Here is a 121,896-nt window from a genome sequence, read left to right as displayed (position 1 = left end):
ATCTAGTGGTGGTAGTGGATAATCGGGGAGAACATAAAGCACCCTCCCAGATCTCATCAGAGATGGCACCCAAGTCAGATTCCCACTTGTTCCTGAGAAGGGACAACGGGTCAGAATAGTGAGATCGAAGCATGCTTGTATAAATGTTGGACACCAGATGTCCACTTCCCAGGGACTGCAGGAGAGACTTGACCGGGGAGTCAGCAATCATTGGAGGAGTTTCGGGAAATTGTGCGTTAAGTGCATGTCTCAGCTGCAGGTATCGGTAAAAATGAGAAGAAGGTACACTATAGTCCTGTTGAAGCAGCAAGAAGGATTTCAGTATACCATCGTTATACAGGTGGCCTAGGGATGTCACCCCCACCTCCCCAACCCGCAGCAAAGCCAACTCTGGGAAGCCAAAGGCATTGTCCAGAGGAGTATCCGGGTCAATACCTTGGCCTAATAGGATAACATGTACCTGTTTCCACACAAGAACAGCCTGTTTTAGTATAGGGATCTTGGACAAGTTAGGGTTCCCACAGAGAAGCAACTGTAATGGAGTGCCGTCAGGGTAGACCTGTAAAAGCATTTGGGAGTGTATAGTGAGACCATCTGGGGCATTCACCCACTCCCATATATGTGCCAACTGCGCAGCATAATAGTAAAATCGAAATATAGGGAGAGCTAAGCCTCCCAGTACTTTTGGCCTGGACAGAACGCCAAGTCTCAACCGCGCTCTCCTGCTGGCCCATATTAAAGAAGAGAGCAAACCGTCAATCTGTCTAAATGTCTTCAAGTTAATATATATAGGGGATTGCTGGAGGACATATAGGAGTTTAGGTAAATATACCATTTTGACCAAATTGACCCTACCAGTAACAGTCAGGGGCAGAGTCCCCCAAATCTTGACCTTCGAACGAAGATATACCATCTGCGGCAAGACATTAAGGGAAACGTAGGAACAAGGGTCATTTGATACCCATATACCCAGGTACTTAAAAGAATCTACCCATTTAAGGGGGGTATGAATCACTGGGACCCCCGAGACCGGGCCTCTAAGGGGAGTAATGGTGGATTTATCCCAGTTAATTTTGAGCCCGGAGAAGCGACCGTAGTCAGTTATTAAGTCAAGGAGTTTAGGTAGGGAGGAAACGTAATCATCCACAAAAAGCAATAGGTCATCAGCGTATAGCGCTATCCTGTCCTCTCTTGCGCCCACCCTAATACCCACAATATCTTGAGTTGCTCTAATCAAACATGCCAGTGGCTCAATAGCAATGGCAAACAAAGTCGGGGACAGAGGGCAGCCCTGCCTCGTTCCCCTGGATAGGGGGAAGGAGTCCGAAACAAACCCATTCACTGAGACTCTGGCCCTGGGCAGAAAATACAATAATTTAACATAACTGATAAAGTTGGGGCCCACGCCAAACCTACCCAAAGCCTCCCAGAGGAAGGCCCACTCCACCGAGTCAAAGGCCTTTGCGGCATCTAAGGAGGCTATAACGGCAGAGCAGTCCTCCCCCCGAGAAACCTGGAAATGAGTAAACAGGCGCCTCAAATTCACAGCGGTGGATTTGCCAGGCATAAAGCCCGGTTGGTCAGGGTGAATAATTTGGGTGATAACCTGGTTAAGTCTGGAAGACAGGACCTTGGCTAAAATTTTAATATCCGTGGGCAACAGGGAAATAGGACGGTAGGATTCAACCCTCCTGGGGTCCTTATCTGGCTTGGGAATCACTATAATCAAAGCCTCCGACATAGACGGGGGAAGCGCGCCCTGGGCAAAAATTTCATTGAATAACTTAAGCAATTGAGGGGCAAAAAATTTTGTGTGCTTCTTATACAGTTCTGGTGGGATGCCATCAAGGCCAGGGGCCTTACCATCGGGGGAGGCAGAGATCGCAATCTCAATCTCCTCCAACGACAAAGGAGCATCGAGGAGAGCCCTGGCATCACTGGATATACGGGGCAAGTCAACTCCATCCAAGTAGTCACACAGTTCTAGTGAGGAACAGGTCAATTTGGAACTATAGAGTGCCTGATAGAATGAAACAAATTCCGCCACGATCTGAGGGGTACGGTCCAATACAGACCCAGCCGAGTCCAAAATCTCCACCACAGTATGAGAGGAGCGGTCACCCCTTGCAAGATTGGCCAAATAAGAACCTGGTCTATCCCCAGTAGCATATTGGACATGCGAGGAGAAGAGAAGTCTGTGCTGGGTTTTCCCCCACAGGTATTCCCTCCATTCACCCTGTGCATGGAGCCACACCAACCTAGAGGCGTCCAAGCCATCGCGCACATACGTTGTCTCTGAAGCAGCCACCCGGACCTCCAATTCATATTCACGTTTTCTAAAGGAGGATTTAAGACTCCCTACCCGTTTAATCAATGTTCCTCTCAGAAAAGCCTTGAAAGTGTCCCACATCAGAGACACATCCGAGCTTTCGTCATGCATAACAAAGAATTCTAACCAGCTTGCCTCCAAGTCGGATCCCTCACCCATATGCGTCAGCCAAAAGGGATTAAATTTCCACATTGCTTGGCCTAGCTGACAGTTCAAATCAATATGTAACGATATAGGGGAGTGATCCGAAATACCTCTAGTCTCATATCTGACATTTTGAACCTTGGGCAAAAGCTCCCGGGACAAAAGAGCCATCTTGACAATCTATCCTTGAGAAGGAAGAGTGAGAGCTTGAAAAACAGGAGTACTGCCTCAAATCGGGATACTTCAATCTCCAGGGGTCAACCAGACCCAACTCCGAAAAACAAGTGTCTGCAAATGGGGAACGCTTGGGCTGTGGGTTGGAGGATGCCGTGGACAACCTATCCAACTCGTGGTTCAAAACGTTGTTGAAGTCCCCCATACAGATAACTGCTACCCCAGGGGATACAGCCATAAAGGCAGATGCTTTTTTAAGGACTTCATGCGAGTATGGAGGAGGAACATACATAGCCAGCAATAGTAGGGGGACGGAGTTAATTTTGCACTTGAGAAATACATATCTACCCCATTTATCCGTTTGCACAGAATCAAGTGCAAAGGGAACAGACTTCCTAATGAGGATCGACACTCCCCGGGACACTGCAGTATGCATGGAGTGGTAAGCCCAGCCCACCCATGGTTTTTTGAGGGACATAATCTTAGTACCCAGTAAGTGGGTTTCCATCAGGCAAATTATATCCGAGGCATAATGCTTGATCTGTCGAAGCACCAGGGAGCGCTTAATTTTGTCATTGATCCCTCGCACGTTCCATGACAGAAACTTAACCAAAGCCATGGCAAAGCATTACTGTAATATTGCCGAGTACCCGCGGCCAGCCACCCCCAGTGAATACCAAAAAAGATATGCCCGCAGTTAGTTGCGACATAGACATAGCGGAAATAAGCACATTGCACAGCAAAAAGTAAAAACTCAGCAATAGTAACAGTCTAAAACAACCCCCACCCCCACCCCGTATACCACCTAAAACTAGCAGCATACCCGGTTCCCTAACAACAAAGTACCCTAAATACTAATCGTAACAGCTAAGGCAGAGAACACCTTAACATACCCCGCCAGTACCAAATAAGGCCAAGTTCCTATAACCGATAGGGGGGCCAAGAATATAATGACCTTGAGACAGGAGAATCTCCCAGCTAAACTCAAATCAAATCCCCCCCTGAACCACTACACCCACCCCAATTAAATAACCGTTTACCCCTTAAAGACTTTATGGCAAAATAAACACTGAGAGTATGAGGCCTAAGAACAGTGTATAATTAGCGTCTAACAGTCTCCCGTCTCCACAGAGCTACCCATTCCCAGTGAAGGCCTATAAGAGCCACAGAGAACCCCTGCGTGAGCACATAGCAATCAACTATACAACCCTTCCGAGTCAGTACAACAATAACATAACAGACATAAAAGAAACCGTATACTTGCAAGTATAGAAATCAAATGTATAAGTTCAATCAGCGGCTAACGCCCGCCGTGCCGGAAAGCGTCTGTCCAACCACACTGATGCTTCACGAGGGGTCATAAAGAATTTTGCTTCTCCATCTGAAACTACCTGCAGTCTAGATGGAAAGAGCATGGCATAGGGGATATTCAGTTCACGCAGCCTGCGTTTCACAGGGACAAACTGAGCTCTTTCCTTTTGGACGTCGACGGCAAAATCCGGAAAAACTGAAACTGGGGAACCGTTCCACTTAAGAGGACCTTTAGTGCGGGCCAGTCTCAGAATCACATCTCTATCCCGATAATGAAGGAGTTTGGCAATAAACGTACGGGGAGGTGCCCCTGGAGGTAATGGACGCATCGGGACCCTATGGGCGCGCTCCACTGCAAAGTGTGAGGTGAACTCCTCCGCTCCGAATGCATCCAACAGCCAACGTTCAAGAAATTTTTCAGGGGAAGCACCCTCCTCTTTCTCCGGAAGTCCGACGAAACGGACATTATTTCGTCGCAATCTCCCCTCCATATCTGTCATCTTTTTATGTACCTCCGTCATCTGAGACTCCAGAGCAGAGTTGCGTCTATCGAGAGGCGTAACCGTATCTTCCAGCGTGGAGGTGCGCGTTTCCACTTCACCGACCCTCTCTCGCACCCGCTGGAGGTCGTGGTGTATAATGGATAAGTCCGCCTGGACCTGACCAATCCTGTCGGCCAAGCGGGCTTCACTGGCCGTGACCGCATCCAGCACCTTTTGCAAAGCAGTATCGGTGGCCTCCACAGATGAGGAGCTAGCCGACGGAGAAGGCGGTGCCGAGGTCGACCGCACCTCCCCCGCCTGTTGGGACCGTGTTGGAGGATTTCTGGCAAACTTCTGTAACTTCGCCGCGGCAGACTGATGCGGTTTGACCATTATAGCCGAGCGGATGACAGATGGCAAGAAAGTATAGTAAATAGTATATCACAAACTGTCCAGGGGCGGGCAAAGAATAATATAGTGCAGTATATCCGAATTGCCCAGTCGCTGCCTGCGGGCAAGTGTAGTATATCAAAACTGTCCAGTGAGCTTATAGTGTCAGAATAATCAGCCTCTGCTAGCCCAAAATGATAAATCACAAAAGGATATTCCTCAGCATGAGGGACACATGCAGCGTGGAACTAGGCCAGATATGCTGAGACAGAGCAACAAGTAGGCCCTCCAGGGGTTAATTCTGAACCTCTCCCAGTCCCCATGCAGAGCAGGGCAGGGCAGCACTTATATTCTTCCCTGTCCCTATGGGAAACCGAGCAGGGCAGGACAGCAACTATATTATGGGGAGGGCACAGGCACTTATATTACACAGCTGTGCCGTGTACCTCTCTCCCCAGCAGCAGAGTGCAGGAGGTCAGTGCGGGAGTTTACTGGCCGGGTGGAGCCGCCGGAACGAGCAGGGAGAGCGGCAGCGGGTCACGTGATAGCGCCTCGGCCGGGGACCGCTCGGAGACGCTCACAGCACAGACAGGGAGAAGCGGCTGCTACGATCTCCCCGGCAACGGCAGAGGGGAAGCCGCGGACTCCGGCACAGGCAGCGCTCAGGCAGAAGCTGGGTGAAAGTGCTGAGCGCGGGGATGGCGGCGTCTCACGTGGCCCAGCAGGCCCCGGACCCCCGCACACTGGAGTCTCTCTGCTGCAACGGATAAAGAACAGACTGGTCCCAGAGCAGCACGGGGGCACCTCCACACTGTCCAGCAGGTATTGGGGTGCTTTGCAGGCCCAGGATAGGAGATCAGGATAACATAGCTGGAGAGACACACAGCCTGTGTGCTACTCCATGTCCACCGAAGCCACGCCCCCCCACCCTCTTTTTAAACTCCCTTCACCGTGTGTAAGCAGGGGAGAGTCCGGGGCGCTTCCTCTCAGCGTTCTGTGGATAGAGAAATGGCGCTGGTGAGTGCTGAGGGAGAAGCCCCGCCCCCTCGGCGGCGGGCTTCTGTCCCGCTTAAAATCGTGTAAAATGGCGGGGGCTCAATTATATACATGACAGTGCCCAGCTATTTGCCATCTAAGAGGTGTTATTATTGCTGCCCAGGGCGCACCCCCTGCGCCCTGCACCCATACAGTGACCGGAGTGTGTGAGGTGATGTGGAGCAATGACGCACAGCTGCAGTGCTGTGCGTTACCTCTGTGAAGCTGAAGGCTTCTGCTGCCTGAGACGTCTTCTTGCTTCTGTTCTTCTTGCTCTGTGAGAACAGCAGCGTGGCTCCAGGGGTGGACGCCCAGGACGAACCTGTGTTTACCCCCTCTGAAGCTAATGGTGTCCAGTAGCCGAGGAAGCAGATCCTATCAGTTAAGTAGGTCTGCCCCTCTCTCCTCAGTCCCTCGATGCAGGGAGCCGGTTGCCAGCAGTGCTCCCTGTGAAAAAAGTAAAAATCCAAACAAAAATGCTTTCTGTAGCAAAGAACTCAAGAGAGCTCCCTGCAGTGCGCCCTTCATCCTCTGGGCACAGTGTAAAACTGAGGTCTGGAGGAGGGACAGAGGGAGGAGCCAGTGCACACCCAGAATCCAAAGCTTTCTTAAAGTGCCCTATCTCCTGCAGAGCCCATCTATTCCCCATGGTCCTTACAGAGTCCCCAGCATCCTCTAGGACGTTAGAGAAATTAAGAGGTAATAACACAGATACTGCCTGAATTGTTACACCAGTTGATTAGTGTTTAAGAGGGTTTTTTATTTTGCACCATCTGAAAATTCACATGTGTAAAGCCAGTCAATGTACTCACATGTCAGTATGGCATCTACAGAAGTTGTATGCCCCCAGGATCTGAGCAGTGGTGTGACACTCCACATAGGGGCTGTAGGAGACACCCAGCAAGCACACCAATGTGTTTCACTCATCACTTTCAAAAGGCGACGCAGGAAAAGGTAGTGGCACTACTTCCTTTCAGCAAGATACAGAACACTCAATCAACACAGGACAAATTAGACTACCCCCCTTCTGTATACAGGAAACCATAGAGGTTCAATAAGCAAGTTGAGACCTTCACATTTGATGTTCTCCACTTCATTCTAATATCATGCCAGAGCAGGTAGACCACTGCTTCCCCTCATGGTCATTAGACTGCACCTTGTATCAGTCATACTGTCATATCAATGGAAATAGTGGTGGTGTGGACTAGATGGCGCTAACGTTCAAGCAGTGATGGTGAATATGAGAGTGCTAGGGAAAATACTTAGCTGGGTTGTCTCCAGACGAAAGATCAGGTACAATTTAGGTCCAGTTGCTGATGGAGAGCTCAGCCATATTAAGAAAAAAACAGAAAAAAAATATATGTGGCGGTATCGTTTGCAATAGGCAAAATGTAAAAATGTTTTAACAAGGATTATTTCGTCAGTGAGGACTGGGGATTTTCACTAGGTGATATGAATAGTCAGAAAATAGATAGTCTTTTAAATCCCAACATTCAGAGACAGTATCCTCATATGAACACACCTGACTTACTCAAAGACAGGTGGTGACAGGTCCATAAAGGTATCTTTTTAGAGATGTAATGTGCTCTTTATCAATAGGTGGTTTAAGTGAGCGTACCTAACACTCACGTGAAGGACAGTAGATATCCTCATATAGCGGTTTCTTTCTATGACATCATTCCGCAGAGATTGCCGTGATAGTTCAATGTTCAATGATGGAGTGCTCGATCATATATGGAATGTGAAACATAGACACACAATATGTAGTATGTTCAAGATACGTAAGATATCCTAGAAGCTATATATAGGCGTACCTAGGTATCTTTCTAGGTTACAAATGCAAACATGAGATTCTTATAAACACACCTGACTTACATAAAGACAAGTGTCTGGATGCCCATAACGGTATCTTTCAAAAAATATGCGGTTCTCTATCAGTCGCTAGTCAGTAACCAATTTTATAATGGTAGGAGAGGCGTACCTCACACTCACATGTGGAACGGTCGATGTCCTCATATAGCGGTATCTTTAAAGAACCTCGCTCCAAAGGTGTTAAGAACGTAGAACTACAAGACCCAGCATTATTAGCGGCTCTTTTACTTTCGTTTTAGCCGCTATACACATCTAAGAACTACAAACTACACCTCCCAGAATCCCCGCGGCATCCCTTCCGCGTACATCACTTCCGGGATCAAGACATGCACCATACAGCCACAGACAGAGTGGCTTCCGGCAAAGAAAACTACACTACCCATGAGGCCGTGCAACTTCCGGTCGCGGCCGTTTTTCTTCATTTAGAAAAACTTCTCTTTGTGTTTAAACTTGTCTAACATCACATATGTAAATCTTTGAAGATTATCCAAATAAGCCTGCTTTAGGTTAATAACAAAGTTATCAGGCCGACAACAGTGCAACTTCCTGTATAGACTTTGACTACATTTCCCAGCAGTCTAACTACTTCCGGTCACGGAGGTTCTTTAGATTATGAAAAAACTACATGTCCCATAATTCTATGTGTGAATCTTCATCTCATAAGAGTACTATTTTATGCTTATAATGCAGTTATTGGTATACTGACATATATTTTAAATAGCAATGAGAATTTTTTTTTTCTTTTTCTAACTTTATAATACCCTTTTCCTGTCATGTGACAGGAAATGATGTCACCATGTTTTGCCATAAATAGGGGAACCTGTTTGTTTGGTCCCTCATGCCTTGAAAAAGAGTCTCCTGACTCGAAACGCGTTGACTCTGAGGAGGCTTCTCTGCGGCGGACTTGTCCCTTTTTTTCTGGACTCTGAAGGAAGGTAGGACCTTGTCATAATTATACAATTATCTTCTTTTTTTGGAACCCCAAAGTTGGCCCCTTATGGTTCCAAGACGGTTCTTACTTCCATCAGAGCCGGACTCGTGCGCTGAGTTTAGCCGGTTTTATGTTATTTTATGCTGTATACCTGGAATAAAATTTTTTCACCTTCTTAACACCTTTGGAGCGAGGTTCTTTAAAGATACCGCTATATGAGGACATCGACCGTTCCACATGTGAGTGTGAGGTACGCCTCTCCTACCATTATAAAATTGGTTACTGACTAGCGACTGATAGAGAACCGCATATTTTTTGAAAGATACCGTTTTGGGCATCCAGACACTTGTCTTTATGTAAGTCAGGTGTTTATAAGAATCTCATGTTTGCATTTGTAACCTAGAAAGATACCTAGGTACGCCTATATATAGCTTCTAGGATATCTTACGTATCTTGAACATACTACATATTGTGTGTCTATGTTTCACATTCCATATATGATCGAGCACTCCATCATTGAACATTGAACTATCACGGCAATCTCTGCGGAATGATGTCATAGAAAGAAACCGCTACATGAGGATATCTACTGTCCTTCACGTGAGTGTTAGGTACGCTCACTTAAACCACCTATTGATAAAGAGCACATTACATCTCTAAAAAGATACCTTTATGGACCTGTCACCACCTGTCTTTGAGTAAGTCAGGTGTGTTCATATGAGGATACTGTCTCTGAATGTTGGGATTTAAAAGACTATCTATTTTCTGACTATTCATATCACCTAGTGAAAATCCCCAGTCCTCACTGACGAAATAATCCTTGTTAAAACATTTTTACATTTTGCCTATTGCAAACGATACCGCCACATATATTTTTTTTTCTGTTTTTTTCTTAATATGGCTGAGCTCTCCATCAGCAACTGGACCTAAATTGTACCTGATCTTTCGTCTGGAGACAACCCAGCTAAGTATTTTCCCTAGCACTCTCATATTCACCATCACTGCTTGAACGTTAGCGCCATCTAGTCCACACCACCACTATTTCCATTGTTTTGCTTTTTGGACTATCCGGGATAAGTCCATTTTTGGATTCAGAAGGCAGCAATCGGCTCGTGAGAAGCGCCATTAAGGATTTCACCACTCTTTTTTAATACTGTCATATCAGCTGTAAGATGGGGCTGACAGACACATGACCCAACTTGACATGTACAGCGATAACATGCCATGGAAATAGGTTTGGTGTATGTGCTTGGCAGGATTGCTGCTCATCTTAAACATCTTACCATCAGAGGCAGTGTGCCAAACCTGTTTCCATGACAGGACGCCATACAGACAAGTTGGTGATGATGTGCCCTTTATATGTAAAAATCTCATCACACTATGCACCTCATATTTGACCATGTTCTTGTTTTGAAATGTGTAAGAATCAGTACTTACTAAACACAAATGAGCACTTAAAAAACCTTTGTTCAGTTGCTGCAAGTTCTACATCAGGGATGGGGAACCTTCGGTCCTCCAGCTGTTTAACTACACATCCCAGCATGCCCTGCAACAGTTTCAGCCTGGCCAAATAGCAAAACTGTAGCTAGGCATGCTGGTATGTGTAGTTCAACAGCTGGGGGGGCCAAAGGTTCCCCATCCCTGTTCTACATCACAAGTGCCTGTTCTTTATAACACTACAACTGTATAATTTTAATCATTCATCGCTTTTAATATATTTTACTGAAGCAGTGGAAGGAGGAAAACCCACATCACAAAAGTCAACATACCAGCATTTGTGATTTGAGAAAACAGCCTCCATATAAATGGTTAGAACCTAGAAAAAAAATCTGCGTCAAGTGCCTAAAATTGATGTATAGTTTAAAACACTGAAGCGCTGCAAAAAAAAAAAAAAAAAAAAGCATGACTGGGAGCGTCCCCGTGGGTAAGCAGTACCGATGATTGATTCAGTGAGGAGTATAAAGTGGGAGGAGCCTAACACGGTTCATCACGAATCACGTGACTTTCTCAGAGGAATACTTTGTGTCGAAACACGTTAGGCTCCTCTCACTTTATACTCTGATCACCAAATCCATCACCGGTACTGCTCACCCACGGGGAAGCTCCCAGTCATTCATTAGAGGACTTCCCTAACCACTGGTTGCTGCTCCGGCTAGCGCTATTGTACAGCGCATTCTCTCCGCTGCTAGCGGCTTTTATCATTTATGTGGAATCCCCTGCTCTCCGTCAGAGGACTTTCCCTGTAATTAACAGCGGCTCCAGCCAGTGCCACTACACAGCACCTCCAACTATCAGCGGCAGTTCCAATTGGTGTTATCGAACGGAACACCTCTCTCCTTCATCTAAGTGGGCACTACAGGTTGAGTATCCCTTATCCAAAATGCTTTGGACCAGAGGTATTTTGGATATGGGATTTTTCCGTATTTTGGAATTGCATACCATAATGAGATATCATGGCGATGGGACCTAAATCTAAGCACAGAATGCATTTATGTTACATATACACCTTATACACACAGCCTGAAGGTAATTTTAACCAATATTTTTTATAACTTTGTGCATTAAACAAAGTGTGTCTACATTCACACAATTAATTTATGTTTCATATACATCTTATGCACACAGCCTGAAGGTCATTTAATACAATATTTTTAATAACTTTGTGTATTAAACAATGTTTGTGTACATTGAGCCATCAAAAAACAAAGGTTTCACTATCTCACTCTCACTCAAAAAAGTCCGTATTTCGGAATATTTGGATATGGGATACTTAACCTGTATAAAGGATTTACCAGCCCTCGGAAGATTATAGGAACGCCTTTTGTATTCCACGCAAAGACGCCATTTACTTTACAGGAGCAGCCGCTGCCAGAGAAATTGTGCCAATTTCCTCTCCCTCATCAATACAATTAGTGGGCTATAGTGGACTCAGGACGCTCAGTGTCATTAGCCCAGGAGAGGTAACTTTATACTTTTAACGGTCATTTAAAATGTTGCCAGGACTTCCACGATCCATTAGCAACTAAGTCCATGTTGCCTCTGCTCTTACACAGTCTGAAGTTTCTCTATTACCTATATAGAGGTTAAATACCTGGAGTGATACATTTTCAGTGAGCAGTTACAATGTTACATTTTTAAACGATATTACCAATTTAAAATTGCACTGATCTAACCTTATTTATTTATTAGAACAAATTCATTCTGTGGAGTGTTTTTTGAAAATATGTAGTTTTTTTCAGAGTATATACAATGGTATAATTTTTACACATTGTGTACAAGTTTATTGGTGTTATTACAAATAAATAACCTTTTATATATTAATTTTGTTTGTCAGCACTCCATAAACATGGTTTATTAACACCTCAAGCGCAGCCTTTTTCCTATTCCATATAAATGGTGTCAGTTTGTGTAGAACCAGGTCCCCAAAAAAACAAGTCTCTATGGCAGTATGAATTATACCTGTGCTCAGTGGTGTATTTCGGTGTCCAAACACCCCTGGCAAAGGACAGGTAGTGCCACACTCAAATGGCCCCCACATTAATTTTACTATTAAAGGCAGCACTTTTAGAGGCAACAGCTATCCCTCCCACCTCCGTGTAGTTCCTCAACAGCAGGGATTCCCATTAATGATCAAAGAATGCTGCAGCAGCCACCGTAATTGGCGCTGGGGTCCAGCACTGCACCACAGTACAGACAAGAAACTACACCCCCCAGCAGCCACATACTGTGATCATTACTGGGCATCCCTGCTGGTGGGGACCTACACAGGGGTTTGGGGGGGGGGGGGGAATAGCTGCTGCCTCTAAAAGTGAATCTGCCTGCGGGTGGCACCCCTGGCATGTGCCATCCTGGCCAATAGGGAGATACACCCCTGTGCTGACCCCATTATAAGTGATTATTAGAGAAGGCATAATTCATTATAAAGTAACCAATAAAATAATAAACACATCAGTCTTGTTCAAAAAGTTTATTTATACAAGAATAAAGTTACAACTTCCCAGAAAGTAAACCCTGGCTATAACCTTTATAACACATACCAGTCATTACAGTTAAAACATTTATAGCATATTTGATTTTAACTACATACAGTAACTAGTTCTTTTACCACATTTATTCACAAGTCACCACTTCAGCAAGAACTAACCCTGCAGCCTCATGACATTTAATCTGAAATGATTTCATGTGCATTAGGCCTAGTACCCACAGCTTAAGTAGCTGCATTTACTACATTAGAACAAGCAAGCAGAGGGAACACTACAAACCTGACATCCAGTATTGTACCCACTCCATTTTGCAGTTGAAACAATTACAATACATCAGGGCTGGCCAAACCTGTCCTTGAGATCTACCAACAGTTCCCATTTTCCAGACCACCTAGCTGGTGCACAGGTGTAGTTACGACTAATTAAGATGTGATGCATTAAAGAGGGGTACTCACAGATTGCTGCTTAAAATCTAAGCAATCTGACTAGATTGCTTAGATTTTAAGCAGGATCGCTCCGTGTGCAGCCCCTACAGCGATAGCTATGCGCAGCCCCGCGCATCGCTATCGCTGCTGCTAGATTGGCCTGCATGCAGGCCAATCTAGCGGGCCCCCCCCCCGTACGCTCAGCACACATCGCGCCGTGCTGAGCGGGGGGAGAGACGTGTGCTGAGCGGGTCGCTCAGCACAGATCTCTCCGGAATCGGCTGGTGAGTACTGGCCGTAAGACCTTACAAATTCTATAGATCTCCAGGAGGCCTAGAACACAAACTGTTAGATCGAGGACCTGTTTGGCCAGCCCTGCAATACACTGATTTATATAGCACAGCCCCCACAGTACAAGCCATGCTGTACTGCATGTTACAAATTCAGCTTCAAAGTGTAGCAGCAATGGTGCATACACTTAGCACTCAAATGCTTATTGGGACTCAGATTTAGGGAACATACCCAATGGCATTTGACTTACTACAGCTTATTTAAACATTCCAAGAAGAAAATGTATATGTGCCTCTGAAATATCTATTAGCCCTTACACCACCCATAGTGTCATCATTGGCCAGCCACCGCTATAAGGTTCTAACAAATTCCATGTTTCCATATCTGTTCAGAGGATGCTGTACTGGAGAATGTCGCCGAGTTCACATGCCAATTACATCACGAAGAAGTATATTACTAGGGTTTACTCTAGCTTATTCAAGTGTTATTATTGCAACAAATTAATGTTCACAAGGCTGTATTAGCCACATGCTGGGACAGATGATCATAGTGTATACAAGTAAATATTGCTAATGCAGTGACTAGGTACTGGTCTGGCTACCTGCATTAACTACAGACCACAAGTAATGCAGGCTGAAATTATAACTGAAAGCGTTTGCAGAAAATACCAACTGCAGTCCCAGTACTATCAAGTGGGTAGCACTTCATATTTGTGATTCCCCCTAGAAGCTAGAGGCCTGATAAACTTCTTAGCATTTAGTACAACTACAAGCAAGCTTGCACAATTCCCCAACCTCGGGTCTCCACATACAGAGCAACATTAGTAACCGGAACGTACACTTCCATATCCAGACCATACAGGGAAGCAGCTGGTTGTCACGTGGCAGGGCACCTAAAACAGAACAGGACTTTCATGAGTGAAAGATTACAATTGCAGCTGCACTATACGGCATTATGCACTGGTACAGACATACAGTACTACATACACACTATACATCCCACCATGACAAATCACCCCGACCACTGAACAGTGCCGGATTAACGGGGGTGCCCAGGGGGTTAGTACCCCAGGCCCCCTGTTTTAAGGGACCCCCGGCCTGAGTTCTGCTGCCGAGGCAGAAGGGATCCACGCTGCCGGGGAGTGCAGCTGTGCAGGCGGCTTCCTCCCTACTCTCTCGGGCAGTACGGTCAGGGACTGATTCAAACAATCTCCAGCCTCCGCCGCCAGCAGCATCTCTCCTGGCAACAGTGTAGGCTGGAGATTGCTTAACTCAATCCCTGACCGTGCTACCCGAGAGAATGGGGGAGGAAACCGCATGGAATCAGTGTAACCGCGGCCACACACGACACTTGTCCCGGTGATTGAGGATAGAACCAGCCCAGGTAAGAGCAGGCACCGAAGACATAGCACCGGGTATCATCTACCTCCGTACATTACACGCAGGGGTACAGCCAACGCCCTGTATGCCAAGAAATAGAGGCTCAGTACAAAACAACCCCATCACACCGATCAGTGCTACCGCACACATAGGGCCCGGCGCCTGTACCACACCACCCCCATTATCATCAACCAAACTTACCTTCCAGCGTGCAAAGAGACAGAGAAACGGCCGGTTAGCCTTTATATACCCTCCTATAGACACGCCCCTATTCTGTCAGCTGATTGGTTATTGGGACCGAGACTTGGAACGCAGAAAAGGGCGGCAGTCGGTCGGAATCTTTCAAGGGTCATCACGGGAGTAAAGGCGGGGACATATTGGTACGCCTCATGGGGAGGGTCAGTCTCCGCCATATTGCTACACTTGCGCATGTGTACACCTGTTAAGAAGATTGGAAGTGGCGTCCATATTTCTACACCTAGTCACAGGGAAGCTACTGCTACTGCTGCTGCTGGCCTGGTCTCTCTACCGAGAAAAGATGGCGGCCTCCTTGCTGACAAGGGCAGCATTAGGAGCACTCCGAGTGGCTGTCAGGCTACAGGTACACCGCTGTTCAGGTTGCATTCATTTTAATGTAATTTAGGGGGATTCTGGCCATACAATAATATCAGGGAAGCTTATCTTCAGTACACCATGTTTGTCATACATGTTACAGGCGTGCAAGCTGTGGTTCTCTGTCGCTTGTGTAACTACAAGTCCCATTATGTCCTGACAGCTTCTGGCTTGCAGTATGTCTTAAGGGCCCTACACACTGGCAGATAATACTGCACGATATGAACGTTCCTGTTATAGGCCCTACACACATGCTGATATCACTGCACGATATGAACGAGATAACGTTCATATCGTGCAGTGTGGAGTCACCAGCGATGAACGATGCGCGGCCCCGCGCTCGTTCATCGCTGGTGACATGTCAGCTGTGCATGCAAGCCAATATGGACGAGATTGTCAATATTAGCATGCAGTGCTATGGAGCCGGGTAACGGGAGGGAGTGAAGAAACTTCACTGCCCCCCCGCCGCCGTATCGGCCGTCGGGCACCTCGGCGGCACATCGCCTAATGTGTAGGGCGCTTAAGTTAATGAACGAGAACTCGTTCATATTGTGCAGTGTGTAGGCATTAACGATGCGCGGCCCCACGCTCGTTAGTCGTCGGTGCCCCGTCGCTTATGCATGCAAGCCAATATGGACGAGATTGTCAATATTAGCATGCAGTGCTATGGAGCTGGGTGACGGGGGGAGTGAAGAAACTTCACTCCCCCTGCCACCAGGTCGCCCGTCGGCCGTATCCGCTGTTCGGCAGCTCGGCGGCAGATCTGCCAGTGTGTAGGGGCCCATTATGTTTTCTTGTAGCCTGTTCTATTCACAAGCAGGGGCTGGCTGGCAAGTTTTAAGAGCTCTACACGCTGGTCGATACCAGTGAAAGATATGAACAATATCGTTCATTAATGAATGAGATACCGTTCATATTGTTCAGTGTCTAGGCACCAACGATGAACGACGCGCGGCCCCTGCGCTCGTTCATTGCTGGTGCCGGCTCGTTTAAACATGCAGGCCAATATGGACAAGATCGTCCATATTAGCATGCATTGCTATGTAGCCGGGTGACGGGGGGAGTGAAGAAACTTCACTCCCCCCGCCGACGGGTCGCCCATCTGCCGTATCGGCAGTCGGGCATCTCGCTGAGTCTGTAGGTCCCTTTAGTGTGGAGCAGGGTCATCAAACCTGACGATCTCGCTAGCGGCATCATGTATGCCAATGAAGGGTGGAACTGCATACCTCCCAACATGACCCTGTCCAGGAGGGACAAAATGATCTGCTTCTGGACTTTTCTCTTAATGTATGATTGCTGGCACTTGTTTTGAACAGGTTAACCACTTAACTGATGATTTATGTTGTCAAAAACCGCTCCGAAATTGTCGTTTTTTTTTTTTATGAGTGAATTAGGTGAAGAACATGAATTTAACCCTATCCAAAATGATTTTAGTTAAAAAAAGAAAAAAATTTTTTTTTTCTTTTTGTAAAATATTTGTTAAAACATCGATCGGGAACATTGCGACCATCGCGGATTTCATTTTGAAAGCCGGGTTAGCCTCCAGGTATACTGGGGGTGGCTTGGGAGGGTTAATTTACACTCCACAGCGGCTGCCAGTGTCTGCAGCCGCTGGAGGAGGGGGATCCTGCCGGGCTGACCGATCAGCTGTGATCGGCAGCACAGCAATCAGTAGGGGAGAGTGCAGGGAGGCAGAGGGACCTTCTGGTCCCTCTGACAGCAGCAGTGGAGGGACGTTTCCCTTCACTGCTTCTGTTAACACCGTTTATCTGACTGGTCGCATCCTGTGCGACCAGGTCAGATAGAGCACTTGCAGGCATGGTCGCATCTGATGCGACCATGCCAGGCAAGTGGTTAACCACTTAACTGATGAATTTGTTGGGGGTTTTTATGAGTGAATTAGTTGAAGAACCAGAATTTCTCTGACGTCCTAAGTGGATGCTGGGACTCCGTAAGGACCATCGGGAATAGCGGCTCCGCAGGAGACTGGGCACAACTAAAGAAAGCTTTAGGACTACCTGGTGTGCACTGGCTCCTCCCACTATGACCCTCCTCCAGACCTCAGTTAGAATCTTGTGCCTGGCTGAGCTGGATGCACACTAGGGGCTCTCCTGAGCTCCTAGAAAGAAAGTATATTTTAGTTTTTTTATTTTACAGTGAGATCTGCTGGCAACAGACTCACTGCAGCGAGGGACTAAGGGGAGAAGAAGCGAACCTACCTAACTGGTGGTAGTTTGGGCTTCTTAGGCTACTGGACACCATTAGCTCTAGAGGGATCGACCGCAGGACCCGACCTTGGTGTTCGTTCCCGGAGCCGCGCCGCCGGCCCCCTTACAGAGCCAGAAGCAAGAAGTGTTCCGGAAAATCGGCGGCAGAAGACTTCTGTCTTCAACAAGGTAGCGCACAGCACTGCAGCTGTGCGCCATTGCTCCTCATGCACACCTCACACTCCGGTCACTGATGGGTGCAGGACGCTGGGGGGGGCGCCCTGAGGGCAATATAAACACCTTGGCTGGCAAATCATCACAATATATAGTCCCAGGGCTATATATGTGATAAATTACCCCTGCCAGAATCCATGAAAAAAGCGGGAGAAAAGTCAGCCGAAAAAGGGGCGGGGCTATCTCCCTCAGCACACTGGCGCCATTTTTTCTTCACAGTGCAGCTGGAAGACAGCTCCCCAGGCTCTCCCCTGTAGTTTTCAGGCTCAAAGGGTTAAAAAGAGAGGGGGGGCACCAAATTTAGGCGCAATATGTGTATACAAGCAGCTATTGGGGGAAAAATCACTCAGTTATAGTGTTAATCCCTGCATTATATAGCGCTCTGGTGTGTGCTGGCATACTCTCTCTCTGTCTCCCCAAAGGACTTTGTGGGGTCCTGTCCTCAGTCAGAGCATTCCCTGTGTGTGTGCGGTGTGTTGGTACGGCTGTGTCGACATGGATGAGGAAGGTTACGTGGAGGCGGAGCAGAGGCCGATAAATGGGATGTCGCCCCCTGTGGGGCCGACCCCAGAGTGGATGGATAGGTGGAAGGTATTAACCGACAATGTCAACTCCTTACATAAAGGCTGGATGACGTAACAGCTGTGGGACAGCCGGCTTCTCAGCCCGTGCCTGCCCAGGCGTCTCAAAGGCCATCAGGGGCTCAAAAAACGCCCGTTACCTCAGATGGCAGACACAGATGTCGACACGGAGTCTGACTCCAGTGTCGACAAGGTTGAGACATATACACAATCAACTAGGAACATCCGTTGCATGATCTCGGCAATGAAAAATGTGTTACACATTTATGACATTAACCCAAGTACCACATAAAAGGGGTTTTATGTTTGGGGAGAAAAAGCAGCCAGTGTTTTGTTCCTCCATCAGATGAGTGAATGAAGTGTGTAAAGAAGCGTGGGTTCCCCCGATAAGAAATTGGTGATAAAGCTAATTATTTATCTTATAACATTCACTGTGTGGGTAAGAGACTCAGTACGCAATTGGCGTATGGGGTACCGTAAGGGTACACACTTAGCGTAGCAGACGCTTAGCCGTGGTCGAGACGCACATGCGGCACGCTCGCTCACAGCTTAACGCTTGGTGTCGACTCACAGCTTAACGCTAGGCGGCCGACTACCGTAATGCTACGCTACCAGCGTAGCGGACGCTCGTGACCACGAGGGGAACACGAACGGCGCAGACGCTCAGTAAACCTTGTATGCAACACACAGAAAGGATATGCTTATACTGTAAACCTTGTATTGAAATACTGTAGCGATATAACGCTGCTTAACCGTGTTAATACAAAAGCTGTTTGAGCGATTGAGACGCTCTGAATACCCTCAGTAATGTAATAAACACACAATACCTTGCTAAGGTTCCAACACCTTTACTAACAATATCTAGCTATGTAAAAAAGGGAAAACAGTTAACAGTTCATACACTACAGGCTAACATCAATATCTAAACATAATAACTACACATATACAATATACAACAGTTTAACAATTACAGAGAGAGAGAGAGTATGGCAGATACAGAGAATAAGTTGGTTACAGAGAGTACTTACACACATGGGAATGAATCGCAGGTGCAATCTGGAAATCCAGCCCTCAGTTAATCAGTGATGAAAACCTTGTGGAGAGTAGAGTCTTGTGTCCCCAAGCCTATTGCAAACTATATTTATGTACTAGCTCAAGACATACTACAATAGATACTGTTGTGCCCTCTTTCCATTGGTTAGGGGGTGGGACATGTACTGCACCTGGGATCATTGGTTAGTTCAAGAAGTGGGCGCTGGCTAGGATTTTTTAGTATTCTAAATTCCTCTCTGGTTGTATTGTGGAAACCTATTGTTTGGATCTTCCAAACAAACTCTGTCTCTGGGCTTTGTTTACCCCACGGTCACCTCTTTCAGTTGAGACAATGACATCTCAGCACTCATTATTCTGGAGAGAAACCTGGACCTATTCATAAACAAAGGTGTAAACCCTCTTCATAGAATCTCAAAGCTTAGTGTAAATAAGGCTATTTGTTTTCAGTCTGTGGGAAAGAGGTGACTGAATTCCAGTCACCCACCCTGCATTTATGTGTAATTTATTCTGAATGCAATTAATCTTATGTTCTACTTCTGTGCATAACCATGAGCAGGAACTATGCGAATCCCTCCCAACTGTCATAGACACAACACTTCTTCAATACCCCACAGCTGGACACCATACACTACCCTCCAACCTTTGTCTGAGCCCTCCCAGCATGCAAAGAGGAATCTCTCTGTCTAAGAGGTTTTAAACTTACCATACTTGCTGACATTATGAAGGGGGATATTAACTATAAAACGCATTCTATTGGTTAAATATGTAGCGATCGAGTCGCTCGCTAGTCGCACACAAACACCGCCGTAAATACCCATCTCCATGCGCAGGCGACGTCAGAGCGTCCCCTACGCAACCTGAGGGGATGCGTACGCACGGGGGAGTCGGTGCGCGAGCAGCGGGCACGTGCATTGGGGTTAGTACAAGGCATCATAGGTCGCTATATTTTTCGACTTTGACACTGGTAATTTCTAAAAAGTTACTGCTGGCGTACCCTTTCCCGCCAGAGGATAGGTCACGTTGGGAGATATCCCCTAGGGTGGATAAGGCGCTCACACGTTTGTCAAAAAAGGTGGCACTGCCGTCTTAGGATACGGCCACTTTGAAGGAGCCTGCTGATAAAAAGCAGGAGGCTATCCTGAAGTCTGTATATACACACTCAGGTACTATACTGAGACCTGCAATTGCCTCAGCATGAATAGTGCTGCTACAGCGTGGTCTGATACCCTGTCAGATAATATTAATACCCTAGACAGGGATAATATTTTGCTAACAGAGCATTTTAAAGACGTCGTCTTATATATGAGGGATGCACAGAGGGATATTTGCCGGCTGGCATCCAGAATTAATGCAATGTCCATTCTGCCAGGAGGGTATTAGAGACCCGGCAGTGGACAGGTGATGCTGACTTTAAAAGGCACATGGAGATTCTTCCTTATAAGGGTGAGGAATTGTTTGGGGATGGTCTCTGGGACCTCGTATCCACAGCAACAGCTGGGAAGAAAATTTTTTACCTCAGGTTTCCTCACAGCCTAAGAAAGCACCGTATTTTCAGGTACAGTCCTTTCGGCTTCAGAAAAGCAAGCGGGTCAAAGGCGCTTCCTTTCTGCACAGAGACAAGGGAAGAAGGAAAAAGCTGCACCAGACAGCCAGTTCCCAGGATCAAAAATCTTTCCCCGCTTCCTCTGAGTCCACCGCATGACGCTGGGGCTCCACAGGTGGAGACAGGTGCGGTGGGGGCGCGTCTCGGGAACTTCAGGGACCAGTGGGCTTGCCCACAGGTGGATCCCTAGGTTCTGCAAGCAGTATCACAGGGATACAAGCTGGAGTTCGAGGCGACTCCCCCTCGCCGTTACCTCACATCAGCCTTGCCTGCTGCCCTCGGAGAAAGGGAGGTAGTACTGGCGTCAATTCACAAGCTGTACTTCCAGCAGGTGAAATCAAGGTACCCCTCCTTCAACAAGGCCGGGGTTACTATTCCAAAATGTTTGTGGTACCGAAACCAGACGGTTCGGTGAGACCCATTCTAAAATTGAAATCCTTGAACACTTATATACGAAGGTTCAAGTTCAAAATGGAATCGCTCAGGGCGATTAGTGCAAGCCTGGAGAAGTTCATGGTATCACTGGACATCAAGGATGCTTACCTGCATGTCCCTATTTACCCTCCTCACCAGGATTGTCATTACCAATTCCAGACGTTGCCGTTGGTCTATCCCCGGCACCGAGGGTGTTTACCATGGTAATGGCCGAAATAATTATCCCGTACTTGGACGATCTCCTTATAAAGGCGAGGTCCAGGGAGCAGTTGTTCGTCGGAGTAGCACTATCTCGGGAAGTGCTTCAACAGCACGGCTGGATTCTGAATATTCCAAAGTCGCAGCTGGTTCCTACGACGCGTCTACTGTTCCTGGGGATGGTTCTGGACACAGAACAAGAAAAAAGGGTTTCTCCCGGAGGAGAAGTCCAAGGAGTTGTCGTCTCTAGACAGAGACCTCCTAATACAAATATAGGTGTCAGTGCATCAATGCACGCGAGCCCTGGGAAAGATGGTAGCTTCTTACGAAGAAATTCCATTTGCCAGGTCCCATGCAAGGATCTTCCAGTGGGATCTGTTAGACATGTGGTCCGGGTCGCATCTTCAGATGCATCGGCGGATAACCCTGTCTACAAGGGCCAGGGTGTCGCTGTTGTGGTGGCTGCAGAGTGCTCATCTTCTAGAGGGCCGCAGATTCGGCATACAGGACTGGGTCCTGGTGACCACGGATGCCGGCCTTCGAGGCTGGGGGGCAGTCACACAGGGAAGAAACTTCCAAGGACTATGGACAAGTCAGGAGACTTCCCTACACAAAAATATTCTGGAACTAAGGGCCATTTACAATGCCCTAAGTCAGGCTAGACCCCTGCTTCAACACTGGCCGGTGCTGATCCAGTCAGACAACATCACGGCGGTCGCTCATGTAAACGACAGGGCGGCACAAGAAGCAGGATGGCGATGGCAGAAGCCACAAGGATTCTCCGATGGGCGGAAAATCATGTGTTAGCACTGTCAGCAGTGTTCGTTCCCGGAGTGGATAACTGGGAAGCAGACTTTCTCAGCAGACACGAACTCCACCCGGGAGAGTGGGGACTTCATCCAGAAGTCTTCCAAATGATGGTACACCGTTGGGAAAGACCACAGGTGGACATGATGGCGTCCCGCCTCAACAAAAAGCTAAAAAGATATTGCGCCAGGTCAAGGGACCCTCAGGCGATAGCTGTGGACGCTCTGGTAACACCGTGGGTGTACCAGTCAGTGTATGTGTTCCCTTCTCTGCCTCTCATACCCAGGGTAATGAGAATAATAAGAAGGAGAGGAGTAAGAACTATACTCTTTGTTCCGGATTGGCCAAGAAGAGCTTGGTACCCAGAACTCCAAGAAATGATCTCAGAGGACCCATGGCCTCTGCCGCTCAGACAGGACCTGCTGCAGCAGGGGCCCTGTCTGTTCCAAAAGTACCGCGGCTGCGTTTGACGGCATGGCGGTTGAACGCCGGATCCTGAAGGAAAAGGGCATTCCGGAGGAAGTTATTCCTACGCTAATTAAAGCTAGGAAAGAAGTGAACGCAAGCCATTATCACCGCATATGGCGGAAATATGTTGCGTGCTGTGAGGCCAGGAAGGCCCCAACAGAGGAATTTCAGCTAGGTCGATTTCTGCACTTCCTACAGTCAGGGGTGACTATGGGCCTAAAATTGGGTTCCATTAAGGTCCAGATTTCGGCTCTATCGATTTTCTTCCAAAATAGAATTGACTTCACTGCCTGAAGTTCAGACTTTTGTTAAGGGAGTGCTGCATAGTCAGCCCCCGTTTGTGCCTCCAGTGGCACCGTGGGATCTCAACGTGGTGTTGGATTTCCTGAAGTCGCATTGGGATGAGCCACTAAAATCCGTGGAGCTAAAATACCTCACATGGAAAGTGGTCATGCTGTTGGCCTTGGCGTCGGCCAGGCGTGTATCAGAATTAGCGGCTTTATCATGCAAAAGCCCTTATCTAATTTTTTTATATGGATAAGGCGGAATTGAGGACTCGTTCCCAATTCCTTCCTAAGGTGGTATCAGCTTTTCATGTGAACCAACCTATTGTGGTGCCTGCGGCTACTGGGGACTTGGAGGATTCCAAGTTACTGGACGTAGTCAGGGCCCTAAAAAATATGTTTCCAGGACGGCTGGAGTCAGGAAAACTGACTCGCTATTTATCCTGTATGCACCCAACAAGCTGGGTGCTCCTGCTTCTAAGCAGACTGTTGCTCGCTGAATCTGTAGCACGATTCAGCTTGCACGTTCTGCGGCTGGACTGTCGCACCCTAAATCTGTAAAAGCCCATTCCACGAGGAAAGTGGGCTCTTCTTGGGCGGCTGCCCGAGGGGTCTCGGCTTTACAAATTTGCCGTGCTGTTACTTGGTCGGGTTCAAACACTTTTGCAAGAGTCTACAAGTTTGATACCTTGGCTGAGGAGGACCTAGAGTTTGCTCATTCGGTGCTGCAGAGTCATCCGCACTCTCCCGCCCGTTTGGGAGCTTTGGTATAATCCCCATGGTCCTTACGGAGTCCCAGCATCCACTTAGGACGTTAGAGAAAATAAGAATTTACTCACCGGTAATTCTATTTCTCGTAGTCCGTAGTGGATGCTGGGCGCCCATCCCAAGTGCGGATTGTCTGCAATACTTGTATATAGTTATTGCCTAACTAAAGGGTTATTGTTGAGCCATCTGTTGAGAGGCTCAGTTGTATTTCATACTGTTAACTGGGTATAGTATCACGAGTTATACGGTGTGATTGGTGTGGCTGGTATGAGTCTTACCCGGGATTCAAAATCCTTCCTTATTGTGTCAGCTCTTCCGGGCACAGTATCCTAACTGAGGTCTGGAGGAGGGTCATAGTGGGAGGAGCCAGTGCACACCAGGTAGTCCTAAAGCTTTCTTTAGTTGTGCCCAGTCTCCTGCGGAGCCGCTATTCTCCATGGTCCTTACGGAGGCCCAGCATCCACTACGGACTACGAGAAATAGATTTACCGGTGAGTAAAATCTTATTTTAACCTTATACAAAATGATTTTAGTCAAAAAAATAATAAAAAATAGTTTTACTTTAAATTGTCCCCACAAACATCGATCACGAACATTGCGACCATCGGAAACATCGTGGCTTTCTTGTTGAAAGCTGGGACAGCCTCCAGGTACACAGGGGGGCTTGGTGGGGGGGTAATTTACAGTCGCCAGTGGCTGCTATTGTCTGCAGCCGCTGGAGGGGGGGATCCTGCCGTGCTGACTGATCAGCAGCACGACAATTAGTAGAGGAGAGTGCAGGGAGGCAGAGGTTCTGGTCCCTCTGACACAGGGCTGACCAAACTGGTCCTCGAGATATACCAACAGTTCATGTTTTCTAGGCCACCTGGAGATCTGTAGAATTTGTCAGCGAGGAATGAATGCAGCACATCTTAATTAGTAATGACTACACCTGTGCACCAGCTAGGTGGTCTGGAAAATGTGAACTGTTGGTAGATCTCGAGGACTGGTTTGTCTAGCCCTGCTTTGACAGCAGCAGCGTAGGGAAGTTTCTCTTCCCTGCCGCTGCTAGCACTGTTTATCTGATGCGACCATGCCATGCAAGTGGATAAATATCGGGCATTTACACACTCGGACAGTATCAGTGAGTAATGACTACACCTGTGCAGCTGCTGGCTGACCTGGAAAACATGTTTGGGGTCCTGAGGAGCGAGTTTAAGAACATATGCCAGAGGTTCCCAAACTGTGTGACATGGCTCCCTGGGGTGCCTCGGGACACTTGCAGGGGTGCCCTGGGTTGGTGGTCCAGGACCAATTCAAATTATTCATGGTCAATATAATAGGGAAAACCAGTGCTGGTGGCTGCCAGTTATACAATATGTGGCCAAACAGAAGCAAATCTTGTCCTCCACCACACAACTGACCCTAAAGATGACATATAAATGCGATCTACTTAATGTAATTTCTCTTACGTCCTAGAGGATGCTGGGGACTCCGTAAGGACCATGGGGTATAGACGGGCTCCGCAGGAGACATTGGCACCTAAAAGAACTTTTCCTATGGGTGTGCATTGGCTCCTCCCTCTATGCCCCTCCTCCAGCCCTCCGTTAGATTCTGTGCCCAGAGGAGAAGGGTACACTGCAGAGAGCTCTCCTGAGTTTTCTGTGGAAAAAGAATTTTGTTAGGTTTTTTTATTTTCAGGGAGTCCCTGCATCGTGGGACTGAGGGGAGAGAAGCAGGCCTACTTAACTGATAGGCTCTGCTTCTTAGGCTACTGGACACCATTAGCTCCAGAGGGAGTCGGAACACAGATCTCACCCTGGGGTTCGTCCCGGAGCCGCGCCGCCGTTCTCCTCACAGATGCCGGAAGATAGAAGACGGGTGAGTATGAGAAACAAGAAGACATCTCAGGCGGCAGAAGACTTCAGATCTTCATGAGCTACCGCTGCGCGCCATTGCTCCCATACACAACACACAGACAGCACTGATGGGTGCAGGGCGCAGGGGGGGGCGCCCTGGGCAGCAATAAACCTTGTTTCTCTAACGTCCTAGTGGATGCTGGGGACTCCGTAAGGACCATGGGGAATAGACTGGCTCCGCAGGAGACAGGGCACTTTAAGAAAGGGGTAACGTCTAGACATTACCACCGTATTTGAAAAAAGTATGTCTCGTGTTGCGAACACAGGACGTTTTCTCCTTTTTCTACAGTCAGGCGTGGATTTGGGCCTACGTTTAGGCTCCTTGAAGGTCCAGATTTCGGCCTTGTCCATTTCCTTCCAGAAACAATTGGCTTCCCTTCCTGAGATTCAGACGTTCTTGAAGGGTGTTCTGCACGTTCAGCCACCCTTTGTGCCTCCCACGACACCTTGGGATCTTATCGTGGTGTTGCGTTTTCTGCAATCTGACTGGTTTAAACCTTTACAGGAGGTGGACCTTAAGCTTCTTACGTTGAAGACTGTTACACTGTTGGCCTTGGCTTCCACAAGGCATGTGTCCGAACTCGGGGCGTTGTCTCACAAGAGCCCCTATTTGATTTTTCATGAGGATAGAGCTGAACTCAGAACGCGTCAAATTTTTTCCTAAGGTGGTGTCTACATTTCATATCAACCAACCTATTGTGGTTCTGGCGAGGGCTTAGAGCAGTGGTTCCCAAACTGTGCGCCGCGGCTCCCTGGGGTGCCGCGGCGCTGTGACAGAGGTGCCGCAGCCTAGCAGCCGATTGTCTGCTTTTTTTTTTTTTTTTTACTTCCGCCTGTCGCTACGGAAGGGGAGTGCTGGCAGCAGGAGAGGCAGGCCAGTGTGGCCGGCGCCGGGACGTGCTGTGCGGAATGTATCCGCATGTGGCTTCGGGAGGGGAGTGCGGGCAGCAGGAGGATCAGTGTCACAGTAGTGAGTAGTCCGCTCAGTTAGCCGGGGCTAGCGGGTGCTGGCGGCAGCAGCTGATATACAGTGCGCACAGTTAGGGTCGGGGGGCGAGCCGGAAGGAGAGAGTGCAGGCTGATTACCACAGTGTGCACAGAGCCGGCGCCCGGAGGGGAGGGGAGGGCGCAGGGGCAGGGAGAGTGTGCAGGCGGCAAGCTGCAGCTGGGCAGTGTGGAGTGGCTTGCAGCTGGGCAGTGTGGAGTGGCTTGCAGCTGGGCAGTGTAGAGTTAGCCAGCGGGGGAGGGAGGAAGAGGAGAGCTGCGGCTGGCCAGTGTGGAGTTAGCCAGCGCAGAGGGGAGGGGAGGGGTGTTTGTGCGGGATGTGCTGTGGCTGTGCCCAAAGTTAGCCAGCTCAGGTGCTGGGGCAGTCACCCTGTGGGGAGGGGAGGTGTTATTGTGCAGGTTGTGACCGGGTGCTTTGGGGAACCTGTGACTGGAATCAGCCGGCAGGGGGTGCAGGTGTAAGCAGGTTGCAGTGGCCGAGGAGTGCCCTGGAGTGGCCGAGGAGTGGCCGAGGAGTGCCCTGGAGTGGCCGAGGAGTGCCCTGGAGTGGCCGAGGAGTGCCCTGGAGTGGCCGAGGAGTGCCCTGGAGTGACCGAGGAGTGCGCTGAAGTGGCCGAGGAGTGCCCTGGAGTGACTGAGAAGTGCGCTGAAGTGGCCGAGAAGTGCCCTGGAGTGACCGAGGAGTGCGCTGGGCAAGGGTCCTGACGGCTGATTGAAGTCCTGGCCGCTGTGACAGAGGAGCTGGCTGAGAAAGTGAGTAAAATATTAATATTAATATGTGATACTGTATGTGAGATGCTGCATAGGAAAATCTATAGGAGGGGGGTGCCTGCTATAAGTGACTTATATCTCCCATAGTTAGCAGCGCTGCTAATAGCCCTCTGAGCACTAGTGACTCTACAGTGCATGCGCAGGACGCCGAAAAAATAGGCGCAGCACCATTTTTTCGGAGTCTTGTGCATGCACTGTGGACTCTGGCACTGTGCCAGAATCTCTAGTGCTCAGTGCGCTAGCAGCGGCGGTGGCGGCTACGGGAGAGGAGGGGGCCCACACGAACACCAATGGACGCCGGAAAGGTAAGTATCGAATAAATGGGTGCAGTGTGTGCGGTGCGGCCCCCCTCTGGACCCAGGGGCCCGCACACTCTGCACCAGTGGCGGAACTAGCGAGCGGTGGGCCCAGGTGCGACAAAATGCTTTACCCCCCCCTCCCTCCATCCCATCCAAGTCCACCCCCTCACCCCTGGAGAGGATCTGGTGAGGGGAATTTGCTCAGGGCCAGGGAAATGGATACCTAGCAACAGTGCCGTAACTAGACATTTTAGCACTGTGTGCAAGAAACGGCATCTGAGCCCCACACAATGTAAAACAGGGGCAATGCAATTACACCAGGTAGAGCCCCTTTTACACATTACGGCGGACAGATTCCCCCTTTTTATACATTACGGCAGACAGCTTCCCCCTTTTTTACACATTACGGCAGACAGCGTCCCCTTTTTTACACATTACGTCAGACAGCGTCCCCTTTTTTGCACATTACGGCAGACAGACAGAATATATATAGACAGACAGACAGATAGAGAGATAGATAGAATAGATTATACTTACAGTCTCCGCTGGCAGTCAGGCTCCTCGGTGCAGGCAGTCAAATACTGATAACATTGGTTTGACCCAACTACTTTAAAAAAAGGGACAGTTCGGTAAGTATTTTGGCTTAAGGGTGCCTTGAAAAAGTCAGGAAGACCCAAAGGGTGCCTTGGACTAAAAAAGTTTGGGAACCACTGGCTTAGAGGATCTACGTGAAGAGGACTGCTCGTCACAGAAAATCTGACTCGCTGTTTGTTCTCTAGGATCCCAGGCTTATTCTTCGGCAGGATTGCCAGTGCCGAAAGTACAGGCCCACTCAACTAGGTCTGTGGGTTCTTCCTGGGTGGCTGCCCGGGTGTCTCGGCTTTACAGCTCTGCCGAGCATCTACTTGATCATGATCGAACCGGTTTGCTAAGTTCTACAAGTTCAATACTTTGGCCTCTGAGGACCTAAAGTTTGGTCAATCAGTTCTGCAGGAACCTCAGCACTCTCCCACCCGGTCTGGGAGCTTTGGTACATCCCCATGGTACTAATGTGGACCCCTGGACCCCGATCATGACCAAGTAGACCAGGGGTGGCCAAACAGTCGATCGATCGCGGACATGCGACCAGTCGATCGCGATCCTCCGCCCAGCCACCCGAAGCCGCGCCTCTCCTGCCTGCCGCCCTGCCCCTCTGTCTGGTCTCCGGCAGTGACGGCGGACTGTATAGCTCAAATCAGGTGCCGGTTCGTTAGCCAATGAGAGCTCGCGGACCGGCGCCTGATTTGAGCTATACACGCTGCCGTCACCGCCGGAGATCAGACTGAAAAGCAGGGCGCTCGCCACACAGCAACGGTGAGCTCTACTATGGGGGCATATCTGGCATTGTGGGCATATGGCTCAGTGGGGTCATATCTGGCACTGTGGGGGCATATCTAGCACTGTGGGCACATGGCACTGTGGGGGCATATCTATAATCTGGGACTGTGGGGTCATATCTGGCACTGTGGGCACATGGCACTGTGGGGGCATATCTGGCACTGTGGGCACATGGCACTGTGGGGGCATATCTATAATCTGGCACTATGGGCGCATATCTAGCACTGTGGGCACATGGCACTTTGGGGGCATATCTGTATGTGGCACTGTGGGGTCATATCTGGTACTGTGGGGGCATATCTGTATCTGGCACTGTGGGGGCATATCTGGCACTGTGGGGGCATATCTATAATCTGGCACTGTGGGGGGCACATCTAGCAGTGTGGGCACATGGCACTGTGGGGGCATATCTGGTACTGTGGGGGCATATCTGGCACTGTGGGCACATGGCACTGTGGGGGCATATCTGTAATCTGGCACTGTGGGGGCATATCTAGCACTGTGGGCACATGGCACTGTGGGGGCATGTGTGTATCTGGCACTGTGGGGGCATATGTGTTTGAGGTTTTTACCTGTGGGGGCCAATGTGTTATTTCGTGTGAGGCAGTGATTACACTCTGTGCAGCAAGGCTGTCCCTTTTTTTGTTATACCATGCCCACGTTTGGTTATGCCACGCTCCTTTTTTTGTGCACGCCTGCGGCGCGCGCTATTATTCTTCCTAGGTAGATCACAAAAGCTTTCAAAGTAGATCGCCGACTCCAAAAGTCTGGCCACCCCTGAAGTAGACGCTCGGCAGAGCTGTAAAACCGAGACACCCCGTGCAGTCGCCCAGGAAGAACCCACTTTACGAGTAGAGTCGGCCTTAACAGATTTTGGACACGGCAAGCCTGTCGTAGAATAAGCATGCTGGATAGTGAACCTAATCCACCGAGAAATTGTCTGCTTAGAAGCAAGACACCCAACCTTGTTGGGATCATAAAGGACAAACGGAGCTTACCGACTTCCTGTGACGAGAAGTTCTCTTCACATATATTTTCAAAGCCCTCACAACATCCAAGGACTTTGAGTTAATTGAGTAGTCAGTAGCCACTGGCACCACAATAGGTTGGTTGATATGAAAAGCTGACACATCCTTTGGAAGAAATTGCTGACGCGTTCTGAGCACAGCTCTATCCTCATGAAAAATCAAGCAGGGACTCTTGCATGACAATGCACCCAATTCTGATACACGTCGAGCAGATGCGCCTTCCAAGTAAGAAACGTTGACGTCCACATCCTGTAAAGGCTCGAACCAATCCAATTGCAGGAACTGCAGCACCACATTAAGATCCCAAGGTGCCATAGGAGGCACAAAGGGTGGTTGAATATGCAGAACCCCTTTCAGGAACGTCTGAACCTCAGGAAGAGCCGCCAATTGTTTCTGGAAGAAAATGGACATGGCCGAAATCTGGACCATAATGGAGCCCAAGCGTAGTCCTACATCCACACCTGCTTGCAGAAAGAGGAGAAACCGTCCAAATTGAAACTCCACCGCAGGAAACTTCTTGGATTCACACCAAAATACATACTTTTTCCAAATCCGATGGTAATGTTTGGACGTTACTCCCTTCCTAGCCTGTATCAGGGTAGGAATGACCTTTTTTGGAATGCCTTCCCGAGCTGAGATCTGGCGTTCAACCTCCATGCTGTCAAACGTAGCCGCGGTAAGTCTTGATAGGGGAACGGCCCATGTTGGAGAAGGTCCTCGCGAAGAGGAAGAGGCCTCTGATCCTCCAGCAGTAATTCCAGAAGATCCGTGTACCAAGCCCTTCTTGACCAGTCCGGAGCAATGAGGATCGCCTGAACTCTTGTTCTTTTTATTAGTTTGAGGTATGAATGGAAGTGGAGGGAACACATACACTGACTGGAATACCCACGGAGTTACCAGGGTGTCCACCGCCACTGCTTGTGGGTCCCTTAACCTGGAACAGTACCTCCGAAGCTTCTTGTTGAGGCAAGAGGCCATCATGTCTATCTGAGGGACACCCCATCAGCTTGTTACCTCTGCAAATACCTCCAGATGGAGGCCCCATTCTCCTGGATGGAGATCGTGTCTGCTGAGGAAGTCCGCTTTCCAGTTGTCCACTCCCAGAATGAAGATTGCTGACAGCGCCACCGCGTGCTTTTCTGCCCATAGGAGGATTCTTGTTACCTCTGACATTGCCGCTCTGCCCTTCGTTCCGCCCTGTCGGTTTATGTAGAACATTGCTGTTACATTGTTCGACTGAACCTGAATGGCCTAATCTTGCAGAAGATAAAAGTTGCGGTGTAGTGCTCACCATCGGTGAATAGAGAGCTTGGGGGCACGCCCCCACGAGTGACTAACAGGGGCCATGTGATGAGAGCCTGCCCCCTTTCTGGAAACGTGTGCGCCTGTGGCATGAGCAGAAGTTCACCCCTTTCCACCCAGCTCCCTGACCAAAGTTCACCCTAACGTGAACACTATGTACTTTTTACTTGTCTGTCATCTACCTCATTAATAAAGAGATTAATATTACAGTATAAGTCATCCCGAATATAAGCCGAGGCACCTAATTTTACCACAAAAACCTGGAAAAACGTATTGACTCGAGTATAAGCCTAGGGTGGGAAATGCAGCTCTAGCCGTACACAGCCCTCATAGTGCCAGATATGCCCTCATACTGCCAGATATGCCCCCACAGTGCCAGATATGCCCTCATGCTGCTAGATATGCCCCACAGTGCCAGATATGCCCTCATGCTTCCAGATATGCCCCCACAGTGCCAGATGTGCCCTCATGCTGCCAGATATGCCCCACAGTGCCAAATGTGCCCTCATGCTGCCAGATACAGTGCCAGATGTGCCCTCATGCTGCCAGATATGCCCCACAGTGCGAGTTACTTACCCTCCATCGCTCCCGCGCCATCTTCTGAAGGAGGGACACGGAGGGCACAGCGCGCGGCTCTCCTGTGTCCCTCCTGCGTCTCCGGCGGCAGCGGCTGTCTTCTGAAGGAGGGACATGGAGGGCACAGCGCGCGGCTCTCCTGTGTCCCTCCTGCGTCTCCGGTGGCAGCGGCGTGTGTGTGTGTTAAAGGAAGTGCCGGTCCATGCACTTCCTTTAAGACACGCACGCAGGAGGGACACAGGAGAGCCGCGCGCTGTGCCCTCCCTGTCCCTCCTATACTGACTCCAGTATAAGCCGAAGGGGCTTTTTCAGAACAAAAAAAGTGCTGAAAAAGTCGGCTTATACTCTAGTATATACGGTATGTATTGAGTAAGCTAGGCAGTCTGTTTCTCTCTGAAAACCTATCATTGTGCCGCCTGTATTCAAGGGATGTCCGACAGTCTGCAGCAAGTATGATCCAGTTGTTCAGCTGGACAATTGGGAACCTAATGCATGGGCCTTCCGTGCTATTAACCTCTTTTTCTTTCCAGCGCCCATGCAGTAGGCCAGCTGCCAATGTGACCTCTCAGTATCCGGGCATTATAGAATCCCAAGAAGAATTTCACTTTGTGGAGCGTCTCATACCACCTACTAAAGTCCCCAAACCACCAAAACATACAGAAATCACTCCATCTGGGTGGATCCCCCCTAAAGGTACTGTGCTTGTTTGTTTAGATATGGTAGGGTACACCTTTCAGTAGGCCAGTGGCATACAGCCGGGCCCCTGATCTGGTGTAACTTCTTTAGGGTTCTCACCTGTCATATATATACAATGTCCAGATAATCCGGCACTCCCAGTAATGTCCAACCGCCTGTGTGCCTTTGTCCAAAAATCAAATATGTAGAGGAGTCAGAACAAACAAATGTTCAAGACAGGACATGGCACTCCAGGACTTGGTATAAATGACATCTCTTCATCTGTTTGTTAGAAGCATTAGCACGACCTGAGGAAGGGTCCCGCGTGACCCGAAATGCTGCATCGTTTGTAACATGCTGGCTTTTGGAGTGATGCAGGTCGTTGATTAAGTGGATATATTAAAAATAATTTATACCAAGTCCTGGAGTGCCATGTCTTGTCTTGAACATTTGTTTGTTCTGACTCCTCTACGTATATATATGTGTGTGTGTGTGTGTGTGTGTGTGTGTGTGTGTGTGTGTGTGTGTGTATGTATATATATATATATATATATATATATATATATATATATATATATATAATATATATATATATATGTCGAAAAAGTATAAGACCTTTCTCGCGCTAGAGATATGAAGAGCTACACCATAGGGGAAGTACCCCCTGTTAGACAGGGTACAATGGTTATGAATAAAAAAGATAAAGTTTCCCCAGGGAGCTGGTGATATTCTTTGGTATATCAAGAGTTTTCACTTATACAATAAAAAATCATGAGAAATAGACTTATTTATTTAATAAAATACAGTAAAATAAGTTGTATCACAATATGTCCAAAGTGACAATCAACAATGTTTCGTACAAATATTGGTGTTGGTAACAATTCATTTCAGTCACATATCGACATGATGATTGATCCTCCTTGAAGGAATGACAAAAATCGCTGTCTTAACCCTATATATATATATATATATATATATATATATATATATATATATATATATATATATATATATATATATATATATATTTTGTATATGTGTAGGAAGTTGGGTTTGATAATGATGTCTCCACAACAGCTTCAATGGGCAAACATATTTTAGCCTTCTGCTGTGTTAGATGAACAGAAAATGCAAGCTTGCAGAGACCTGATGTTTTCACAGATACAAATTTTCATGGGAGTTGCTTCATCTGATGTTTCTTTGTATAGTTAAGGCTTCCTTATGGTACCCATGACCACCCATGGCACTCCTGAAAGTATTACCCAGATCAACCATAGCATTAAACCCACCTGCCTAATTTGTGGAGATCTCCCTCATGCTGCCAAAACAGCTCTGACACATGGAGGCATGGACTCCACAAGACCTCAAAAGATGTCCTTGGGTGTCTGGCACCAAGACATTAGCAGATCCTTTAAGTCCTGTAAGTTGCAGGGTGGGGGGGCCTCCATGGCTCAGATTTCTTTTTCTAGCACATCCCACAGATACTCGATAGGATTGAGATTTGGGGAATTTGGAGGCCAAGTTAACAACTTCCACTCTGCAATGGTCCTCAGAGCATTCCCGAACAATCTTTGCATTGTGTCAGGGTAAATGGGTTTAGTGTCTGCACACTCAATACAATTTCCAGGTTTTATGGATGTGTGAGGTTCATCGCCTCACATCCATTAAAAAGGAGCCCCTCTTATCAAATAACAGATAATATCCTATATTTACAGGGGGTGCTGTCAACTGCAGTGTACATTCATTAGGGTTTGTGGAGAAAAAGAAACAGAGGAATCTGTAATATTGACGCACTAAGTAGAGGTATTATTAAAATATAACTTTTATTAGATATACATTAAATTATATTCTGAATCATTGGTCCAGACTACAGTGAAACATAGAGTTAAAAAATTGACAGTACTAACATATATGTGAATAAAGAGATGAAAAATGTGAATAAAGATTTTTTTAAAAATGTGTCCACGTGTGTTTTAGTATAGGGTCTTATTTAGTAACCGTATGGGCATACTGGTGCCAAAATCTATGATCTTTATTGTCCCAAATGGTCTATCCCCACTGAATCCGTGTTCCTAGATCATAAATCACTAAACTATTATTTAAGAGTATATTGATTCTATTTTTACACACATATTTTTGTTAGGATCCTGAGATTGAAGTGATATTTCTTCACTTAGAGCTGATGGGAATATGGCAGTTCCCGTATTCAAGTTTCACAGCTCACACTTATCTCTGTACTTGGCTAATATTCAATTATGCTGGAAATATCAGCACTATATATTGCTTTCCTTAGAGGTATGCCAACCCCAATTATATTGGAAAGCCAACTATTTATCAGTACAGGACATCACTTGCATAGCCCACACTGTTAAAGGGAGTGACCCTTATTTTTTCAGTGTGATTGGGCTGCCCCGTAGGGATATAATGATCCAACTTCTTATATATATATATATATATATATATATATATATATATATATATATATATATATATATATATATATATATATATATATATATATATATATATATATATATATATATATATATGTATAGTGATATTGATCTAGGTTCAGTGGTTAATAATATGGATAGAATCATTCATTAAATGGCAGCATATGCCCTCCCACTTATGTGAACGAGGAGGATTTATTTTAATTTATAATGCCAGGTAATTCGAATCTATACACATTAAATATAATAATATGTGGAAAAAATGGATCTAACCTATCAAGAAGGATTTATTAATATGGATGGAGACAAAACACAGCACAAGGTCTTCAATTTCAAACTTTTTATGGCACATAGATTAAACTGTGCTGTCTCACTGACAGTGAGCGTAATTATTCAGCTGCCAGCTGGCTTATTGATGTTGCCAGTGAGATTGTTACAATGTATTGAGTTAAGTATGGCTGTGGAGTATGTTGCAATTCTCTTGTTCTCATATGTTTTCAGTCGTGTTTGTTACAAAATATGACATTCCACTTAGAACAAGAGACTGCTCACATCACACTGATAAAATGGTGCAAATATTGTAATTTGCACAAATGCTTAAGTAGCTGGTGCTATTCCAGTGTGTTATACCATATATAGCACTTAACAGCTATCTATTGCATATTATATATGTTCCATCCAAGACTATTATGGCATACACATTCATTTATTTAATTTTAGTTTGTCTTTTAATTTTTTAATGTGTAGCTTAAAATCCTATAAGACTCTGTTAGATCAATCCAATGTGAGAGGCTCACATTGGTATCTATTCCTCCCGTGTCAGTGGTCCGTTATCCACTGGCATTATTGGCATGCACTAATCACTATATGCCTTCTCATGCCTTCACTAATAATGAAGCCTGGTCTCATTCATAAGTGGAAACAGTTTTAGCAGTTTTAACAATTAACAATTATATATATTAAACATTCCTATATGTATACACACGTGGACACACTGTGCCCAACACGCGTGTTTCACTGCGCTATTGCAGCTTCGTCTGGGTTTTTGCTCCCCGACGAAGCTGCAATAGCGCAGTGAAACACGCGTGTTGGGCACAGTGTGTCCACGTGTGTATACATATAGGAATGTTTAATATATATAATTGTTAATTGTTAAAACTGCTAAAACTGTTTCCACTTATGAATGAGACCAGGCTTCATTATTAGTGAAGGCATGAGAAGGCATATAGTGATTAGTGCATGCCAATAATGCCAGTGGATAACGGACCACTGACACGGGAGGAATAGATACCAATGTGAGCCTCTCACATTGGATTGATCTAACAGAGTCTTATAGGATTTTAAGCTACACATTAAAAAATTAAAAGACAAACTAAAATTAAATAAATGAATGTGTATGCCATAATAGTCTTGGATGGAACATATATAATATGCAATAGATAGCTGTTAAGTGCTATATATGGTATAACACACTGGAATAGCACCAGCTACTTAAGCATTTGTGCAAATTACAATATTTGCACCATTTTATCAGTGTGATGTGAGCAGTCTCTTGTTCTAAGTGGAATGTCATATTTTGTAACAAACACGACTGAAAACATATGAGAACAAGAGAATTGCAACATACTCCACAGCCATACTTAACTCAATACATTGTAACAATCTCACTGGCAACATCAATAAGCCAGCTGGCAGCTGAATAATTACGCTCACTGTCAGTGAGACAGCACAGTTTAATTTATGTGCCATAACAAAGTTTGAAATTGAAGACCTTGTGCTGTGTTTTGTCTCCATCCATATTAATAAATCCTTCTTGATAGGTTAGATCCATTTTTTCCACATATTATTATATTTAATGTGTATAGATTCGAATTACCTGGCATTATAAATTAAAATAAATCCTCCTCGTTCACATAAGTGGGAGGGCATATGCTGCCATTTAATGAATGATTCTATCCATATTATTAACCACTGAACCTAGATCAATATCACTATACATATACATATATATATATATATATATATATATATATATATATATATATATATATATATATATATATATATATATATATATATATATATATATATATATATATATATATATATATAAGAAGTTGGATCATTATATCCCTACGGGGCAGCCCAATCACACTGAAAAAATAAGGGTCACTCCCTTTAACAGTGTGGGCTATGCAAGTGATGTCCTGTACTGATAAATAGTTGGCTTTCCAATATAATTGGGGTTGGCATACCTCTAAGGAAAGCAATATATAGTGCTGATATTTCCAGCATAATTGAATATTAGCCAAGTACAGAGATAAGTGTGAGCTGTGAAACTTGAATACGGGAACTGCCATATTACCATCAGCTCTAAGTGAAGAAATATCACTTCAATCTCAGGATCCTAACAAAAATATGTGTGTAAAAATAGAATCAATATACTCTTAAATAATAGTTTAGTGATTTATGATCTAGGAACACGGATTCAGTGGGGATAGACCATTTGGGACAATAAAGATCATAGATTTTGGCACCAGTATGTCCATACGGTTACTAAATAAGACCCTATACTAAAACACACGTGGACACATTTTTTAAAAAATCTTTATTCACATTTTTCATCTCTTTATTCACATATATGTTAGTACTGTCAATTTTTTAACTCTATGTTTCACTGTAGTCTGGACCAATGATTCAGAATATAATTTAATGTATATCTAATAAAAGTTATATTTTAATAATACCTCTACTTAGTGCGTCAATATTACAGATTCCTCTGTTTCTTTTTCTCCACAAACCCTAATCAGTGTGTCAGGGTGCCTGTTGAAAGAGGGCACTGTCATCAGGGAATACCATTGCCATGAAGGTGTGTACTTGGTCTGCAACAATGTTTAGGTAGCTGGTATGTGTGAAAGTAACATCTACACGAATGGCAGAACCCAGGGTTTCCCAGCAGAACATTGCCCAGAGCATCAAGCTTCCTCCGCCATCTTGCCTTCTTCCCATAATGCCTCCTGGTGCTGTATATTCCCCAGGTAAACACACCAGCCGTCCACATAATGTACAAAAAAAAATGTTATTCATACAATCAGGTCACCTGCTTACACTGCTTGCTCCATGGTCCGGTTCTGATGCTAATGTGCTATTGTAGGTGCTTTTGGTGATGGATATGGGTCGACATGGACATTCTGAATTCTCTACAACTAGGCAGCAAGCTGTGATACACTGTGTGTATTTAAAACTTTTCTATCATAGCCAGTATTAACTTTTTCAACAATTTGTGCTACAGCACTGGGCTATCCTTCTCTACCCATGTACATCAATGAGCCCAGGGTTCCGATGACCCTGTCCGGTTCACTGGTTGTCCTACCCTGGATCACTTTTGCTAGGTACTAACCACCGCATACTGGGAACACCCCATATGACCTGCCGTTTTGGAAATGCTCTGACACAGCCATCTAGCCATCACATTTGTCCCTTGTCGGATGCTCAGATGCTTACACTTGCCCATTTTCCTGCTTCCAACACATCAGTTCCAAGAACTGAGTGTTCACTTGCTGCCTAATATATCGCACTCCCTGACAGGTGTCATTGTAACCAGATAATCAATGTTATTCACTTCACCTGTCAGTGGTTTTAACATCATGGCTGATCGGTGTATATTGCATAGTCTGTGTAGCTAGAATTGTGTATTCGGGGTCTCAGTGTTCTTTCCCATATGTTTGTAAAGTTAAGTATAAGAAGTGAGTCTGCAGTTCTAATCTTTGTTTCATTTCCCTCTCAGACAACACCCCCACAGATCTCCCTTACATTGTAAGACGATCTCGGATGCACAATGTTCCGGTGTACACAGATATCACTCATGGTAATAGGCACATGACCATTATTCGCAAGATTGAAGGTGATATATGGGTGAGTGCTTTAATATACTGAATCAAGGTCTGTATCCAACTTTTACTAAAAATGTAACCATGTTTTTTTATACCTCAGCATAATTGTGTCTTATGAGGTTAGAATGCTGATGCCCAAACAAATGGAAATATGCTGCCCCCGTGTAGCAACACAGAACAGGTCTCTGCGAATGTGCACTCTACTCACCATCTGAGTTTGTGTGCAAGTCTGAATAAGGCCTAATGTTTCTACAGCTTGAATTGGCATCACTAAATATATCATGGGGCAAATGCAAATCCCTTTGTCAGATGCCATAACAAAACAAGACACACTGGTGTGAATAAACAATACCGGAGTACCCATGATGTCTAGGGGGGTTTCCTATTAATTGCAAACTATTTTCAGTGGGTGAAAATTAACGGCTATTGCGATTAATGACCGATGGTCATTATCGCGGTATCCAATTAGGACCCGCGATCATGCAAAAACACATGGGATCAGGGATAATTCCCCGATCCCATGTGTTATCGTGACTCCGGCAGCCCGTTTATAGCGGATTATGCAAAATCCACGAGAACTGCTGCCATCAGGGAGGGGGGGGGGGGGGGGGGGGGCTTAATAGGATAGCCCCAATAGATTAGCCCCATGCGAACATATTACCGCTGCTAATAGGATACCTCCCTAAGGCTACAAACGTGTTTACCAACTTGTATGAAAGGGTAGTAAAGCATATTCACAAAACAATAAATACAAAATGTGTATATATAGCAACTACCAGAGAATATATAAAACATTTTTGCATCTGCACAGAGATATATCCTTATTGAGATACCCAGTCAGGTATGAAAAATGTTCTACTTGACATATTGGTCATGGAAATACAGTGCATCCGGAAGGTATTCATAGTGCTTCACTTTTTCCACATTTTGTTATGTTACAGCCTTATTCCAAAATGAAATAAATTCATTTTTTCTCCAGCATCCATAAGGGATATTGGAGACACATTAGTACTATGGGGTATAGACGGGGTCCAAAGAAGCCAGTGCACTTTAAATTTCTTCAACTGGGTGTGCTGGCTCCACCTCTCTGCCCCCGCCCACAGGCAATTTAGAAAAAAGTGCCCTCAGGAGAGGATGCACATCTCTGCAGCTCCAGGGAGTTTTCTTCAGATTATTTTCAATCTTTATTTTTGGTATGCTGTTTGGACAACAGCATACCTGCATCGTGGAAGAGGGGGCGGTCATCGGCCTTGCGAGGTGTCAGAGCGGCTTCCCCGCTACGGTTGTTTATTCAGCGGGGCACTGCGCCTTGGCTATCGCAATTGCAGCACGCCGCACACCCCTAACATAGCGTGAAGGTGACATCGGTGGTGAGTACAAACCGTGGGCTCTGCTAGGGGTGTCCCCCTGTTCACTGTGTGGCTGACACGCAGGGGAGGCATACGGGACCCTCCTGTGGAAGGGACCCACTATAGCCCCCTGTGTACACTGGCAGCCGTTAGTGTAACCTTGCTTTTTTGTGATGTTTTACAATGTTTGGGAGACATTGCCAGTATAAATATCACTGTAGCTCCGGAGCTTACTCAGAGCGGGCTCAGCTGCATTTTGGCGCCTTCCTCTGTACAGCAGCAGCCTCACACAGCTCCTCCAGACGCAGGAACACGCTGGATTACTAGTAGAGGGTGTATCTAAGGGGGAGAACCGCTAATGTGCACATTCTGTGTCCCTTTGGGGAATAACATATTTTTATATATATATATATACAGGTTGAGTATCCCTTATCCAAAGTGCTTGGGACCAGAGGTATTTTGGATATCGGATTTTTCCGTATTTTGGAATAATTGCATACCATAATGAGATATCATGGTGATGGGACCCAAGTCTAAGCACAGAATGCATTTTATGTTTCATATACACCTTATACACACAGCCTGAAGGTCATTTTAGCCAATATTTTTAATAACGTTGTGCATTAAACAAAGTGTGTGTACATTCACGCAATTCATTTATGTTTCATATACACCTTATACACACAGCCTAAAGGTCATATAATACAATATTTTTAATAACTTTGTGTATTAAACAAACTTTGTGTACACTGAGCCATCAGAAAACAAAGGTTTCACTATCTCTGTTCTACTCCAAACATTCCGTATTTCGGAACATTTGGATATGGGATACTCAACCTGTGTGTGTATGTATATGTATGTATGTGTATATGTGTGTGTGTATATGTGTGTGTGTATATGTGTGTGTATGTGTATGTGTATATATATATATATATATATATATATCTATATATCTATATATATATATATATATATCTATCTCTAACGTCCTAGTGGATGCTGGGGACTCCGTAAGGACCATGGGGAATAGACGGGCTCTGCAGGAGACTGGGCACTCTAAGAAAGATTTAGTACTACTGGTGTGCACTGGCTCCTCCCTCTATGCCCCTCCTCCAGACCTCAGTTAGAATCTGTGCCCGGACAGAGCTGGGTGCATTTTAGTGAGCTCTCCTGAGCTTGCTAATAAGAAAGTATTTTAGTTAGGTTTTTTATTTTCAGAGAGCTTCTGCTGGCAACAGACTCTCTGCTACGTGGGACTGAGGGGAGAGAAGCAAACCTACTAACTGCGGCTAGGTTGCACTTCTTAGGCTACTGGACACCATTAGCTCCAGAGGGATCGAACACAGGAACCTAACCTTGGTCGTCCGTTCACGGAGCCGCGCCGCCGTCCCCCTCGCAGAGCCAGAAGACAGAAGCCGGCGGGTTGAAGCAAGAAGACGTCAAAATCGGCGGCAGAAGACTCCTGTCTTCATATGAGGTAGCGCACAGCACTGTAACTGTGCGCCATTGCGCCCACACTAACCCACACACTCCGGTCACTGTAGGGCGCAGGGGGGGGGGGGCGCCCTGGGCAGCAATTGATTACCTCCTGGCAAAAGCAGCATATTTACAGCTGGGCACTGTAATATGCATGAGCCCCCGCCATTAATTTTACACAAAATCGCGGGAGAAGCTCGCCACTGAGGGGGCGGGGCCTTCTTCCTCAGCACTCACCAGCGCCATTTTCTCTCCACAGATCCGCTGAGAGAAGCTCTCCCCTGCACGGTAGAAGAGGGTAAAAAGAGAGGGGGGGCACATAAATTTGGCGCAAAAACAGTATATACAGCAGCTACTGGGTTAACACTAAGTTACTGTGGGATTCCTGGGACATATAGCGCTGGGGTGTGTGCTGGCATACTCTCTCTCTGTTTCTCCAAAGGGCCTTATGGGGGAACTGTCTTCAAATAGGGCATCCCCTGTGTGTGTGGTGTGTCGGTACGTGTGTCTCGACATTTCTGAGGTAAAAGGCTCCCATAAGGAGGAGATGGAGCAAATGTGTGTGAGAGGGTGTATCCGTCGACAACGCCGACACCTGTTTGGATATGTGTAATTAAGTGCTAAGGTGAATTTATTGCACAAAAGAAGATTAGAGAACAGACAGGAAATCTACCCATGTCTGTCCCTATGTCGCAGAGACCTTCAAAGTCTCACAATGCTCACTATCCAAAATAATAGACACTGATGTCGACACGGAGTGTGACTACGATAATGCAAAGTTACAGCCAAAATGGCAGAAAAGTATTCAATATATGATTATTGTAATAAAAGATGATTTGCATATCACTGATGACTCATCTGTCCCTGACACAAGGGTACACAGGTGTAAGGGGAAGAAAGCTAAAGTAAATTTCCCTCCTCTCATGAGGAAAAAGAGCGGGATTCTCCAGACAAGAAGCTGCAGTTTCCCACAATGAATTCTCACGGAGTATCCTTTCCCCACTAGGGCCAGGATATGATGGGAATCTTCCCCTAGGGTGTCACGTTTGCCCAAAAGGTAGCCCTGACGTAACAGCTATTCTCAGGGATCCTGCAGATAGCGTACACTACTCAGACCGGCGATTGGGTCGGCATGGGTTTATAGCGCTGTGGCGGCGTGGACTAATTGAGACCCTAGTATGTATATGTGTGTGTGTGTGTGTGTGTGTGTGTGTGTATATATATATATATATATATATATATATATATATATATATATATATATATATATATATACACACACACACACACACACACACACACACACACACACACACACACACACACACACACACACACACACACACACACACACACACGAAAAACCACAGCACTCGCCACACCAGAAGCGGGGCACAGCTATGCACTTACCACTCACAGGGTGGGGTGCATGTAACACTGCACTCTCCACCACAGAAGCGGGGTACACAGCTGACTTACCACTCACAGGGCGGGGTGCATGTAGCCCATGACCACATCGCTCTAATAAAGAGAACCCAGCACTCACCAAAGTAAATATATATACACACACAGAAATTGTCCACTGGTGTAGAATAACCAGATAATTCCCCCAGGCAGGGACCAGGCGGCACTCCACGGATTTTTGAAAACAGCAGCTTATTTATTTAAAGTGCAAAAAAGTGCATCATAGTGAGCATTGGAATGGAATTATGCTCACTATGATGCACTTTTTTGCACTTTAAATAAATAAGCTGCTGTTTTCAAAAATCCGTGGAGTGCCGCCTGGTCCCTGCCTGGGGGAATTATCTGGTTATTCTACACCAGTGGACTATTTCTGTGTATGTATTCATGGGATGGCACCCCGGTGGCTGAAATATGAGTGAGTGCCTGCTACATCCTTCTTGATATAGGTATATATATATATATATATATTTTAAAGATGCTGTCTTAAGAGATGTGTATATATATAATAAAACATGCCCAAAGAGACATGTGTATACTGGGTCCTAGAGTCAAAGCTATGTCGATTTCTGCTTGACGTGTCCTGTAGAATATGCAATGGACAGAGGATGCCGACATAAGAGGCATACAGAAGGCTGAGGATTGTGTGGAGAAGGGTTCTCGGACCTGGTCTCCACAGCTATAGCTGGTAATTCTGATATTTTGCCTTATATTCCTGCACAGCCTAGGAAAGCACGTCATTATCAAATGCAGCCTTCCGAACAAAGAAACAAAGTCCGAGGTGCGTCCTTTCTTGCCAGAGGCGGGGGCAGAGGAAAGAAGCTGCACAACACAGCAAGTTCCCTGGAACAGAAGTCCTCCCCGGCCTCTACAAAAAGCCACCGCATGTCGCTGGAGTTCCACAGGCGGAGCTAGGCCCGGTAGGGGCACACTTTCGTAAGTTCAGCCACAAGTGGGTTCACTCCCTTTTAGATCCCTGGGCAATAGATATTGTGTCTCCGGGATACAAGCTGGACTTGGAAAAGATGCCTCCTCACTGTCGGCCCTGCCGGCTTCCCCCTGCAAGAGGGAAACAGGGTTAACTGCAATTCACAAGTTGTATCTTCAACAGGTGGTGGTCTAGGTTCCCTTCCTTCAACAAGGAGGGGGTTATTATTCGACCATGTTGTAGTCCCGAAACCGGACGGTTCGGTCAGACCCATATTGAATTTAAAATCCCTGAACATATACCTGGAAAGGTTCAAGTGCAAGATGAAATCGCTAAGAGCGGTCATTGCAAGCCTAAAAAGGGGGAGATTTTATGGTGTCTCTGGGCAAAAGGGATGTATACCTTCGTGTCCCCATTTATCCACCTCATCAGGCGTACCTCAGAATTGCGGTACGGAATTGTCATTACCAGTTTCTGACGTGGCCGGTGGGTCTCTCCACGGCCCCGAGAATATTCACCAAAGTAATGGCGGAAATGATGGTGCTCCTGCGGAAGCAAGGTGTCACTATTATCACGTTCTTGGTCGATCTCCTCATAAGAGAGAGATTGAGAGAGCAGTTGCGGAACAGCGTATCACTTTCTCTGGAAGTGTAACGGCAACACAGCTGGATTCTATGTACTCCAGAGTCGCAGTTGGTTTCTACAGCTCATCTGTCTCTTCTAGACATGATCCTAGACACAGATCAGAAAATGGTTTATCTCCCGATAGAGAGAGCTCAGGAGCTCGTGACACTGGTCAGGAATCTATTGAAACCAAAACAGGTGTCAGTGCGTCACTGCACTTGTGTCCTGGGAAGGATGGTGGCATCATACGAGGCCACTCCCTTCGGCAGGTTCCATGCGAGGACCTTTCAATGGGATCTGTTGGACAAGTGGTCCGGATCACATCTTCAGATGCATCGGTTAATCGCCCTATCCCCCAGGGCCAGGGTGTATCTCCTGTGGTGACTGCAGAGTGCTCACCTTCTAGAAGGTCGCAGATTCGGCATTCAGGACTGGGTCCTGGTGACCACGGATACAAGTCTCCGAGGTTGGTGGGCAGTCACACAAGGAAAACAATTTCCAAGGGCGGAGGTCAAGTCAGGGGACTTGCCTTCACATAAATATCCTGGAACTAAGGGCCATATGCATCGCCCTAAGTCAAGCGGAGAACTTGCTTCGCGAAAAAAGGTGCTGATTCAGTCAGATAACATCACAGCAGTGGCTCATGTAAACCGCCAAGGCGGCACAAGGAGCAGAGTGGTGATGGCGGAGGCCACCAGAATTCTTCGCTGGGCGGAGAATCGCGTAAGAGCACTGTCAGCAGTGTTCATTCCGGGAGTGGACAACTGGGAAGCAGACTTCCTCAGCTGGTACGACCTCCACCCAGGAGAGTGGGGACTTCATCAAGAAGTCTTCACGCAGATTGCAAGGCAGTGGGAACTGCCACAGGTGGGCATGATGGCATCCCGCCTCAACAAAACGCTACAGAGATATTGCGCCAGGTTAAGAGACTCTCAGGCGATAGCTGTAGACGCACTAGGTACACCGTGGGTGTTCCAGTCGGTTTATGTGTTTCCTTCTCTTCCTCTCATACACAAGGTGCTGAGAATCGTAAGGAAAAGAGGAGTGAGAACAATACTTATTGTTCCGGATTGGCCAAGAAGGACTTGGTATCCGGAACTGCAAGAAATGCTCGCAGAGGACCCATGGCCTCTGCCTCTCAGGCAGGATCTGTTGCAACAGGGACCCTGTCTGTTCCAAGACTTACCGAGGCTGCGTTTGACGGCATGGCGGTTGAACGCCGGATACTAGCGGAAAAAGGCATTCCAGATTAAGTTATTCCTACGCTGATAAAGGCTAGGAAGGACGTGACAGCAAAGCATTATCACCGTATATGGCGCAAATATGTTGCTTGGTGTGAGGCCAGGAAGGCCCCTACAGAGGAATTCCAGCTGGGCCGTTTCCTTCACTTCCTACAGTCGGGAGTGACTATGGGCCTAAAATTGGGGTCCATAAAGGTCCAGATTTCGGCCCTATCCATTTTCTTTCAAAAGGAACTGGCTTCTCTTCCTGAAGTTCAGACTTTTGTAAAAGGAGTGCTGCATATTCAGCCCCTGTTGGTGCCTCCAGTGGCGCTTTGGGATCTTAACGTGGTGTTGAGTTTCCTGAAACCGCACTGGTTTGAGCCACTTAAAAACGTGGCGTTAAAATATCTCACGTGAAAGGTGGTCATGCTGTTGGCCTTAGCTTCGGCTAGGCGTGCATCAGAATTGGCGGCTTTGTCACATAAAAGCCCCTATCTGGTTTTCCATATGGACAGGGCAGAATTACGGACTCGTCCGCAATTTCTGCCAAAAGTGGTGTCATCTTTTCATTTGAACCAACCTATTGTGGTGCCTGCGGCTACTAGTGACTTGGAGGATTCCAAGTTACTAGATGTAGTCAGGGCTTTGAAGGTTTATGTAGCCAGAACGGCTGGAGTCAGGAAAACTGACTCGCTGTTTATCCTGTATGCATCCAGCAAGCTGGGTGCTCCTGCTTCAAAGCAAACTTTTGCTCGCTGGATCTGTAACACGATTCAGCAGGCTCATTCTGCGGCTGGATTGCCGCATACAAAATCAGTAAAGGCCTATTCCACAAGGAAAGTGGGCTCTCCTTGGGCGGCTGCCCGAGGGGTCTCAGCATTACAGCTTTGCCGAGCAGCTACTTGGTCGGGTTCAAACACCTTTGCAAAATTCTACAAGTTTGATACCCTGGCTGAGGAGGACCTTGTGTTTGCCCATTCGGTGCTGCAGAGTCATCCACACTGTCCCGCCCGTTTGGGAGCTTTGGTATAATCCCCATGGTCCTTGCGGAGTCCCCAGCATCCACTAGGACGTTAAAGAAAATAAGATTTTACTCACCGGTAAATCTATTTCTCGTAGTCCGTAGTGGATGCTGGGCGCCCGTCCCATGCGGACTTTCTGCAATACGTGTATATAGTTATTGCTTAATAAAGGGTTATGTTATGTTGGCATCCATTGTTTGATGCTCAGTTGTTGTTCATACTGTTAACTTGGTAAGTTTATCAGAAGTTGTACGGTGTGATTGGTGTGGCTGGTATGAGTCTTACCCTGGATTCCAAAATCCTTTCCTTGTAATGTCAGCTCTTCCTCTTAACTGAGGTCTGGAGGAGGGGCATAGAGGGAGGAGCCAGTGCACACCAGTAGTACTAAATATTTCTTAAGAGTGCCCAGTCCCCTGCAGAGCCCGTCTATTCCCCATGGTCCTTACGGAGTCCCCAGCATCCACTACGGACTACGAGAAATATAAATATATATATATATATATATATATATATATATATATATATATATATATAGTCAGAACAAACACAGTGTTTCACTGAATACAACCGCTACCAACCTCACTGGGGCTAGGTAGTTTGGGTGTTTTTTTTTCTCTCTCTCTCTCTCTCTCTCTCTCTCTCTCTCTCTCTCTCGCTCTCTCACATACAGTAAGGACAGGCTTGCATTATACTTGTCTGTGTGTATGTCTATGTTGTTAATTCAATCATGGTAAAACACAAGTTATGCAGTGTGTGTAACACCAGATTCTACCCTCTATCATGTGGCTCTATCCTCACAAATCACTGAGGACGCTGTGGGGGTGGGTCATGAGCCTTCCTGGCTAGGTGCCATCAAAACTATGATGTTTGATATGTCCTGTCAGCTCACTGCAAGCGCCCATAAAACTCAACAATTACAGCAGGCTGTTGCAGACCTGGCTGCTAGGACAGATGACCCCAATCACCCCAGCTCTTCAGGTCCACAAAAACGTGGATTGCCTGCCTTACTCTCAGATTCTGATGATGAATTACAAGAGGATGGTGAGGAAGTGGACCCCTTTGGTGGGGATCCCCCTTTAGCACAGGGTATACGGGATATGTTAAAACTCCCTCTAGAGGACGCTGCGACACAACAGTCCTCTTCTTTTTTTTTTTTTTTTTTTTCCTTTTTTTTAACGTGATCATTTTTATTAGAAATTTTGTTCCGTTAAACACGGAAAGGGAAGAGGGTACAGAAAAAAAGTAAGGGACTATGGGGAGGGGTACAGGGGAAGGGAAAGGAAAAGGAGTCAAGTCCAGATGTCCAAAACATAAACACACAGTTACATAGCGTATTAAACAACACAGTATACATATAATGTAGAAAAAGAAGGAATAAAAAACAACAACCCACTTAAGAATAATAGTGGGGTCCGAGGTTAAATTATATACATTATTATAAAAGGTAGCAAAAGCATTTGGTATGTCAGTTCGGTTCAACAACTTTTGTCCACTTGGTGTTTGAATACATTTAATTCTATTCCTAGTTTGGCGTAGTCTCAGTTTATGGGTTAAAAATGTACCTGATTTATTGCCTAAGGAGTAAAATTTCTATTGATGTTTAGCGTAACCTTGTTGCGAAGTGAGACTCTCTCGTTTCAAGAGACGGGAGGGTTGAGCTCTATTGAGAGACTCCACCTGTAGTAATTGTGTTTCTAAAGTTTCCTGGAGGTTCAGGAACTGTCTCTTCAACTGCCCCCGTTTGAATAATGGTCCCTCGTACAACTGCCTTTAATGCACACCAATGTGTAGGAATAGATGTATCAGTAGGGGAATTTGTAGCTAAGTACATGGATGTCCGTGATAGCAGAGGATGCCGTTGGGGACTTCAAGATATAGGGGCAGATGTATTAACCTGGAGAAGGCATAAGGAAGTGATAAACCAGTGATATGTGCAAGGTGATAAAGGCACCAGCCAATCGGCTCCAATATGTAAATTAACAGTTAGGATGTGATTGGCTGGTGCCTTTATCACCTCATGATATTATACTAAGTATCCCGCACCAGACTGAAATTATTCAATTACGTTAATAGAAGTACATTAAAAAACAAAAACCAGCTAGTAAATATATTCCTCCTCTGGAGTTATGAGCTTTAGAATGCTGGAGGTGCTCCTACAATCAAAAAAGCCAAACATTAAACAATGTGTTTGTTGCAAAGAGGCAACAAGAAGAATAGATTGCTTTTTGGAGCACTCTTTTATAACAATATTTCTCTAACGTCCTAGTGGATGCTGGGGACTCCGTCAGGACCATGGGGAATAGCGACTCCGCAGGAGACAGGGCACAAAAGCAAGCTTTTAGGATCACATGGTGTGTACTGGCTCCTCCCCCTATGACCCTCCTCCAAGCCTCAGTTAGGTTTTTGTGCCCGGCCGAGAAGGGTGCAATCTAGGTGGCTCTCTTAAAGAGTTACTTAGAAAAAGTTTTTAGGTTCTTTATTTTCAGTGAGTCCTGCTGGCAACAGGCTCACTGCATCGAGGGACTTAGGGGAGAGATTTTCAACTCACCTGCGTGCAGGATGGATTGGATTCTTAGGCTACTGGACATAGCTCCAGAGGGAGTCGGAACACAGGGCTCGCCCTGGGGTTCGTCCCGGAGCCGCGCCGCCGACCCCCCTTGCAGACGCTGAAGATGAAGAGGTCCGGAACCAGGCGGCAGAAGACTCTGTCTTCATCAGGTAGCGCACAGCACTGCAGCTGTGCGCCATTGTTGTCAGCACACTTCACACAGCGGTCACGGAGGGTGCAGGGCGCTGGAGGGGGGCGCCCTGGGCAGCAATGTATAATACCTGTATGGCGAAAAATACATCACATATAGCCCTTGAGGCTATATGGATGTATTTAACCCCTGCCAGATATCTAAAACTCCGGAGAAGAAGCCCGCCGAAAAGGGGGCGGGGCCTATTCTCCTCAGCACACAGCGCCATTTTCCCTCACAGAAAGGCTGGTGGGAAGGCTCCCATGCTCTCCCCTGCACTGCACTACAGAAACAGGGTTAAAACAGAGAGGGGGGGGCACTGATTTGGCGATATGTATATATATTAAAATGCTATAAGGGAGGAACACTTATATAAAGGTTGTCCCTGGATAATTATAGCGTTTTGGTGTGTGCTGGCAAACTCTCCCTCTGTCTCCCCAAAGGGCTAGTGGGTCCTGTCCTCTATCAGAGCATTCCCTATGTGTGTGCTGTATGTCGGTACGTGTGTGTCGACATGTATGAGGAAAATATTGGTGAGGAGGCGGAGCAAATTGCCTGTAATGGTGATGTCACTCTCTAGGGAGTCGACACCGGAAGGGATGGCTTATTTATGGAAATTACGTGACAATGTCAACACGCTGCAAGCCGGTTGACAACATGAGAGGGCCGGCGAACAAATTAGTATCTGTCCAGGCGTCTCAAACACCGTCAGGGGCTGTAAAATGCCCATTTACCTCAGTCGGTCGTCACAGACCCAGACACGGACACTGATTTCAGTGTCGACGGTGAAGAAACAAATGTAGTTTCTTTTAGGGCCACACGTTAAGGGCAATGAAGGAGGTGTTACATATTTCTGATACTCCAAGTACCACAAAAAAGGGTATTATGTGTGAGGTGAAAAAACTACCTGTAGTTTTTCCTGAATCAGATAAATTAAATGAAGTGTGTGATGATGCGTGGGTTTCCCCCGATAGAAAATTATTGGCGGTATACCCTTTCCCGCCAGAAGTTAAGGCGCGGTGGGAAACACCCCTCAGGGTGGATAAGGCGCTCACACGCTTATCAGAACAAGTAGCGGTACCATCTACTGATAGGGCCGTACTTAAGGAGCCAGCTGATAGGAGGCTGAAAAATATCCTAAAAAGTATACACACACATGCTGGTGTTATACTGCGACCAGCGATCGCCTCAGCCTGGATGTGCAGAGCTGAGGTGGCTTGGTCGGATTCCCTGACTAAAAATATTGATACCTTTTGACAGGGACAGTATTTTATTGACTATAGAGCATTTAAAGGATGCATTTCTATATATGCGAGATGCGCAGAGGGATATTTGCACTCTGGCATCAAGAGTAAATGCGATGTCCATATCTGCAAGAAGATGTTTATGGACACGACAGTGGTCAGGTGATGCAGATTCCAAACGGCACAAAGATGTATTGCCGTATAAAGGGGAGGAGTTATTTGGGGTCGGTCCATGGGACCTGGTGGCCAGGGCAACTGCTGGAAAATCCACCGTTTTTTACCCTAAGTCACATCTCTGCAGAAAAAGACACCGTCTTTTCAGCCTCAGTCCTTTCGTCCCTATAAGAGTCATATCTGCCCAGGGATAGAGGAAAGGGAAGAAGACTGCAGCAGGCAGCCCATTCCCAGGAACAGAAGCCCTCCACCGCTTCTACCAAGTTCTCAGCATGACGCTGGGACCGTACAGGACCCCTGGATCCTACAAGTAGTATCCAAGGGGTACAGATTGGAATGTCGAGAGGTTTCCCCCCTCGCAGGTTCCTGTAGTCTGCTGTACCAATGTCTCCCTCCGACAGGGAGGCAGTATTGAAAACAATTCACAAGCTGTATTCCCAGCAGGTGATAATAAAATTACCCCTCCGACAACAAGGAAAGGGGTATTACTCCACACTATATGGTGGTACTGAAGGCTAGGTGAGACCTATTCTAAATCTGAAAAATTTGAACACTTACAAGGGTTCAAATCCAGATGGAGTCACTCAGAGCAGTGATAGCAAAGAACAAGGGGACTATATGGTGTCCCGGGACATCAGGGATGCTTACCTCCATGTCCCAAAATTTGCCTTTTCTCACCAAGGGTACCTCAGGTTCGTGGTACAGAACTGTCACTATCAGTTTCAAGACGATGCCGTTGGATTGTCCAAGGCACCCCGGGTCCTTACCAAGGTAATGACCGAAAGGAGGATTCGTCTTCAAAGAAAATGGACGACCTCCTGATAAGAACAAGGTCCAGAGAACAGTTGGAGGTCGGAGTAGCACTATCTCAAGTAGTTCTACGACAGCACGGGTGGATTCTAAATATTCCAAAACCGCAGTTGTTCCGACGACACGTCTGCTGGTCCTAGGGATGATTCTGGACACAGTCCAGGAAAAGGTGTTTCTCCCAGAGGAGAAAGCCAGGGAGTTATCCGAGCTAATCGGGATCCTCCTAAAACCAGGAAAAGTGTCAGTGCATCATTGCACAAGAGTCCTGGTAAAAATGGTGGCTTATTACGAAGCGCTTCCATTCGGCAGATTTCACGCAAGAACTCTTCAGTGGGATCTGCTGGACAAATGGTCCGGATCGCATCTTCAGATGCATCAGCGGATAACCCTATATCCAAGGACAAGGGTGTCTCTCCTGTGGTGATTACAGAGTGCTCATCTTCTAGAGGGCCGCAGATTCGGCATTCAGTATTGGATGCTCGTGACCACGGAGGCCAGCCTGAGAGGCTGGGGAGCAGTCACACAAGGAGTGTGATCAAGTCTGGAGAATTCTCTCCACATAAATATACTGGAGCTAAGAGCAAATTTATTATGCTCTAAGCTTAGCAAGACCTCTGCTTCAAGGTCAGCCGGTATTGATCCAGTGGGATAACATCACGGCAGTCGCCCACGTAAACAGAAAGGGCGGCACAAGAAGCAGGAGGGCAGTGGCAAAACTGCAAGGATTTTTCGCTAGGCGGAAAATCATGTGATAGCACTGTCAGCAGTGTTCATTCCGGGAGTGGACGACTGGGAAGCAGACTTCCTCAGCAGGCACGACCTCCACCCGGGAGAGTGGGAACTTCATCGGGAAGTTTTCCGCATGATTGTGAACCGTTGGGAAAGACCAAAGGTGGACATGATGGCGTCCCGCCCGAACAAAAAATGGGACCGGTATTGCGCCAGGTCACGAGACCTTCAGGCGATAGCTGTGGACGTCCTGGTAACACCGTGGGTGTAACAGTCGGTGTATGTGTTCCCTCCTCTGCTTCTCATAACCAAGGTATTGAGAATTATAAGACATAGAGGAGTAAGAACTATACTCGTGGCTCCGGATTGGCCAAGAGGGACTTGGTAACCGGAACTTCAAGAGATGCTCACAGAGGACTAATGGCCTCGGGAGCTAAGAAGGGATTTGCTTTCAGCAAGTACCATGTCTGTTCCAAGAGGAACCGTGGCATCGGCCTTTAAGAAAGGACCTGCTCCAGCAGGGACCTTGTCTGTTCCAAGACTTACCGCGACTGCGTTTGACGGCATGGCGGTTTGAACGCCGGATCCTAAGGGAAAAGGCATTCCGGAAGAGGTCATACCTACCCTGGTCAAAGCCAGGAAGGAGGTGACCGCACAACGTTATCACCACATGTGGTAAAAATATGTTGCGTGGGTGAGGCCAGGAAGGCCCCACGAAAAAATTTCAACTAGGTCGATTTCTGCACTTCCTGCAAACAGGAGTGTCTATGAGCCTCAAATTGGGGTCCATTAAGGTTCAAGTTTCGGCCCTATAGATTTTCTTCCAGAAAGAATTGGCTTCAGTTCCTGAAGTCCAGACGTTTGTCAAGGGAGTATTGCATATACAGCCCTTGTGTGCCTCCAGTGGCACCGTGGGATCTCAACGTAGTGTTGGGATTCCTCAAATCATATTGCTTTGAACCACTCAAATCTGTGGATTTGAAATATCTCACATGGAAAGTGACCATGCTGTTGGCCCTGGCCTCGGCCAGGCGATTGTCAAAATTGGCGGCTTTGTCTTACAAAAGCCCATATTTGATTTTCCATTCGGACAGGGCAGAACTGCGGACTCGTCCCCAGTTTCTTCCTAAGGTGGTGTCAGCGTTTCACCTGAAACAACCTATTGTGGTGCCTGCGGCTACTAGGGACTTGGAGGACTCCAAGTTGCTAGACGTTGTCAGGGCCCTGAATATATATATATATATATATATATATATATATATATATATATATATATATATATATATATATATATATATATATATATATATAATTCCAGGACGGCTGGAGTCAGAAAGTCTGACTTGCTGTTTATATTGTAGGCACCCAAAAAGCTGGGTGCTCCTGCTTCTAAACAGACTATTGCTCGTTGGATTTGTAGTACAATTCAGCTTGCACATTCTGTGGCCGGCCTGCCACAGCCAAAATCTGTAAATGCCCATTCCACAAGGAAGGTGGGCTCATCTTGGGCGGCTGCCCGAGGGGTCTCGGCTTTACAACTTTGCCGAGCAGCTACTTGGTCAGGGGCAAACACGTTTGCTAAATTCTACAAATTTGATACCCTGGCTGAGGAGGACCTGGAGTTCTCTCATTCGGTGCTGCAGAGTCATCCGCACTCTCCCGCCCGTTTGGGAGCTTTGGTATAATCCCCATGGTCCTGACGGAGTCCCCAGCATCCACTAGGACGTTAGAGAAAATAAGATTTTACTTACCGATAAATCTATTTCTCATAGTCCGTAGTGGATGCTGGGCGCCCATCCCAAGTGCGGATTGTCTGCATTACTTGTACATAGTTATTGTTACAAAAAAATCGGGTTATTATTGTTGTGAGCCATCTTTTTTAGAGGCTACTTCATTGTTATCATACTGTTAACTGGGTTCAAATCACAAGTTGTACGGTGTGATTGGTGTGGCTGGTATGAGTCTTACCCGGGATTCAAGATCCTTCCTTATTGTGTACGCTCGTCCGGGCACAGTACCTAACTGAGGCTTGGAGGAGGGTCATAGGGGGAGGAGCCAGTACACACCATGTGATCCTAAAAGCTTGCTTTTGTGCCCTGTCTCCTGCGGAGCCGCTATTCCCCATGGTCCTGACGGAGTCCCCAGCATCCACTACGGACTATGAGAAATAGATTTATCGGTAAGTAAAATCTTATTTTAATTTGCAATTCGTATGAAATGATTAATATAGTTTAAAACGTAACCTTTAATTCATACTCCTAAAATAAACAGGGATTTTCTGAATAACATTGACTATTATGTAAATGTCATTCTATAAAAACATTAATTCAATTGTATCCCTTATGAAGAATAATTACATATCTTATATTAGATCTGGGTGAGAAAATAATTACACATCTTATATTAGATCAGTATCGCATTTGTGGTAAAAATATTCATAAATCTCAATGCATATGTGAGTCGCAGCTAGTAGTAACCATTTGGTATTACTATCATCCGCAAATAGATCGGTATAATTTCTTTTACTCTAGATCTGTATCCGTAGCAGTCAGAATTCCATTCAAATCTATTACAGCTATGTATACCAATATCATTAACACCTGTTTCTAAACTGTATCAATATGTTAATCTGTATCATTCCCTGCCAAGTTCCTAGATACAAGTGTTGCATGTCCAGCATGTTTCATTTACCCATGAATTTCTAAACCAGTAAGTCAGGTTTATTCCAATCTGCTTGAAATTGCATTGTTAGAATAAACACTATTAATAAAGTATAACACCTGACATTAGACTGTAGTATTATTTAGTGCTGGATACCATACCAATTAGTATATAGAAAACATGCACTGTAACATATTAGGTGTCAATTCTTTCAAAAATTCTTACGTGCTCTCATATTGGGTGAGATGGTATTGAAACAGACAACAGTACATCGCATCAATTATTTCTGTATAGCAGACTATTGTTGTAAACTCTAACACCAATAGGTTGAGTCATACACAGAATATTTCCTATGATGACGTAATATATGGCATGGTTAAGCCCATGAATGATAGAAGTTATAGGGAGAAGTACAACCCGAGATGCCGTCCCCCTCATCTACTGCCCAGTATCATCGTAGAGCGGATACTGAGTGAGAGTAAGGGTTATTGCCGGATTGATGGAAAAAGTAGATTCGGCGTCACTTTGTCATCCTGTGCCTGGTGTTAGATGGATCCTGTTACCATAGGCATTGCAGGGTCCAAATTCGCCAGCAGGGAACAGGTGAACGCTAGGAAAGGCAGATCACAGATGTATAATATATCCAAACCCTTGGATTGATCTATTTCGTATAATATTCAAGCAGTAGTAGCTAGGCTGATGTAATTATCTACCAAAAACATATACCAAGACATTTGTTGCCTGCAGTTCCTGTGATACCAGAGTTACGCTCGGGCAGTATTCTCATAACTGGCGTGATTATATGCTAGAGGCACGTAACATAATGATCGTTGCCTATAGACTGAAATAGGATATCTCACACACGTATGTATAATGTAACAATTACCGAATCCACTCCTACTCAGTATTGATAAAATCCTTACCTGCAGTTACTGCCGCTAGATATATGATTTCAGAGTGCCAAAAAGACTCCTCCCATTCATCAATTCAGAGGTATAATACCAATACAACTTAAATTGACCATTAATGACAGGACTTTTACAAGCAAATAAAGCAATTAAAAAAATTAAAGCTACACAGATAGATATGGTACCGAAATACCATACGTACGTTTCACCACGTCGGCTTGATCACCAGTCAGCCTCAGGCTGACTGGTGATCAAGCCGACGTGGTGAAACGTACGTACAGTCCGAGTCTACTGATCGCAGCCACACGGTCACGGCACCTCACAGCGGGAGGAAGCCGTCAGTACGGTCCGAGTCTAAGGATCGTAGCTGCACGCCGCCGCACGGTCACGGCACCTCACAGCGGGAGGAAGCCGTCTAAATGTAATAGGGAAGGAATCGCCACCTCTGACCGCATCCACGGCAAATACAGCCGACTATCCGCAAACTGGTAACACATTTGGTATTTCGGTACCATATCTATCTGTGTAGCTTTAATTTTTTTAATTGCATTATTTGCTTGTAAAAGTCCTGTCATTAATGGTCAATTTAAGTTGTATTGGTATTATACCTCTGAATTGATGAATGGGAGGAGTCTTTTTGGCACTCTGAAATCATATATCTAGCGGCAGTAACTGCAGGTAAGGATTTTATCCTGTTAATGGTAAAATTGCCGATGACCACTATAAGCCGCGCTGGCAATAGAGGCAATTAATCAATACTGAGTAGGAGTGGATTCGGTAATTGTTACATTATACATACGTGTGTGAGATATCCTATTTCAGTCTATAGGCAACGATCATTATGTTACGTGCCTCTAGCATATAATCACGCCAGTTATGAGAATACTGCCTGAGCGTAACTCTGGTATCACAGGAACTGCAGGCAACAAATGTCTTGGTATATGTTTTTGGTAGATAATTACATCAGCCTAGCTACTACTGCTTGAATATTATACGAAATAGATCAATCCAAGGGTTTGGATATATTATACATCTGTGATCTGCCTTTCCTAGCGTTCACCTGTTCCCTGCTGGCGAATTTGGACCCTGCAATGCCTATGGTAACAGGATCCATCTAACACCAGGCACAGGATGACAAAGTGACGCCGAATCTACTTTTTCCATCAATCCGGCAATAACCCTTACTCTCTCAGTATCCGCTCTACGATGATACTGGGCAGTAGATGAGGGGGACGGCATCTCGGGTTGTACTTCTCCCTATAACTTCTATCATTCATGGGCTTAACCATGCCATATATTACGTCATCATAGGAAATATTCTGTGTATGACTCAACCTATTGGTGTTAGAGTTTACAACAATAGTCTGCTATACAGAAATAATTGATGCGATGTACTGTTGTCTGTTTAAATACCATCTCACCCAATATGAGAGCACGTAAGAATTTTTGAAAGAATTGACACCTAATATGTTACAGTGCATGTTTTCTATATACTAATTGGTATGGTATCCAGCACTAAATAATACTACAGTCTAATGTCAGGTGTTATACTTTATTAATAGTGTTTATTCTAACAATGCAATTTCAAGCAGATTGGAATAAACCTGACTTACTGGTTTAGAAATTCATGGGTAAATGAAACATGCTGGACATGCAACGCCTTTATCACCTCGCATAGATCACTGGTTTATCACTTCCTTATGCCTTCTCCAGGTTAATACATCTGCCCCATAATCTGGTAGTCTCCACGTCCTATGTGAGAGCTGGGACTGATTACTCTTCCACGACCACGTAACTGCCACATGGTCAGACCAGGAGACTGGAAAAATATTCGCTCTAGACGTTAATTGTAGGGACCATTTGTCAGCCAAAATCAAATCTATGCGCGAGTATGTATTAAGTACATGAGAAAGGAGAGTGTATGCTCCACACATCCAATAAATCAAACTCGACTAGTAGACGAGCTAAAGTAGTCTGGGAACGTGACCCTCACAGGGGTCTATTAGGGGGAAATGTTTTGTCCAGCCTCTCATCAGGGACCAGGTTGAAGTCTCCCATCATAATCAATCGGCCTTCCCGAACCTTGTGAATAGTGGTAAACCGTTTACGTAGAAAAGGCAGCTGATTAGTGTTTGGGGCATATAGAGAGACAAGTGTTACCTCAACATCTTCTAGTTTCCCCACTAAGATCAAGTACCTGCCCTCCTTATCTGAAAATTGAGAACATAAATCAAATTCGATAGAGTTGTGGAAGAGAATAGCTACACCATGTTTCTTAGAGGGACCTTTTGCTAAATAGGCTATTGGATAGAGCGAACTTTGGAGGACTGGCGGATCAGAGGCTTTAAAATGCGTCTCCTGGAGAGCAACAACTCCAGCCCGCTCCTTAGAAAAGGTATCTAAAGCTTGACGTCTTTTACAGGGGCAGTTTAAGTCATTTGCATTCAACGAAAATAACTTAACCATTAGGTGGTGAAATGAGAATCCGTTTTGACTCTATGCAACCACTCCGGAGATTGGACTTTATCAAACGGGGTAAGGACAGGGGAAGCAGGGAGAGGTGAGAGAGAAAGGGAAAGAAGAAAAATATCAGTAAAGAGAAAACAAAAAAACAATGTTTGCCACAAGAAAACAGTGATGGCAAAACAGAAACCATCGGGGGAATAGGTTCAAATGGTCCTCATGTAAGCCATAAAGGAGCTCAAAACAAAGCAATAAAAAAAAAAAAGGCATAATCTGAGAGAGAGAAAAAATAGCAATAACACTAATATCACAGCACACTAGTCGATACGGTCAGCCAAATGTATACCATAAATGAGAGATCCTATGTCATAACCACTGTGTATAAGAGCATGAACTAATATACTGATAAAGCTAAATATTTATCTTACTTAAAACCCTTTAAGAGGTCAAAGAACACAGTACGCTATTGGCGTACGGAATACCGTAAGGGTACGCACGTTGCGTAACAATCGCTTAGCCGTAGTCGAGACGCTCAAGCGTCACGTTCGCTCACGGCCAAGAGATCACAGTCAGGCACGCTATTGGCTGCCGACTAACGTAATGATACGCTATTAGCGTAGCGGACGCTCGGGACCACGAGGAGATCACAAGCGGCGCTGACGCTCACAGTGTAAAACCTTTATAACTATACCATAAAACAATGTATTATGCAGTAAACCTTGGTGTAGTGATAGGGTGTAAATGTAACACAGTGTAACCTTATTAACTTAAAAGCTGTTCGAGCGTCTCCGACGCTCTGAGAATACTTAGAAATATAAGAAATGCACAGATACCGATCTTAGGTTCTAACACCTTTATATAAAACGTTCTATTTGCAAAAGAATAATACAATACAAGTCATACACTACCAATATAACATAGACTAACTAACCAGATAACTAGACATGAAATACAATACAATACAATTACGTTTAAGGGAAAATGAGAGAGAAAGAGGAGAGGAGAGAGAGAGAGAGATATGGCTCACAATAACAATAAAGACGATATGATTGCGGAGAAAACTTACGCACAAAGGAAACAATCGCATGCGCCTCTGGATATCCAGCTCCCGATTATCAGTGGTGAGAACCGTTGAAGAGAATAGAGAGCTGGATCAGATCGGCTTGTCCTTTTATACACTACACACAATACAGTACAATGGTCCCTACAATCTCATTGTTCATTGGACACAGGAATTCGTCTTCGCATTATAACAAAAGGTCATAGGTTGATTCATACAGGTGGGCTGTGACTATTTCCAACTGCTCAGGTGGGTGGGAAACTAGGTTTCCCGCCGCATGGATAATAAAGTGCAAATAATAGTAAAAGTCCATAAACTTCTTATGTCCATAACTATTCGCACGAGCGATTAATCCGCTTCAAACCAACACCGGAATATTGCTAATTAAATACTCTTCCGATGGATACTAAACTCCACTGTATAACCCTTGTCTGACCCTTCGTATCAAACAAAGAGGGATCTCTTTGTTCATGAACATGCTACATTAAATAAACTTTCAGATTCTATCAAAGGGACCATAATCTACAAAATACATTATATGGTTAAAATATGTAACGATCGAGTCGCCCGCTAGACGCACACAAACTCTACCGTAAATGCGCATACCGTGCGCCTGCGGGTGCACATAACAGCGGGTATGCGTACGCACGGGAGAGCGCACGCATGCGCAGCGCGGACATGTATGAGGTGCAAATATGGCAGTGTGCATCATGATATTTTTCTGACTTTGACAGTCCACCCTTTGGCAGTCACCAATAACTGCCACTTCCTAAAACATTTCAAAAAGAGAAAAATATATGTCATGTGTAAATACATTTCCATGGTTGGGTAGGGGAGAAGAGAAGAAGGTGTGAAAAGGGTATGACCTAGTGAGATAGCAAAAGAATGTGTGTATGAATCCATGGTTGGGGGGTCATGTATCATCGTGCCGTACGTGTTTTAAATCAAGCTTCGAGGTATTGCGAAGTATACATTTGAATTCCTTCTTATCCCGCGGTACGGGTCTGTGGATGGGCTGTCAAACGTTACCGAGCTCTTTTCGGCTTTTGGTTGCAACAAAATGGGGGAGCACATTTTAGTTGATGATACATGAATGGGGGGGAATATGTGATTGCTGATATCTGTGCCTGTATTCCCTATCGACTATGTGTGTCATTACCTGAAGGTTGTAGAGATGAAGATAAGAAACAATTATGGTAAATGCAGTGGTATTCTATGTCAGGTTAATGAACATTTGTCGGTTGAAGTCTTGTCTGGTGTCTGTTGAATGCAGTCTTCTTTGGGCTTTTGCCAAAAAGTGCGAGCAAAAAGCTTTGTCAATGTCCATAGACTTACAAAAGTGTTGGGCTAGCGTAAATTTAAAATTTCTAGGGAAACTGGGGGTCTATGGCATAGTTCATCAATTATCTGTGTATAAGGTTGTCAAAACTTCTTTAATCCATCTGTTGTCTGTGAACAGGATCATCAAATTCCTCCTCCAAGTGGGTCTTTTTACCTTGGAGAAACAGGTGAAAGAAACGGACCGTATAATCGCATTTTCATCACATCATTGTCTCTACCGTTGGGTCATAAATCAAATCCATTGGAATTACAATTTCTTCACTCCTTAGACTCATTACCCTGGTACTACGTTTGCACTTCGTTAAAGCCTGACCGCATCTAAATATCAAGCCAATCGATATGACAACACCCAAGATACATAGGAGAAACTTCCCTACATCCATTATGACTCCTTGAGCCCATTCTCCTAAACCAGAGAACCAATTTCGCGGGTTCAACCATGACACCCAACCAGTCAGCTCATTACCCACAGCAGCAAGGGTGAGATTGTGTCTCCTGCGAAATTCCCACTTTAGTTGGAGAATGTCGTCCATCTTTTGGTCTATGACCTCGACCGGATCCTCGGTACTATTCGTAATATAAGTGCAGCATTTCACGCCGTACTGCGTTGCCAGTGTGACACAATATCCACCTGTCACTGCTGTGAGATAATTGAGAATCATCCTATGCTGAACCAGTTCTGTTTTATAAGCTTGAAGCTCCCTTCCAGTATACCTAAAAGTGTCGTCATACATTTCAGTGATATTGTCTAATAAATTTGCAAGCGCAGATATATATCTATAGTTCAGCACTCCTCTAGCGGTGCGAGTGATATCTAACGCGATTAGGAATTGAATCCCGGTGGATTCATGGATCAGATCAGAGGCCGGGTGCTCTGTCCTTTCTGTCAGTTGCCTTTTAACGACGTGCTCGTAATGAGTGTGAGTATAAGGAGCTTGGGCACCACGGTGTATATCTTTCATTTTGGTATGTGATACAGTCATTACCTCAGGCAGTACTTTTCCAATATAACACAATCCTTCAGAGTTTGGGGCAAGCCACTTATACGCCTTCCTCCCGCATATGAAATATGCATCATCGGGGAGAACATATGGGACGGAGTAGGACATAACCATATTACACATCTTCCATGTGAAATCTCCTAACCCTAATTCTCCCATCTGTCTAGTACACGTATCTGTTTGTATGATATGTGCACAGTATCCTGGTGATACCTCTCCAACTCTCATGATCCTACTTCCTAGGGTATACCTATATCGGAAAGATTTTCCACTACCGGCTATGTGGCGTATAAGTTCTGTATCTGTTGGCATTCTATCGGCTCTGTATGAAAAGGTCATGGTTTGGTTATTCCATGACACTTCCCAATTTCCCGGCTTTCGGGGATTGGAAATGTTAAAACATACTAGGGATCTATCCACATGATATTGGTGGAGCTTCAAACTAGGAGGACTGGAGATATTAAACCTCCTGTCCACCGGTCTCCCACCCTTTAGCTCAAGTACCTCCCCTATCGTTAAAGGGAATGGTACTAAGCCTGATTTACTATGGCCTTGAGGTACTTGAGAGCATACCCAACAATCTGTCTGATTTAACACTTTACCCACTAAGGAGTGGTAGTCGCTCAATGGATGCCGGTCCATGTGGATATTAAAACTGGATTGGCATTTCTTGATACACCCATCCTCTACTACACTGTCAGAGTCTACAGATACAGTTCTTTTTAGCTAACAATCCTTCACAATGTTTACAAATAACATGGCTGCTAGATCGTTTCCGGTACTCGCCTTTGCTTGGTGATTGTGTTGCTATTGGAACTTTACACCTCCGTCTCAGTCATCAGAACCTTTCTGGATCCTTTCTCGACCTCACTGGTACTCTCGCCGGAACAGACTGCTCTGGTCAACATCATGGTCAACAGGAAAATCCGTATCACAGTCTCTTGGGGCAAGTCCATCTTACAGGAGGAGAAAAGGAGAAATTTGTAATGGGGGTACAGGAAAACAGTTTGAGGGGGAGAGAAACTTGTTACGATAATTAGTTCTCTAGTCTTGTTGTTCTTCTTGTTTTGCTGTCATCTCAAAGGTGCTGTCACAACTGAGGGCCTGAGCTGACGGGAGGCAGCCTCAGTTGTAGGGGCTGAGATGTAACGGAACCTGGGAGGTTGTATCAGACCCCTAGACATGTAAGTAACATGTAGAATAACTGCCCGAAGGCGTGACCACGACAACCAGGATAAAAGTCAATGATGTTTATTATAACAAACTCCGTAACACAGCAGCAGTAAAAGGAAACATAAAAGTCAACAGAGGATAAATACAATTCCTGGGTACTACAGGGTGGCAAGGGCCACAGGCACTGGTAGTGTGAGACAGTTCTTATAATCTTCTAGTTGGAAAGTCCTTACCAGGCCTGACTGTAGCAATGGAGAGAACCCAGGATCGTACCAGCTGATGTTCCAGGAAAGGCTGGGCTGCTGAAGGTAAAACGGCTGCTGTGGATACTGGCTGGAACCAGACTGTTGTTGGTACGGAGTGGATACTGGCTGGAACCAGTTAAATAATAAAACGAACTTGAGAGCGATGAAATAATAATGAAGTTTGGAGTTTGAGAGCGGTGAAATAATAATACCGGTGGAGAGTGGTAAACTGCAGAAAAGGACACCGGCCCTTTAAGAGAAGCTATACACTGCTGGAAGCTGGGCAGGAAGCAGTTGATTGTTGTAGCTGGAAACAGGTGAGTCCAGAATGGATCGGAGAGTCAGGCTACACCGCAGATGGAATGCTGGTGCGGGTCTCTATAGCAGAAGTCTGGAGACAGGAGCTGGAACCTGGAAGACAACCACAGGAGAGAGACAAACTGGAACTAGGTTAGACAACCAAAGCACTGACGCCTTCCTTGCTCAGGCACAGCTTACTTATACCTGCAGCAAGGAAGGGGTTGGCTAGGCAATTATGCAAATCAACAATACAGACAGCAGATTGGTGGAAATGATCAGATGACAAAATCCAAGATGGCTGCGCCCATGCAGACACTTGGAGGGAAGTTTGGTTTGTAATCCATGTGAGAATTGAAACAGTAATGGCGACGCCGGCCACAAGAGACAGGAGACGCCAGACTGACAAGCGCACATTTAACCACGCGGGCACAGCGGAGGCCGCGGCTGATGAAATCACCACTCTGACATTCTGCATGTGGAAACTCAGGAACAGCGGGATCCGGTCCTGGAACGCTGAGCCAGCCTTAGGAGGCATCTGAAGGGTAAGTAATGGCGTCCAGATACCCGGATCGTGACAGCACCCCCCCCCCTTTAGGAGTGGCCCCAGGACACTTCTTAGGCTTTAAAGGAAACTTTGCGTGGAAATTTCGGACCAAGGCAGGAGCATGGACGTCTGAGGCATTGGTCCAAGAGCGTTCTTCAGGACCATAGCCCTTCCAGTCAATGAGGTATTGTAACTGACCGTAACGGAAACGTGAGTCCAAAATCTTGGCCACCTCGTACTCGACTCCCCGTTGAGTCTGAACTTTGGGAGCTGGAGGAAGTGCGGAATGAAACCGATTCAGGATCAGCGGTTTCAACAAAGAAACATGAAATGTCCTGGGTATTTTCAAGAAGGATGGTAACTGTAACCTGTAGGCAACAGGATTGATGACTTGTTCAATCTTGAAGGGTCCGATGTAGCGAGGTGCAAATTTCATGCTGGGAACTCTCAACCTCAAATTCTTCGTGGACAGCCACACACGATCACCCACCTTGAGAGCAGGAACCGCTCTACGCTTCCTATCGGCAAACTTCTTATACCTGAATGAGGCTTTAAGCAGGGCTGCGCGGACGTTCCTCCAGTTATTTGAAAACTGACGCAAGGTGACATCCACTGCTGGAACAGAAGTTGCGGGAAGCGGTTGGAATTCTGGGACTTTAGGGTGGAATCCATAATTAATGAAGAATGGTGTAGAAGAAGATGAGGAATGGTATTGATTGTTGTGGCTGAACTCGGCCCAAGGAAGGAGTTGAACCCAGTCATCTTGAGAGGAAGACACATATATACGGAGGAAGGCCTCCAAGTCCTGATTCACCCTCTCGGTTTGACCATTGGTCTGAGGATGGTAAGCCGTGGAAAACTTTAACTTGACTTGGAGGGCTTGACACAAACTTCGCCAAAATTTGGCTACAAATTGTACTCCACGATCCGAGATGATCTCTTCAGGAAGACCGTGAAGTCGGAAGATCTCTTGTATAAACACTTGAGCCAACTTGGAAGCTGACGGAAGACCGGTGAGAGGGATGAAATGTGCCATCTTGGTGAACCGGTCAACTACCACCCAGATGGTATTAAACTTGTTGCAGATAGGTAGATCGGAAACAAAGTCCATCGACAAATGGGTCCAAGGTCGACGGGGAACAGATAATGGAACCAGTTGCCCCGCAGGCGACTGGCGGGAGACTTTGTGTTGGGCACACTTTGGGCAGGAGGCAATAAATTCCATAACGTCCTTCTTCAGAGTTGGCCACCAGTAGGACCTAGAAATAAATTCAAGGGTTTTCTGGATGCCTGTATGTCCAGCAAAACGGGAAGCATGGGCCCAATGCATGAGCTTCTTCCTTAGAACTGGCTTAACAAAACTTTTCCCTGGTGGAGGCGTAGAGTCCATCCCTACCGTGGAGAATGCCAACGGATTAATAATAGGATGCTTGTCTGCAGACTCGGACTCATTTTCTTGCTCCCATGAGCGGGAAAGGGCATCGGCCTTACGATTCTGTGAACCCGGACAGAACTGGAGTTTAAAGTCAAACCTAGAGAAGAAAAGTGCCCATCTGGCCTGACGAGGATTCAGACATTGTGCGCCTTTGAGATATAAAAGATTTTTGTGGTCGGTAAGTATGGTGATTGAGTGGGAAGCTCCCTCCAACAGGTATCTCCACTCCTCCAGAGCGAGCTTGATGGCTAGCAACTCCTGATCGCCAATGGCATAGTTGCGCTCAGCTGGGGAGAACTTCCGGGAGAAGAAACTGCAAGGATGTAGATGTCCATCTTTGGCCCTCTGGGATAACACTGCTCCTACTCCAACGGAGGAGGCATCTACCTCTAAGATAAAAGGAGAGTCGGTGTCGGGCTGTTTCAGAACTGGTGCAGAGATGAACCGTTGCTTCAGAAGGTGAAAGGCCTGTGTAGCTTCCTCGGACCACTTGGACGGATTAGCACCTTTCTTGGTTAATGCAGTGATAGGCGCCACAATGGTGGAAAAGTCTCGTATAAATTTTCTATAATAATTGGCGAACCCTAAGAACCTCTGGACCCCTTTGAGGCTTAAGGGTATAGGCCAATTCTGGATTGCTTGGAGTTTCTCAGGATCCATCTCTTGTCCGGAACCGGACACAATGTAACCTAGAAACGGAATGGTTTTAACTTCAAACACACACTTCTCCAATTTACAATAGAGGTGATTGACACGGAGACGGGAAAGAACCTCTTTTACCCAGAAACGATGATCTTCGAGATTATTAGCAAAGATGAGGATGTCGTCTAGATAAACCACGACATGGCGGTACAAGATGTCCCTGAAAATCTCATTCACGAAGTGCTGGAAGACTGCTGGAGCGTTGCTCAATCCGAAGGGCATGACGAGGTACTCATAATGTCCGTCATGGGTGTTAAAGGCGGTCTTCCACTAGTCACCCTCACGGATTCGGATGAGATTGTAGGCACCCCTCAAGTCCAGCTTTGTGAAAATAGTTGCACCACTAACTCTATCAAAGAGCTCGGTAATCAGGGGTAAAGGGTATCGGTTCTTGACGGTAATGTCGTTCAGACCTCTGTAGTCGATGCACGGACGCAGACCACCGTCTTTCTTCTTAACGAAGAAGAAGCCTGCGCCGGCTGGAGAAGAAGATGGTCGGATGAAACCCTTCGCCAGGTTCTCTTTGATGTACTCTTCCATGGAGTGTGTCTCAGGCAGAGACAACGGATAAGTTCGGCCTCGCGGTGGAACCTTCCCTGGAATGAGGTCGATTGGGCAGTCCCATTCTCTATGAGGAGGAAGGATATCAGCAGAGGCTTTACAGAACACGTCCGTGAAGTCTTGATATGGAGGAGGCGGAACATCAGATGACCTGGGGAAGGAAGAACAAACAGGAAGAACTTTGGCTAAACAAGTCTCAGCACAGGAGGGACCCCATGCCAGTATTTGCGTAGTCGTCCAGTCAATTGATGGGTTGTGGAGACGGAGCCATGGAAGGCCTAAAACCACTGGATGTGTGGCTCTTGGAATCACTAAAAAAGAAATATACTCAGAATGAAGAACTCCCACTCTCAGACGAACTGGAAGAGTCCTTAAGGAAATGACTGCGTCAAAAATCTTGCTGCCATCCACGGCAGTCAAAGAGATGGACGAGGACAGTCTCTCGGTGGGTAGGGACCACCGTTTAACATAAGCTTCGGTTATGAAATTCCCAGCTGCTCCGGAATCAAGGAGGGCAATGACGTTCCTGTAACGTTGAGCAATTTGGAGCGACACTGGGAGGTTACAGTCATGAGGAGATGGAGAGGAGATCATTACTCCTAGCCGGCCCTCTCCTTGGCGAGCTAGGATCTGGAGTTTCCCGGACGTTTGGGACAGGCATTGATAGTGTGCGACGGAGCTGCACAGTAGAGACAGAGAGACTCAGAGAGACGTCTTCGGCGCTCAGCGGGAGATAGACGGGAACGACTAATTTGCATAGGCTCATCCTTGGATGGAGATGGTTGACGAGGAGGAGGAGCAGAAGATTTAGGAGTAGATGATCTTCCTCGCTCGGTTGCTCTCTCTCTGAAACGTAGATCAACCTTCGTGCAAAGAGAAATTAGCTCATCCAACTTAGAGGGCAAGTCTCTGGTAGCTAACTCATCCTTGATGCGTTCTGATAAGCCATGCCAGAATGCAGCATACAGGGCCTCGTCGTTCCATGCCAGTTCGGATGCCAGGATTTTAAACTGTATAAGATACTGTCCCACAGTACGTGTTCCCTGGCGTAAACGGAGAATCTCAGATGAAGCAGATGTTATCCGGCCTGGCTCGTCGAAGATGCGCCTGAATGTAGCTACAAAGTCAGTATAGGAGGATAGCAGGGGATCAGACTTCTCCCATAAAGGTGATGCCCAGTCAAGGGCTGAGCCACTGAGAAGGGAGATGATATAGGCAATTTTGGTACGGTCACTGAAGAAATTGCCAGGTAGAAGCTCAAAGTGGATTTCACATTGATTGAGAAATCCCCTGCAGAACCTTGGAGATCCATCAAATTTTGCTGGCGTTGGAAGATGAAGATGTGGACTGGAAATGGGTAAGGTGGGTGGGGTTACAGCTGGTGTTACTGTAGTGGACGCACCGGACGTGCCAGGTCCACGGAGGGTCGTTTGAATCCCATCCAGCCGTGTAGAGAGATCCTGGAGACAGCGGATGATGTGGCCCTGTGCAGCCTCCTGATGTTCAAGTCGGGCTGCCAGTTCTTGCATCGGCCTGGCCGCTTGATCCTGGTCTCCGGCTGGATTCATTAGGTCAGTGCTTACTGTCACAACTGAGGGCCTGAGCTGACGGGAGGCAGCCTCAGTTGTAGGGGCTGAGATGTAACGGAACCTGGGAGGTTGTATCAGACCCCTAGACATGTAAGTAACATGTAGAATAACTGCCCGAAGGCGTGACCACGACAACCAGGATAAAAGTCAATGATGTTTATTATAACAAACTCCGTAACACAGCAGCAGTAAAAGGAAACATAAAAGTCAACAGAGGATAAATACAATTCCTGGGTACTACAGGGTGGCAAGGGCCACAGGCACTGGTAGTGTGAGACAGTTCTTATAATCTTCTAGTTGGAAAGTCCTTACCAGGCCTGACTGTAGCAATGGAGAGAACCCAGGATCGTACCAGCTGATGTTCCAGGAAAGGCTGGGCTGCTGAAGGTAAAACGGCTGCTGTGGATACTGGCTGGAACCAGACTGTTGTTGGTACGGAGTGGATACTGGCTGGAACCAGTTAAATAATAAAACGAACTTGAGAGCGATGAAATAATAATGAAGTTTGGAGTTTGAGAGCGGTGAAATAATAATACCGGTGGAGAGTGGTAAACTGCAGAAAAGGACACCGGCCCTTTAAGAGGAGCTATACACTGCTGGAAGCTGGGCTGGAAGCAGGTGATTGTTTGAGAGCGGTGAAATAATAATGAAGTTTGGAGTTTGAGAGCGGTGAAATAATAATACCGGTGGAGAGTGGTAAACTGCAGAAAAGGACACCGGCCCTTTAAGAGAAGCTATACACTGCTGGAAGCTGGGCAGGAAGCAGTTGATTGTTGTAGCTGGAAACAGGTGAGTCCAGAATGGATCGGAGAGTCAGGCTACACCGCAGACGGAATGCTGGTGCGGGTCTCTATAGCAGAAGTCTGGAGACAGGAGCTGGAACCTGGAAGACAACCACAGGAGAGAGACAAACTGGAACTAGGTTAGACAACCAAAGCACTGACTCCTTCCTTGCTCAGGCACAGCTTACTTATACCTGCAGCAAGGAAGGGGTTGGCTAGGCAATTATGCAAATCAACAATACAGACAGCAGATTGGTGGAAATGATCAGATGACAAAATCCAAGATGGCTGCGCCCATGCAGACACTTGGAGGGAAGTTTGGTTTGTAATCCATGTGAGAATTGAAACAGTAATGGCGACGCCGGCCACAAGAGACAGGAGACGCCAGACTGACAAGCGCACATTTAACCACGCGGGCACAGCGGAGGCCGCGGCTGATGAAATCACCACTCTGACATTCTGCATGTGGAAACTCGGGAACAGCGGGATCCGGTCCTGGAACGCTGAGCCAGCCTTAGGAGGCATCTGAAGGGTAAGTAATGGCGTCCAGATACCCGGATCGTGACAGGTGCAGTCTCTCAGTCTTCCAACCGAACATTCTGGTGATACAATATTTCTTCCAAACCAGCGATCTTTCTGTAAGGAGCAAAAATCTTGCATTACCATTTGTCTAACTGATGTGTGACATACCATCTTTAAAACATGAAAACATGAGTGAGAAGAGAGAAAACAAAAAAAAAAACAAAAGAGAGAGAGAACAATTCATATATGTATATATCACATAAATCAACAATAAACAACAGGAAAAAAAAAAATTTTTTCAAACACTTTAAAACATTGTTCATCAGGCTGTCATATCTACATGTCCAATGGTTTCCTTGCGCAGTCCCTCCCACCAGCACCTCCATACTCCACCCTTTGTATCTGGCCAGGATACATTGATGTGGGTAGGTCATGCTGGGGTTTGGTAGACTTCTGCAAAGACCAAGTAGCTATGTAATGTTTGAGTCCTGCTGATAATCGTCAGAGATGGGGAGAGAAGAAAACATTTTACAGATACATTTACAACGTTTCACCCGGTCATTCCTGTGTCTTCAGGGAATGACCTCCCAATTTATTAACCGTTACCTCAGGTTTACCATCAGTCCTAATGATCACCTTTCCTGACTATATATTATGAGTGTGGCCCAAAATTCTTCCTATATGATCCCTGATTATAATTTGGTGTGTCATAACTTTGCTCATTTCTTTGTCTAGGGGGTCTGACTTTGTGTGCTGTTACAGTTGCTGGCATAATGCCCTTCTCTTTTACAAAGATAACAAATCCTTGGCTTCCTCCATGTGCTAGGGGCCTGGGGTTTCAGTCGACTTGATGCCTCCTCTAGTGCTTGGATGCTCATTACCATCAACCGCTCTCCCTGCGCTTCCCTGGTTCTTTGGATATTGCGGTCATGCTCGATAGCGGACTCTCTTAATGCAGCCACCGAGATACCTCTCCAGTGAGGTATAGATGTTTGTACCCTGACTCTTAGTGTGTCTTTTAAGCCGTCCATTAATACAGACACAGCTACCTCTCTGTGGTGTACATTAGTTTCAATGTCATCTATACCAGTGTACCTAGCCATATCCCGCAGAGCCCGATGAAAATACTCTGGTGTGGATTCACTTTCTTTTTGTCTTATTGTAAAGATTTTATTCCACTTTACTACTGCAGGAAAATATACTCCTAACTGTAGATTGATTCTTTTTACATTATCTTGGTTATACTTGTCTGTTAGTGGTACTTCCTCATCTAACTTGCAATCAGCGATAAACTTTAATGAATCAACATCGGGGGGTAAGCATGCCCTCAAAACTGTCCTCCAATCTTTGTTATTTGGCTCTGCAGTATTTCCTAGCTCTCTAATATACTTTTGACAAGCAACTAAGTCTTCCCTGGGGTCAGGGAATTCAGACAAAATTGTTCTCAATTCTGTTCGGGAAAAGGGGCAGTACATGGCGATGTTCCTGACAGGAGTGACTCCTGAAGTGTCAGTTTTCCCATTTGGTACTGCAATTACCCTGACAGGATTAAGTCCAGTAACGTCATTCTGAATTGATTCTACGATATGAGGTACATTTGTTTGTGCGTGATGTATAACACCATACGTACCTGTGGACACGACCTCACCTGACCCTCCGTTAGGGGGTTTGATTACAGTCTTTACCGATTTGGTCGCGTCCACCTGGATGTCTTGTGTGATGGCTGCTGGAAAAGGTGCCGACATCGTGCTGGGCTCACTTTCTTGTTGGTGATCCTGAGGAAAGTTTAACATGGGGTGCGACTTGCATGGGTTAGTAGTTGTACATTTAACACTTTCATTTTTATAAACCTTATTACATCTGTTACTTTCATTCTTAATATAGTTACTAAGTGCATTTTTATCGTACAACATTGTGCCTTTCTCCGCAACCATAATCCTCTCCATTGCCATGTCTCTCCTCTCAAGATGAAAGTCAGGTATGTAAGTTAAATTTCTTTGCATTTCACTTTCCTGTTGCCATAACTGCAAACAATCATAATGTTTAACTCGTTGTTTCCAGGATTTTATGAGACAGATCCTTTGCCTTAAATTATGCAATACCTCTGAGTCAAAACTACCTATCCCAGGAAATGGTGCTTTATCCCCCACAGTCATTCGTGTCCATTCGTCACAAAAGGTCTCAGTGTGGGGACCATACCTCCCCCACATTACTAACCGAGCAGACCCTCGGGGTCTGCAAGCCTCTGCAGCCTGAACTCTGACTGCTAAACGTCCCTGGGTTGTGCACTTGGCTGCCATTGTGGACCTCTTTTAACACAGAAAAACTTCCTAAAATGCACCAAACACAGTAGTCTACGGTGGGAGTTTTCCAAGCTCTTCCACCAGCTTCTTCTGCTCCGGGTATCCCCGGTCCGCCTTCTAGCAGACACGTGTAGCCGTTGCAGGCCCTACCTCTAGAGATTTTCCTGAGCCAGCGAAAATTCCCTTCCTTTTTACACAAATCACGCTTGCATGTGCTTCCCACAACACGTATGAGGGCAATTTACCTCGTATCACGTTGCGTTATTGGTCACACTTACAACCGTGCGGTCCAATCGTACCACTTATAGACACTTGTTGCCTATAAATGGTAGGATCATTGGAGTCTCCCTACTGTGCTCCAAAACAGCCAGAGCGTAATACAACGAAAACTTTATCACACTCTGTCGCACGTTTTCACTTAGACCGTGCTCATACTTCACCAAGACTTCACCAAGAGGAGTTCAATACACTCATACCGTTTTCAACCCACACTAACATTCTATAGTTTTCTGATCAGAAAAAAATCATTTCCCGTAATTTGATAGCTCTCCCCAGAGGCACTACAGTAAAGTAAGGTATTTAAACTAAGTTTTGGAAACTGAAATCAATTTGTGCTATTATCGCGAGGCTATACTATACCGCCCCCATTAAAACAATGCTATTGTGCGATTTGAGTTTCGGTGGGCGTACCCAGACGCTCCGTTGCGTTATATACGCTGCGTGCGTCGGCCTTTGTGTTGCGTACGCGAGTCTCAGCCTTTTGTTAGAGACACGCGTACGCTGGCCACAAAAATACAATTAGCACGTTTATCAATGTAGATGATCTTTAACTGTAATCATCTACCAAGCACCACACAGGTCTTTCCTTGTATCTCAGGCAAAGCTGTGCGTGTGTTTTACAAATTACCCCTTAGTGTATCATTTTTACTCTTTAACTACCAATAGCAACAAATCTTTCTCAGCACGTTATCAATTGTGAAATGGCAAACAGGAGAGCGATATGAAAATACACGAATGAAAAGAAATGCAGATATATACGTGTGCGTGCGTACGCAAGACAGAAATAAACAGTTTTAAAAGACACTAGCGTGTTGTTCTTACCTCCGGTTCCGGATTCCTTCAGCACCCTTTACTAAGCGAAGCAGACGCTTATCCGGACAGCACTACGAGGAATATGACCTCCCGCCCTTTGCTGATGGATAATGTCTGCTGAAATTACCTGGTATAGATATGTGAAGGACGGACGAGCCGCCAATTGATAAAGCTAAATATTTATCTTACTTAAAACCCTTTAAGAGGTCAAAGAACACAGTACGCTATTGGCGTACGGAATACCGTAAGGGTACGCACGTTGCGTAACAATCGCTTAGCCGTAGTCGAGACGCTCAAGCGTCACGTTCGCTCACGGCCAAGAGATCACAGGCAGGCACGCTATTGGCTGCCGACTAACGTAATGATACGCTATTAGCGTAGCGGACGCTCGGGACCACGAGATCACAAGCGGCGCTGACGCTCACAGTGTAAAACCTTTATAACTATACCATAAAACAATGTATTATGCAGTAAACCTTGGTGTAGTGATAGGGTGTAAATGTAACACAGTGTAACCATATTAACTTAAAAGCTGTTCGAGCGTCTCCGACGCTCTGAGAATACTTAGAAATATAAGAAATACACAGATACCGATCTTAGGTTCTAACACCTTATATAAACGTTCTATTTTCAAAAGAATAATACAATACAAGTCATACACTACCAATATAACATAGACTAACTAACCAGATAACTACACATGAAATACAATACAATTACGTTTAAGGGAAAATGAGAGAGAAAGAGGAGAGAGAGAGAGAGAGAGAGAGAGAGAGAGAGATATGGAGATATGGCTCACAATAACAATAAAGACAATATGATTGCGGAGAAAACTTACGCACAAAGGAAACAATCGCATGCGCCTCTGGATATCCAGCTCCCGATTATCAGTGGTGAGAACCGTTGAAGAGAATAGAGAGCTGGATCAGATCGGCTTGTCCTTTTATACACTACACACAACACAGTACAATGGTCCCTACAATCTCATTGTTCCTTGGACACAGGAATTCGTCTTCGCATTATAACAAAAGGTCATAGGTTGATTCATACAGGTGGGCTGTGACTATTTCCAACTGCTCAGGTGGGTGGGAAACTAGGTTTCCCGCCGCATGGATAATAAAGTGCAAATAATAGTAAAAGTCCATAAACTTCTTATGTCCATAACTATTCGCACGAGCGATTAATCCGCTTCAAACCAACACCGGAATATTGCTAATTAAATACTCTTCCGATGGATACTAAACTCCACTGTATAACCCTTGTCTGACCCTTCGTATCAAACAAAGAGGGATCTCTTTGTTCATGAACATGCTACATTAACTAAACTTTCAGATTCTATCAAAGGGACCATAATCTACAAAATACATTATATGGTTAAAATATGTAACGATCGAGTCGCCCGCTAGACGCACACAAACTCTACCGTAAATGCGCATACCGTGCGCCTGCGGGTGCACATAACAGCGGGTATGCGTACGCACGGGAGAGCGCACGCATGCGCAGCGCGGACATGTATGAGGTGCAAATATGGCAGTGTGCATCATGATATTTTTCTGACTTTGACAATACAGAACATACGAGACACAAGAGCTAAAAACTAACTAGGTATATACAATGGCTCTAGAAACTAAAGGGCCTAGGATGACCACATTGACCGACATGACCTTCAAATCCACATTTGAGGACAAATATAGTGATATAATCGAGCCAACGATTTTCAGGTATCTGACACCAGAGCTGGGGCAGCAGCCTTTGAGTGCGGAATCTGAATGTCCCAGTTGTCCAGCAACTTCACTCCTGCTTCAAACATCGAGATTATATAGGAGGATAAGTCATAGCTGATAATCAATTTGACTGGGAAACCCCATTTGTATTGGATGTCGTTATCTCGTAGCGCAGATGTAATTGGACGAAGCACCCTCCTTTTATCCAGGGTAAATTGAGATAGATCAGGATATATTTGCAGACCGCCCATAATGTCAGAGTCTCCCGCATGTCTGGCAGCTCTAAGAATATCTTCTTTGATATGGAAAAAATTAACTCTGAGCAAAATATCTCTTGGGAAACTGGATGAGTAGCCGCTCCGCGATTTAGGCAAGCGATTAACCCGATCTATAAGTAAATCTTGAGAAGACGCACATGGGAGAAGGCTCTGGAACAATTTAGTGACATAACCTCAGAGCTCTGCTGGAGCCACAGAGTCTGGAACACCTCTAACCTTAAGGTTGTTTCTTCTCGATCTGTCCTCCAAATCGGCAAACTTTTCACGTAATGAGATGACGTCATTTTGTAAGTCAGAATGAGATGTAAGAAGATCATTATGTGACGTCACCAGCTCCTGCATTTTATCTTCGAGATTCTCGGTACGACCTGCTATGCCAGATAGATCAGCTCTAAGGGTTTGAATTGAGGAGTCCACTCCAGACAAGATATCCGAGTGGAACGCTGGAACATCTTGAGCATCGTTTGAGTGGCAAGGGGAGCTTGGGGGGTCTAGATTAATTTCTAGGTCGGCCAATGGATGAAGAGCAGAAGATTTAGATAGGTTTGTGGGGGTCCCGAAGCTCACAGACAATGCATTACTGGAGTTTTGAATGAGTCTAGTAGCTTTAGGAAACTGTATAGGAGCAGGGTTCTTGGGGGTTTTACCCCCTCTTTTCGGTGGCATATTGGAGGGCTAATATACAGCGGCACAGAGAGATCAACCATGCATGAAGGCCAGAGCGCTGCGATTACTGCATAGATGGGTCATCGACCAGTAAGGCATAGAGATTCAGCTACAAAGCAGGAGACCCATTTAAAGTTCCTATTAATGGCAGAAATAATAGGCAGCCATTGCTTCCGGACCATGATCACCCAACAGTGAATATGGTATCTCCACCATGCTTGTACACTAAGTGTATAGTATAAACTGCAGCGCACCCATACAGCAGCCTGCGTGTCAGAGGTGTGATGAACAAAGCTAGGTGGACAAATCCTCCTACGTCACGATAAGTTTCGGCTGTTCTATTAGAAGCTTTCCCGCAACCTCCTGCTGACATCCAGCTATTTCCAGGAGGAAAGAGCAGGCCACCGAGGATGCTCACATTCAAGGTTATGACAGTACCTGTAGTGCACTATGCAGGATGCGGCACAACAGGGGCCGAGGCTCACAACACCCCCCACCAACAGGCGCACAGCACACTAGAGCACCTTACCTCAGGCAGCAGGAGGTTCAGAGAGTCAGTCGCCGGTTCCTTGCCCCGAATCCGGTAATCTGAGGATCCTGCACAGCCGCAAGGGACTGATCCGGCGGAGGAGGGGCGGTCAAGATAGCGGGCGGCGTTCGTGCGGGTAACTTGCAGCAGGACTCTGAGGCAGCACAGCGGGATCCCTCAGACGGGCTACCAGGAGAGCGACAGCGTGCGGCGGTCAGAGGCCGGTCCGGGCGTTCCCCACACTCGGCGGTACCTCGATCGCAGGACCGGAGCTCCGGGGGTGTTTGGGAAATCTAGGCCCCGGCTTGATGGCAGAGGGAGGGCCGCAACCCGCAGAGAAGCAGGAGGCCTCCCTCTGCTCCGCGAACACACTCCCCGGGAAGGCAACAGGTAGGGCAATAGAGGGGCAGCAGTTGGAGCTATTAAGTCAGGGATAGAAGGGCTTGTAAGCTTAAAATCACCCACTAATGTCCGGAGCTCAGCCCAGGCACATCCAGTCACAATGACTGCCAAGTCACACCCCCCACAACAGTCCTTTTGCCTCGCGCAAAACAATCTGAGTGTCACTTTCCTTGATTCTGGAGAATTAGAGGACCTATTTAAGTTAGCCTGGAAAAATCCAGACAAAAACAAAACGTTTGTTGCACTCTTACCCATTAGCCTCAGAGGGCAGAAAATTGTGGGAAGAACCCCCAGCTGTGGACATATCAGTCACTCGCCTCTCTGAGACTGTTGTACTACCTGCCCTGGGCTCCTTTATCATAAAGGACCCTGGGGATAGAAAATAGAGACCACACTGAAGTCTGTCTACACAGCTGCAGGTATGTCTCAAAGGCCGGTCATAGCAGGTTGCTGGATGACACATGTCATTCATTCGTTGGCTACTCATATCCAGGAAGGCCTCTCAGGCGATAATTCCCTGGTTAATACAGTCACTCTCGTGACACACATTCAGGACACCGCTTGTGTATTGTGTGCCTCTCAAAAAGAGTCAATATTAATGCTAGGACCACTGCTATGGCAGTGTCGGCGCACAGGGCCTTATGGTTGCGTCAATGGGTAGCGGATGCAGAATCCAAGCGCAATGTGGAGTCTCTTCCCTTTTCAGGGGAGTGGCTCTTCGGGGGAGCACTGGATACGTGGATCTCTAAGGTTACTGCTGGGAAATCCACATTTCTCCCCTCTGGGGCACCGCCAGCTAGAAGGACCTACCCGGGGCCATCTACTCAGTCCTTTCGGTCCACCAGATTTCGATCTAGGGCCAGAGCTGCCTCCAATGCGGATTGAGGCACCAGAGGTATGTCACAACTGAGGGCTGGTGTTGGTAGCAGGAAGCCTCAGTTGTAGGGGCTGACGGGTACTGAAACTTAGGAGGTATGATGGGACTCCTAGACATATGCAATAGCTGTAGCACCAATGCTACAGCTATTGCATATACAGGTTTTTTATTAAATAATAGTCATGAAAAGATGAAACAAACAATAAACGTGAAGAAAGTCTCTGGACTTCAGCTGGTTTGAGACCAGAACTTGAAAGAGTAGTTGTGGGTGTTTAGTGATGCTTGAGAACGTTGAAGAAATACAGGAATGATGCTAGAGATCGCAGGAATAGCACTTAGCTATAATGTGGGAGACTGAGAACCATGTGAACAGAGTTCTGCTGGGGAATAGCTACTGTTAGCCAAAGTATATACTCTGCCGAAACCGGGTGCAAATAGCAGGAAAGTCAGACTGCACCGCAGAGAGAGTTATCACAGGGGAAGCAGGCTGCACTGTAGAGAGTTGTCACAGGAGAAGCAGACTGCACTGTAGAGAGTTATCCCAGGGGAAGCAGGCTGCACTGTAGAGAGTTGTCACAGGAGATGCAGGCTGCACTGTAGAGAGTTATCCCAGGGGAAGCAGGCTGCACTGTAGAGAGTTGTCACAGGAGATGCAGGCTGCACTGTAGAGAGTTATCCCAGGGGAAGCAGGCTGCACTGTAGAGAGTTGTCACAGGAGATGCAGGCTGCACTGTAGAGAGTTGTCACAGGAGATGCAGGCTGCACTGTAGTTATCCCAGGGGAAGCAGGCTGCACTGTAGAGAGTTGTCACAGGAGATGCAGGCTGCACTGTAGAGAGTTGTCACAGGAGAAGCAGACTGCACCGTACAGTATGGACACAGGGGAGACGGGCTGTACTGCAGAATATAACACTGGAGAGTCTCTGGTGAACCTGCAGACTGGAAGACAATTGAAGCACTGACTATTTCCTGGGAGCTGGGACAGGATATTTATACCCACTGGTGAACAGGCATTGGCTGACAACTTGACACAGGCACCAGCAGCGCTGCGGATTGGTGAGAGACTTGACATATGACCTTATCCAACGTGGCTGCGCCCATGGACAGACCTTGAAGGGGAAAAGAACCATGTGCCAAACAATAATGGCGGCGGAGGCTGCGGCAACAGAAGACTCCACGCTGCAGATACAGCGGCCACAGGGATGACAGCAGCGGCCGCGGTTCACAGAGGACCCCATACTCAGTCTCCATGCGGCAGGACCACGGGTGCGACGGCCGCGACGGGCAGAGAGCGCCACACCAGGCCAGGTGAATACACTAAGAAGACAGCTGAGCCAGCACTGTAGGTAACATAACAATGAAATGTACCCAAAACACCGTTATGACCCGAGCCTGGCACGCTGAGCCAATCTCAGGAGACACCTAACTGGCAGAAAATGGCGACCAGACACCCGGATCGGGACAAGGTAAGCCTAAGAAACCAGCCATTGCCGGCTCTCAGGAACTGAACACCAGTTCAGCTTCCACTAAAGCCTCTGCATGACTGTGCACGCCCACTCCGAAGGGATATCGAGGTGGGAGCTTGGTTGCGTCACTTCACACTTCAGCCACATCTGGGAAAGTTCCTGCCAGGATGCCTGGGTAAGAGAACTCTTCTCTCAAGGATACAAGCTGGAGTTCGACGGTGCTCCTCCCCAACGATTTTTCAAATCAAGCTTACCAGCTTTGGAGGATATGCGTGTTACGCTGCTGCTGGCCATCAAAAAGTTGGCTCAGTCACAAGTCAGTGTTCCAGTGCCACTGCAACAACAAGGACAAGGTCACTACTCCAATCTGTTTGTAGTGCTGAAACCAGACGGGTCTGTAAGACCCATTTTGAATCTGAAATCCTTGAACCCTTACCTGAAGGTTTTCAAGTTCAAGATGGAATCTTTGCGAGCAGTGATTGCTGGCCTGGATGAACAGGAATTCCTGGTATCCCTGGATATCAAGGACACCTATCTCCATATCCCGATTTGGCCTCCTCATCAAGCTTATCTGAGGTTTGCTCTATTGAACGATCACTACCAGTTCCAGGCGTTACCCTTTGGCCTGTCTATAGCTCCGAGGGTGTTCCCGAAGGTGATGGCAGAGATTATGTTTCAGCTCCGAGTCCAGGGGGTCAAAATTCATATAGATCGCACTATCCAGCTTCTGTCACACCATAGGCTCCTGTTCCTGGGAATGCTTCTGGATACTGTGGCTCAGAAAGTGTTCCTCCCAGAGGACAAAGTGAGAACACTCCAGGAGATGGTACGCATGGTTCTCCGACCTGCTTGAATATCCATCCATCTTTGCATAAGATTGTTGGGGAAGATGGTGGCCTCGTACGAGGCAACCAGTATGCAAGATTCCACGACGGAACACTTTTTTAATTGGATGTCCTGAGCAAGTGGTCCGGTTCACATCTTCAGATGCACCGGATGATTCAACTGTCGCTTCAAGGTAAGGATTTCACTCCTGTGGTGGCTGCAGTCTTCCAACCTCCTGGAAGGCCAAAGCTTCGGGATTCAGGATTGGATCCTCCTCACGATGGATGCGAGTCTGAGAGGATGGGGTGCGGTTACCCAAGGGGCTCAGTTTCAAGGCAGGTGGTCTGCCCACGAAGCCCTACTTCCGATCAACTTTCTGGAACTTCGGGCTATCTACAGTGCTCTGATTCAGGCCTCACCTCTTCTAAGGGATCAGGCGATCCAGGTTCAGTCGGACAACGCCACAGCAGTGGCGTACATCTATGTACAAGGAGGAACAAGAAGCAGGGCCTGCATGTGAGAAGTGTCAAGGATACTCCTCTGGGCAGAAAGAAATGCAAGAGCACTGTCCGCAATTTTCATTCCGGGAGTGGACAACTGGGAAGCAGACTTCCTGAGTCATCACGCTCTCCACCCAAGAGAGTGGGGGCTACACCTTCAGGTGTTCCAACGGAATGCGGTTGTTAGGTTGACCCAACTTAGGTCGACACTCGTTAGGTCTACCACTGAAGGTTGACATTGCCCTTAGGTCGACATGTACTAGGTCAAAAGGTCGACATGAGTTTTTTATATATATATATATATATATATATATATATATATATATATATATATATATATATATATATATATATATATATAATTTTTTTTTCTCTCCACTTTTTGGATTTTTTCATACTTAACGATCCACGTGGACTACTATTGGAACGGTAACCTGTGCCGAGTGAAGCGGTAGCAGAGCGAGACACCTTGCCCCGAAGCATGGTGAGCGAAGTGACCCATGAGAGGGGACACGGTGCACTAATTTGGGTTCCCCGTAACTTTACACAAACCTCATGTTGACCTTTTGACCTGTCGATCTAACGGCCATGTCTACCTAAGGGCAATATCGACCTTCAGTGGTCGACATAAGTTGGGTCGACCCAACGACCCATACCCGTTCCAACAAATCATCGACCGGTGGGGATGGCCACAAATCCACACAATGGCGTCTCGCCTCAACAAGAAACTTTGCTGCTATTGCTCGCGAACCAGGGACTGTCAGGCGTGTACAGTAGATGCACTGACGTCGCCTTGGCTGTATCGGCTGGGCTACCTATTTTCTCCAATTCCGTTGATCCCGCGGGTGCTCAAGAGGATCAGACATCAGAGTGTCCGGGCAATCCTGATTGCCCTGGAGAACTTGGTACGCAGATCTTCTGGGCGTGTCCGTCGAAGACCCTTGGTCTCTGCCGCTAAGAAGGGACCGTACCCGGACTTACGGCGGCTTCGTTTGACGGCATGGAAGTTGAGCCGAATATCCTAAGCTCACAAGGGCCTTTCCAAAAAGGTCATTACTACCATGGTTCAGGCCAGGAAACTTGTGATGTCAAAACACTATCACCATATCTGGAAGAGGTATGTCTCCTGGTGCGAGGAACGCACATATCCACCTGCGGAGTTCCACTTGGGGCAGTTCCTCCGTTTCCTGCAGGCTGCCGTGGATAAGAGCTTACGTCTGGGTTCCATTAAGGTCCAGATTTTACCTCTCCATTTTCTTCCAGGAGGAATTTGCTGTGTTGCTAGAAGTTCAGACTACTTCACATACAACCTCTGTTTGTGCCGCCCACGGCACCTTAGGATTTGAATGTGGTGTTGAACTTTCTACAGTCCTCCTGGTTTGAACCTCTGATGACGGTAGAACACAAGTACCTCACGTGGAAGACAGTGAGGTTACTGGCCCTGGCTTCTGTTAGATGTGTCTCGGAATTAGGTGCCTTATCGTGTAAAACTCCGTATATGAGGACAGAGTGGAGCTCCGGACTAGACAGCAGTCCCTGCCGAAGGTCGTGTCCGCATAGCATTTGAATCAACCTATTGTAATTCCATCCAGTACTGGCACTTCTGCTCCTCCGGAGGCATTGAATGCTGTGCGAGCCTTGAAGATCTGTCAAGAGGACGGCTCGAATTAGAAAGACGGATTCCTTGTTCGTGCTGTATGATGCGCAGAAGAAAGGTTGCCCTGCTTCAAAGCAGTCCATTGTTTGTTGGCTTAGGCTCACTATCCAACAGGCTTATGTGTCGGCAGCCTTACCTGTTCCACAGTCTCTGAAGGCCTACTCTACAAGATCAATGGGGTCTTCCTGGGCGGCTGCCCGTGGAGTCTCGACCCTGCAACTGTGCCGAGCTGCTACCTGGTCGGGGAAGAACACCTTTGTGAAGTTCTACAGATTGGATACCCAGCTTGGGCAGGCCTCGCCGCAGACGTCTCTGCACGTTCCCGCCCATTCTGGAAGCTTTGGGACGGCACCATTATACTAATGTGTCCACAATATCCCTTATGAATGCTAGAGAAAATATGATTTTAATACCTACCGGTAAATCCTTTTCTCATAGTCCATAAGGGATATTGGGTGCCCGCCTCAGTGCGGTAACTTTTCTGCAGGTTCTCTATTCGTTGTGGCCTGTTCAGCTGTTGCTGTTTTTGTAGCCAACCGTTGCTGGTCATGTTTGTTATTGGTGTGCTGGTATATAAATCTCACCACTCATTGTTATTACCTTCCTTCTCTCATATGTCCTTTCTCCTTCGGGCACTGTTTTACCTATAACTTCCTGTGGGAGGGGGCATAGAGGGCAGGAGCCAGCACACCCAGTTGAAGAAATTGAAAGTGCACTGGCTCCTTTGGACCCCGTCTATACCCTATCATAATAATGTGTCTCCAGTATCCCTTATGGACTACGAGAAAAGGATTTACCGGTAGGCATTAAAATCCTATTTTCCCTCAAAATTCTACATGTAATACCCTATAACAGGGATGGGGAACCTTCGGCCTTCCAGCTGTTGTTGAACTACACATCCCAGCATGCCTTGCAACAGTTTTAGCATGGCCAAATAGCAAAACTGTAGCAAGGCATTCTGGTATGTGTAGTTCAACAACAGCTGGAGGGCCGAAGGTTCCCCATCCCTGCCCTATAATGACAATGGGGGTCATTCAGAGTTGTTCGCTCGTTGCCGATTTTCGCTATACTGCGATTAGTCGCTTACTGCGCATGCGCAAGGTTCGCAGAGCGCATGCGCTTAGTTATTGTACACAAAAGTTAGGTATTTTACTCATGGTATAACGAAGCTTTTTCATCGCTGTGCTGATCGTAGTGTGATTGACAGGAAGTGGGTGTTTCTGGGCGGAAACTGGCCGTTTTATGGGAGTGTGCGGAAAAACGCAGGCGTTCGAGTTGCAAAACGCAGGAGTGGCTGGAGAAACGGGGGAGTGGCTGGGCGAACGCTGGGTGTGTTTGTGACGTCAAACCAGGAACGAAAAGGACTGAGCTAGTCGCAATGGCTGAGTAAGTCTGGAGCTACTCAGAAACTGCGGGGTAATCGTTATGAGAAAATTAGCGAAGCTTTCGTTAGCAATTCTGCTATGCTAAGATACACTCCCAGAAGGCGGCGGCTTAGCGTGTGCAATGCTGCTAAAAGCAGCTAGCGAGCGAACAACTCGGAATCACCCCCTATGTGAGGTTTTTTGCTAATTTATTAAAAATAAAAAACGAAGAAATCACATGTACATAATTATTCACAGACTTTGCTCAATACTTTGATGCACCTTTGGCAGCAATTACAGCCTCAAGTCTTTTTGAATATGATGCCACAAGTTTGGCACACCTATCTTTGGGCAGTTTCGCCCATTCCTCTTTGCAGCACCTCTCAAGCTCCATCAGGTTGAATGGGAAGCGTCTGTACACAGCCATTTTCAGATCTCTCCAGAAATGTTCAATTGGATTCAAGTCTGGGCTCTGGCTGGGCCACTCAAGGACGTTCACAGAGTTATCCTGGAGCCACTCCTTTGATATCTTGGCTGTGTGCTTAGGGTCGTTGTCCTGCTGAAAGATGAACAGTCGCCCCAATCTGAGGTCAAGAGTGCTCTGGAGCAGGTTTTCATCCAGGATGTCTCTGTACATAGTTGCATTCATCTTTCCCTCTATCCTGACTAGTTTCCCAGTTCCTGCCGCTAAAAAACATCCCTACAGCATGATGCTGCCACCACCATGCTTCACTGTAGGGATGGTATTTGCCTGCTTATGAGCAGTTCCTGGTTTCCTCCAAACACGACGAATGGCATTCACGCCAAAGAGTTCAATCTTTGTCTCATCAGACCAGAGAATATTGTTTTTCATGGTCTGAGAAGTCCTTTAGGTGCATTTTGGCAAACTCCAGGCGGGCTGCCATTTCCTTTTTACTAAGGAGTGGCTTCCATCTGGCCACTCTACCATACAGGCCTGATTGGTGGATTGCTGCAGAGATGGTTGTCCTACTAGAAGGTTCTCCTCTCTCTACAGAGGCATGCTATCGCTCTGACAGAGTGACCATCGGGTTCTTGGTCACCTTCCTGACTGGGGCCCTTCTCTTCTGATTGCTCTGTTAGACGGCCGGCCTGCTCTAGGAAGAGTCCTGGTGGTTCCGAACTTCTTCCATTTATGGATGATGAAGGCCACTGTGCTCATTGGGACCTTCAAAGCAGCAGATTTTTATTTTTTATTTCTGTTACGTCCTAGAGGATGCTGGGGACTCCGTAAGGACCATGGGGTATAGACGGGCTCCGCAGGAGACATGGGCACTCTAAAGACTTTAGAGGGGTGTGCACTGGCTCCTCCCTCTATGCCCCTCCTCCAGACCTCAGTTGGATCCTGTGCCCAGAGGAGACTGGATGCACTGCAGGGGAGCTCTACTGAGTTTCTCTGAAAATACTTTTGTTAGGTTTTTTATTTTCAGGGAGCACTGCTGGCAACAGGCTCCCTGCATCGTGGGACAGAGGGGAGAGAAGCAGACCTACTTAACTGATAGGCTCTGCTTCTTAGGCTACTGGACACCATTAGCTCCAGAGGGTCGGAACACAGGTGTCGTCCTTGCTGTTCGTCCCGGAGCCGCGCCACCGTCCTCCTCACATAGCTGGAAGATAGAAGCCGGGTGATTATAAGAAGAAAGAAGACTTCACAGGCGGCAGAAGACTTCAGATCTTCACTGAGGTACCGCGCAGCGGTAACGCTGCGCACCATTGCTCCCACACTCACACACACAGAAGGCACTGTAAGGGTGCAGGGCGCAGGGTGGGCGCCCTGGGCAGCAATAATAACCTCAAGGGACACTGGCTAGCATGTTAGATACTGCGGAGGCAGTATATTAGAAAACCCCCACCAGTATAAAGAATTTGAGCGGGACCGAAGCCCACCATCGAGGGGGCGGAGCTTGATCCTCCAGCACTAACCAGCGCCATTTTCTTCACAGCACGCTGCAGAGAAGCTGCTCCCCGGACTCTCCCCTGCTGAGCAAGTACAGAGGGCAAAAACGAGGGGGGGGGGGGGCACATTTAATTGGCGCAGTAAGTGTATTATTCATCTATAAAAGCTCTGTACAGACTGGGATTTTGTTCCAGTGGCGCTGGGTGTGTGCTGGCATACTCTCTGTCTCTCCAAAGGGCCTTATTGGAGGGCTGTCCCCATATCTGTATATCCCAGTGTGTGTGGGGGTGTCAGTACGTGTGTGTCGGCATGTCTGAAGCGGAAGGCTCATCTAGGGAGGAGGCATAGCAGATGATTGTGGTGTCTCCGTCAGCATCGCCGACACCTGATTGGTTGGATATGTGGAATGTTTCAAATGCAAATGTGACTTTATTACAAAAAAGATTGGACAAAACAGAGTCCAGGGAAATAGCAGGGAGTCAATCCATGGCTTTGACTGTGCACAAGGCCCTTCGGGGTCTCATAAACGTCCCCTTTCCCAGGTAGCAGACACTGATACCGACACGGATTCTGACTCCAGTGTCGACTATGATGATGCGAGGTTACACCCACGGGTGGCCAAGAGTGTCCATTATATGATTATTGCAATAAAGGATGTTTTACATATCACAGAAGACCCCTCTGTCCTTGACACGAGGGTCTGCATGTTTAAGGAAAAGAAACCTGAGGTAACGTTTCCCCCATCTCATGAGCTGAACGCCTTATTTGAAAAAACTTGGGAAACTCCAGACAAGAAACTGCAGATTCCCAAGAGAATTATTATGGCGTATCCTTTCCCCTCGCAGGACAGGTTACGGTGGGAATCCTCGCCCACGGTGGACAAGGCTTTGACGCGCTTGTCCAAAAAGGTGGCGCTACCGTCTCCGGACACGGCAGCACTCAAGGATCCTGCTGATCGCAGACAGGAGACTACCTTAAAATCGTTCTATACACATACGGGTGCCTTGCTCAGACCGGCAGTAGCGTCGGCATGGGTGGGTAGCGCAATTGCAGCATGGGCAGATAACTTGTCATCTGACGTTGACACCCTAGATAAGGATAGCATTTTTTGACCTTGGGTCACATTAAAGACGCAGCGTTGTATATGAGAGAGGCTGTGAGAGACATTGGGCTGTTGGGTTCAAGAGCCAATGCCATGGCAATTTCTGCTAGATGGTCCCTGTGGACCCGCCAATGGACGGGTGATGCCGATTCAAAGAGACATATGGAAACTTTACCTTACATGGGTGAGGTTTTATTTGGGGAGGGCCTCGCCGACCTGGTTTCCACAGCTACCGCGGGTAAGTCTTCTTCTTTTTTGCCTTATGTTCCCCCACAGCAAAATAAAACACCTCAATATCAGATGCAGTCCTTTCGGTCGCATAAGTCCAGAAGGGGTCGGAGCTCTTCCTTCCTCGCCAGAGGTAAGGTTAGAGCAGGGGTTCTCAATCTCGGTCCTCAGGACCCCACACAGTGCATGTTTTGCAGGTAACCCAGCAGGTGCACAGGTGTATTAATTACTCACTGACACATTTTAAAAGGTCCACAGGTGGAGCTAATTATTTCACTTGCAATTCTGTGAGGAGACCTGCAAAACATGCACTGTGTGGGGTCCTGAGGACCGAGTTTGAGAACCTGTGGGTTAGAGGGAAAAGAACGCCTGCTACGGCTAGTTCCCAGGAACAAAAGTCCTCCCCGGCTTCTACAAAATCCACCGCATGACGCTGGGGCTCCACTGAGGGAGTCCGCACCGGTGGGGGCACGTCTTCGACTCTTCAACCAGGTCTGGGTTCAGTCGTATTTGGATCCTTGGGCGATCGAAATTGTATCCCAAACTGGATTTCGAAGAAGTGCCTCCTCGCCGATTTTTCAAATCGTCTTTGCCAGCTTCTCCCCCAGAGAGGGAAATAGTTTCAGCTGCCATACAAAAGCTGTGTCAACAGCAAGTGATTATCAAAGTTCCCCTAATGCAACAGGGGAAAGGGTACTATTCAACCCTATTTGTGGACCCATTCTGAATCTAAAATCCCTGAACCTGTATTTGAAAATGTTCAAATTCAAGATGGAATCTCTCCGGGCAGTGATCTCCAGCCTGGAAGGGGGGGATTTTATGGTATTACTAGACATAAAGGATGTATACCTTCATGTCCCCATTTATCCCCCTCATCAGGCGTACCTGAGATTCGCTGTACAGGACTGTCATTACCAGTTTCAGACGTTGCCGTTTGGGCTTTCCACTGCCCCGAGGATTTTCACCAAGGTAATGGCGGAAATGATGGTGCTCTTGCGCAGGCAAGGAGTCACAATTATCCCATACTTGGACGATCTCCTGATAAAAGCGAGATCGAGAGATCAATTGCTGAAAAGCGTGTCGCTCTCCCTGAGAGTGCTGCAGCAACACTGCTGGATCCTAAATCTACCAAAGTCGCAGTTGATTCCAACGACTCTGCTATCATTTTTAGGCATGATTCTGGACACGGAAAAAAATAGGGTTTTTCTCCCAACTGAAAAAGCCCAGGAACTACAGAACATGGGGGGGTCATTCCGGGTTGTTCGCTCGCTAGCAGATTTAGCAGCATTGCACACGCTAGGCCGCCGACCTCTGAGAGTGTATCTTAACTTAGCCGAATTGCGAACGAAAGATTAGCAGAATTGCGAATAGAAGATTCTTAGCAGTTTCTGAGTAGCTCGAGACTTACTCCTACACTGCGATCAGCTCAGCCCGTTTCGTTCCTGGTTTGACCTCACAAACACGCCCTGCGTTTGGCCAGCCACTCCCCCGTTTCTCTAGACACTCCCGCGTTTTATCCTGGCACGCCTGCGTTTTTCCGCACACTCCCAGAAAACGGTCAGTTTCCGCCCAGAAACACCCACTTCCTGTCAATCACACTCCGATCACTTCAACGATGGAAATTCTTTGTTCGGACGTGAGTAAATCTACTAAGTTTTGAGCTAAAATACTTAGCGCATGCGCACTGCGTACCATGAGCATGCGCATTTTTGCCTTAATCGCTCCGTTGCGAAAATCGGCAACGAGCGAACAACTCGGAATGACCCCCATGGTCAGAGACCTGCTAAAACCAAAAAGAGTGTCAGTTCAGCAATGCACTCGAGTACTGGAGAAAATGGTGGCGGCCTACGAGGCCATCCCCTTCGGCAGGTTCCATGCGAGGACGTTTCAGTGGGACCTTCTGGACAAGTGGTCGGGGTCCCATCTACAAATACATCAGAAAATAAGCCTGTCCCCCAGGACCAGGGTGTCTCTCCTGTGGTGGCTCCAGAGTGCTCCCCTACTAGAGGGTCGCAGGTTCGGCATTCAAGACTGGGTTCTAGTGACCACGGACGCGAGCCTCCGAGGTTGGGGAGCAGTCACACAAGGAAGAAATTTTCAGGGACTATGGTCAAGCCAGGAGGCTTGTCTACACATCAACATGCTGGAATTAAGGGCCATATACAACGGCCTACGACAAGCGGAGAATCTTCTTCGCGACCTACCCGTTCTGATTCAATCAGACAACGTCACAGCCGTGGCTCATGTAAACCGCCAGGGTGGGACAAGGAGCAGAGTGGCAATGGCGGAAGCCACCAGGATTCTTCGTTGGGCGGAAAATCACGTAAGCGCTCTGTCAGCAGTCTTCATTCCGGGAGTGGACAACTGGGAAGCAGACTTCCTCAGCAGACACGATCTCCATCCGGGAGAGTGGGGTCTTCATCAAGAAGTTTTTGCAGAGATAACAAGTCGTTGGGGACTTCCTCAAATAGACATGATGGCATCACGCCTCAACAAGAAGCTTTGGATGTATTGTTCCAGTTAAAGGGATCCTCGGGCAGTAGCGGTGGACGCCTTGGTGACACCATGGGTGTTTCAGTCGGTCTATGTATTCCCTCCTTTGCCGCTCATCTCAAAAATATTGAGAATCATAAGACGAAAAAGAGTACAGACAATGCTTATTGTTCCGGATTGGCCTCGAAGGGCCTGGTATTCAGATCTTCAGGAAATGCTCACAGAAGATCCGTGGCCTCTTCCTCCCAGGAAGGACCTGTTGCAGCAGGGGCCCTGCGTGTTCCAAGACTTACCGTGGTTACGTTTGACGGCATGGCGGTTGAACACCAAATCCTAGCTAGGAAAGGTATTCCGGGGGAAGTCATCCCTACTCTGATAAAAGCTAGGAAGGAGGTGACGGCGAAACATTATCACCATATCTGGAGGAAATATGTATCTTGGTGTGAAGCCAAGAATGCTCCTACGGAAGTTTTTCACCTGGGCCGTTTTCTCCACTTTCTACAGGAAGGAGTGGATATGGGCCTAAAGTTAGGCTCCATTAAGGTGCAGATTTCGGCCCTATCAATATTCTTTCAGAAGGAATTGGCTTCTCTCCCAGAAGTCCAGACTTTTGTAAAGGGAGTGCTGCACATCCAGCCTCCTTTTGTGCCCCCAGTGGCACCATGGGACCTTAACGTGGTTTTACAGTTCCTTAAATCACACTGGTTTGAACCTCTTCAAACTGTTGATTTTAAATTTCTCACTTAGAAAGTGGTCATGTTGCTGGCCTTGGCATCTGCAAGGCGGGTGTCCGAATTGGCGGCTTTGTCTCACAAGAGCCCCTATCTGATTTTCCATGTGGATCGAGCAGAGTTGAGAACTCGTCCTCAATTTCTACCTAAGGTGGTTTCGTCGTTTCATATGAACCAACCTATTGTGGTGCCTGTGGCTACGAGTGACTTGGAGGATTCCAAGTCCCTTGATGTAGTCAGGGCATTAAAAATGTATGTAGCCAGGACGGCTCGAGTTCGGAAAACAGAGGCACTGTTTGTCCTGTATGCGGCCAACAAAGTTGGCGCTCTTGATTCTAAGCAGACTATTGCTCGCTGGATCTGTAACACGATTCAGCAGGCTCATTCTATGGCTGGATTGCCGTTGCCTAATTCGGTAAAGGCCCATTCCACTAGGAAGGTGGGCTCTTCTTAGGCGGCTGCCCGAGGCGTCTCGGCTTTACAGCTTTGCCGAGCAGCTACTTGGTCGGGTTCAAACACTTTTGCAAAATTCTACAAGATTGATACCCTGGCTGAGGAGGACCTCATGTTTGCTCAATCGGTGCTGCAGAGTCATCCGCACTCTCCCGCCCGGTCTGGAGCTTTGGTATAATCCCCATGGTCCTTACTGAGTCCCCAGCATCCTCTAGGATGTAAGAGAAAATAAGATTTTAAACCTACCGGTAAATCTTTTTCTCCTAGTCCGTAGAGGATGTTGGGCGCCCGTCCCAGTGCGGACTAATTTCTAGTGATGTGCACCGGAAATTTTTCGGGTTTTGGGTTCGGTTCCGCGGCCGTGTTTTGGGTTCGGACGCGTTTTGGCAAAACCTCACCGAAATTTTTTTGTCGGATTCGGGTGTGTTTTGGATTCGGGTGTTTTTTTCAAAAAACCCTAAAAAAATAGCTTAAATCATAGAATTTGGGGGTCATTTTGATCCCATAGTATTATTAACCTCAATAACCATAATTTCCACTCATTTTCAGTCTATTCTGAACACCTCACATCTCACAATATTATTTTTAGTCCTAAAATTTGCACCGAGGTCGCTGGATGGCTAAGCTAAGCGACCCAAGTGGCCGACACAAACACCTGGCCCATCTAGGAGTGGCACTGCAGTGTCAGACAGGATGGCCCTTCAAAAAAATTGTCCCCAAACAGCACATGATGCAAAGAAAAAAAGAGGCGCAATGAGGTAGCTGTGTGACTAAGCTAAGCGACCCAAGTGGCCGACACAAACACCTGGCCCATCTAGGAGTAGCACTGCAGTGTCAGACAGGATGGCCCTTCAAAAAAATACTCCCCAAACAGCACATGATGCAAAGAAAAAAAAAGGCGCAATGAGGTAGCTGTGTGACTAAGATAAGCGACCCAATTGGCCGACACAAACATCTGGCCCATCTAGGAGTGGCACTGCAGTGTCAGACAGGATGGCACTTCAAAAAAATACTCCTCTAAACAGCACATGATGCAAAGAAAAATGAAAGAAAAAAGAGGTGCAAGATGGAATTGTCCTTGGGCCCTCCCACCCACCCTTATGTTGTATAAACAGGACATGCACACTTTAACGAACCCATCATTTCAGTGACAGGGTCTGCCACACGACTGTGACTGAAATGACTGGTTGGTTTGGGCCCCCACCAAAAAAGAAGCAATTAATCTCTCCTTGCACAAACTGGCTCTACAGAGGCAAGATGTCCACCTCCTCCTCATCGTCCGATTCATCACCCCTTTCACTGTGTACATCCCCCTCCTCACAGATTATTAATTCGTCCCCACTGGAATCCACCATCTCAGGTCCCCGTGTACTTTCTGGAGGCAATTGCTGCTGGTGAATGTCTCCACGGAGGAATTGATTATAATTCATTTTAATGAACATCATCTTCTCCACATTTTCTGGAAGTAACCTCGTACGCCGATTGCTTTCAAGGTGAGCGGCTGCACTAAACACTCTTTCGGAGTACACACTGGAGGGAGGGCAACTTAGGTAGAATAAAGCCAGTTTCTGCAAGGGCCTCCAAATTGCCTCTTTTTCCTGCCAGTATACGTACGGACTGTCTGACGTGCCTACTTGGATGCGGTCACTCATATAATCCTCCACCATTCTTTCAATGGTGAGAGAATCATATGCAGTGACAGTAGACGACATGTCCGTAATCGTTGGCAGGTCCTTCAGTCCGGACCAGATGTCTGCACTCGCTCCAGACTGCCCTGCATCACCGCCAGCGGGTGGGCTCGGAATTCTTAGCCTTTTCCTCGCACCCCCAGTTGCGGGAGAATGTGAAGGAGGAGATGTTGACGGGTCACGTTCCGCTTGACTTGACAATTTTCTCACCAGCAGGTCTTTCAACCCCTGCAGACTTGTGTCTGCCGGAAAGAGAGATACACCGTAGGTTTTAAATCTAGGATCGAGCACGGTGGCCAAAATGTAGTGCTCTGATTTCAACAGATTGACCACCCATGAATCCTGGTTAAGCGAATGAAGGGCTCCATCCACAAGTCCCACATGCCTAGCGGAATCGCTCTGTTTTAGCTCCTCCTTCAATGTCTCCAGCTTCTTCTGCAAAAGCCTGATGAGGGGAATGACCTGACTCAGGCTGGCAGTGTCTGAACTGACTTCACGTGTGGCAAGTTCAAAGGGTTGCAGAACCTTGCACAACGTTGAAATCATTCTCCACTGCGCTTGAGACAGGTGCATTCCACCTCCTTTGCCTATATCGTGGCCAGATGTATAGGCTTGAATGGCCTTTTGCTGCTGCTCCATCCTCTGAAGCATATAGAGGGTTGAATTCCACCTCGTTACCACCTCCTGCTTCAGATGATGGCAGGGCAGGTTCAGGTGTGTTTGGTGGTGCTCCAGTCTTCTGTACGCGGTGCCTGAACGCCGAAAGTGGCCCGCAATTCTTCGGGCCACCGACAGCATCTCTTGCACGCCCCTGTCGTTTTTTAAATAATTCTGCACCACCAAATTCAAGGTATGTGCAAAACATGGGACGTGCTGGAATTTTCCCAGATGTAATGCACGCACAATATTGCTGGCGTTGTCCGATGTCACAAATCCCCAGGAGAGTCCAATTGGGGTAAGCCATTCTGCGATGATCTTCCTCAGTTGCCGTAAGAGGTTTTCAGCTGTGTGCGTATTCTGGAAAGCGGTGATACAAAGCGTAGCCTGCCTAGGAACGATTTGGCGTTTGCGAGATGCTGCTACTGGTGCCGCCGCTGCTGTTCTTGCAGCGGCAGGCAATACATCTACCCAGTGGGCTGTCACAGTCATATAGTCCTGAGTCTGCCCTGCTCCACTTGTCCACATGTCCGTGGTTAAGTGGACATTGGGTACAACTGCATTTTTTAGGACACTGGTGAGTCTTTTTCTGAGGTCTGTGTACATCTTTGGTATCGCCTGCCTAGAGAAATGGAACCTAGATGGTATTTGGTACCGGGGACACCGTACCTCAATCAAGTCTATAGTTGGCTCTGAATTAACGATGGATACCGGAACCACGTTTCTCACCGCCCAGGCTGCCAAGGCCTCAGTTATCCGCTTTGCAGCAGGATGACTGCTGTGATATTTCATCTTCCTCGCAAAGGACTGTTGGACAGTCAATTGCTTACTGGAAGTAGTACAAGTGGTCTTCCGACTTCCCCTCTGGGATGACGATCGACTCCCAGCAGCAACAACAGCAGCGCCAGCAGCAGTAGGCGTTACACTCAAGGATGCATCGGAGGAATCCCAGGCAGGAGAGGACTCGTCAGACTTGCCAGTGATATGGCCTGCAGGACTATTGGCTTTCCTGGGTAAGGAGGAAATTGACACTGAGGGAGTTGGTGGTGTGGTTTGCAGGAGCTTGGTTACAAGAGGAAGGGTCAGTGGACTGCTTCCGCTGTCGCCCAAAGTTTTTGAACTTGTCACTGACTTATGATGAATGCGCTGCAGGTGACGTATAAGGGAGGATGTTCCGAGGTGGTTAACGTCCTTACCCCTACTTATTACAGCTTGACAAAGGCAACACACGGCTTGACACCTGTTGTCCGCATTTGTATTGAAATAATTCCACACCGAAGAGCTGATTGTTTTTGTATTTTGACCAGGCATGTCAATGGCCATATTCCTCCCACGGACAACAGGCGTCTCCCCGGGTGCCTGACTTAAACAAACCACCTCACCATCAGAATCCTCCTTGTCAATTTCCTCCCCAGCGCCAGCAACACCCATATCCTCATCCTGGTGTACTTCAACAGTGACATCTTCAATTTGACTATCGGGAACTGGACTGCGGGTGCTCCTTCCAGCACTTGCAGGGGGCGTGCAAATGGTGGAAGGCGCAAGCTCTTCCCGTCCAGTGTTGGGAAGGTCAGGCATCGCTACCGACACAATTGGACTCTCCTTGGGGATTTGTGATTTCGAAGAACGCACAGTTCTTTGCTGTGCTTTTGCCAGCTTAAGTCTTTTCTTTTTTCTAGCGAGAGGATGAGTGCTTCCATCCTCATGTGAAGCTGAACCACTAGCCATGAACATAGGCCAGGGCCTCAGCCGTTCCTTGCCACTCCGTGTCGTAAATGGCATATTGGCAAGTTTAAGCTTCTCCTCAGACGCTTTTAATTTTGATTTTTGGGTCATTTTACTGATCTTTTGTGTTTTGGATTTTACATGCTCTGTACTATGACATTGGGCATCGGCCTTGGCATTTCATCGTCTCGGCCATGACTAGTGGCAGCAGCTTCAGCACGAGGTGGAAGTGGATCTTGATCTTTCCCTATTTTTTTAACCTCCACATTTTTGTTCTCCATATTTTAATGCGCACAACTAAAAGGCACCACAGGTATACAATGTAGATGGATGGATACTTAGTATACTTATGGACGACGAGTGACGACACAGAGGTAGGTACAGCAGTGGCCTACCGTACTGCTATATACAGTATAATGGACCTGGTGGACACTGTCAGCAGACTGCGTTTATAGTATAAAGAAAAAGACACCACAGGTATACAATGTAGATGGATGGATACTTAGTATACTTATGGACGACGAGTGACGACACAGAGGTAGGTACAGCAGTGGCCTACCGTACTGCTATATACAGTATAATGGACCTGGTGGACACAGTCAGCAGACTGCGTTTATAGTATAAAAAAAAAAAAGACACCACAGGTATACAATGTAGATGGATGGATACTAGTATACTTATGGACGACGAGTGACGACACAGAGGTAGGTACAGCAGTGGCCTACCGTACTGCTATATACAGTATAATGGACCTGGTGGACACTATCAGCAGACTGCGTTTATAGTATAAAAAAAAAAAGACACCACAGGAGTGTTTTTCAGGCAGACAAACGTATACTGGTGGTCACTGTCAGCAAAACTGTGCACTGTACTCCTGCTATAGCTGCTCCCCAGTCCCCACAATTAAGCAGTGTGAGCACTCAGCACAGATATATCATGCAGCACTGCACACTGAGCACAGATATGGTATGAAGCGTTTTTTTCAGGCAGAGAACGGATAAAAAACTGGTGGTCACTATTAGCAAAACTCTGCACTGTACTCCTCCTAACAGCTGCTCCCCAATCCTCCCCACAATAAGCTAAGCAATCAGATCAACTGTGTAGTATATAACTAGTATATAAACGGAGAGGACGCCAGCCACGTCCTCTCCCTATCAATCTCAATGCACATGTGGAAAATGGCGGCGACGCGCGGCTGCTTATATAGAATCCGAATCTCGCGAGAATCCGACAGCGGGATGATGACGTTCGGGCGCGCTCGGGTTAGCCGAGCAAGGCGGGAGGATCCGAGTCTGCTCGGACCCGTGTAAAAAAGGTAAAGCTCGGGTGGGTTCGGTTTCTCGGAAACCGAACCCGCTCATCACTACTAATTTCTGCAAGGCTTGTATATAGTTTTTGCTTACATAAGGGTTGTGTTACAGTTTAGATCAGTCTTTGGCTGATGCTGTTTTGTTCATACTGTTAACTGGTTTCGTATATTCCATGTTGTACGGTGTGGATGGTATGGGCTGGTATGTATCTTGCCCTTAGATTAACAAAAATACTTTCCTCGTACTGTCCGTCTTCTCTGGGCACAGTTCTTTAACTGAGGTCTGGAGGAGGGGCATAGAGGGAGGAGCCAGTGCACATCCATCTAAAGTCTTTAGAGTCATCTAAAGTCTTTAGAGTGCCCATGTCTCCTGCGGAGCCCGTCTATACCCCATGGTCCTTACGGAGTCCCCAGCATCCTCTACATACTAGGAGAAAAAGATTTGCCGGTAGGTTTAAAATCATATATTTTTTTTTGTACCCTTCCCCAGATTTGTGTTTTGAAACAGTCCTGTCTCGGAGGTCTACAGACAATTTCTTTGCTCAGACATGCACTGTCAAGTGTGGGACCTTATATAGACAGGTGTGTGCCTTTCCAAATTATGTCCAGTCAACTGGATTTGACACAGGTGGACTCCAATTAAGCTGTAGGAACATCTCAAGGATGATCAGTAGAAACAGGATGCACCTGAGCTCAATTTTGGCAAAGGCTGTGAATACTTGGGTACATGTGACTTTAGTTTTTTATTTTTAATAAATTTTCAAAAGTCTCAAACTTTGTGTGTGTAGAATTTTGAGGCAAAAAAATTAATTTATTCCATTTTGGAATAAGACTAACATAACAAAATGTGGAAAAAGTGAAGCGCTGTGAATACTTTCCAGATGCACTGTATATTATCTTTTTAATTTTATTATTACAAAGAATATAGTTCTATCGTGCGCTTACAAGAAAAAATGATGAATGTTTACATATGTTGAATTCCCCTTTTCAGGCAAACGAATAACCCAAGTTATTGCCAGGGCTAACTGGGGTCAATGTTTTGTGTAAAAGGGTCTTTTAAAAATAACCTGGATCCAGTTACTCAGGAATCAGACCCTGGTAGCTACCTGCGAAGGGTAGCCTGCAGTATAAACGGGTGACCCAGGTCACCTGTGCTTGGAGATAATGTAATCTCAATACACCAGCATAGGGAAGACCCACCACTAACCCAGGTCAAGCCTACAGTATTAATGGGGTTCCAAGCTGTTGTAACACAGCTTGAAACAGTGTTCAATTACCCAGGTTGGACCCATGTTTTTGCTGGAAAGGGGATATTAGTCATGCATTTATTGCATGAAGTTAACACAATTTAATGCAGGGGTTCTCGACTACAGTCCTCAAGTATCACCAACAGGTAATTTTTGGTGGATTTCTCTAATCATGAACAGGGGAGTTGATCTATATCGCTGGGTCAGTAATTATCCCACCTTCTTCCACATCCAGAAATCCTCAAAACATGACCTGTTGCAGAGGTGGATTTATGTTGGGCATACTTGAGGGTAGAGGTTGAGAACCACTGATTTTAAACCGACTCCTGTATCATTCCTTCTGGAGCTATTTACATTTTTAGTTTATATATCACTTGCAGCAACCTTCTCCATTGCTCTCCAAATTAGGCTCGATGCTTTGGGGTTAAACGCAAGTCAGTTTTGCAGACAGCTCACATAGCGCACAGCTCTGAACCACATCTACGGGCGAGTCCGAGCCGTAGCATACTCCACTTGTGGCTGAAGTGTTGTAACTAGCTGTGTGTGTATTGATCACCACATGTCCCAGATTCCTGTGACTTGCCTTCCAAAATTTCTATCTATTAACCTAAATGTACTGTTGCAGGAAAAGTATGCATAAAATAAGATTATTTCTCTAACGTCCTAGTGGATGCTGGGGACTCCGTAAGGACCATGGGGAATAGACGGGCTCCGCAGGAGACATGGGCACTTTAAGAAAGAATTTAGATTCTGGTGTGCTCTGGCTCCCTCCCTCTATGTCCCTCCTCCAGACCTCAGTTTGAGACTGTGCCCGGACGAGCTGGGTGCTGTTCAGTGAGCTCTCATGAGCTTGCTGTGAGAAAGTATTTTGTTAGGTTTTTTATTTTCAGGGAGCTCTGAGGGCAACAGACTCCCAGCATCGTGGGACTGGGGGGAGAGAAGCAGCCCTAGTCTCTGAAGCTAGGTCCTGCTTCTTATGCTCCTGGACACCATTAGCTCCAGAGGGATCGTACATAGGATCTCACCCTTGCCATCCGATCCCAGAGTCGCGCCGCTGTCCCCCTCGCAGAGCCGGAAGACAGAAGCCGGGTGAGTATGAGAATCAAGAAGACTTCGAAATCGGCGGCAGAAGACTCCGTTCTTCACTGAGGTAAAGCACAGCACTGCAGCTGTGCGCCATTGCTCCCACACACCTCACATACTCCGGTCACTGTAAGGGTGCAGGGCGCAGGGGGGGGGGGGGCGGGGGGGCGCCCTGGGCAGCATATGGACTTCTTTTGGCAAAAGTACACATATATACAGTTGGGCACTGTATATATGTATGAGCCCCCGCCAAGAAAATGCATATTTGAGTGGGACAGAAGCCCGCCGTCGAGGGGGCGGGGCTTCTCCCTCAGCACTCACCAGCGCCATTTTTTCTCCACAGCTCCACTGAGAAGAAGCTCCCCAGGCTCTCCCCTGCAGATTAACGGTAGAAGAGGGTAAAAAGAGAGGGGGGGCACATAAATTAAAGTTATTGTGTTATTCCTGGGTTATAGCGCTGGGGTGTGTGCTGGCATACTCTCTCTCTGTCTCTCCAAAGGGCCTTGTGGGGGAACTGTCTTCAAAAAGGGCATTCCCTGTGTGTGTGGTGTGTCGGTACGCTTGTGTCGACATGTCTGATGAGGAAGGCTATGTGGAAGCAGAGCGGGAGCAAATGAATGTGGTGTCTCCGCTGACGGCGCCGACACCTGATTGGATGGATATGTGGAAGGTTTTAAATGATAGTGTGAATTCCTTACATAAAAGGTTAGAAAAAGCTGAAGCCTTAGGACAGTCAGGGTCCCTACCCATGCCTGATCCTATGTCGCAGAGGCCGTCAGGGTCTCAGAAGCGCCCACTATCCCAAATTGTTGACATGGATACCGACATGGATTCTGACTCCAGTGTCGATTACGATGATGCAAAGTTACAGCCAAGATTGGCTAAATCCATCCGTTATATGATTATAGCAATTAAGGATGTGTTGCACATCACAGAGGAAACCCCAGTCCCTGACAGGAGGGTTCATATGTATGGGGAAAAGAAGCCGCAGGTAACCTTTCCCCCTCACATGAGCTAAATGAGTTATGTGAAAAGGCTTGGGAATCTCCAGATAAAAAACTGCAGATTTCCAAAATGATTCTTATGGCGTATCCTTTCCCGCCAACGGACAGGTTACGCTGGGAATCCTCCCCTAGAGTGGACAAGGCTTTAACACGCTTGTCCAAGAAGGTAGCCCTGCCGTCACAGGATGCGGCTACCCTCAAAGATGCTGTGGATAGAAAACAGGAGGGTACCCTGAAGTCCATTTATACACATTCAGGTACCTTACTGAGGCCGGCAATCGCGTCGGCCTGGGTGTGTAGTGCTGTAGCAGCATGGACGGATACCTTATCTGAGGAACTTGATACCTTAGACAAGGATACTATATTAATGACCCTGGGGCATATTAAGGACGCTGTCCTATATATGAGAGATGCTCAAAGAGACATTAGTCGGCTGGGTTCTAGAATCAATGCTATGTCGATTTCTGCCAGAAGGGTCCTGTGGACGCGGCAATGGACAAATGATGCCGACTCAAAAAGGCATATGGAGGTTTTACCTTACAAGGGTGAGGAATTGTTTGGGGAGGGTCTCTCTGACCAGGTCTCCACAGCTACTGCTGGAAAGTCAAATTTTTTGCCATATATTTCCTCACAGCCTAAGAAAGCACCGTATTATCAAATGCAGTCCTTTCGATCTCAGAAAAACAAGAAAGTCTGAGGTGCGTCCTTTCTTGCCAGAGGCAGGGGCAGAGGAAAGAAGCTGCATAACACAGCTAGTTCCCAAGAACAAAAGTCCTCCCCGGCCTCTACAAAATCCACCGCATGACGCTGGGGCTCCACAGGTGGAGCTAGGCCCGGTGGGGGCGCGTCTTCGAAATTTCAGCCACAAGTGGGTTCACTCCCAGTTGGATCCCTGGGCAATAGAGATTGTGTCTCAGGGATACAAGCTGGAATTCGAAGAGATGCCCCCTCACCGATACCTCAAATTGGCCCTGTCAGCTTCCCCCCACGAGAGGGAATTAGTGTTAACTGCAATTCACAAATTGTATATTCAACAGGTGGTGGTCAAGGTTCCCCTCCTTCAACAAGGAAGGGGGTATTATTCGACCATGTTTGTAGTCCCGAAACCGGAAGGTTCGGTCAGACCCATATTGAATTTAAAATCCCTGAAAATGTACCTGAAAAGGTTCCGGTTCAAGATGGAATCGCTGAGAGCGGTTATCGCGAGCCTGGAATGGGGGGATTTTATGGTGTCTTTGGACATAAAGGATGCATACCTTCATGTCCCCATTTATCCGCCTCATCAGGCGTACCTCAGATTTGTGGTACAGGATTGTCATTACCAATTTCAGACGTTGCCGTTTGGGCTCTCCACGGCCCCCGAGAATATTTACCAAGGTAATGGCGGAAATGATGGTACTCCTGCGGAAGCAAGGGGTCACAATTATCCAATACTTGGACGATCTCCTCATAAAAGCGAGATCAAGAGAGCAGTTGCTGATCAGCGTAGCACTTTCTCTGGAAGTGTTACGGCAACACGGCTGGATCCTAAATATGCCAAAATCGCAGTTGGTCCCTACGACTCGTCTGCCTTTCCTGGGCATGATCCTAGACACAGACCAGAAAAGGGTTTATCTCCCGATAGAGAAAGCTCAGGAACTCATGACACTGGTCAGGAACCTATTGAAACCAAAACAGGTGTCTGTGCATCACTGCACTCGAGTCCTGGGAAAGATGGTGGCATCATACGAGGCCATTCCCTTCGGCAGGTTCCATGCGAGGACTTTTCAATGGGACTTACTGGACAAGTGGTCCGGATCACATCTTCAGATGCATCGGTTAATCACCCTATCCCCCAGGGCCAGGGTGTCGCTCCTGTGGTGGCTGCAGAGTGCTCACCTTCTCGAGGGCCGCAGGTTCGGCATTCAGGACTGGGTCCTGGTGACCACGGATGCAAGCCTCCGAGGTTGGGGCGCAGTCACACAGGGAAGAAATTTCCAAGGTCTGTGGTCAAGTCAGGAGACTTGCCTTCACATCAACATCCTGGAACTAAGGGCCATATACAACGCCCTACGTCAAGCGGAGACCCTGCTTCGCGACCAACCGGTTCTGATTCAATCAGAGAACATCACTGCAGTGGCTCATGTAAACTGACAAGGCGGCACAAGGAGCAGGGTGGCGATGGCGGAAGCCACCAGAATTCTTTGCTGGGCGGAAAATCACGTAAGCGCACTGTCAGCAGTGTTCATCCCGGGAGTGGACCACTGGGAAGCAGACTTCCTCAGCAGACACGACCTCCACCCGGGAGAGTGGGGACTTCATCAGGAAGTCTTCGCACAGATTACAACGCGGTGGGAACTGCCACAGGTGGACATGATGGCGTCCCGCCTCAACAAAAATCTACAGAGGTATTGCGCCAGATCAAGAGACCCTCAGGCGGTAGCTGTGGACGCCCTGGTGACACCGTGGGTGTTACAGTCGGTCTATGTGTTTCCTCCTCTTCCTCTCATTCCCAAGGTGCTGAGGATAATAAGAAAAAGAGGAGTGCGAACAATCCTCATTGTTCCAGATTGGCCACGAAGGACTTGGTATCCAGATCTGCAGGAAATGCTCACAGAGGACCCGTGGCCTCTTCCTCTAAGACAGGACTTGTTGCAGTAGGGGCCCTGTCTGTTCCAAGACTTACCGCGGCTGCGTTTGACGGCATGGCGGTTGAACGCCGGATCCTAGCGGAGAAAGGCATTCCGGAGGAGGTCATTCCTACGCTGATAAAGGCTAGGAAGGACGTGACAGCTCAACATTATCACCGTATATGGAGAAAATATGTTTCCTGGTGTGAGGCCAGGAATGCTCCTACGGAGGAATTCCAGCTGGGCCGTTTCCTCCACTTCCTACAGTCCGGAGTGAATTTGGGCCTAAAATTGGGTTCCATTAAGGTCCAGATTTCGGCCCTATCCATTTTCTTTCAAAAAGAGCTGGCTTCACTACCTGAAGTTCAGACGTTTGTAAAGGGAGTGCTGCATATTCAGCCCCCTTTTGTGCCTCCAGTGGCACCTTGGGATTTTAACGTTGTGTTGGATTTCCTGAAATCCCACTGGTTTGAACCACTCAAAACGGTGGAATTGAAATATCTCACGTAGAAGGTGGTCATGCTGCTAGCCTTTGCTTCGGCTAGGCGTGTGTCAGAGTTGGCGGCTTTGTCACATAAAAGCCCCTATCTGGTTTCCATGCGGATAGAGCAGAATTGCGGACCCGTCCACAATTCTTGCCGAAAGTGGTTTCATCCTTTCATATAAACCAACCTATTGTGGTGCCTGTGGCTACTACTGACTTGGAGGATTCCGAGTTGCTTGATGTGGTCAGGGCTTTGAAGGTTTATGTAGCCAGAACGGCTAGGGTCAGGAAAACAGAGTCTTTGTTTATCCTGTATGCTTCCAACAAGCTTGGTGCTCCTGCTTCAAAGCAAACAATTGCTCGCTGAATCTGTAACACGATTCAGCAGGCTCATTCTGCGGCTGGATTGCCGCTGCCAAAATCAGTTAAGGCCCATTCCACTAGGAAGGTGGGCTTTTCTTGGGCGGCTGCCCGAGGGGTCTCGGCATTACAGCTTTGCCCAGCGGCTACTTGGTCAGGTTCAAACACTTTTGCAAAGTTCTACAAGTTTGATACCCTGGCCGAGGAGGACCTTGTGTTTGCTCAATCGGTGCTGCAGAGTCATCCGCACTCTCCCGCCCGTTTGGGAGCTTTGGTATAATCCCCATGGTCCTTACGGAGTCCTCAGCATCCACTAGGACGTTAGAGAAAATAAGATTTTACTTACCGGTAAATCTATTTCTCGTAGTCCGTAGTGGATGCTGGGGCCCGTCCCAAGTGCGGACTTCTTCTGCAATGCTTGTATATAGTTCTTGCTTAAATAAGGGTTATGTTATGGTTGCATCAGGGTTGACCTGTTGCTCTGTTGTTCATACTGTTGACTGGGTATGTTTATCTCAAGTTATACGGTGTGATTGGTGTGGCTGGTATGAATCTTGCCCTGGATTACCAAAATCCTTTCCTTGTACTGTCAGCTCTTCCGGGCACAGTTTCTCTAACTGAGGTCTGGAGGAGGGACATAGAGGGAGGAGCCAGAGCACACCAGAATCTAAATTCTTTCTTAAAGTGCCCATGTCTCCTGCGGAGCCCGTCTATTCCCCATGGTCCTTACGGAGTCCCCAGCATCCACTACGGACTACGAGAAATAGATTTACCGGTAAGTAAAATCTTATTTTATGTAAGTTGCCCGCATCTCAAGATGAGCCTGTCCAGCTATACAGCAGTAGCCTATACAGTAGGAGTAACAAGTGTGTATACTTATAGCCGTAGATTGCAAAAATAGAATTAAATATACATTTTAAGAATCAAATGATTATCGTTCCTGGAATCCATATAGGAATAGCATTTCAGTAATGTGAATAGATTGCCATGGTTTCTGATTATGCAGCTGCCACTGATTAATGATGTACTTTTTATGTGAGAAATCAGTTGCAATTAGCAGCAGGGAGCTAGTGCTGTGGATTTCCATCAGCAAGAGGTAGGCACTCCTCCTGACAGGTGTATGTGTCCAGGATTTACATGTTTATATTTTTACTATACGAGGCCTATGCTTCCCCATTCTGCCTCTCTAAGAATAGCTGTTCATGTATCTAGTCGTGAAAAGAGTGATGAAGTGGAGAAGTTGCCTATAGCAACCCATCAGCTTTGACATAGCATTTATCAAGTACATTCTGTAAAATGGTAGGTAGAAGCTCATTGATTGGCATAGGCAACTTCTCCACTCATTTCACTGCTTGATACATTATTACCAGTTATTTATATAGCACACACATATACTACAGCGCTTTACAGAGAATATTTGGCCATTCACACCAGTCCCTGCCCCAGTGGCGCTTACAATCCATATTCCCTACCACATGTACATGCACACACATTCACGCTAGGTTTAATTTTTGTTGGGAGCCAGTTAAGCTACCATTATGTTTTTGGATTGTGGGAGGAAACCCACACAACACCATGCTTCATGATGATCCTTCAGATGAAACCATGCTGGGAACCAAACCCTTGACCTCAGTGCTGTGAGGCAGTAATACTAACCATTACACCATCCATGCATCAACCCCATAGAGTCATAAGTGTAAAGGTACGTACACCCTGGCCATTCTGTTGAACGCCCGATATATCGCTGGTCCTTTGGACAGTGTGTACAAGCGATATGTTGTTCACAGACATATCACATCGGCCCTGCAGCACAGCCGACGGCAAATATGTCTAAAAATATGTTGACGCATTGTGCTGTGTGTACAAGTGGTCAGCTGACCACTCTTACACTTGCTGCAGATGCCGGCAGTGATTGACAGCAAAATGTCCGCCCAGTTCGTATGCACAACACACTGCCCAGTCCATCTGTAAATATATCTGTAGATCAGTTGATCTGCAGATATATCTACAAGTTTCAACCAAACCTGAAGACTGACATGTCCATACACATTGTTGCTGCGTGTGGAACAAGCCCATGTAGTAGACATGTAATAACCTACAGATGCACTGGCATATTTTTAATGGGTGCAGTGTACAGGGAGACTCTGCACGCCCTGCACCCGTTTTTTTTTCAATACTTACCCTCCGTAATCCTGAATCACAGCAGCTCTGCAGAAATCACTGGGAAAATGGTGCTCATCAGCTATTTTCCCAGTGTTTTGTGCTTGTGCAGTAGGAATATCACTGGGAAAATGGCAGCCACGCCATTTTCCCGGATTCTTGCGCACTATACTCTGACAGCGCTAGGATCCTATAGTGACCCTACTGATCAGAGTCAAGAGTGCTGATGGCTAGAGTCCAGAAGGAGACTGCACACGGACCTCCTCCTCTCTGAATACGCCCCTGTACAGGTGACCCTGTGGACCGATCACGTTATGGTGCCTGAACAGTTGGATGTGTAACTAATGAAGTTAGATCACATATTGCCTAATTTAATATAGTAACATGCCAATCTCTGAAACGCAAAATAAGTTGTATCTTGTGTCACATATCATATTAATTAATAGATGTCCTTCGTTGTGCCAAGAAAAAAGTGCATGGTATAAACACTTTCATTTCAGTAATGGAGAAATAATGGCACTCTCCTTTGCCATGGACAATACTGTCAAGCAGTTTAATTGATTGAAAACAAAATAACCATCTACAGCCTAATGGGGATTAGTGTGTTGGTTCATGTGACTATGATGAAAAATAACAGCTCTCAAATTACTCGAAAGGGAAATATGTGGAATAGACACAATATCCCTTTGCAGTCTTAAATGCCACTTTAAGACAATGGAACATTATTTACTCATTCCTATAAAAAGAGCTGCACCCAAGAAAATATTTTAGTTAGATCAAAATGATTATCTTATTCACAAAATAATGCAAAAACACTTTGTTCTTGAGTAAAAGACTCCTATTTATAGAGAGGGATAAATGTCTGCTAATAGAAATAATATTTACTCAATAGTGCTCGGTCTCCAATAGGACTCAAGGCGCGTAATAGATAGAATAAACAATACAGCACATATACAATGAAGTACATTGGGCGCGGGCTTCCAGACGAGAGGGACTCCAGCACAGTAGACTGGCTTTCCCTATTTTGAGGCGTGGATAGGAACCATGACAGATGACAGGGTCAGAGGTATGATTTCACAGGCATGCACTCTGGCTTTCAGGGCATCCACCATTCCTGGCCACCAGCTTTCTAGCACTTCCAGGTGCTCTCAGTGAGTCATTTACTCCCTTCTGTCCTCCAGGATCTTCATCCATGTTCCCCCCCCCGCCTCAAAAGAGGTACGGATTTCTATGCCAACTTGTTCCTGATTTAGAAACTGGATGGCTTGTCCCAGTCATCCTTGCTGTAAAGGCTCTAGACGTGTGCCTGTGGATTCCCAAGTACCGCAGGGAGTCCCTTCACTCCATTGTTCTGCCTCTGGAACTGGGGGATTTTAGGGCAGCCTCAAGACATACTGTATATTTTCCTATCGGAGTCAGTCATCGACGCTTGCCCAGGGTGCTTCCATTTTCTTGCATTGTTACTGAGATGGCCACAGTGATGCATGTTTTCATACATCTTTGGCACAAAGGTCTCCGATTTTAATCTATCTGACTGTCCTGCTTATGGCCCAGTTACTGGATTTCCTCAGGGAACACATTTGTCTTGCGATAGTTATTCTCCGGTTCTTCAGATGGATCATTGATGGGAAGAATTACTCCTTGACTATGTCTCAGGAGATGTTATACTGGAAGCTTTGCAGGATTCCAGGGTTTATCAGGTGTTCCTCTTGGTGGACAGACTTTGGCTCTTGCAAACGAAGATTATGTATTCTGGCATCATCGCATACAGTTCTTAGGCTCTCTAGTTCCATGTCCGACATGGTGGAGTATGCTCTGTTTCACTCCCAATCTCTTCAGATGGAAATTTTGGCTCAGTGCAACAGATCGCTCCTCAAACAAATGCGTTCCTTCTCTCTTGTGAAATCCGTGGCACCACTTAGATATGGGACGCCTCTTTTGGATCAGGTCTGCAGCTGTCCTCCCTATCGATGCAGGTGAGTAACCAGTCATTGGCCCACAAAGGCCGGTTATCACTCTGTGCTCTGGACTTCCAAGTGGCCTTCAGTCCTCTGGGTCTAGCTCAATTAGTCCTGGCTCTGCTACTCTTCTGACATAGGGGGTCATTCCGAGTTGATCGCTCACTAACAACTTTTTGCAGCGCTGCGATCAAGTTCAAACTCGGCAAAACTGCGTATGCACCGCAATGCGCAGGCGCATCGTACGGGTACAAAGAGGATTGGTGCTGGGCGTTGTATTTAACAAAGAATCCGTTTGCACAGTCGATCGCAAGGTGATTGACAGAAAGAGAGCGTTTATGGGTGTCAACTGACCGTTTTCTGGGAGTGTTTGGAAAAACGCAGGCGTGTCCAAGCGTTTGCAGGGCGGGTGCCTGACGTCAATTCCAGGACCAAAAAGTCTGAAGTGATCGCAGCAGCTGAGAAAGTCCAGAGCTACTCAGAAACTGCAACAAACTTTTTTGTGCCGTCTGCTGCAAAGGCGTTCGCACACTTGCAAAGCGAAAATACACTCCCCCATAGGCGGCAACTTTCTGATCGCAGCACAGCAAAAAGTTGCTAGCGACCGATTAACTCTGAATGACCCCCATTGTCCTGTCCAGCTACAGTCTGACATTGTGACAATCTTTGCAATTATGCTCCATCTGTACTATAATTGCAGTATCAGGGCCATGAGGGAGCTCATTTGCATCCTCTGTAGTGGGTTATAATGTAATTTCTCTAACGTCCTAGTGGATGCTGGGGACTCCGTCAGGACCATGGGGAATAGCGGCTCCGCAGGAGACAGGGCACAAAAGCAAGCTTTTAGGATCACATGGTGTGTACTGGCTCCTCCCCCTATGACCCTCCTCCAAGCCTCAGTTAGGTTTTTGTGCCCGTCCGAGAAGGGTGCAATCTAGGTGGCTCTCTTAAAGAGTTGCTTAGAAAAAGTTTTTAGGTTCTTTATTTTCAGTGAGTCCTGCTGGCAACAGGCTCACTGCATCGAGGGACTTAGGGGAGAGAATTTCAACTCACCTGCGTGCAGGATGGATTGGATTCTTAGGCTACTGGACACCATTAGCTTCAGAGGGAGTCGGAACACAGGTCTCGCCCTGGGGTTCGTCCCGGAGCCGCGCCGCCGACCCCCTTGCAGATGCTGAAGATTGAAGAGGTCCGGAACCAGGCGGCAGAAGACTTTTCAGTCTTCCTCAGGTAGCGCACAGCACTGCAGCTGTGCGCCATTGTCTGTCAGCACACTTCCCACAGCGATCACGGAGGGTGCAGGGCGCGGGGGGGGCGCCCTGGCAGCAATGTAGAATACCTGTATGGCGAAAAATACATCACATATAGCCCTTGAGGCTATATGGATGTATTTAACCCCTGCCAGACTTCACAATCTCCGGAGAAGAAGCCCGCCGAAAAGGGGGCGGGGCCTATTCTCCTCAGCACACAGCGCCATTTTCCCTCACAGAAAGGCTGAGGGGAAGGCTCCCAGGCTCTCCCCTGCACTGCACTACAGAAACAGGGTTAAAACAGAGAGGGGGGGCACTGATTTGGCGATATACATATATATTAAATGCTATATGGGAGGAACACTTATATAAGGGTTGTCCCTGTATAATTATAGCATTTTGGTGTGTGCTGGCAAACTCTCCCTCTGTCTCCCCAAAGGGCTAGTGGGTCCTGTCCTCTATCAGAGCATTCCCTATGTGTGTGCTGTATGTCGGTACGTGTGTGTCGACATGTATGAGGAAAATGTTGGTGAGGAGGCGGAGCAAAATTGCCTGTAATGGTGATGTCACTCTCTAGGGAGTCGACACCGGAATGGATGGCTTACTTATGGAATTACGTGATAATGTCAACACGCTGCAAGTGGGTTGACGACATGAGACGGCCGGCGAACAAATTAGTACCGGTCCAGGCGTCTCAGACACCGTCAGGGGCTTGTAAAAACGCCCATTTACCTCAGTCGGTCGACATAGACCCAGACACGGACACTGATTTCAGTGTCGACGGTGAAGAAACAAACGTATTTTCCTTTAGGGCCACACGTTAAGGGCAATGAAGGAGGTGTTACATATTTCTGATACTCCAAGTACCACAAAGAAGGGTATTATGTGTGAGGTGAAAAAACTACCTGTAGTTTTTCCTGAATCAGATAAATTAAATGAAGTGTGTGATGATGCGTGGGTTTCCCCCGATAGAAAATTATTGGCGGTATACCCTTTCCCGCCAGAAGTTAAGGCGCATTGGGAAACACCCCTCAGGGTGGATAAGGCGCTCACATGCTTATCAGAAAAATATCCTAAAAAGTATACACACACATGCTGGTGTTATACTGTGACCAGCGATCGCCTCAGCCTGGATGTGCAGAGCTGAGGTGGCTTGGTCGGATTCCCTGACTAAAAATATTGATACCCTTGACAGGGACAGTATTTTATTGACTATAGAGCATTTAAAGGATGCATTTCTATATATACGAGATGCGCAGAGGGATATTTGCACTCTGGCATCAAGAGTAAATGCGATGTCCATATCTGCAAGAAGATGTTTATGGACACGACAGTGGTCAGGGGATGCAGATTCCAAACGGCACAAAGATGTATTGCCGTATAAAAGGGGAGGAGTTATTTGGGGTCGGTCCATGGGACCTGGTGGCCACGGCAACTGCTGGAAGATCCACCGTTTTTTACCCTAAGTCACATCTCTGCAGAAAAAGACACCGTCTTTTCAGCCTCAGTCTTTTCGTCCCTATAAGATATCTGCCCAGGGATAGAGGAAAGGGAAGAAGACTGCAGCAGGCAGCCCATTCCCAGTAACAGAAGCCCTCCACCGCTTCTACTAAGTTCTCAGCATGACGCTGGGACCGTACAGGACCCCTGGATCCTACAAGTAGTATCAAAGGGGCACAGATTGGAATGTCGAGGCGTTTCCCCCCTCGCAGGTTCCTGTAGTCTGCTGTACCAATGTCCCCCTCCGACAGGGAGGCAGTATTGAAAACAATTCACAAGCTGTATTCCCAGCAGGTGATAATAAAATTACCCCTCCTACAACAAGGAAAGGGGTATTGTTCCACACTATAGGGTGGTACTGAAGCCAGAAGGCTAGGTGAGACCGATTCTAAATCTGAAAAATTTGAACACTTACAAGGGTTCAAATCCAGATGGAGTCACTCAGAGCAGTGATAGCGAACTGGGAACAAGGGGACTATATGGTGTCCCTGGACATCAGGGATGCTTACCTCCATGTCCCAAAATTTGCTTTTCTCACCAAGGGTACCTCAGGTTCGTGGTACAGAACTGTCACTATCAGTTTCAGACGATGCCGTTGGAGTGTCCAAGGCACCCCGGGTCTTTACCAAGGTAATGACCGAAATGAGGATTCGTCTTCAAAGAAAATGGACGACCTCCTGATAAGAACAAGGTCCAGAGAACAGTTGGAGGTCGGAGTAGCACTATCTCAAGTAGTTCTACGACAGCACGGGTGGATTCTAAATATTCCAAAACCGCAGTTGTTCCGACGACACGTCTGCTGGTCCTAGGGATGATTCTGGACACAGTCCAGGAAAAGGGTGTTTCTCCCAGAGGAGAAAGCCATGGAGTTATCCGAGCTAATCGGGATCCTCCTAAAACCAGGAAAGGTGTCAGTGCATCATTGCACAAGAGTCCTGGTAAAAAATGGTGGCTTATTACGAAGCGCTTCCATTCGGCAGATTTCACGCAAGAACTCTTCAGTGGGATCTGCTGGACAAATGGTCCGGATCGCATCTTCAGATGCATCAGCGGATAACCCTATATTCAAGGACAAGGGTGTCTCTCCTGTGGTGATTACAGAGTGCTCATCTTCTAGAGGGCCGCAGATTCGGCATTCAGGATTGGATGCTGGTATCCACGGAGGCCAGCCTGAGAGGCTGGGGAGCAGTCACACAGGGAAAAAATTTCCAGGGAGTGTGATCAAGTCTGGAGAATTCTCTCCACATAAATATACTGGAGCTAAGAGCAAATTTGTAATGCTATAAGCTTAGCAAGGCCTCTGCTTCAAGGTCAGCCGGTATTGATCCAGTGGGATAACATCACGGCAGTCGCCCACGTAAACAGATAGGGCGGCACAAGAAGCAGGAGGGCAGTGGTCAAAACTGCAAGGATTTTTCGCTAGACGGAAAATCATGTGATAGCACTGTCAGCAGTGTTCATTCCGGGAGTGGACGACTGGGAAGCAGACTTCCTCAGCAGGCACGACCTCCACCCGGGAGAGTGGGAACTTCATCGGGAAGTTTTCCGCATGATTGTGAACCGTTGGGAAAGACCAAAGGTGGAAATGATGGCGTCCCGCCCGAACAAAAAACGGGACAGGTATTGCGCCAGGTCACGAGACCTTCAGGCGATAGCTGTGGACGTCCTGGTAACACCGTGGGTGTAACAGTCGGTGTATGTGTTCCCTCTTCTGCTTCTCATAACCAAGGTATTGAGAATTATAAGACGTAGAGGAGTAAGAACTATACTCGTGGCTCCGGATTGGCCAAGAGGGACTTGGTACCCGGAACTTCAAGAGATGCTCACAGAGGACTAATGGCCTCGGGAGCTAAGATGGGATTTGCTTTCAGCAAGAACCATGTCTGTTCCAAGAGGAACCGTGGCATCTGCCTCTAAGAAAGGACCTGCTCCAGCAGGGACCTTGTCTGTTCCAAGACTTACCGCGACTGCGTTTGACGGCATGGCGGTTGAACGCCGGATCCTAAGGGAAAAGGCATTCCGGAAGAGGTCATACCTACCCTGGTCAAAGCCAGGAAGGAGGTGACCGCACAACGTTATCACCACATGTGGTGAAAATATGTTGCGTGGGTGAGGCCAGGAAGGCCCCACGAAAAAATTTCAACTAGGTCGATTTCTGCACTTCCTGAAAACAGGAGTGTCTATGAGCCTCAAATTGGGGTCCATTAAGGTTCAAGTTTCGGCCCTGTAGATTTTCTTCCAGAAAAAATTGGCTTCAATTCCTGAAGTCCAGACGTTTGTCAAGGGAGTATTGCATATACAGCCCCTTGTGTGCCTCCAGTGGCACCGTGGGATCTCAACGTAGTGTTGGGATTCCTCAAATCATATTGGTTTGAACCGATCAAATCTGTGGATTTGAAATATCTCACATGGAAAGGGACCATGTTGTGGCCCTGGCCTCGGCCAGGCGATTGTCAGAATTGGGGGCTTTGTCTTAAAAAAAGCTCATATTTGTTTTTCCATTCGGACAGGGCAGAACTGCGGACTCGTCCCCAGTTTCTTCCTAAGGTGGTGTCAGCGTTTCGCCTGAAACAACATATTGTGGTGCCTGCGGCTACTAGGGACTTGGAGGACTCCAAGTTGCTAGACGTTGTCGGGGCCCTAAAAATATATATATATATATATATATATATATATATATATATATATATATATATATTTATTTCCAGGACGGCTGGAGTCAGAAAGTCTGACTTGCTGTTTATATTGTATGCACCCCAAAAGATGGGTGCTCCTGCTTCTAAGCAGACTATTGCTCGTTGGATTTGTAGTACAATTCAGCTTGCACAGTCTGTGGCAGGCCTGCCACAGCCAAAATCTGTCAATGCCCATTCCACAAGGAAGGTGGGCTCATCTTGGGCGGATGCCCGAGGGGGTCTCGGCTTTAAAATTTTGCCGAGCAGCTACGTGGTCAGGGGGGAACACGTTTGTAAAATTCTACAAATTTGATACCCTGGCTGAGGAGGACCTGGAGTTCTCTCATTCGGTGCTGCAGAGTCACCCGCACTCTCCCGCCCGTTTGGGAGCTTTGGTATAATCCCCATGGTCCTGACGGAGTCCCCAGCATCCACTAGGACGTTAGAGAAAATAAGATTTTACTTACCGATAAATCTATTTCTCGTAGTCCGTAGTGGATGCTGGGCGCCCATCCCAAGTGCGGATTGTCTGCATTACTTGTACATAGTTATTGTTACAAAAATCGGGTTATTATTGTTGTGAGCCATTTTTTTTAGAGGCTACTTCATTGTTATCATACTGTTAACTGGGTTCAGATCACAAGTTGTACGGTGTGATTGGTGTGGCTGGTTTGGGTCTTACCCGGGATTCAAGATCCTTCCTTATTGTGTACGCTCGTCCGGGCACAGTACCTAACTGAGGCTTGGAGGAGGGTCATAGGGGGAGGAGCCAGTACACACCATGTGATCCTAAAAGCTTGCTTTTGTGCCCTGTCTCCTGCGGAGCCGCTATTCCCCATGGTCCTGACGGAGTCCCCAGCATCCACTACGGACTACGAGAAATAGATTTATCGGTAAGTAAAATCTTATTTTTTCCGGCGCTCCCCTTTGAACTCCTCGTTATCGACAGGATTTGCCAGATTGGTGTCTTGAAATAGCCACAGTCTGCTGAGACACGTTCTGTGTCCGAGAACTTCGAACTCTCCTGGTGGATGCTCTATTTATACAGAGGACATTCCTGCTTATATACATCTTCCTCCAATCCCAGAGTTCCTGCGGGTCCATTGCAGGTTGACATTGGAGTGATGCAGGGTGTTGCTCGTGGCTTCGATCTAGTGCCCGTGATGGGTAGCTTTTCTACAATTCTCCCCCAACACTCCTGCATCTGCCTCAGCGGCCGGATCTTCTATCTTAAGGCCGGAGCTTCCGTCTGGATCTGGCCCACCATGCTTTGGCGGGTTTGCTCTTGAGACATCCATCTTGAGAGCAAAGGGTTTCATACCATGATCGATGCCCAAAAGTTGTATTCGGCAAGTCTTTATCTCCAAGTTTGGCAGACATTCTTCATGCTGTTCCACCACCGTTTCGACATCAGGTTCTTCCGTCTTTCTCAAATCCTTCCCTTTTCTAAAGGCAAATTTAGATTTGGGCTTCTACTCTTGTCCTTGAAGGTACAGGTCTCTGTCATGTCTGTCCTCTTTCAGTGCTAAATTGCTTTCTTACTGGACGTACCAGTCTCTTTTCAGGGCATCTTACACATCCACCTGCAGTTTGTCCCTTCGGCTGCTCCATGGGACCTGTCCTTGGGTTTTTAGGGCTCTCAAGTCCACTATTTTAAGCCCATGCATACAGTGGACATTTGTTTGCTTGCATTAAAGTTTTCTTACTTGCCAATGAGTTGGCCCGGATGGTGTCAGATTTGCGTGCCTTCACTTGCTGCTCACCCTTTTCTGCTTTTCCATGCAAATCGGGAGTCCCTAGTGCTTACTTTGGTTATTTACCTAAAGTGGTCTTTCTGTTTCACATCAACCAAGAGACAGTGGTTCCGTCTTCTATTCTCCGAACACTTTGCTGGAGGGAGTCTCTCGATGTAGTGAGGGCTCTCCGATCTTTCGGGGGTCAGGACCAGGGACGTCCACAGGTTAGATTATTTGTCCTGTTTTGATGTTCACAAATGGGACTGGCCAGCTTTAAAACAGACTTTGGCCAGGTGGCTCCTCTTGACTATCTGCCATGTTTACTCTGCAATGGCTCTTCCTGCCCCTGTGGTGTTGATTGCTCATACCACCCGGTCAATGGGGGCTTTTTGGGGGCAGCTCAGCATGGTGCTACTGCAGAACAGCTCTGTGAAGTGGCCACTTGATCCTCTGTCATTTTTTTCATCTGATGCTTTGCAGCTTGAGACGCAACCTTAGGGTGTACGGGTCTCAGCGCAGCTTCGGGGTGTCCCCACCATTAGGGGACAGCTTTAGGACATCCCAATGTTCCCTGTGCCCCCTAGTGGAAGGAACAAGAAAAGAAGATTTATGTTCCTCCTTAATTTATTCCTTTTCTTCGAGTACATAGTGGGCACAGGGCGTCCACCCTGACGCTCCTGGCTTGCGGGGGATAGTTCCTTAGGTACCAGTTTCCTGAATGCCTCTCCTGCAAGTGAGTTTGCATGTATACCGGTTTTCTTTCTCCTGCCGTGAGCTTACTAACTTTACTAGCTGGGGTATAGTGGAGAGGGAGTCTGGGGCTGCTGGGAAAAAATGTAGTAACTACTTGGTGCCCAGACTCTCTCTGCTCTCCTGTCTATATCCAGTGTTCCCTAGGCCCCCTATAGATTTAAAGAAAAGGATTTAGCAAGGTAAGAACATAAATCCTCTTTTGCTGTTCAAAATGGAAAATATTAACGAGCATTATTAATTTAATAATAATTAAGTATAAAATATTAATTCATAATTATTAACTTATTTCAGGACAAAGTATTTTTACATTATGTGAATTATAAACATAATTAACGAGAAACTATTTTCTGGCTATAGCTGATTTTATATGAATGAGTAAAATGTATTCCATGGTTACTGTCTAATATTTATGTTTTAGAAGAAAGTGCCAGGGATACTGTTCCTACTTACAATTCTTTATAATAAAGGTGAGTATCCCTAGTTTAACATAGGCATCTGTCGCCAGGTCACACTGCAAGTCCCAGTAGATGTGTATTAATTTATGGCCTATTTGGCAAACCATGGTTAACAATCTGGCATTGGTAGGTAACATTCTGTTAAATAAAATGTATAATACTAGTCTGTTTTGTACAACAGAGTATCAGAATCTTCTTAGTGTTGGTATCTGATTAGGATTTTCTGTATCCACTTTAGGCACTGGAAACTGAAGTTCGAGATTTCCTGACCCAGCTAACAGGAAAGACACCAGCTATTCAAGTAAATGAGATCAATCGCACCATCCGGGTTAAAGGTTATTATGATAAGGAACTAAAAACATGGCTAGGCGAAAAAGGATTCTGACATGACTAGTAAAGGAAGACCAGTCCAGTTTGCAATGGATAATATAAAGGCTGCAGTCGTTACCAGTAACATATTACATTGACAGACTCTGTATGCTAAGCAAACATTAAGGGCGCAGGATTTGTTTCTTTTTACTGTGAATGCAAATCTTAATACATTTCTATTAAATATGTTCTAGAACATTGTTTATGGAATTTGTCATGATTGGCTGGATGATTCCCCAGATAATGTCAATCTGAAAAATCGCTGCCAGTGATTTATGGGTTACTTCCGACATGGTAATTGCCAGCAGCAAGAGGAATTCAGTGCTCTGACACTACAGTAGGTAGCCTTAACTTCTACCTGAATACACAATTATTAATTTTTCATGAAACAATTAACATGAGCATTAGGATTTCATTTCACGAATAACTTCAGAGTCTGCAATTACAAAAAAGGATTACAAAGTACACACTAATTTCAGAGAAAATAATAAAAGGATAAAACAAACCCAGAGTCCTCATTACGTAAGTTGATAACTCTTGTCGTTAAGGAGTCGCATTAGAACTGGTCAATGCATTTGCACGTGCTGCCCCCTTTTTCTGGAATTCTCTACCTCTCCCCCTCAGACTCTCCATCTCTCTACAAAACTTCAAGCAGGCTCTCAAGACACATTTCTTCACCAAACCCAGCTGTGTCTCATCCTAAGACTTCTGTGGCCCACGCTCACTTTCTACCCCATCTGTGTCACTCCGGTCTGTGTGCCCCTCCCCTTTAGAATGTAAGCTCTCACAAGCAGGGTCCTCTTCCCTTATGTGCTTTTACGTCATTTACTTAACTTATCTTCTTTTCAATACTCCCTTTGATGGCACCAAATCCTTCGGTTTTCTGCCACCCTGATACTAATTTCAGTGCTGTTTACTGACGCAGCTATGTTTTATATACCCTGTACTTGTGCTATATTGTATTGAACTGTCAGTCAATGTCTTCATGTTTTGCTTGTTTACTCTGTAATTGGGTGCTGCGGATCCCATGTGGTGCCATATAAATAAAGAATAATAATAATAATAATAATGCATAACCAGTCATGCTGGCCTCTCCTTAGGTGGTGCTCCCAGGGAGCAAATTCTCCTCAGACTTTTTCCCTCCTGGCTGCTACTCCAAAAATCAAGCTCCCACCCTTGTGGATTTTAACCATTTTAATGCCAGAAGGTGTTGTTTGTGTCTAGGGTAGCTGAAGGTCCTTTAGGTGCCTATAAGCCATGGGTTTTACCAGTCAGACAGGCAGGGTCTACAGAGAATTCACCATAGTTTGTCAGAAGTGCCCTGAACATATGCCCAGCCCAGCCCTAGCAGGAAATCCCTCATCAGCACTTCCCCCTTGGCTTCAGAACCTGTCCTGTCACTTGAATGTGGATTTATGAGGAGGAAAGTGTAATTTACAAATAGCCCCCTGCTGTGAAGAGCACATATACATTTCCATAAACCAATTGGCTGGTGGCTTGTGTCCCTGGCTAGTTAATTACAGACTTGTAACTTGTGAACCAGGATGAAGGGATAACATTTTTCATACAGAATATACATTGATACAACATACAATCTGAATAATACCATTTCTCTAGCATCCATAAGGGATATTGGGGGAAACTGGTACGATGGGGTATAGATGGGGTCCAAAGGTACCAGTGCACTTTAAATTTCTTTAACTGGGTGTGCTGGCTCCTCCCCTCTATGCCCCCTCCCACAGGCATTTTAGAAAAAAGTGCCCTTGGGAGAGGATGCACACCCCCAACGCATCCTGAAGGTGACATCGGTGGTGAGTACACACCAGGGACCCCGCTAAGGGGGTCCCCAGTTGAAAGTGCGGCTGACCACGGGCACGTCGTACAGGACCCTCCCTGGGGGTTCCTGCCAGGAACCCCCGTGTGTACACTGGCACAAAACTGCTTGACTAACCACTTGTGTGAGGTTTTAAGCTTATCTGGAGACTGTGCCAGTATAAATAATATGTACAGCTCCGGCGCCATTCCTCAGAGCGGGACCAGCAGCATTTTGGCACCTTCCTCTGCTTACAGCAGCCATCAACAGCACACACTCAGCGCTTCCTGCCTCACAGACATGCTGGAAACTGGTACAGGGTGTAGCTAAGAGGGAGAGCCGCTTTATTTAGGACTACATTTATTAGTGTTTCTGTGATTTACAGAGCTGACCGTCTCGCTGGGGCTGTACAGCTCAGTGTGTGCTGGTATTTCTCCCTCTCTCTGTCTCTTCTCACATACAGTAGGGCATGCTTGCATTATAACGGTCTGTGTGTTTGTGTATGTTATTGTACTTACTGTGAAATATGGATAAGCACAAGCTGTGCAGTATCTGTCACACCAGATTCTCTCCATTATCTAATGACTATTTCCTGTGAGCAATGTAGTCAATCTTCACAAATTAGTGAAGAGTTTGGGGGAGAGGGTACAGAGCCCCACTGGTTAGGGTCTCTTAAGACTATGATGTCAGATATATCATCCTAGCTTGCTGCTAATGTGCAAAAAATTCAGCTACTGCAACAAGCTGTTGCAGATTTAGCTGTTTGGGCTGATGCATAGCCCCCCGCCTCTCTCTCTCTCTCTCTCTCTCTCTCTCTCTCTCTCTCATGCAGGTCCACAGAAGAGTGGTTTACCTGCTCTGCTCTCTGATACAGATGATGATATACAAGATGATGGGGATGACCTGGATCCCGATTCTACTCAGGGTATTGAACCCCTCATTTTGGCTGTTAGGGATGTGTTACAGCTCCCTCTAGAGGATGCTGCTTCACAACAGTCGTTTTTCTTTGTACAAAACAAGCCCCCAGTGTTACTTTCCCTGAATCTCCAGAGTTAGGTGACTTATTCAAAGAGGCCTGGAAAAATCCAGGCAAAAAAATTCCATGTGTCCAAAAAGTTTTTGCGCACTTTCCCATTTGCACCTCAAGGTAGAAAATTTTGGGAGGAACGCCCCTGGGGTGGATGTCTTTGTCTCTTGCCTGTCTCTCCTGAGGGGAGAGCTTGACTGCGTCACTTCAGCCACATCTGGGAGACCTCCTGCCAGGATGCCTGGGTTTGGGAGCTCGCTTCTCAAGGCTAGAGACTGGAGTTTGACAGTACACAACACCCCCCCCCCCCCTCCCCCCTTTCCAACGATTTTACAAATCAAGCTTACCAGCTTCGGAGGATATGCAAGTTACGTTACAACAGACTATCTGAAAGTGGGTCCAGTCCCGCGGCAAGGGGTTTTACTCAAACCTGTTTGTGGTGGTGCCGAAGCTGGGCAGTTCAGTCAGACCTAATCTGAACCTGAAATCCTTGAATACTTATTTGAGGGTATTCAAGTTCAAAATGGAATCCCTGCGAGCAGAGATTGCCGGCTGGAAGAACAGGAATTTCTGGTCTCCTTGGATATCAAGGACGCCTATCTCCATATTCCGATTTGGCCTCCTCATCAGGCGTGCTTGCGGTTTGCCCTGCTGGACAATCGCTTCCAATTCCAGGCACAGCCCTTTGGCCTGTCAACAGCCCTGAGGGTATTCACGAAGGTGATGGCGACGATGATGCTTCAACTCCGGGTCCAGGGGGATCAATGCGGTCCCTTATCTGGATGACCTGCTGATAAAGGCAAGATCCAGGGAGCTTTTGTTGCTCCATATCGACCGCACCATCTGTCTTCTGTCCGACCATGGTTCGATCCTCAACTTACAGAAGTCCCACCTGGAGCCAACTCAGAGGCTCCTGTTCCTGGGGATGTTGCTGGTTACTGTGGGCTAGAAGGTGTTTCTACCAGAGGACAAGGTGAAAACTTCAGGAGATGGTCCGCATGGTGCTCTGACCTACTCGAGTGTCTGTACATCTCTACATAAGATTGCTGGGAAAGATGGTTGCTTCATACGAGGCAATCCAGTATGGGAGTGTCAAAGTCAGAAAAATATCACGATGCACACTGCCATATTTGCACCTCACACAGGTCTGCGCTGCGCATGCGTGCGCTCTCCCGTGCGTGCGCATACTCGCTGTTGCGGGCACCCGCGGGCGCGCGGTATGTGCATTTACGGTAGAGTTCATGTGTTCGTAGCGTGCGACTCAATCGTTACATATTTCCACTATATAATGTATTTTGTAGATCATGGTCCCTTTGATAGAATCTGAAAGTTTGGTTAATGTAGAATGTTCATGAACAGAGAAATCCCCCTTTGTTTGATACGAAGGGTCAGACAGGAGTAATACAGTGGTGTTTAGTATCCATCGGAAGAGTATTTAATTAGCAATATTCCGGTGTTGGTTTGAAGCGGATTAATCGCTCATGCGAATAGTTATGGACATAAGAAGTTTATGTCCATTTACTATTATTTGCACTTACTTAGCCATGCGGCGGGAAACCTAGTATCCCACCCACCTGAGCAGTTGGAAATAGCCACAGCCCACCTGTATGAATCAACCTATGATCTTTTGTTATAATGCGAAGCCGAATTCCTGTGTCCAATGAACAATAAGAATATAGGGACCATTGTACTGTATTGTGTGCAGAGTATATAAGGGTACCGTCCCCAGGCCAGCCAGTACTTTCTCTTCAACAGTTATCGCTGATAATTGGAGGACTGGATTCCGGTTGCGCCTGCGTGTGTTCCCCGTATGGTATGTTTCTCTGTTGCCACTTTGTTACCCGTATGTTGTTAGCCATTCACACTTAGTCTCTGTATTTGTAATGCGATCGTTCTCTATTGTGCATGTTACTGTCTAGATACTTTGCTAGAATTATATGTTAGTTTGTAGCGTATGACTTGTGAACTGTTTCCCCTTTTGAAGTAACTTTAGATATGTGTTAGTAAAAGGTTTTGGACCCTTAAAACGGTAGTGTGTATTCGTTATATTGCAAGGGGTAATAGGAGCGTCTCGATCGCTCAAACAGCTTTAGTATCTATAAGGTTAAACAGCGTTGCATCACTACAGTGGTTCTAGTACAAGGTATACAGCATAAGAATATCTTTCCAGCGTGTTACATACAAGTTTTACTGATTGTTATCCAGTTAGCGTCTGCGCCGCTCGTGATCTCCTCGTGGTCCCGAGCGTCCGCTACGCTAATAGCGTAGCATTACGTTAGTCGCTCACCTATAGTCCCTATTGACCAGAGGCACCGGCTATTAATTGTTTTAACTTTGTTATTTTTTGATATTGTTTCTTTTATTGATATGGATATAATTTTTTAATATACAATAAATTTGTGCATTTTTGGATATCCATTGCCTTTTATCCACATATTTGACCCACATTGGGGGTTATCAATGAAGACTCAGAACCTCACCAGCTGAAAAGAAACCTTTCAAGGAACATAGGGCACTTTTGAAAGGTGAGTGCCTATTCTGAGGGACGGGTTGCTGTGATCGTGTTACTGAGATGAAAGTGTAGGAAGAGAACTCCTAAAGAAACCTTTTGATGTACATATCCCATTTGAAGGAGGTTAGTCAAAAGGTGCGGACCTGTGAAAAACCGGTGAAAAAGGATTGAGGAAGTACTTGGTGATTGGAGAAATCCTAATAGAATTTCCAAGACTGTGATCAATCTCCATTGGTCGACTGATGAACTGTAGCGCTTGAGCACCACCCCATATTGTGTATTTTGCTCACCTATAGTGTGCCCGATACCACCAGCGTATTCTCGCGAGCGTTTGTGTCGCTCAAGCGGCTCGCTCCCGATTTAGCGTCCGCTACGCTAAGAGCGTACCCTTACGGTACCTCGTACGCCAATTGCGTACTGTGTCTCTTAACCTCTTAGAGTGTTTAATAAGGTAATCAAATCAGCATTCTCAATTGAGGGCTCGTCCGTCCTCCACACATCCATCCGCACTAGCTAAAACAGACTTTACCTGTCAGCAAAGGGCGGGAACGCAGTATCCTTTCGTATCCGTATTGGTGGT

At 46.7% G+C, this 121,896-nt stretch overlaps 1 protein-coding gene and 1 non-coding gene across 2 annotated transcripts; one reads left to right on the top strand and one right to left on the bottom strand.

Annotated features, from left to right (window-relative positions):
- Positions 1 to 14,715: 14,715 nt before the first annotated feature.
- On the bottom strand, positions 14,716 to 14,848 carry LOC134971114 (small nucleolar RNA SNORA57). The gene has a single exon (XR_010190241.1). It is a non-coding gene; the product is annotated as a small nucleolar RNA SNORA57 (small nucleolar RNA).
- Positions 14,849 to 15,174: 326 nt separating this feature from the next.
- Positions 15,175 to 116,167, top strand: MRPL49 (mitochondrial ribosomal protein L49). Its single transcript, XM_063944848.1, has 4 exons — positions 15,175 to 15,347; positions 32,783 to 32,945; positions 39,168 to 39,295; positions 115,834 to 116,167. The coding sequence occupies exons 1-4, from the start codon at positions 15,285 to 15,287 to the stop codon at positions 115,978 to 115,980; spliced, it is 501 nt and encodes a 166-aa protein (XP_063800918.1). The 5' UTR covers positions 15,175 to 15,284; the 3' UTR covers positions 115,981 to 116,167.
- The last annotated feature ends 5,729 nt before the right edge of the window (positions 116,168 to 121,896 follow it).

This window comes from Pseudophryne corroboree, chromosome 11, assembly GCF_028390025.1.
Source record: "Pseudophryne corroboree isolate aPseCor3 chromosome 11, aPseCor3.hap2, whole genome shotgun sequence".
In the NCBI taxonomy this organism is placed as follows: domain Eukaryota; kingdom Metazoa; phylum Chordata; class Amphibia; order Anura; family Myobatrachidae; genus Pseudophryne; species Pseudophryne corroboree.
Note: the sequence above shows the minus strand (reverse complement) of the source record. Positions and strands in the feature narration are given on the sequence as shown.

Coding starts and splice junctions, on each gene's coding strand:
- MRPL49 (XM_063944848.1), top strand. CDS start 15,285: ATGGCGGCCTCCTTGCTGACAAGGGCAGCATTAGGAGCACTCCGAGTG. Junction 15,348..32,782: donor GAGTGGCTGTCAGGCTACAG/GTACACCGCTGT, acceptor TTTTCTTTCCAG/CGCCCATGCAGTAGGCCAGC. Junction 32,946..39,167: donor TGGGTGGATCCCCCCTAAAG/GTACTGTGCTTG, acceptor TTTCCCTCTCAG/ACAACACCCCCACAGATCTC.